We start from the raw sequence: 144,179 nt of genomic DNA, 5'->3' as shown, positions 1-144,179 counted from the left end.
CTGCTGTCTAGTATTCTTTCATTTTTTCCTACAGGATTCCCTTTAGTGTTTTTCGTATGGCAGGCGTGCTTCTGACAAATTCGGTTTCATTTATCTGGAAAGGTCTTCATTTTATTTTTCATTTTTGAAGGATTGTTTTACTGGATGATGTGATTATTGGTTGATAGTCTTTCTTTCAGCCCTTTGGATATGTCTGCCCACTGCCTTCTGACTTCCATGTTTTTGATGAGAAATTGGCTGTAAATTTTATTAAGGATTCCTGATGAGATGTTTCTTTTTTGCTGCCCTCAGATTTACTCTTTGTTATTGACTTTCACCAATTAGATTATAATGTTTCTAATTGTGGCTCTCTTTGAGTTTATCCTACTTGAATTTTGCAAAGTTTATTATATGTACTGATTAATATTTGCATCAAAGGGATTTGGAAGTTTCCAGTCATTATTTCTTCAACTATTCTTTCTAAAGCTTTATCCTCTCTCCTTCAAAGACTGTCATTTTGCTTACGTTCTTATGTTTAGTAGTGTCTCATAGGTCTCTGAAGCTTCATTTATTTTTCTTCATTTTATTTTTTGTCCATTGGATTTGATCGTCTCGATTTATCATGGTTCATGATGCTTTCTTCTACCTGCGTAAGTCTTTACTTGACCCCCCAAGTGAAATTTTCATTTCTGTTATTGTACTTTTCAAGTTTGTTCCTTTTCTATAATGTCTTTCTTTTTAAAAAAAAAATTCTCTTTGGTGAGATATTGTTCTCATACTTTTCTTAAGTTATTTATTTATTTATTTGGCAAGGTCTTGCTCTGTTGCTCAGGCTGGAGTGTGGTAGCTCAATCATAGCTCACTACAGCCTCGAGGCTCTGTGCAAAAATGATCTTCCTGCTTCAACCTCCTGAGTAGCTAGGACTATACCCATGTGCCACTATGCCTGCCTAATTTTTTAAATTTTGTGGAGAAAGGCTTTCACTATATTAACCAAGCTGGTCTCAAACTCCTGGCCTCAACTCATTTTTTCATCTCAGTCTCCCAAAGTGCTGGAATTATAGGCTCAAGCCACAGTACCTGGCCTCTTAAGTTCTTTAACCATGACTTCCTTTACTTACTTTAACATATTTAAAATAGCTAATTTGAATTCTTTGTCAGGCTGAGCACGGTGGCTCATGCCTATAATTCTGGCATTTTGGGAGGTCAAGGTAGGCAGATCACCTGAGGTCAGGAGTTCAAGACCAGCCTGACCAATGTGATGAAACCAATCTGTACTAAAAAAATATAAAAATTAGCCTGATGTGGTGGCTCGCACCTGTAATCCCAGCTTCTCAAGAGGCTGAGGTATGAGAATCTCTTGAACCTGGGAGGCAGAGGTTGTAGTGAGCCAAGAGTGCACCACTGCACTTCAGCATGGGGGACAGAGTGTGACTCTGTCATAAATAAATAAATAAATAAATAATTTGTCTAGTAAGGTCAACATTTGGTCTTTCTCAAGAATAGTTTATTTTTACTATGTTTCTCCCCCGTGTATGAGCCATACTTTATTTCTTTACACATATTATAATTATTTTTTTGTCAAAACTTGGAGATTTAAAATAATGTAATACAAAAACTCTGGAAATCAAATTCTTCCTTCTCCTCAGGATCTGTTGTTGGTTTCTGCTAATTGGAGTAGTTGTTTATTTAGCAACTTTCCCAAATTAATATGCTCAAGTCTGTATTCTTTGTTATGTGTTGCCAGTGAAAGCTCTGCTTAGCTAGGTTAGTAATCAATAATGATTAGATAATGATTTTCTTAAATGCCTGCAACCAATAAGACTCCAAATCTTTTCTGAGAGATTTGATATATTTGTTGTAGCATGCTTTTAACATTCATCCAGGCAGTTAACAAAAAGTTAAACTTTACTTTCTCCTTGCATAGAGCCTCCAGTTTAGCCAGAAATAAGAGGGGTTCAGCCTTCTTAGGATTTTCCTGAGTATTCACACAGTCCTATATATATGCTCTGCCTTCTATATTGCAAAAATATATTGCAGTTTTTCAGACTCTTCTGTGGACATCTAATCCCTAGACTTTCCTTTTAGCCTTTTTGGCTAGCCTGTTGTTGCCCTAACAATTGTTTACAATTTTAGGTAATTGCCCTTAAATGTATTTGACAAATAGGCCTTATACGGTATGAAAGTGTGTCTTCTTCCAATCTCATGTTGAAATATAATTTCTGATCTTGGAGGTATGGCCTAGTGGCATGTGTTTGGGTCGTGGGAATAGATCCCTCCTGAATGATTTGGCGACCTTCCCATGGTAATGATGAGTTCTCACTCTGGAAGTTCATGTAAGAACTGGTTGTTTAAAGGATTCCAGCACCTCCTCCTCCCTCGCTTGTTCCCTCACTTGCCATGAGACATACTGCCTTCCCCTTTGCCTTCTGCCATGATTGTAAACTCCTTGAGGCCTCACCAAGAGCTGAACACATGCTGGTACCATGCTTATACAGCTTGCAGAACCGTGACCTTTCCCTGATAATGAGTGAATTCTCACTCTGGTAGTTCACATTAGAGCTGGTTGTTTGAAGGAGTCTGGCACCTCGTCCTCCCTCTCTTGTTACCTCACTTGCCATGTGACATACCAGCTCTCCCTTTGCCTTCTGCCATGACTGTAAGGTCCCTGAGGCCTCACCACAAGCTGAGGACATGCTGGTGCCATATTTGTACAGCCTGCAAAACCTCTTTTCTTTATAAATTTCTTTATAAATTATAAAGTATCAGGTATTTATTTATAGTAATGCAAGACAGACTAATACAGTCCCTAAGGATATGGCTGTTTACACTGAATGAGCTCTGAGTCAGGCTAAATAAAGACAAATTTGTGGATGGGGTTTTCCAGGGAACCACCAACAGATAAAACAACAATCTTCTGGGAATGGGGCTTTGAAGGAAGCTTAGTCCCATTCTTCCCTCTCCAGTGCCTGACAGACTGCTGGTTTTCACCATGATTGTGAACTGCTCATTTTCAAGGTGAGAAGGGAGAATGGGAATAGGGTAAATTACAACACAAAGCTCACTGTTCTTATCAAGTTTCAGTTGTTTTTATTGAAAAATATTTCCTATATTTTTGCATTCGGTTAGTTTCTAGAATTCTGAAAAATTGAGAAATTTCTGTCAAGTATTGCACTGTTGCTCATTGCTTTCATGTAGAGAAATAATTTTTAGAGGTCTTTACTCTGCCATTTTTATTGATGTCACCTAGCTTCATCCTTATTTTTGAAAGATATTTTCACTGAATTTAAAATTCTCATTTGGCAGTCTTTATCCCCCTGCATATTGAAAATATTCCACTGAATTTTTGACTCATATTTTCTCTGCTGAGAAGTCAGCTATCAGCAAGTAACTCCTTTGAAAGTTATCTGCTAATTTTTTTCCGGCAGATTTTAACTATTTTCCCTTTGTCTTTGGTAATATATAATATCCGTACGATATTTTTAATTATGGTTTTATTTTGATTAGTCCTGCTTGGAAATCACTGGGCTTTTTAAACTAAAGAACTTGTGCGTTTAATCAATTATACAAAACTCTCAGCCTATATGTTTTAAAATATTGTCTCTGCACCCTCCTCTTTTTCCTTCCCTTCACATTAAAAGAATGTTAGGGCTTGTCATCTTTTTTTCCATGTCTCTTAGCATTCCTTCCATATATTTCATATTTTTGTTTCTTTTTGCTGCATTTTGGATCATTTTATATGTCCTGTCTTTTATTTTACTAAATTACTCCTTAGCAATGTTTAATGTACTTAGAGTTTTACATTTTATTATTTTTTAATTATACAAGTTCTTTTTTGTTTTTCTACAAATACACTAGGTTTTGTTTTAGAACTCCCTATTCCTTGAAAATACTTTCAGGGTTATCTTTTTATTTGTTTAAGTAGACTAAGCATGATTATTTTATAAGCTATATATAATAACTCCAACATCTGAATTATTTGCTTATCTATTTCCCTAAATTATTGTTTTGGTTATTTCTTGCTCATATTGCTGCTTTGTGTGCTTATTATCCATGAATAAATATTTTGGGAGATTGCTGAAAGCCTAAATTCCTGAAAATGCCTTTTTAATGAAAGGATTTACTTTTGTTTTTTCCAGGTACCTGGTGCACCACAGTCTGAAACCACCTTTAACCAAGTTCACATTTTGGATGCCCTGGATGTCTTAGTCCATTTGGGCTGCTAAGACAGAATACTACAAACTGGGTAATTTTAAATGAAAATAAATTTACTGGCTTATGGTTCTGAAGGCTGCGAAGTCTGAGATCAAGGGGCCAGCATCTGACCATGGACTTCTTGCTGTGTTATGGTAGAAGGGCAAAGAGGAGGTGAGAGAGATCGAGAGATTGAACTTGCAACCTCAAGCCCTTTTATAATTGACATTAATCCATTCATGAGGATGGAAGCCTCATGACCTAAACCCCCTCCCTTAGGCCCCACCTTTCAATACTGTTGCATTGGGGATTAAATTTCCAAAACATACTTTTCGAAAAACACATTCAAACCATAACACTGGATATACATTTTTTTAAAAAATTTGTGTTAGGATCAGGCCATGGCCATAAGTTCTCTGGGGTATTTTTCCTTTGTCAGTTTAGCCTCCCATGCTAGAAGTAGGGATGGGAAATGTAATTTTGTGTTATATGTAAAGAAAATATTAACAGTTTACATGTTTTTAAGGGGTCCTATATTTTATAGACAGAATTTTTTGTTTTGTTTTGTTTTGGTCCTTATTGTCTTATATGTTTGCCAAGTTTGTGAAGTCATATTGTCATTGGGTACAATGGTTCATTTGAAGTACACATGAAAAGAAATTCTGTCACAAAGCTGCAAATCACTAGTTGATGGATTTTTAGCTTAAAAAACAGTGAGGCATTTAAGAAAGCTTACCATACACCACATTAAGACAGCAGAGATTTCTATCCAGATTTCTATACAATGACCTTACTGAGGTGCTTTTTGTTTCGTGTTATTCACTAATTCCTAATTAAACACTAGCCAGTTTTTTTGTGTGCATTATAACAGTGTATTTTATTTGCAGAAAAGATATTTCATTCTCAGCAACATATGAGATTCTGAAAAAATCTTGAGCAATAAATTAATAGAGATATTTCTTTGCTGTATAATTTAATAAAATAAGCAATGATTTAGCAACTGTAGAGTTTCTAGCTTAAGTAATCACTTATTAGTTATTGGTGGGGTAATATAAAAAGGAATGTTGATTTATTTATATTCTGAAAATACAGTGAAATACTTGAATAATTATATAGTAAATTACTATATTAATAGAAAACTGCAATATAGAATTCTTAAATTCTTATTTCCTTATTCCATTTTAGACTGAGTGACAAAGTTACCATTAATACATGCAATGTTGCTCAGATTTTTAAATCACATTTTGTCTTGTTAATTTATTCAACTTTTCTTATTTTATAGGAAGCTAATGCATATAAAATTTCCTGAATGATAGACTTACAAAGACATACTTAATATTTATTTTAAAATTTTATAACAGGCTATATTTTTACCATGCTAAATAGAATTCTGCAATTGTGGTTTCTCCATGCTACAAAGAATGTATATAGTGAAGCTTAGCTTGTCACATGGTGAACTGGTGAAAACGGCATCTTGGAAATGGTGTCAACATTGTTCTCTAATGAAAGAGAAAATAGCAGATGGGAAACTTCATGGGAGTATAGAATACTTTTAGGGAAAATATTCTGAAAAAACATTCAGTTTCTACAGTTTAGTTATAATGAATAGAAATCATGAATATTGAGTATAATATGCCTCAAAAAATTTTTTGCTTCCTTTTTTTACTGCTGATTAGAAAAAAAGTATATTGAAGTACACATATAAACTAGTCTGTTATGTGGCTTATTTTTTAATGTAAGGTGGGAAGATAGCTTATAGCACTTTTTAATGCACAAAAAATAATCTTAATGAATGCTACAAAATTGTACAGTCTCATGATAATTATTTGCTTTAAAACCTTCCTGTATTTCATAAACTCTGGTTAAAATGACTCCATGTGTTACTAGAGCAAATGTAATCTTCTGCTAATGAATATGTTTTTTGGTTTCATAATTTCTCTCTCTCTCTCTCTCTTTTTTTTGACAGGGTCTTGCTCTGTTGCCCAAGCTGGAGTGCAGTGGCTCAATCTCAGCTCACAGCAACCTCCACATCCCCGGTTCAAGCGATTCTCCTGCCTCAGCCTCCCGAGTAGCTGGGACTTACAGGCGCAGACCACCATGCCCGGTAATTTTTGTATTTTTAGTAGAGACAAGATTTCACCATATTGGCCAGGCTGGTCTCGAACTCCTGACTTCATATTCATCTGCCTTGGCCTCCCAAAGTACTGGGATTACTGGCATGAGCCACCATACATGGCCCTTTTTTTTTTTTTTTGAGATGGAGTTTTACTCTTGTTGCCCAGGCTGGAGTGCAATGGCATGATTTCGGCTCACTGCAGCCTCCGCCTTCTGGGTTCAAGTCATTCTCCTGCCTCAGACTCCTGAGTAGCTGGGATTACAGGCATGTGCCACAACACCCGGCTAATTTTGTATTTTTAGTAGAGACAGGGTTTCTCCATGTTGACCAGGCTGGTCTTGAACTCCCAATCTCAGGTGATCCCAACCCCAGGCTGGTCAGCAACCTCCCAAAGTGCTGATATTGCAGACGTGAACCACTGCGCCAAGCTGTCTCTCTCATTTTTAACAAGGTTGAATTTTGACCAAGAGTAGTTTTGACCACATTGTACTCAAGAGTCCCCCCAAAGTCCATATCCATTTATATCTGTGACAGAGTGAGTTAGGATTTTGGTTGTCATTAATGACTGGCACATTTGAGCCACCAGACCATATACCAATATTATAACCAAGTAATATAAGTTTTCCTATAATCTTTTTTTGTTATTCCAATCCTTAGGTAAGTCTATAAGGCAGTGACCACTCAATACCAATATAAATACCAATACCAAGAAAGGATTGTTCCTTCTTACTGGCTCTACTAGAGCTGACAGCTCTCTTCTCTTTCAACAAGAAAAATATTATTTCATGAACAGTTTTTAAATATTTTAAATATGAATTTGACACCCTTCTTTAAAACTTAAAGAAAAATTATTTTATTAAGGAGAATCAGTCTGACTAGAGATAAACCTGAATTGTAGAAGTAATTTTGATATGGTATTATGTCTTTCAAGTACTCTATATTTGGTAGCTGGAACTATTAAATAAGTATTTTTAGCTTGATGCAATAAAAAGTTGAGGTTCATTATGGTTAACACCATCTGTCTTCACATAAGTAATATATTTGATGAAGTATTTCAATTGAGCAATATTTGTCGGGTATCTGCTGTAGGCATGGCAGTCCCTGGTGGTGACCAAAACCTAGACCCTGATCCCAAAATCTTGTTATTAAAGCAGACTAACTTTATCCATCTGCAGTCCTATTTAGATGTAAATCTAATTTGCATATAAATAATTTCTTTTGAAATAGAGCAAATGGAATTGCTTATTCACTGATTGAAAGATTAAAAGCTCTAAATCAGTACTAATAAGGAGATGTAACTTGTTTAAACAAAATATATTTCAGACTTATTTCAGAAATCATATTTGGAAAAATACAAACTGCTCTCTGACACATTTTTGACTATGTAAACTAAGACTCTTTTATTTTATATTATAAACTAGAATAGGAACTCAGTGCCATGCAATTTAATTCCTTTGCTTTTATTATAAGAGTAATTAATTGGCTGGGCGCAGTGGCTCATGCCAGTAATCCCAGTACTTTGGGAGGCTGAGGTAGGTGGATCACTGAGATCAGGGGTTCGAGACCAGCCTGGCCTACATGGTAAAACTTTGTCTGTACTAAAAATACAAAAATTAGCCAGGCATAGTGGCGGGCACCTGTAATGCCAGCTACTTGGGAGACTGAGGCAGGAGAATCCCTTGAACCCAGGAGGAGGAGGTTGTGAAGAGCCAAGATCGCTCCGCTGTACTTCAGCCTGAGTGACAGAGTGACACTCCGTCAAAAAAAAAAAAAAAAAGAAATAAAAGAAAAATGTAGTTGAAAGTAGTTAATTGTATAAGCAGCCAAATGTAGATTTTAGGACTAAGATGCCTTTTCAAAAATCTAAATTTGTCCTCCTAAATTCAAGCACAGAGTTCTATAAGCAAGCTCTCAATTCATTCCTATAGTAGCCCCCCATATCTGTTATTCCACTTTCTGATGTTTCGGTTACCTGTGGTCAACTGTAGTCCAAAGATACTGCAATATTTTGAGAGAGAGAGAGAGAAAGAGAGAGAGACAACAGTCATATAACTTTTATTACAGTATATTGTTTTAATTGTTCTATTTTATTACTAGTTATATTAATCTCTTACTGTGCCTAATTTATAAATTAAACTTGATCATAGATGTGTATATATAGGAATAAACATGGACATATAGGGTTTGGTCCTATTCATAGTTTTGGGCATTCACTGGGGGTCTTGGAATGTATTCTCCCTGGCTAAAGGGAGACTACTGTACTGTCTTTATGACAAGAACTTAAGTCTTTAGAATAAGCAATTTTCTAGCCTACGATATTTCAAACTTTAAAAAACTAATAAGAGGAGAAGGTTTTAAAAACAATGTACATTATTCTAGAAGCTATTTGCTGGTAGATATAACATTGGAAACCCATGAATTACCTAGATAAGAAAAACTGGTTTTCTTGAATTCCTAGTTTCTTCCCTTTCTTACCAGCATTTAGACGGACTGTGCTGCAAGAAAAATAAGGGAACTAACAAGCTTCTTGTAGTACTTTGAGCCATCATTTGTGTGTGTGTGTGTGTGTGTGTGTGTGTGTGTGTGTGTGTGTGTGTACGGACATATTTTAAGATCGCTCATATAGGAGAAAAGTCTGTCTCATGCCATTGGCCTTCCCTCTTTCACACCTCAACATATAGAAAGGATGGGAAGGGAGATTAGAGTTGAAAGTATTTCTTTCTGTGTCCTAGTTTTAAATTTTTTGTTTGTTTGTTTCTAAACATTCCTTGCATAGCAGGCTATGCAAACACTAAGCTCTGAAGAACACACAAGGTGAAGGCACAGAAACATTTAATGAGCTGAAATCAATCAATGGTTGGATAATCAATTATGGTTAGATAATCGTATTAGGTTGCTGACTATTTTGAATTTTTAAATTCATGTATTTATTCAACAAATATTTGTTGAGCACTGCGTTCTAGCCACCAGACCAGGCACTGGGGACAGTTCTTATAAAATATAATCCTGTTAGTTTTTTCTCATCTAAGAGTTTTTTAATTATTCTATTAGCAATCATGCACCTTTTTCCATTGTTTCAGTTCATTTGTATGCATTTTCTCATGTTAGAATCCTACATAATTTTGTAAACACATAGTTGAGTCTTTTTAAAAAAAAAAAATCTACTCTGACAGTCTCTTATCTTTTTAATTGCTGTATTTAGACCACTGATGCTTAGAGCACTGATGTTTAACGTGATTATTGATATAGGTGGATTCTTATCTACCATATTTGTTACTGTTTTCTATTTATTACCCTTGTTCTTTTCTTTTCTTTCTTTTGTTTTTTTTTTTTTTTTTTTGGTCTTTCTCTCTTTTGCTGCTTTCTCTGATTTTAATGGAACATTTTAAATGATTCCTTTTTCTCTCCCCTCTTTAGTATTAGATTGCTAAGGCTATCATAACAAAACACCATAGACTGGGTGGTTTAAACAAATGAAATTTATTTTCTCACATTCCTGGAGGCTAGAAGTCCAAAATCAAGGTGTTGGCAGGGTTGGTTTCTTCTGAGGTCTTTCTCCTTGTTTGCAGATGGCTGCCATCTTGCTATGTCCCCACATGGTCTCTCCTCTGTATGCACACATCCCTTGTGTCTGTTCATGTGTCCAAATGTCTTCTTCTAAGGACACCAGTCATATGAAATTGGCACTTACCCTAATGCTCTCAATTTAACATAATTGCCTTTTTAAATGCTCTATCTGCTAATATAGTCAAATTCTGAGGTACTAAGGGTTAGGTAAAAAACTCAGCTTATGAATTTTTGGGGGATTCCATTCAGAATATAACACATATCAATTATACTTCTTTTAAAACTTTTTAATGGTTGTCCTAGAGTGTAAAATATCTATTTACAACTATTCAAAGTCTACTCTGCTGCTTGAGGAATGGTGCAAGTGGCTCACTGTAGCTCATGCCTGTAATCCGGCACTTTGGGAGACCAAGGAGGGTGGATCATTTGAGGTCAGGAGTTCGAGGTAAGCCTGACCAACATGGTGAAATCCCATCTCTACTAAAAATACAAAATTAGCTGGGCATGATGACACATGCCTGTAATCCCAGCTACTTGGGAGGCTGAGGCAGGAGAATCACTTGAACCTGGGAGGCAGAGATTGCAGAGAGGTGAGATTGTGCCATTGTACTCCAGCCTGGGTGACAAAAGCAAAACTCCATCTCAAAAAAAAAAAAAAAAAGGTGCAAGTACCTAATAACAGTATATTCCCAATTTTTCTCCTGTCACTTACAGCAATGCTGTTTTTTAAAATTACTCATAAGTGGTAATCACTGAATACAATGTTGCTATTGTTATTATTTTGAACAAAGTTAGCTTTTAGGTTAAGAATAAGAAAAATAAAATATTTTATTTATTTTTGTTTTAATCCTTCTCTAAGGCTTCTTCTTTGTGTAGGTCCAAGTTTCTGACCTACATTATTTTACTGCTCTCTGAAGAGCTTCTATTAACATGACAAATTCCTTCAAATTCTATTTGTCTGAGAGAGTCTCTATTTCTCCTTCAGTTTTGAAGGATAATTTCACTGGATAAAAAATCTAGGTTGATGGGGTTGTTTTTTTTTTTTTTTTTTCTTTTTTGGTAAACACTAAATATTTTACTCCATTCTATTCTTGCTTGCTTGCTTTCTGAAGAGAAATGTGATGTGATTCTTATTCTTGCTCCACTATAGGTAACATGTTTTTCTCCCTCTGGCTTCTTTCAAGATTTTATCTCTGTCTTTAGTTTTCTACAGTTTGAATAAGAAATACCTAAGTACAGATTTTTTGAAATTTATACTTCTTGATGTCCTCTGAGCTTCCTGGATCTATGGCTTTGTCCTAACATCAATTTTGAAAAATTCTCAGCCATTATCATATCAAACCTTTCTTCTGTTTCTTTCTCAGTGTATGTTATACCTTTTATAATTGTCCCACAGATAAACATACCATTCCATCTTGAAATGTCCAAGAAATATATTTTCTCAAGAATAAGGGAAAACTGAGAGTTGAATTTAGGAACCATTGTTCTAATTCATTTGCTCCTCCATTTATTCATTCAACTTGTTTTTTATTGAATGCCTACTTTGTGTTGGTTCTAATAAACTTTATTTAAAAACATAGCTTTGCATGCATTATGTCCCTTGAACATTTCTCAGCAGTGACAACTTCATCACTTTGATAATGAACCAGGAATTAATAATTTTATCTTTTATTGTTTATTTCTAGAATGTAACAGAAACAAGTTGGAAGAAAAACCATGTAAAAGCCTGTAATGACATTTTCACCTTTTCTATGGAAAGAGATAGATATAGAATTGGTAGCGCGTATTATTACTGCATTTTGCTTTTGAAGGTGAAGCAGCTGTATGATCATGAAAATCCATCAAAAAATAAAAAATGCAAATGCTTTGCAAACTTTGCAAGTTAAATACATTTTTTAATGAAGAAGACATCTAACAAAGGGGAAATATGTTTATGTATCTTAATGACTTACCATTAAAATATCAGTTTAATAGAATAAAATGAACACAGCCACAAATGGCTTAATTTTACCCCCTTGAACATGGTTCTTTTTGCCATATGGAGTCATGCATGAACAGCAGCTCATTCCTCAGTCTGCAATAGTCCTACCAAAAGGGAAGCCTTAACAGAACAATGTGTATTAATAACAAACACAAACACAGAATTGCTAAATATTTTGAGTTATGTTTTTGGCTTCAAAATTGCTACCTTGGGAGTGCTTTTAATATCAAAGTATATCCCTTCATTCTAAGGAGATAAGAAATATTATGGCTAAGGATGACACTCTCTCTGTAGCCATGCATAATTTTCTAGTGTTGCCCTTTGCAAAAGAGCAACTGTACATATTCAGGGGTATCTTGCTTTATGTAATACAATATCTCTGAAAAGCCAGTTTACATGTAACTCAGCCATTACATTCAAACGATATCTTAAGTGTACCGTGGGAAAGCTAAAAAACAGCCTGTAAAGTCCTTTCAGTCTGTAGAATCACTGATAGTTTCTCTCTCTTTTTGGCTTTGATTGTTAAAATTTTTGATACTATGTGAAAAACATCATGTTTTATTCAAAGACAAGCTGCTTCATGTAACTACAGTTATTTTGTATGATTGGGGTCTACATTTCTAAGTTCTAATACATTTAAAAATGTCAAGGCATCTATATTTACTGTTCTGAAAAATGCAGGTTCTAGAGGTGGACTCCTTGGTTTCAAAATCTAGGACCTACAACCTACTAACTCTGTGATCCATAAAATGTCTCGGTTTTCTATAAAATAAGTATAATACTGCAAAGATTTATTGTGCATATTAATCAAGACAATACATGGAAGTACTTAGCAAAATACCTGGCTTACTAGATCTTAATTGGTCTCATTTGTCACATGGTTTGAAGTGAAAAATACAGATTGTAGAAAGCAATTATTTCATTGGTATTTAATAATATGCACAAAATATATTTTTTCCATTTTTTTAGATTTATAAAAGCAAGAAATTGCAATGGTATATATAAAATCAAGTAAACTGGTACAGAAAAATTTAGTCTTATGCTACTACATGTATGAATATTGAAAACATTTTGCTAAGTGAAAGAGGCCAGTTACAAAAGACCATATATTATGTTATTCCATTTCTATGAAACATCCTGAATATATAACGCTGTTTGGACAGAAAGTAGATTAGAAGTTGCCTAGCATTGAGTGGGAGATGTGAGCGTTGGAGGGTGTTAGTTATATTGGGTGGAGTTTCTTTCTGGGCTGAAGCAAGGCTTAAAACTTGATTGTGGTGATGGATGCACAACTTTGTGACTATACTAAAAGTCATTCATTTATACACTTTAAAAGGGTAAATTGTCTGGCATGTGAATTATATCTCAAGCTATATTTTTTAAAGTAAACTCTGCCCCTCTATATTCCCACTCCTAGGCCCACTGCCCATAGTGTCCACTTTTAGTTCTTCTGGGTGTTCTCAATTTACCAACTTTAGGTTGTATGTGTTGACATTCAATCTTATAAAAATTCTTCCTCATATGTCTACCACCATCTGTGGATTCACTGTGTCCTGATTTTTGAAATGTTTTTATTTATTTTCATATCTGAGTTTCTCTTCCCTCTCTCACCTCTTCTCTCTACAAACACACACACACACACACACACACACACACACACACACACACACACATGCATATTACATTCAAGAAAAAAATCTGCAGGTAGTTGCACTCCAAAATGTAGTTTCTCTCTGAGAGGTAGGATGTGGCTAATTTTTCCCCTTTTATCTCTCTATATTTTCTAATTTTCAGTAACTATTAAGTGTTAATTATATTATTGAACATAACTAAATAAGATGTTGAGGATATTGATGAAAATATTTTAAAAATTATTTTAAATATTTGCCTTCCTAATTAGGTGTAATTCTTAGACTAGTTTCCTTTTCCTTGATTATGTTGATTATGCAGGTCATGCCTCCAGGCCAAACTTCCTCCAAACTTCTGCACAACTTCCAGAGTGATTTTTCTAATACACAAAAATGGTTCTGTTAATCCTATGCTGAAAAACCTTAACTTGCTCATTATCACCTCCTGAAGACATATCTGGATTCTTGTCTTGACACAAAAGGCCTTCATAGCCCAACCTAACCTACTTTTTTTTTTAGAGTTAATTCTTGGTGTTAGACGCTGTGCTAGGGTTGCAAAGAAAAATGGGAAATTGATATTATACCCTTGGGGAGTTCACAGATTGTGAACTGGTGCTGCTTCTCAGTAGCTGAAACGGTCTGGTTAGCACATAGAGCAGGAATCACCATGGCATTTCAGAATCCTGGGCCATTTTGTCCAATAAACAAAGTCTCTTCACCTATCACCTGTTTTGGTCAAAATAAAGGAGTCCAGAATTTCCTTGGAAAGAGGAAATGCCTATGAGGAAAATAAACCTTGAAAAATAGTGGGAAGACAGTGAGGCTCTGCTGATAGTAATGCCACTTTTACATATGCATGTGGAGTGATGAGTAATTACAACCCATATTGTATGACTTTTTGAATCTACAGAGGCTTTAATGCAAAAATAACCATCTCTTACCCATCTATTTTATTTAGCCCTCCAAACAACTTCATGAGATGTTATTGGTGTCTCAATTCATAGATAAGGAATGAAATTCAAAAAGATCCAATTGCTGACTTGAGATTACACAGCAAATAAAATCAGACTTTCTTCTGTCTTCAAATTTTGTTATTATCATGGAGAAAACATCAAGATTTAATCTTTGATTTAAGAGCAAAGGAGTGGAAAGAAGTGGGATATTAGTTTCTGGGACTGAAAGCCACCATGAAGAAATGTCTTAGAACTATCTGTGCCCCTTATAGTGACAAGAACCACAGTAAGACATCATTATTCTGCTTACCTTGTGCCCGGCACTTTACTAAATGCTTTACGTAGATTATTGAATATATTTTTGAATTTAATTCTGAGAAACTCTGTAAGGTAGCTGCTTTCTTTTTCTCCATTGTCTAGATGAGGAAAGCAAGGCTTAGATAAGTGGCTCAGCTCAAAGTCACACAATAAGTGGCAGAGCTGGAACTTGCACCATAATAGAGTCTATGTTCTTCCCTTGAGCTCCACAACCTGCTGTATGCCTTCCTTTAAGAGAGTGGTTAGTAGTAATCTTTTTTCTTGTTAAAATCCAGGAAAGCTGTTTCTGGAATTTTGGGTGTCACACATTAGTTTTTTACAGTTCGTCTTCTCTCTTTGGCTCAAAGCCACCCTGATTAAACAGATGGATGGATATGATGACAACTTGTTCCTGCTATGATTTTCCTGTCTCCTCAACCTTATCTTCTTAATGCTCTATCTAATATTACCAAGCCATTGTAATTGTTTATAACCAGCTTATCATTTGGCCTTATTACAAAAATCCAAGAAAATTAGAATTTTATGGCAAAAGGAGTAGAAGGAATACCAGAATTATAATTTGAAAACATAATTTCCAATCCTAGTTCTGCCCCTTTTTAACTTTTTTGAGGTATCTATTTTCTTCATTTTAAATTGTCAATTTCCACTGTGCCTCCCCTCACAGAACACATAGAAGATCCTAAACTGATTAGTAATTTATTAAAAACAAAACAACCCCAAACACCGGTATCCTGAATTCTCTCACTTTTAAATTAACTTCTAAGAATATGAAAATCTTTTTAAAATTTCATTGATTTATCTCTGGAAATTGAGCCCAACTCACTTCTCTCTCTTTGTTTTTTAATTTGCTGGCTTTTATTTTCAAATAGAAGATAATTTTTCTTTAAATAGTGGCAAATATAGCAATCTCTTTATGAAAAAAGTAGATATGTAAGACATACTCAGATGGAAATGACTCTTGAACACATTTTCCCTCTTGTTCAGTTCATGAATTATGACAGGTAAGTAGGTGTATATTCTTTAATTGTGATGGAAATCCTGATTGCCGGTTTCCCATCCAATGCATATTTTGAGAAGAAACCATGAATATTTTCTTTCCTCAGTCCTTCCTGCAGTTTTTTATTTTGTGGTTCCAGATAGCTTTCATGATTCTTGCAGCAGGAGTTTAAAGCTGGAATCACATTGACCTTGGCCAGACCAAACAGAAGATTAATGAAATGAAGCTGAATGACAGTGCCAGCCCAACATTCACAACATTCATCTTTTCCCTTCAGTTCTTTTGCCCCTGTGTCTCATTTCATTTCCCCTGACTCTCTCTTCTATTTCTCATGCCTGGGAGAATTACTTTACATGTTGGACTGGAAATTTGGATTTGGTCGCCATCAGTGTGAATGTAGTAGCTGTAAGTGATGACGATGTCATCCAGGGAAAGTAAGTAAATGTGAAAGAGAAGAATGCCATCAGTAGGACAAAGGACTGTCTGAAAGCCCTCATTTCTCATGTCAGCTTTAATGTATTGCCCCAATAATTTTTTTTGTTTGAATTTAAAAGTTTTCATTAGCTAAACATATAAATACACACATAAATATAGCTGACATTTACCATAAAACAAAAAGGCATAAGATCCTTTAAAAGAATGAGTGAATATACATACCTGATCTCTGGATGAGATACCTTTCTAAACGTGTCACCCAAGGCAAAAATTCTTAAGAAAAAAGATTAATAGAAGGTATATCATTTATGTTTCTATACCTATTAATAGAAGATACATATCTTCCATTAATCTATGTATCTTCTGTTAATAGAGACATAGAGAGAATATTTGGAAGATATACATTTTCTAATTAATAAAAAAACTTAGATTAATAAAAGTGTTGATTAATAGAAGATGTATACGTAGAAAAAATAATTATGTCTATTCATAGATGGATGGATCGATATCTCTAATCAAGTCTGAAAGAAGCAAAATATGAAAAAGATCTGGTAACCCACATAACATGTAATAAAAAAATTTAATATATAAATAGCCCACCTACCAATAAGCAAATGGTAAAGAATACACTAAATAATAGTCAAGTATTATTGTTCAAAAAGGAAATATTTTTGGAAGAGGGAAATATATTATTATTTAGTTATAATAAAAGTATAGTTAGTAACTGAAATCAAAATATTGGAGGAAAACATAAAGATAAGAAGAGATTGCAGTGTTTAGTGGAGTTCACATTAATGAAGCTGATGGTACAATTAGATTAAACTATATCCATTCTCAGTGACATTAATTATTTATCAAGTTAATGATTTTAGAATAGAACATTCCTACGCAAACAAGAGTAATTGGAGCCAGAGCCATGTGTCATATAACTTTTTCCACATTAAGGGAAGGCATAGGGAGGAGATCGTAAGAGGTCTGAGACATAGATTATAATTTGAAATCACAAGGCACTGCTCTTGGCTTGTTATAAAACTTGAGAAATTTCTTCAGAGCTGCATTCCTCTTGATTTTCCTGCTAATAAAGATGTGGTTAATGCAAATAATAAATGTTTTGTGAATTCATATTGCTACACATGTTCTAGTGGTCAGTGTGCTCAGAGAAAAGTTGTGGGCTTGGAAACATAGAGGGAATTTGCTCAAAATAGTGGGTCTTATAAACTAGCTAGAGTTTTCAGTAATGATGTCAGCCTGCTATTTGGAGTCTTTTTCTATTATTTTTCTTTGCTTTTTTGCTGCCCCAAGAAGAGTTGAGCTCCGCCAAAAGGAATTAAAAGAAAAAATAGAAAGTGGCCAGGTCTAGTGGCTCACGCCTGTAATCCCAGCACTTTGGAGGCCAAGGTGGGTGAATTGCTAATGATCAGGAGTTTGAGACCAGCCTGGCCAACACGGTGAAAACCCCATCTCTATTAAAATACAAAAATTAGCCAGGCATAGTTGTGCACCTCTGTAATCCCAGCTACTCAGGAGGCTGAAGCAGGAGAATCGATTGAACCCAGGAGGTGGAGTTTGCAGTGAGCCAAGATCATGCTGCTGCACTCCAGTCTGGGCAACAGAGCAAGACTCTATCTCAAAACAAAACAAAAAAGGATAAAAAGCAGAACATAATGAGAAATGTTAATGCAAACTATTAGTCAAAGAAGTGCAAAAAAAAAGGCTGCACACAGTGGCTCATGCCTGTAATCCCAGCACTTCAGGAGGTCAAGGTGAGCAGATCACAAGGCCAGGAATTCAAGACCAGCCTGGCCAATACAGTGAAACCCCGTCTCTACCAAAAATAGAAAAATTACCCAGGCATGGTGACCATGCCTGTAATTTCAGCTGCTTGGGAGACTGAGGCAGGAGAATGGCTTGAACCCAAGAAATGGAAGTTGCAGTGAGCCAAGATTGTGCCACTGCACTCCAGCCTGGCCAACAGAGCTGGTTTTTAAAAAGATTAACAAAATAGACAGACTGCTAGCCAGACTAATAGAGAAGAAAAGAGAGAAGAATAAAATCACACAATAAAAAATGATAAAGGGGATATCACCACTGATCCCACAAAACTACAAACTACCATCAGAGAATACTATAAACACTTCTATGCAAATAAACTAGAAAATCTAGAAGAAATGGATAAATTCCTGGACACATACAGCCTCCCAAGACTAAACCAATATGAAGTTGATCCCTGAATAGACCAATAACAAGTTCTGAAATTGAGGCAGCAATTAACGGCCTACTAACCAAAAAAGTCCAGAACCAGATGGATTCACAGCTGAATTCTACCAAAGGCACAAAGAGGTGCTGGTACCATTCCTTCTGAAACTATTCCAAACAGTACAAAAAGATACTAACTCATTTGATGATGCCAGCATCATCCTGTTACCAAAACCTGGCAGAGACACAACAAAAAAAGAAAATTTCAGGCCAATATCCCTGATGAATATCTATGCAAAAATCCTCGATAAAATACTAGCAAACAGAATCCAGAAGCACATCAAAAAGCTTATCCACCATGATCAAGTCGGCTTCGTCCCTGGGATGCAAGGCTGGTTCAACGTATGCAAATTAATAGATGTAATCCATCACATAAACAGAACCAATGACAAAACCGACATGATTATCTCAATAGATGCAGAAAAGGCCTTCAACAAAATTCAACAGCACATCATGCTAAAAACTCTCAATAAACTAGATATTGATGGAACATATCTCAAAATAAGAGCTATTTATGATAAACCCACAGCCAGTATCACAATGAATGGACAAAAACTGAAAGCATTCCCTTTGAAAACCAGTACAAGACAAGGATGCCCTCTCTCACCACTCCTATTCAACATAGTATTGGAAGTTCTGGCCAAGGCAATCAGGCAAGAAAAAGAAATAAAGTGTGTTCATTTAGGAAAGGAGGAAGTCAGGTTGTCTCTATTTGGAGATTACATGATTGTATATTTAGAAAACCCCATCATCTCAGCTCAAAATCTCCTTAAGCTGATAAGCAACTTCAGCAAAGTCTCAGGATACAAAATCAATGTGCAAAAGTCACAAGCATTCCTATACACCAATAACAGACAGAGAGCCAAATCATGAGTGAACTCCCATTCACAACTGCTACAAAGAGAATTAAATACCTAGGAATACAACTTACAAGGGATGTGAAGGACCTCTTCAAGGAGAACTACAAACCACTGCTCAAGGAAATAAGAGAGGACACAAACAAATGGAAAAACATTCCATGCTCATGGATAGGAAGAATCAACATTGTGAAAATAGCCATACTGCTCAAAGTAATTTATAGATTCAATGCAATCCCCATCAAGCTCCCATTGATTTTCTTCACAGAATTGGAAAAAACTACTTTAAATTTCATAAGGAAGCAAAAAAGAGCCTGCATAGCCAAGATAATCTTAAGCAAAAAGAACAAAGCCAGAGGCATCATGCTACCTGACTTCAAGGCTACAGTAACAAAAACAGCATGGTACTGGTACCAAAACAGATATATAGACCAAAGGAACAGAACAGAGTCCTCAGAAATAACACCACACATCTACAACCATCTGATCTTTGACAAACCTGACAAAAACACACAATGGGGAAAGGATTCCCTATTCAATAAATGGTGTTGAGAAAACCAGCTAGCCATATGCAGAAAGCCGAAGCTGGATCCCATCCTCACACCTTATACAAAAATTAACTCAAGATGGATTAAAGACTTAAACAAAGACCTAAGACCACAAAAACCCTAGAAGAAATACCATGGTAGGTAATACCATTCAGGACATAGACATGGGCAAAGACTTCATGACTAAAACACCAAAGCAATGGCAACAAAAGCCAAAATAGACCAATGGGATCTAATTAATCTAAAGAGCTTCTGCACAGCAAAGGAAACTATTATCAGAGTAAACAGGCAACCTACAGAATGGGAGAAAAATTTTGCAATCTATCCATCTGACAAAGGATTAATATCCAGAATCTGCAAAAAACTTAAACAAATTTACAAGAAAAAACAACCCCATCAAAAAGTGGGCAAAGGTTATCAACAGACACTTCTCAAAAGGAGATATTTATGCAGCCAACAAATATATATATTTTTACATATCTACACACACACACACATATATATATATATGTAAAGAAAAGCTCACTCCCGAGCCTTTCAGTTAGAACACCAAAAGCTATCCCTTGTTTTTCAGCCACATAGACAGTGAAAGGTTTTTTTCTAAGTTTGGGAGTCCCAAAGCAGGGGCTATTCTTAGGTTTTTTTTTTTCTTTAAGTTCAGAAATGTCTGTTGGCAGGTTCCATCCCAATTTCAAAATTCATGATCATTTCCTTTAGAGCTTCATAGAGCGGTTTTAACGATTAGCTCAAAACCAGGAATTCAAACCTGGCAGAATCCAGCCATTCCCAAAAAGGTTTTTTTAACTATTTCTTAGTCTGAGGGGGCTGGAGTGCCACGGTATCTTTTTATTCCTGAGCTAGGGCCTTGTCCTAGGAGTAAACCCATACCTTATTTGACCCTTTGGAAAGAAATTTGGGCCTTGTTTGAGGGGTACCTGATACTCTTATTTTCCCAAGAAATTAAGGACATGAAATGTATTTTAATCAGAGTTATCTCTAGTAGGGCTGGAAATTAATAGGTCATCCACATAATGTAGGATGGATCCATTAATTTACTGTAGTTCCATTAATTCTTTTGCCAATGCATTGCCCGGGAGATGGGGACTGTCTCTAAAATCTTAGAGAAAGACAGTCCAGTTAAACTGAGATGTAGCATGAGCATCTGGGTCAGTCTATTCAAAAGCAGAAATATATTGGGAGTCTGAGCGTAAAGGCATACAAAAGAAAGCATCCTTTAAGTCTAATACTGTGAATCAATTAGCACCTTCAGGGATTTGGGTCAATATTGTGTAAGTATAAGGAACTAGTGCATGGAGTGGGACTATGGCCTCATTAACTGCCCTCAGTTCCTAAACAAATCTGTATTCCTCATTTGGTTTATTTACAGATAAAATGGGGTGTTACATGGGAAATAACAGCATCGTAATTGTCCATACTTCAGAAACTTTGCTATCAAGGACAGTATACCCTGTTCTTCAGGTCTCAAAGGATATATATATATATGTATGTATGTGTGTGTGTGTGTATATATATATATATATATATATATGTATATACATACACATACGTACATATATATGTATGTATACATATATATATATATATATTTTTATTTATTTATTTTTTGTGGATAAGCAACATTTGGTTTTAAAGTAACCTTGATTAAGGGCATATTAATAGCTCTACCAGGAATTTCTGTCCCAAACTGAGGGGTCCACTTGAGAAGTAGTATGTGAAGGAAGGGAGGGCTTTTATCTGTATTAAGGCAAGCACTCAGAGCTAGGACTAGTGCCCATTTCTGACCTATTACATTTTTATGAGGCTTTCCAAACTGAACATGGCCTGTAATTGGGAAAGTGAATCTCTTCGCAGTAAAGAAATAGAGCACTCAGGCATAAGCAAGAACTGAGGGGGCTAGAGTGCCAGGATGTCTTTCTATTCCTGAACTAGGGTCCTGTTTCCTGTGGGGAAATGCATGGTCCCCAGGGTGCAACCAAAGAGGTATGTGAATCTCTTAACTTTTGACTGGCCATCAATTTTCACTATGGTACATGAGTGGAAAGACAGTGTCACTGAGAAGTGGGTTACAGCAGAGAAGGCTGCTTCTGTATCCAATAAGAACTCAGTATTCTTACCTGCCACATCAAGGGTTACCCAGGGTTCCTCTGTGGAGATGTTAAGGTATCCTGTGGGAGCTGAGGGGAACCTCAGGCCCTGTCAGCCTCTGTTCTCTTGGCTACTATGGGTTTGGGTGGCCCAGGCTCCGTTTGGAGCCTAGGGTATTCTCTTTGCCAGTGGTCCTCTTGATTACAGAAGGCTTGCTGATTCTGGCCCAAGGACTGGCAAGTTAAGGGCTGTCATCTGGGCATCCCAGATACTGATCTCATTACACTTACTCAGGATGGGTAACCTTCAGGTGGAAATGGGCTTGAGGCAGCCATGAACAATTTTGCTTTTTTGGCTATTTCTTTTGGATGTCTCTGCCTCTTCTGCCCTGTCTCTATTGTAAGCTCCAAATGCCATCTTTAAGAGTGGGCTTATAGGAGTTTGATGTCCCATTTTTTGGCTTTTGCAGCTTCCTCCTAATGTCAAGAAGCAGATTGAGTAATAAAATGCATACCCAGGAGATTGCAGTCTTCTGGGGAGCCTGGGTCTGCATTTGTGTATTTCCAGAGGGCCTCAACCAAACAGTCCTATAACAGAGTGGGATTTTTATTCTTCCCCTGAGTTACTTCTCTAACCTTGTCACAATCGATTGGCTTAACCACATACTTTTTCATACCTTCTGTTAAACGAGTTACTCTGTGATTTAGCATTTGAGGGCTTGGGAACCCCTCTGATAATACCACTGAGGGTTCAGATCTGGAACTTCATCACATGATAAATGGTATGGCCTTAGTTATGAGCAGCCACTCCATCTGCATGTTCACAGGCAGTACCCAGAACCCTTTGTTTCTCCTCTACAGTACAGCAGGTGGACAATAATATTTGCAAGTCATGTCAAGTCAAAGGACATAGCCAACTTAATAAACTCTTCTACAAACTTCCCTGGATCCCCAGAAAACCCGCCAAATTTCTCTTTGCAAAAGCCAAATCAGTCACAGAAAAGGGCACATACACCGGTTGTCCCCAGTCTCCATCAGCTACTTCTCAAAATGGACTCAGTCTCAGTTTTAGTGATTGATATGGGGATCTAATCTTGGTGGTATTGGTTAGACCTACTTCCTCAGGCAGCAGTGGGTATAGGCTGGGGCAGGTTGGATAAGGGAGAGGGATGTCTGGTAACCTTGGATGGGAGCCACCTCAGAATTGGGGAACAGGGGTTTGGCATTGGGGATGAGGCAAGGACCTTCTAAGAGGAGTCACTGGGAGGGAATCATCTGGGATATATGGTGTAACTTCTTTGTGCCTGGAAGTGAGATGAACCAGACACATCCTACAGTTGTCCCTTAAGTCAGGATCCTAGTGAGGGTCCATAAAAGCCTGTGCATAAGGAACCTCTCCCCACTTTCCTTTTTTTTTTTTTAACAAAATAAGTCCAATTATAAAATAGTATCATTTTAAGACAAATTTCTTGGTCTCCCAATGTGTATTGGACAAAGATGGTGTTGCAATAGAAAATGAGTTTCTTTCACTTTGTGCTGTCTAATTGGAATTTGCTCCAATTGCCTAAAAGGCATCCTAGCAGTGAGTCCCTTGGGATCTTGCTGTCGTCCCCATATCTAGCAAGGGTCTCTACTAGATGCAGAAGTTTTTCTAAGTCAAACGAGAGCCCACTTATTTTCACTTTCAGATTTCCACCTCCCTTTTCCTCAAGAAAGGTCAGTAGGGGAATTGCCAGCAATTCTTGCAAAGGGGTTATAAGTACAGTTAGCAGGGCATGACAAAAGTGAAATATGAGATATGAGTGGGCAGTGGAGTGATGACTGCTTCTACCAGCAAATGGAATATGATAAAAGAGGAGTTTTAACAAGGAAAATATAGGAGAGGGTAATGGGTTTATCATAGTCTGAATTCCACAAAAAGCAAAGAAAGTATTAACTGAAATGGGCAGTATGACAAAGGCAAACAATGCTTAAAGGTTGCCTAATGCCAAAAAAACTGGAGCATCCAGGCATTGGCCAACGAAGTTCCCTTCCTCAAATGACAAAAACCCAGGGACATGCAAGCGTTGGCCAAAAATAAACCACGAAAGCCCAAGACCTAACATAATTGTGGCCACATAGTAATGTGACTCTGGTGTCCCAGAATCAGTACAATGGGAGAACCTCTCAAAATAAACAATTGACCCCATAGCCAAATCAAAGACCACAAATGTGACAATGAAATCAGTGTAAAAGTAAAATGGCTGGTCGTTAGAGATTCAAAATAAAAAGGTCTGAGAGAAAGAGCAACAAGAACATGCCAGTCATGCTCCCATCTGGGGCACCCAAATGACAGAGAACAACAAATTATCAAGCCAGAGGTCCTGTTTCCACTTCCTCGTTCACCCAAAAAGGTTAATATCAAGAGGAGACATCAGAGGGACTCAGCTATCTGTGAAAGCCAATTAGTGCCTATCGGTTTTAATTTGGGTTATGGGTGAAGATTTCACTCAGGTTCCCTCAGCCTGTTAGTCACCAGGAAAGATAATGGCTCTGAAAAGAGGCTTTGACTACTGCCACACAGCTATATAGTATTAAAGCCCTATAGACTGACAGCTCCCACCTCTTCCAAGTCCCTTTGTCTTGTTTGTCTTGTTTGTGCTGTTTGTTCCTTCATCCTTTCATCATCACTAGGCTGATGCAGGTGTACCCCCAAAATTGAGGCTTAACGTGGGGAGGTTCTTGGCTTTGCTCAGGAAAGAATTCAAGAGTGAGCCAACAGGGAAAGAAAGCAAGTTTATTACAGAAACAGTGTACACCCAAACGGCTGCACCATAGACAGAGCAGAGCTACCCTATAGGTAAAGTGGACCAGACTAGCACTTGCAGACTGCTGGCTAACTGTAATTATACTCACTCTTAATTGTATATTAAATAAAGGGTGGATTATTTACAAACTTCCTGGAAAAGGGGTGACAAGTTCTAACAACCATATAAGGTAACTTCTGGGTCATTACTATGGTGTCATTTGTAAACTGTCAAGGCACTGGTAGGAGTGCCTTGACACATTATGCAAATGTGTTATAGTTCCTAGTCCTGGCTGGTTTGGGTTAGTTTCTTTGCTTCATCTTGTTTAATCAGCAGGGTCATGACTGGTGCTTAGAGAATAAGTCCTGCTGATCTCCTACCTCAAAGTCCTGGCCATTTGGGGTTGATTGTTCTAGGAGCCGTTGTTCGGCTTTCATGACTGTCAATGGAAATAGTATTATGATTTTCTACAAGTCTACCTTACAGCAGGCTGGCTTCCTGGGCTGGTTGAGTTCCTGGGAAGGTTGTTACATGTTGTGGGTCAGAGTTCTGTTTTTATGTGTGGTCTGGTTGTTTTTCATTTGTATATTCAATCTCTCAGTACAACACACAAAACGGTTACAAGAGGCAGTCCAATATAGTACAGTAAACCTAGCCATGAACAGTCCCCATTTATCACCTTTGGTCTCTCCAGACTACTGCATTCTGGTCCAAGTATACATACTCTTAAACTTAACACTGCAGAGCCAGAATAATGTCAGTTTCCCAGTAGCCTCCTAGACTCATAGTAAGAAGCCCATGGGTCAGCTATACAGCTTATCCTGCAGTTCACAAAGAAACATGGGCAGGAAATGAAAGGCAAACAGAAGTGACAACAATTTTTCTCCCAAACTACCTTCATGGCTATCATGTTTTATCTAGAAACCGTAATGAAATCACTGTGCGAGTCTTTGAAACTGTTTTTTATTTCTCAGATTTAGGTGATTTAAGACTGTATCATCCAAATAAAACTAACTGTGGAGCTGTAGTGATAAGCTGCACAACTTGCTGAAAGGTTTGATGATAATATAGTCAAATTGCCCTTGGACAGGATGCCACATGCAGGTACTTAAAGACTCTTTCTGGAAATTGTGGAGGTACTGCTACATTCCATGTGTGGGAGTTTAGATTAGAAAAAAGCAAAAGGCATTTGAAGGTAAATGAACTAATAGTTCTGCTTTGGGTTTTGTTTGAACAGGAAGACAGATTGATCGTCAACTACCAAATTTATTTTTACATACATTAAAAAATGTAGTACTTTGAAGGCTCTCAACAAAGAGTAGAAAGTAAAAATGATGGAACTTTGACAGTGCTTTCTTACTATTCATTTAGAAACATTTCTGTTTGCATTACCAGAGACCATATTGCTTATATTTTTTTCTCTCTGAGCTATCTAAGATGTATAAATCCCATGTCTCAAATAATTTCAAATGAGATTGAGAAAAACTAATTTCAACTCAGTGCAATAGAATTAGCATTTGTTGATGTCATGCCTTGTTCTCAGCACTGCCATCTTAATGTCAAAATGTAACATTTCATTTCTGATCTTAATATAAATAAGGAAGTACAGATTAAAGAAAATGTTTGAAAAGCTTCATAGGAACTACTAGAAAAATAAAAATAGAATGTGTTATTTTAAGAGTAATGGAAAATATAATAGCAATTAAAGCCTTGTGTATAAAGTACAGAGAAATAAAAGGAAAGTAAGAAAACATTGAAAAACAAGAAAAAAAGGTGTCAATACACAAAAAATAAGTTATTGCAACCAAAAGAAATGGTTTGAACTTTTTTTTTAAAGGAGAGATTAATTATATTATCTCTATAAATGAAACTGATGCTAATCATTCCAGATGGCTTAGTATAAAAAGATAAGCCAAGATGTACCAGGAAAAATCACTGATAATCAAAACATAGGTGTTGCAATATAACTATCAAATGAGGATAATTCAAGGTCAGAATTAAAATAATACAAAGGATATAATTTTATGATGAAAATAATAAAAATATTATCTTTTCGCAAAGAGTACAAGACATAGGCTCATTCTTGCTGTTGAGATATATACACTAGTCAATTCTTGTCAGCCCTCCTCTTCTGCTATGTCGATCATAAGGGGGCCATCTGATAACATTTTCCTGTCTTCCTACTCCACTTTCTGCTCATTAGGGGTAGTTTCTGTACCTCAAGATGTTACTCATCATCTTCAAAAACAATTTTTAAACTGTACTTTCTGAAGTATCACTTTGGTTTTCTGTTGCTGAATTAAACATTACAACAAATGAAATGCCTTAAAAAAACACCCATTTATTAGCTCACGATTCTATCGGACAGAAGTCTGGAAAGGCTTGATTGGTTTCTCTGCTTAGAGTCTCACAAGGCCGAAATCCAGCTTTTAATTGGACTGGGCTTTTATCTGGAGGCTCTGGGGAGGAATCCAATTCCAAGCTCTTTCCAGTTGCTGACAGAATGTAGTTTCTTACAGCTGTGGGCCTGAGGTCTCAATTGTCCTGCTAGCCTTTAACTGAATTCACTTTTAGGTCCTAGAGGCCACTCACCTGTCTTTCACATGACCCGTCCATCTTCAAAGCTAGAAATGGCACCTTGAATCCTTTTGTGTTTCAAGTCTCTCTGACTTTCTGCCACCAGCCAGAGAAAACTCTGCTTTCAAAGAGCTCATATGAGCGACTAGGATAATTTCTCTTTTAGTTAACTCAAAATTATCTGGTTAGTACTCTTAACTACATTTGCAAAATCCTCTTTGTTATGTATTGTGACATAATCACAGGGGAGATGTAGCATCATAGGCCTATCCCTTGGATTATGGCAGAAAATCTCAGAGAGAATGGTGTGGATTTTACATCATTCTTAGGCTTCTCTCTGTTTACTGCTACATGACTCCCAAAGGAACACAACTACTTAGTAGCCTTTACAAATGTTTCGGAGTCTCTTTTAATTTTACCAAAATCTGAAGTTTTGTTTTCTAAATTTTTTGTGGCTTCAAGAGGATTTCCGTGATGAGAGAAAGCAACTATTGAAATACTGAAAATGTCTCTGATCATTTTCAATAGTGTCTTATTGCTTGATAAAATTGTTTTATTATTCCAGGATTTGTTTCTTTAGAATTTCCATTCAGATTTATCTCACATTCTGCATCTAATAATTCATACATCTGAACTGGGGGAAGAGGTGGAAAGTACCTCTGCTGTTACTGTTTTGTTCATCCTAGCTTATTTCCTTCTAGGTTTAGCAATATTTTCTTGTGAGCTCACATTTGTTGAATTTAATCTGGGGAAATCCTGAGGGTCAGATTGGGGGTATATGGCTTCAGAGAGGATTTATATTTTCATAGGCCCCTTCTAAATGAAACAGGAAAATTTTCCTTGTCTCCCTCACAGGGCTTATGATGGGGGTGTGGCTTCACCTCTTTGGTTCCCTACTGCTCAAACCTCTAGGGGGAGCATGCAGATGGGCAGGCTGTGGGGCTCCGACCCCTCGGCAGTGTCTAGGGGTGAATGTTTACAGTTTCTGAAGCCCCAGTGGGCGTGTATTACAGGGTGCTCTTTCAGTTTAGCTGTCCACAGGCAGCTTATGTTTATCAGCTTAATTAGATCTTCTGCCTTATTGCAAGGACAGAGGACTTTCTGTACTCAGGGTTCTTGCCTTGGTGTATGGGAAGAATCAGATGGCATGTGAGCTTGGAGAATGAGTGCAAGGTTTTATTGAGTGGACGTTTTCAGGAGATGGATGGGGAGCCAGGAGGATGAAGTCGGAAGGTGGTTTTCCCCTGGAGTTGGGCTGCTCTGCAATCAATGACCAGCCATCTGACAGTGCCTGTAATGTGCTCCTCTGCTCCTCTTGACATCTAGCCACTTCTGTGTTCTTCTGCCAGTGTGTTTCTCTCAATGTCCAGCCACTTGTGTCTCTTCCCACTAGGGTCTTGAAGTTTTTGTAGGTACAGGATGGGGCGTGGAGGGTCAGGGCAGTCTTGGAAAATGCAACTTTTGGGCATGAAAATAGAAATGCCTGTCCTCACGTAGGTCCATGGGCATAGGCCCTGGGGTGGAGCCCTCACCAAGGACCCTGTCCTTCCCCTCCCACCACTTCCTTGCCCCGTCCCATATCAAAATGCCTCTGGATTCATATTGGAGGACTTCATATAAGCTTTCCAAGCTTGCCTTGGATTTCGGCCTTGTGAGACCCTAAGTGGAGAAGCCACTCAAGCCTTTCTAGACTTAGTCTCTGGGTGGTAAGTGTGATCCTAGTATTAGCCTTGGAGAATACATTCATTTTAAATAAGTCTTATTTATTTTAAATTTGTTTATTTTTCTCTGCTCTGATTTCTGTTTGTCTTCCCTTTATCCTACCTTCCTTTGCTCCATTCCTCTCTTTATTCCTTTCCTCCATCCTTTCTTACTTCCTCCTTGCTTAGCCAATGCTAGTAAAAAAACAGAATCAATTGTATGGAAGGCAGTAGCCCCATGGTACTTGGTGCTAGTCAGAGTAAAACATTCTGCTCTTTTCTGATAAACACTTTTGAAGGGGATCTTAGCCAAAGTAATGCACATTCAGAAGTGTCAGTCATCGTAAAAATGAAGAGCATGTAGGTTTGTTTACTTTATCTGGAAAAAGAGAAAGCATGTGAACTCTTCTTCAGATATCTGAAAGGACTTCATGAGAGAAATAAGACTTATCTTTAGTCTTCCAAAAGTAGAATAAACAGGTGGATCTAGCCAGGAGTTTCATTTTAGCTCAATAGAAGATGGAAATTTTATAAATTGGCATAGGCTACCTTTGTGAGTGTCATTGTCCTCTCTATGCTCATGTGGATGCAGAATGCATATCCTCAGCCATTCTACTTTGGTTAAGATGCTGTATCAAATAACCTTTACTCTCCCAGTGCTCAGATTCTAGGCTAATTTATTCCATGACTCTCTCTATATTTAGATTAAAAAAAAAAAAAGACATCGTAGCCATCTAGGAAAAGTATTTACCCCGCATTCTGACTAAAATGAAAGAAAACTTTGTGTCAGTATTGAAGAAACGTTTCAAATTGGTGAATCACAGTAATCGTTGATATATTTTACTTCCAAAATAGTCATCCTTGTAATATGTCAAGAGAAAAGACAATTAATTTTATACAAAATACTATCCTTATGCATATCCACACTGGGAGAGAATATAATGCATTTTTAAAAAATAATAAGGAGGGGGAAGATCCAAGATGGCCAAGTAGGAACAGCTCAGGATTGCAGCTCCCAGTGAAAGCGCAGAGGGTGAGTGGACACCACATTTCCAGATGGATTTTTATTGCCCACAGACCAGGAGATTCCCAGGCGGAGGAGACCCATGGGTCGCCAGCGCGGCTGTTTTGGCAGGTGAGCTGTTTTGGCCGGCGCGGCTGCTTTGCCAGTGCCCCAGTGCGGCGGTTCTCAGTACAAAATACACTGGTCTGGGTGCCCTTTTAGCTGGTAATTGGAGCCCTGGGAAGGCAGAGTCACTCATTCATCTGATTTAAAAGAGGACTGAAACAGGGAGCCAGGCCAGGAGATTCCCGGGCAAAAAAAGTGCCACAAATCTCAGTGCCGCTGTTTCAGCCGGTGCGGTGAGTCACCGCAGGGGAAATCACACAGATCCCGGTGTCTTTTCAACAGGTAACTGGAACACCTGGGAGAGAGTCCACTGTTCAACTGAAAAAAAAAAGGCTCTGAGGCAGGGAGCCAGGTGATCAGGCTTGGCTGGTCCCACCCCCACCAAAAAAAAGCAGCATTTGGAAATGATCTGGGTTGAGAGTTTCACAGCAAACACAGCTAAACCTGGGATGATCCAGCTCTGTAGGGGAGGGGTGTCTGCCATTACCAAGGCACTCCACCACTATGGACGTAGTCCGCCATTGCTGAGGCAGCCTGCCTTTGCCAAGGCAACTTGCCATCACAGAGAGAGTCCGCCATTACAGAGGTGGGCCACCATTGCCGAGGCAGTTCTAACTACACCCATATAAACAGGACTGAAAGGAAGTTCACACGTCAGCTGGGCGGAGCCCACAGCAGCTCAGCAAATCCTATGCAGGCAGACAGTGACTAGGCTGCCTCCTTGCTGGGCAAGGAAGCCCTGAAAAAAAAGGCAACAGCACAACAGAAACTCATAATAAAGCCCTAACTCCCTGGGCAGAGCACCTGGGAAAAAAAAGGGGTTTATGAGTTCTGCTGCAGCAGAACTAAACGTACCTGCCCAGCAGCTCCGAATGAACAACGGAGCTCACAGCTCAGCACTTGAGCTCCTATAAAGGACAGACTGTCTTCTCAAGCAGCTCCCTGACCCCCATATATCCAAAGAGTCACCTCATAAAGGAGAGATCAGACTGACATTTGTCAGGTATTCTTTTGGGACAAAGATAGCAGACAAAGAAACTGGTAGCAACCCTTACTGTTCTGCAGCTGCTGCAAGTAATCCCCAGGCAAGCAGGGCCTGGAGTGGACCTCAGAAGTCCTACAGCAGAGGGGCCAGACTGTTAGAGGGAAAACTAAGCAAAAGAAATAACTTCATCATCAACAAACTGGACGTCCACTCAGAGACCCAATCTGAAAGTCAACAACTACAAAGAGGACAGGTGGATAAATCCACAAAGATTGGAAGAAACCAGTGCAAAAAGGATGAAAACGTTGGAAACCAGAACACCTCTCCTCCTACAAGGGATCACAACTCCTCACCAGCAAGGGAACAAGGCTGGATAGAGAATCAGTGTGATGAAATGACAGAATCAGGCATCAGAAGGTGGGTAATAAGAAATTCTGTGAGCTAAAAGAACATGCTCTAACCCAATGCAAAGAAACTAAGAACCTTGAAAAAAGATTTGACAAAATGCTAATGAGAATGGACAACTTAGAGAGGAATATAAGTGAATTGGTGGAGCTGAAAAACACAACACAAGAACTTTGCAAAGCATGCACAAGTTTCAACAGCTGAATTGACCAAGCAGAAGAAACGATATCAGAGGCCGAAGATCAACTCAATGAAATAAAATGAGAAGGCAACATTAGAGAAAAAAGGGTAAAAATGAATGAACAAAGTCTCCAAGAAATGTGGGACTATGTGAAAAGACCTAATCAACGTTTGATAGGTGTACCTGAATGTGATGAAGAGAATGAATCCAAGCTGGAAAATACTCTTCAGGATATTGTCCAGGAAAACTTACCCAACCTAGCAAGGCAGGAAAACATTCAAGTCCAGTAAATACAGAGAACACCACAAAGATATTCCTCAAGAAGAGCAACCCCAAGGCACATAATCGTCACATTCGCCAGGGTTGAAATGAAGGAGAAAATGCTAAGAGCAGCCAGAGAGAAAGGTTGGGTTACCCACAAAGGGAAGCCCATCAGACTCACAGCAGATCTCTCAGCAGAAACCCTACAAGCCAGAAGAGAGTGGGGGCCAATATTCAACATCCTTAAAGAAAAGAACTTTCAACCCAGAATTTCCTATCCAGCCAAACTAAGCTTCATAAGTGAAGGAAAAATAAAATCCTTTGCGAACAAGCAAGTACTCAGAGACTTCATCACCACCAGGCCTGCTTTACAAGAGCTCCTGAAAGAGGCTCTACACATAGAAAGGAACAACCACTACCAGCCACTCCAAAAACATACCAATTGGTAAAGAGCATCAACACAATGAAGAATTTGCATCAACTAATGGGCAAAACAGCCAGCTAGCATCAAAATGGCAGTATCAAATTCACACATAACAATATTAACCCTAAATGTAAATGGACTTAATGCCCCAATCAAAAGACAGAGACTGGCAAGTTGGATAAAAAGCCAAAACCCATCTGTGTGCTGTATCCAGGAAACCCATCTCACATGCAAGGATACACAAAGGCTTAAAATAAAGGCATGGAGGAAGATTTACCAAGCAAATGGAGAGAAAAAAAAAAAAAAAAAAGGCAGGAATTGCAATTCTCATCTCTGATAAAATAGACTTTAAAGCAACAAAGATCAAAAGAGACAAAGAAGGACATTACATAATGGTAAAATGATCAATGCAACAAGAAGAGCTAATGATCCTAAATATATACGCATCCAATACAGGAGCACCCAGATACATAAGGCAAGTTCTTAATGACTTACAAAGAGACTTAGACTCCCACACAATAATAGTGGGAGACTTTAACACCCCAGTGTCAATATTAGACAGAACAACCAGACAGAAAATTAACAAGGATATCCAGGACTTGAACTCAGACCTGGAAGAAGCAAACCTATTAGACACTTACAGAACTCTCCACCCCAAATCCACAGAATATATATTCTTCTCAGCACCACCTCACACCTACTCTAAAATTGACCACATAATTGGAAGAAAATCACTCCTCAGCAAATGCAAAAGAATGGAAATCATAACCAACAGTCTCTCAGACCACAGTGCAATCAAGTTGGAACTCAGAATTCAGAAACTAACTCAGAACCACACAACTTCATGGAAACTGAACAACTTGCTCTTGAATGTTGACTGGATAAACAATGAAATGAAGGCAGAAATAAAGATGTTCTTTGAAACCAACAAGAATGAAGACACAACATACCAGAATCTCTGGGACATATTTAAAGCAGTCTCTAGAGGAAAATATATAGCAGTAAGTGCCCACACGAGAAGAAAGGAGAGATCTAAAATTGACACCCTATTGTCAAAATTGAAAGAGCTAGAGGAGCAAGATCAAAAAAACTCAAAACGTAGCAGAAGACAAGAAATAACTAAGTTCAGAGCAGAACTGAAGGAGATAGAGACACAAAAAACCCTTCAAAAAATCAATAAATCCAGGAGTTCGTTTTTCGAAAAGATCAAGAAAATAGACCACTACCCAGATTAATAAAAAAGAAAAGAGAGAATAACCAAATTGATGCAATAAAAAACAATAAAGGGGATATCACCACAGATTCCACAGAAATTCAAACCATCATCAGAGATTATTACAAACAACTCTACGCACATAAACTAGTAAACCTGGAATAAATGGATAAATTCCTGGACACTTGCTTCCTCCCAAGCCTAAACCAGGAAGAAGTTGAAACCCTGAACAGACCCATAACAAGGTCTGAAGTCGAGGCAGCAATTAAGAGCCTACCACCCAAAAAAAGCCCAGGTCCAGATGGGTTAACAGCCGAATTCTACCAGACATACAAAGGGGAGCTGGTACCATTCCTTCTGAAACGATTTTAAATAATCCAAAAAGAGGAAATCCTTCCCACATCATTTTATGAGACCAACATCATCCTTATACCAAAACCCGGCAGAGACTCAACAAGAAAAGAAAACTTCAGGCCAATATCCATGATGAACATAGATGCAAATATCTTCAATAAAATACTGGCAAGCCAATTGCAACAGCACATCAAAAAGCTTTCCACCACAATCAAGTAGGATTCATCCCAGGGGATGCAAGGCTGGTTCAACATACACAAGTCTATAAACGTAATTCACCAAATAAACAGAACCAAAGACAAAAACCACATGATTATCTCAGTTGATGCAGAGAAGGACTTTGACAAAATTCAACAGCCCTTTATGCTAAAAACCCTCAATAAACTAGGTATTGACAGAACGTATCTCAAAATTATAAAAGCTATTCATGACAAACCAACAGCCAATATCATACTGAATGGGCAAAAACTGGAAGCATTCCCTTTGAAATCTGGCAGTAGACAAGGATGCTCTCTCTCACCACTCCTATTCAATATGGTACTGGAAGTTCTAGCCAGAGCAATCAGGAAAGAAAAAGAAATAAAGGGTATTCAAATAGGAAAGGAGGAAGTCAAATTGTCGCTGTTTGCAGACGACATGATTGTATATTTAGAAAACCCCATCGTCTCAGCCCCAAATCTCCTGAAACTGATAAGCAACTTCAGCAAAGTCTCAGGATACAAAATCAATGTGCAAAAATCACAAGCATTCCTACACCAATAACAGACTTAAAGAGAGCCACATCAAGAACGAACTGCCATTCACAATTGCTACAAAGAGAATAAAATACCTAGGAATACAACTAACAAGGAACGGTAAGAACCTTTTCAAGGAGAACTACAAACCACTGCTCAACAAAATAAGAGAGGACACAAACAGGTGGAGAAACATTCCATGTTCATGGTTAGGAAGAATAAATATTGTGAAAATGGCCATACTTCCCAAAGTAATTTGCAGATTCAACGCTATCCCCATCGAGCTGCCAATGACCTTCTTCACAGAACTGGAAAAAAACACCTTAAACTTCATATGGAACCAAAAGAGAGCCTGCATAGCCAAGTCAATTCTAAGCAAAAAGAACAAAGCTGGAGGCATCACACTACTGGACTTCAAACTATACTACAAGGCTACAGTAATCAAAACAGCATGATACTGATACCAAAACAGAGATATAGACCAATGGAACAGAACAGAGGCCTCGGAGGCAACACAACATATCTACAACCATCTGATCTTTGACAAACCTGACAAAAACAAGCAATGGGGAAAGGATTCCCTGTTTAATAAATGGTGTTGGGAAAACTGGCTAGCCATGTGCAGAAAGCAGAAACTGGACCCCTTCCTGACGCCTTACACTAACATTAACTCCAGATGGATTAAAGACTTAAACATAAGACCTAACACCATAAAAACTCTAGAAGAAAATCTAGGCAAAACCATTCAGGACATAGGCATAGGCAAGGACTTCATGACCCAAACACCAAAAGCATTGACAACAAAAGCCAAAATAGAAAAACGGGACCTAATCAAACTTCACAGCTTCTGCACGGCAAAAGAAACAATCATTAGAGTGAATCGGCAACCAACAGAATGGGAAAAAATTTTGCAGTTTACCCACCTGACAAAGGGCTGTATCCAGAATTTACAAAGAACTAAAGCAGATCTACAAGAATAAAACAAACAAGCCCATTCAAAAGAGGGCGAAGGATATGAACAGACACTTTACAAAAGAAGACATACATGAGGCCAACAAATGTATGAAAAAATGCTCATCATCACTGGTCATTAGAGAAATGCAAATCAAAACTTCATTGAGATACCATCTCACGCCATTAGAATGGCAATCATTAAAAAATCTGGAGATAAGAGATGCTGGAGAGGATGTGGAGAAATAGGAACACTTTTGTACTGTTGGTGGGAGTGTAAATTAGTTCAACCATTGTGGAAGACAGTGTGGCGATTCCTCAAGGACCTAGAAATAGAAATTCCATTTGACCCAGCAATCCCATTACTGGGTATATATCCAAAGGATTATAAATCATTCTACTCTAAGGACACATGCACACGAATGTTCATTGCAGCACTGTTTACAATAGCAAAGACCTGGAACCAACCCAAATGCCCATCGATGATAGACTGGACAGGGAAAATGTGGCACATATACACCATGGAATATTATGCAGCTATCAAAAACGATGAGTTTGTGTCCTTTGTAGGGACATGGATGAATCTGGAAACCATCATTCTCAGCAAACTGACACAAGAGCAGAAAATCAAACACCGCATGTCCTCTCTCATAGGTGTGTGTTGAACAATGAGAACACATGGACACAGGGAGGGGAGCACTACACACTGGGGTCTGTTGGGGGAAATAGGGGAGGGACAGCGGGGGGTGGGAAGTTGGGGAGAGATAGCATGGGGAGAAATGCCAGATATAGGTGAAGGGGAGGAAGGCAGCAAATCAAACTGCCACGTGTGTACCTATGCAACAATCTTGCATGTTCTTCACATGTACCCCAAAACCTAAAATGCAATAAAAAAAAACTATTCTGAAAATACTTACCTGAAAAAAAAATAATAAGTTTCAGTCAGAAGTAAGAATTTAGTTCATTTTAAGCTAAATAGAACAGACACTGGTAAATGAGGTGAGATGGCATGGCATTAGCTATATAATAGAGCTTAAAAATATATTTCAGGGTTGTTTTCCTTTAATATTAAAACAAATTCATGATAGAATTGGATACAGGCACTCGGATATTTTTGCTGAGGACATCGAGATCTTGGTAATTGTTTTCCTTATAATTTTGTACTAAAATAAAATCATACTTGTTTTAAAATCGTAGCTTTGGAGAAAACAAAGCATATAATCTTCAACTGTGGCATAAAAATGTTGGGTCGAAATGTTTTAGAAATTCAGCTACTCTTTACCATCTTTGAATTCTGAATGACAATAGAACTCTACGGAAGAAAATATTGATTTCTTTATCCTGCCAGGGGCAATGGAGACACCACAGGGGGATGAAATTACCCAGAGAAGAAAAATCAGTCCAGACACAGACAGGATTAGAGCAAAGAATGGCAGATTGTAGGCCAGATCTTCTTCAGGACAAAAAGGAAATCTGATACCAAGTAACAAAGCCAAAGGACAAGACTCAAGCTATTTGACCATATTTTTTGAAAGCCTTGGGGAAGTGAATTCTATCTTTCTAGAGGCAATTAACAAGGGAGGAACTTTAGAAACATACTGCTAATTGACCGACTACCAATGCCTTAGGTGGTAAGTCATCACATAACCACAGCAGACAAATGTTATGGAGGTAATGGCTATGAGAAAATAATACTAGGTGCAGACTTCTACACACAGATTATATATATATTACATCTGTGTGTGTGTGTGTGTGTGTGTGTGTGTGTGTGTGTGTGTGTATTTAAGCGTGGTTTCTGTAGAATGAGAAAATTCTTGAAGTCCAAAGATAAGAATGCAGGACTGGCTTATTAGATGTGATTCAGTTTACTCACCTTACAAATGGAAATGACAATATACAGTGAACCCTTGAACAATGTGGGGTTAGGGGTGCCATTATGAGGAGATGACATTCAATGAAATGAAATGATGTTACTTAACAATCTGCTGCGTATGTGAAAGTATTCCATCAGGTGCTATGTGGATGGGATGTCTTATTGTTACTATCTATAAGTGGGTATCTTTTTGCCTATCAGGCATACTTTCCCCTTATTTTGAAATAGCAACCTATTTTTCCCTTTAGTCCAATTCTATACCTTCAGCCCAGATTGTTTAGAAGGGGTGGGCATTATCCTTTGAGGGAAACCCCATGACACAGACCCAGCTGGGGAGAGTACCATATTACATCTGGGCCTACCCTAATGACATTTTCAGAGTAGATCATGTGAGTCAAGTCAGGTCAATGAGTGACCAAGACTTTTGCTGAAGCTTGAAGGAAGAGGAATGCTTTATGTTGTGGGGAGGTAGGAAATAATGTAAGTCAATGGCCATCTTGGGGAGGCCTTGGTTGAGAATAAGCTAACCCAAAAAGTAAAGCAAGAAATAGAGATGTTTGGTGAGGGCCACGGACCTAGGTGAGGACAGGCATTTCTGTTTTCTGTTTCTAATAATGTCAGCATCTTAAAGACATTATTAAACCCTGGAATTCAGATATGCTTAAGGCAGATGTATCCCTGGAATTCTCAGTTATGTAAGTCCAAAAATTTCTCCTTTTGACCTAATTAGTTTAACTCTGCTTTCCATCATTTGTCATCGAGAATATACTAGCTCAATGTTGGGCTTAGTAGTTTGAGCCTGTAGTCCCGGCTACTGGAAAGGCTGAGGCAGGGGGATCACTTGAGCCCAGGAGTTCAAGTGCAGCCTGGGCAACATAGTAAGACTTCATCTCTTAAATAAACAAAGCCGGGTCACTACTATTATAGAAACTTTAACTAGAAATTATCATTTTACTTGGAAACTTCCTGGACCTCATTTTTGTTAAAGCAATTAGATGACTACTTCAGATTCAGCCCTAAAAGCAGGGAAAACTTCATTTCCTTTTGTACTTTTTTTCTTTTTCAGACAAGATCAAGAAGCTTTTCAGCTTCTTCCCTGAACTTTCCATTGCTACCCCCAGATTGGTGACTAGGTGTCTTCATTCTAGAATAGCCTCTGTTCTATGCAACAACCGGGAACTGCCTGCTGACACCTGACCTTCTGGGGGAAGCCTCTCAGTCAGTTCCTTACCAGCCTGCTCACCACATGACTGGTGGCTGGGCTTACTAGGGATTTGGGCAAATATCCATCACCCTCAGAGTAGAAAGGACCCCCCTCCTATGCCCCCTGATTTTCTCTGAGCATCTTCCCTGAGAGATGAGGTTTCTTCATCCAGATTAAAGACCATGAAGAACAAAGAAAGCCACAACAATACTGAATTTAATTTCAAGTACCACTCCTTCATTAAGAACTCTTAACTTGTAGCTAAATTGTCTCATTCTTTTTGCTGCTAATAAACAATGAAAGTTCCAAAAAGCAAAGCAACACTGGGGAGAAAAGAAGAGAATATTTTATGAAAATGGATATTCAGTCTTTGAATAATTAAGGATATCCAACTTATAGGATATTTAAAAAGTCCCTAAGCTACCTTTATGCTAGAGTACGTGATTACTAATCTTGGGCATTAAAATTTATCATAATAATTATGAATAACTCTGTCAAGGTATTTCACTTGTTGGCAGGATTCAATATTAAAATAAAGGAAATGCTGAATTATAATAAATTATAGTATACATTGAATATTTAATAAATTAATCCCCCATGCTGACAGTAAGAGTTCCAGAAATAATTACTGTTGCATGTTAGCACTTAATCAATGCTAGCTAGTGATAATGGCTTAAGGACAAGTAGATGCCTAACTGACTCACAGTCCAAATTACATGCACAGAGGAATCATACTCAAGGTTAAAATCATTCTAAAAAAGGATGTTGGTAGTTACAGTTACAGGAAAGGAAAGAAGTTTGAAGTTTTGCTGAAGTTGACTCCTTTGAGAGTTCCTGGGTTGTTAGACATAAACTTACTCATATAAATTTTGGCCTTGGTTTCTAGGTCTGATTATTTTGCTTTCATTTGGTTTATACCTGGGTTCTCAGCAATAGATTCTGACTAAAATCCATACTACTTCTCAAAGTTGGAAGAAGAGAGGAAGGAAACAGAGAGACAGAGGAGGAGAGAGAGAAATAGGGGAAGAAAGAAGAAAAGGAGTAGGACATGGAAAAGGAAGGGATAAGGGGGAAATTTGGAAAAAGCCAAAGAAGAAGGGAGAAGGAAAGGGTAAAGGAAAGAGGGACAAGAGGAGCTGAGGATGGGAGGTCTGTTTTCTCCCCACCCCCAGCTCCCACAACCCCCTTTATCTGAGTAAGAACCTCTTATTCATTTTGACATAGCAGGTGGACTCCAACTTTTTGTAAAGAATACTCAAAAGGGAAACCATAGATGTATATGTGGTGGGTAACAGGAAGTCCCTATTTCTGTAGAAGAAAAAAAATAACTATACAATCCTTGATTAGGACACCACTGCTTAGTTTTTCATTTCTGAGTGCTATACAATTTAAATAGGAGTTTTTAATATATTTAAACTAGATTTGACATAGAGATAGCATAAATTAGTTTTCTTAAGCAATGTTAAATTCTTGTCTCTCAGAATAATTTAAAGACATCTGATAGAGAGAAGTAATTTTAATAGTGGGGGAAAACATGTTACTGGTGACTTTAGGGGCTTTTCCAGAAATTGAGCACAGATCAAGACAGGAAGGGAAAGAAGATGGCAAAGAATTTTGCCCCGATAGACATTTCCATCTGGTTGGTTTACATCTGTTTTAGGTCTGCTGTCCTGTTCAGTTCTTGGCAATCTCGTCAGGAATCTGATAAAGCTAATAAGGAAATTTATTAGCGTAAACTCACTTCCTGAGTTGGCCTGTCTGCACTTATCTTCAGAAAAGCCCCAATTCCTCCCCCACCTGAGCTCTAATTTTCTTGCCAAAAGGATATTATGGTGCGAAGGGATTAATATAAATAGAAGACATTGCATTAAGTGCTATACTTCAGCAGTGGTTTGATAAAGTTTGAGGAAAACAGGGATAACTCAGTATGTTGAGGATCAGTGATTTTACATTTATAAAACATAAAGCTTATTACTAGTCTTGAAGAGAAAGAATTCTATAGGAATGCAAAATTATCATTATCACTGGTACCATATCCAAATATCTTGCCTACATTTTTCTGATCCAGGCTATTAAATTTCATATTAAAATAGAAATAAAAAAGACATTCATTAAAAAGAGCTTGTAAACAGACAAAGCTTGAAAGACAGTGAGTATATTTAAACTACACACACACACACATACACACACACCACATTTTAGGATATTTTTACAAATGATAAAGACAAAATCAGGATGTAATAATACTAGCAGCAGAAGTTTAAATTTAAGTGAGGACTGAGCATCTATTAGGCACTCTTCTATTTGCTTTAGATGTATTTATTATCTTATGTAATTCTAATAAGAACCCTCTGCAATAAGTGCTGTTCTATTCATATTTTATGATAAAGAATCAAGAAACCAAAAATTCTACGGTATGTATTGATGTATACAAGGAGAATGGAATGCATATAAGCTTGAGGATATCACAGAATTAATATCATAAATTCTAGCACAAGGATGTTGAAGTAGTAGTGGACACAGAAGACAGTGAAGTTTATAAATTTGATACAAATAAGAAAGTGAGTATAACAAAAAGCATATTCACAAAATCAGCTTGACTTAAGGAACTCTAAAATAACAAGCTATGTTTGTTTTGCATGTTTTCTTAACTTATTGCTCCTTGGTGTGCTGAAAAGCTTTTAAATCTCTGCAGCACTCATGCACTGTGGAAAGAGCTTGGCTTTGGGTGACTTCCACCTTTGAGTCAAATTGTCTGCAGAGATCTGGCATATTGGTTGCACATATATTATGTTGCTGCCACTCTAAACGTAAGTAAAATGAACACAAGAACAGATGATAGCAATGATAATAATATTTTTGGAGCAACAGCAATATGCTGTGCTTTGGACAAAATTGAACTTGACATGGATCATATTTTCCCTTTTAAAGTTAACTTATATTTTTCTTTTCATTCCTCCTAGAAGAAAAGGGCTAAAATAGCAGTCAGCACTATCCTAGCACTTGGCTGGTGATGGTGGACTGCTTATTTGTTTTTAACTGTGGCTGTCAGTAAAATAGAGACCTTAGCATACCACAGGCAGCCACACTATGCACCACAGACTGTGGAAAAGCACTTAGTAGTTATAGGTGATCAAATTTGTGCCATCTGATACAGAAGAGTGCCTGACTATTTATGGAAGCACTATAACTTATCTTCTAAAACCAAAGAATCTATTTGTAATGTGAATAGTCTCTTACTCTGTTTTTAAGTTTGAATTTTTATGTACATGTTGTCTTTTTCGAGTAAGATATTTTGGCAAGTAAATCTAAGGTAATCAAACATAATGAACATTCGTTCATTCAACACTAAAGATATCTGTATTAAGAACTATGCTGGGTAAGTGATTGCAAGGACAATGTCCATTAATGCCCTTCAAGTACATGACGAAGGCCAGGGAGGGGAGGATGATTCTGATGTGTTGCATATTCTTTTCTTGGAAAGTCAAAAATGAAATAAGCATCTTTTCTTCTATAACACAGCTATCCAGTAACTCCTTGAAGGCAATGCTGTAATCTTTTTGAAATCTCCTTCCCACATATAACAGACGGCACAATAATGTGATGAATTTGTCTTGTCACAAAATATAAAAAATTCCAATAAGGAGAACTTGACAAGTCCTGGGGATCTGAATGCCCAGAGTCCTAAACTGTACCTAGAGTCTTGCAACGTCATAGCCTGAAGGGACTGGCGATTCTTGTGCCTACTCCACTTCGCGGTCCCACTCTTCTGTTTTTCAGAGGAAGAAACTAGTATTCAGAAAAATTGACGGAGGATCTGTAACTGGAGCTAGGCTTTTTGATCCTCAAACTTTTTAGCTGATTTGCTAGATGGGTCTGCTCCTCCTCTTTCTCAGGTAGGAAAGCTATATAGAATGACATATTTTGGGTTTCAGGGGCTTTTCCCTTGTTCCCTTTTAGTCAAACTTACTATGAATAACTTGTAAGCAGAAGGCGTGGTGGATGATGAGCGGTAAAAAGGACTTCTGCAAAAGCTGGGCGCTGTGGCATTGCCTGTCATCCTAGCACTTTGGGGCCCTTTCTACTAAAAATACAAAACTTAGCCAGGAGTGGTGGTGGGTGCCTCAGCTACTTGGGAGGCTGAGGCAGGAGAATCGTTTAAAACTGGGAGGCGGAGGTCGCAGTGAGCCGAGATCATGCTACTGCACTGCAGCCTGGAGACGGAGCAAGACTCCGTCTCAAAAACAAAACAAAAATAAAAACAAAACAAAACAAAACAAAAAAAACTTCTGTAAAGACATCCCAGAGCCCCTCGGGACTCAGGGAATTTGCTATTCTCTTGGTCCTTAACTGACCCACTGCTCCCCCATAACTGCGCCGAGCTACTCAGGATTTGGCTGGTGGACAGGCGAAACTGCAGATCCCAGGATGCAGTTCCCCCTTTCATCGTCTGTGTAGCCCGGTCACTACCCTCTTTGCATTCTGGGAAACGTAGTTTCTTATCAGTAACGACTACATTTAGGAAACGCTGGGCCGTCACGTTGAAGGGATCCGCCCCTCCATTGGCCCCGCCCCAGGTTGCTTAGGAGATAAGAGACGCCGAATTTTGGTACTTGCAGTTGTGTCGGGCAGGACAGGTACACAGAGAACTCCTCAGAGGTCTGTACCTCGAGGGCTGCCATGGAGAGCCTTGACAGATCCTTCCAGGACTGGTGCGACAGCAGGCAACACGGGTTAGAGATCGGACCCCTGGACTTGGTGGAGCGCAAAGGCTCCCTGACCCTCCGCTCTCATCACAAGAAATACTCGAGACCGGTGTTGGTGTATTCCTGGTGAGCGAGGTCCCCCCAAGTTCCCAGGTACTGGGGGGAGGAAAAACAGGGGAGAGTATGGAAGAAGAAAGGAAAGAAGAGTCATAGAGAGGGGACAGGAGTGGAGACGAGAGAGGAAACTGAAAAAAGAATGAAAAAAATTGTGAAGAAAGGTAGAGAAAGAAGGAAAAGAGAAGAAAGGTGAGAAATAAAAAGATAAGACGAGAGAGGAGTTGGAAGGAGGAAAAGAGAGAAAGGAAAAAAAAGGAAAATAAATATTTTTGAAGGAGAGATGGAGAGAGTGGGAGGGAGGGTTGGAGCAGGCAGGAGGAAATAGAAGAGCCTTCCAGGGGCAGCTCCCTAGCATACACTGGGCCGTGCACCAGCCAAATCACCTGCCGCTTGAGGTTTTAGCTAATTCACACAGAGCAGGTGTGTATAAATAGGGATTGCAAAGGGGATGCTCTCAGAGGCCAGGAAATCACATTTCGGAGACAGCCACTTACTCATAAAAGGGATTGGAGGCCAGGAGCACAGCAGGAGGGAGATGCCTGTTTAGAGGACCAGCCTCCAGGGCTGCCATTTCCTGGAGGTAGCGGGTACATGGAATCATTTGAACGAGGCTCCTCATATTTCCTAGGCTACATTCAAGGGCCCTTCTAGTCAGAGACTGCAAACTGCATCTCCCACTGGTTAAGGCCAACAGACATTGTTTGGCATGAGCTCTGTTTGATTTTTTTTTTCCCATTTTAATTAGCTGACCACATTTAAAACTAGGAGATTCACATATAAATCCAGGGTTACATCTTCAAAAATTTGAAAGTCCTGGCCAGAGAGGATTTTATTTCTTCTGGGAACTGTGAATGCATCAGAGCTGAGCACTAGCTATACTGTAAGATGGGTGTTGTTCTGTCTTTAGGAACTTCCCTCATGTAAGTTCTTGCTTGGCCACCGGAAGCATTTGGTTTACTTCTTGTGCTTTAGACCTTGGCCTGGGAATTCACTTTCTCTTTAAGAAAAGAGATTTTTTGGAATTAAATATCACACTGACCAATAGCAACACTGTGATGTATAATTGGAAGAAAAGTGGGAACTTTTAGAACTTTTCAAATTCTTTCCTTTGAATTAACTTTCCTGGCTCTACTATTGACAATAATTACATTTGGAGTAGTTGGAATATTTGGGAGAATTGGGAAGAAAAAAGCAAAATTAAAAGAAGTCACAAATCTCGTCTACATTATATTTTTGCTTTTGAAAGAAAATGAATGATTTTTACTCAAGCTCTAAGGCTAAGCCCTACTTCATCCCATTCATTCATGTAGTATTTGGAACACCTGCAGTTTCTGCCTTGCAAACTTTCTAAAGCCTATTTCCTGCTTTCCAACAAGTTTACTTTTCTGCTTTTACTTCTCAACTCTGAAACTGTCTCTCTTCCTCCTTTGAACTCAGTATGAAAGGTAATACAGATTTGGAATCCAAAGCTTTGGAATCCAAAGTTCATTTTCTGTTTCTGGAAAACAGAAAATCCTCTTTTAGCTTTATGTAGGGCTTACCTCAGCTCTCAAGCAAAACACTTAGCTCTTCTATGATTCTGTTACCCCACAGGGATTTGGGCCATAATATAAATCACCACTAGAAGTTATTGTTAAAGAGAAAGACCTTTTGCAAAGGGACAGTGCTTCTGCTCTCTGTTGCACCACTATTGCTTTGAAAAGTGCATTGTGAGAGTTACAGACCTCAATGGTGAAACTACAGAAGAATATAAATGAGAAGGAGGGGAGGAAACTGGTGAAGAGAGAAGGGTAATGGAACACTGTAAGACATTCCAGCCACTGCTGAAAATATAGATGAATCTCATACATTGGTTTTAGAAGGATGACTGGGGAATAGGAAGACTTAAATTCAACCCAACATACATTTGTGTGTCGTGCACTTTGCTACATGTTGGGAACATAGAAATAGAAAAACAGATCCAATGAGATAATTTGTGCAAAGCATTTAGCATCATTCCTGGAAAATTGTAAGCTGTTAATAATATAGGGTAGCCGTATGAGTCTGTTTTCACACTGCTATAAAGAAATACCTGAGACTGGGTAATTTATAAAGGAAAGAGGTTTAATTGACTTACAATTCAGTAGGGCTGGGGAGGCCTCAGGAAACTTACAACCATGGTGGAAGGCAAAGGGAAAGCAAGCACCTTATTCACAGGGCAGCAGGAGAGAGAAGGGTGAAGGAAGAACTTCCAAACACTGATAAAACTGTCCAAACTCATGAGAACTCACTATCATGAGAACAGCATGGGTAAATCTGCTCAATGATTCAATCACCTTCCTCCCTTGACACATGGGGACTACAAGTCCCTCCCCATGTGGGGAATACAAATCAAGATGAGATTTGGGTGGGGACACATAGCCAAACCGTATCAGTGGCTAACACTATTGATTTAGCATAGCATAATGGTTAAAACTTGGGCTCTAGGTTTGAATGCTAACTCTGTTGCTCCGTGTTGTGGCAAGTGACTTGACTGCTCTGGGCTTGTTTCTGCAACTATAAAAGGGGGATGATAGGATTATTGTAAAATTAAATGAGGTATGACATGTGAAACACCCTTTAACACATGGCCTGTCACATATTAAGCACAGTAGAAGTTATACGTATTAGGACATGGCCATTGACCTCAAGGAACTCCATAGGGCAGTAAAGGAGAATAATATCAGTAAATTCAGTATGATCTGATTTATGCAAAAAAGAAATGATTATAAAAAGTAAAGGTAATGGTGTAGTGGGGAGGGCAGTTCCTGAGCAGGGTTTTGAACAAAGGATAGATACTCCACAGGTGGACAAAAAAGAATAGGCAAATGCAGTGGAATAGTAAAGAACAGCCTCACAGGAAATAGAACTCTTTTTCAATAGTTGACAAATACAGTTAATCCTTATTATTTCTGGATTCTGTTTATAAATTCACCTACTTGATACAATTTATTTTTAAGTCAACATTAATACTTAATGCACTTTTGTGGTCATCTGTAGACATTCTCAGAGCAGCAAAAAAGGCAAAGAAAAAAAAAAGAGTTGCCCAATGTGCACGTTCCCAACTGAGGTCAAACAAAGTGATGCTCTGCCTTTTTGTTTCAGCTCTCATATTGTAAACAAGTATCCTTTTCATGGTGTACTTAATGCTACCTTTTTTTTTTTTTTTGCATTTTGTGCTTTTTGTTAGTGATATGGTAAAATGGTCCCTAAGCATCATGCTAAGCACAAGAAGACTGTGACATGCCTTACAAAGGAAATGTATGTGTTAGAAAGCTTCATTCAAATTTAAATTATAGTGTGGTTGGCAGTGAGTTCAATGTTAATGAATCAACAATATACATTATATAAAGTGTTTTTAAACTGAAGCACACATAATACAAGGTTATGTTTTGATTGATTGACAAAAATATTGTGACCAGAGGCTCACAGGAACCTAACCTTGTATGTCTGTATTTGCTAATTGAGCATTCAAGGTATAGAACATAAAGATAGCAAGAATTGACTGTCAAATGTGAGAAGCACTAGCATTTTCTATGCTGACTGTATCGTTGCCATACTTGGTCTTCCGTATCCAAGCAGTCACCAAGATCTGTCCTACAAAGCTGAATAAAATTCAGGTTGTGTAAAATTCTAAATGAACAGTGTCATTGACTTATTTTTATACATTTTGGTTATAATTGTTAGCTTTCTATTGATTTATGACAGATTAAATGTTTATTAAATTTTAATATCTTTTATTAGTGATTTCTTATTTAATTGATGAAGACCTAATATCTATAAATACCATTTGTATGACTTCTCAACTGAGTTTTCAGTCAGTTAAGTGACTGTACATATAGGTTCGAAATAAAATCTGTAACTGGGAGGAATTTTGACTTTCCTCTGATTAAACAGTTCAAACATTTAGATTTTTTCCCTGTGTTTCTCTTTATCTGGCATGTGATACAGACAGATCTGTTTGACCTCATTACTCATATTAAAAACAGTTGTGTATAATAGAGATTATAAGGTACTATATCCAAAATCCTTGTTAGGGGATATCTTTGGTCCATTGCTGGGATAAAACATTGCCAAAGAGCCACCTCTTCCTTGCAACTGAAGTGGTTGATAGATAGAGCCATATCACCCTCATCACACCTTGATGCTTCTGAGTGAGAGATGTCTTTTCTAGGATTTATCTTACCCAACTCATTCCTGTAGCATTTATGGAGCCATATCATCAGGTGATTTCATTAGAATTAAACTAAGGGGAAATATTTTCTGTTAGGGTATCTTCCCACTCATTGGAATGATGAAATACTGAGAACAACAATAATTCAGACTTACCCTTAACAAATTCTCTCATGTGAGGCTAATTCTTATATTCATTCATTCACATTCATCTTTTCCTTGACCAAATTGACATCTGGTAACAAGTGATAATAATTTAAAGCAAAACAAATTCATTGAAATCTCCATGGAGACAGTTCCTGCTCTGGTCTCCATGGTGACATTTAGTTTTAAGGACTCAGGTTAATTTTATGTATTTGTGACTTTAATTACTTTTCTTTCCTGACTCAGCCCCAAATTAAAGAGCCTGGGAGTTTCTCTTCCTGTCCCCTATAGGAAGAAACCAGAAGGAGAAACAGAAAAAAGGGAAGAAATATGGTGATAATTGTGAGGTAGGGAATTTTGTAGTTTTAAAGACTTCACACAAAATCATTTGGGCTGGGGCAATAAATTAGAATTCGAATTAAAGGGGGGAATCTTTCCATTAAGCTCTTCACACTTCACCCTACTGCACTGTATGAACAGGAAGTTTATATGTATTTAAGGCACTTCACATTCACAGCAGCACCCAGTTCCAAGGCACCAGGGTATCATGAGTGCACTTAAATAGAAAAGAGACTATCTGGATTTTCTAATTTGCTGTGTCATTCTTCCTCTATTTAATCAGTGATTTTCTCCAGTACTAACTTGGATGCATTTAGAGTCCCTCCTGTCACTGGAGACCAAGCTTGAGTTACACAGATCTTTGCTAGCCAGCAATCCCATCTTTCTACATCTCTAACACACATTCGAGAACTAGGATAAAAAGCAAAGAAAAAAGTAATGAGGCCCTTTGGTAACTACATGCTTCAGCCTGTCCTTTTGCTGAAATCCACAAGGGCTTCTTTTCTATCAAGACTTCATCTTTCTGCCTTTAACATAGATTCAGGTCTTTAGTTGTTAGCTTATTAACTCTTAACCTGTACACATTTTTAAAAGTTTGATTCTGTGGTTTCCATGCAAATAGCATAAAATTTGACAAAGGAGAGAAGAGGCTTCAAAGGGGCTTTTTGGATATATAGTCAGAAGGGGAAAAGAAGGGTGAGCCTCAGGACAAGGGATAAGAATGCAGTTGGTGCTCAATTAATTTTTCTCAAATAAATGAGCAAATGAGCAGGCAGAAAGAATAAAGACAAACCGAAAAGGCACTGCAGGCTGGGGCCTGATATTTTAATGAGGCCTTGAGGTAAAAGACTGTAGTACAAAATCCCCACTAAAACCAGGGCTGATTTTCACAGCCAAGCTCTTGATGTAATAGCATAACATGGAAGTATGTTTGGACGCCTCTGTAGAAATGACCTTAGAAGGGCATAACATATACTTCTGTTAAAATAGTAAGGAATTTTTAAATGGAAGCTAAGTTTGTGCTGTTCCTATTTGCAGTGTGTGTCATACCATCAAGAACTGACAGGTACTAATGAGGTTTTGACTTAATGTAGAGACAAATGATATTTACACTTTAAAGAGATATTTTTATTTCTCAACTCATACTTAAAAAAATCCAAATTATAATATCATGCAGGCATTTAAGATGATGTAATAGTCAGAACATGGGAATATATTCACTCTCTAGTGGGTAGCAGAATTAGAAATATGCACATAACTGAGATGCATATATAAAATTTACTTTCCAAAACCAATCCTCAAACTTTTCAACTGTTGGTTACTAGAGAAAAATTCAAATATGCCTATTAAAGCTTATCTCTGTCTTATTGAGTTAAACAGCTTGTTTTAGGTTAAAATAGTCTCATTCAGAACAGTGCCCATTCTTTGAGTCCTTCCTCCTCCACCTTCTCCTTCCCCCACTACCATCTGTGTGTGTAAGAAGGGCTGAGGTTATGTGACGTTTTGGTGGGGGTGGAGGAGTGAGGCCTCCAAATCTACTGTAGGTCCTTGTCCTTGCTTGCCTCATTCTGGTCTGACTGCTGTCCCTGCTGCTGCTATATTTGTGGCTGATCCTGTTGGTTTGTTGAGGACTTGGTATCTCTGCCTCCAGCTTTGGTCCCACTTGGACTCTTGCAGGGGACTGCAGATACCTGTCAGGTTTGTCCTCCCATAACCTCCAACTTAGGCTGCTCACCCTGCAGCCACAGTGGTGGGGCACCTCAACCTGCAACGTGGTGACTTGCAGCTAGCCCAGTGATACTCAACTCATCTTCCCTCTCAGTGCTCTGGAGAGAGGACAAATGGATGCTGTGGTTTGCCCAAGATGGTTTACTCCCATTAGCCTGAGACTTATCAAAAGCCCTTCTTTTAGTTTCTAAAGTGTACTTGAGAAGATTACTTACAAAGTCATCCTCCTTGTGGTATATTTGGGAGCTTCTAGGTCTTGTTGTTAATAAAAGCTTAAAGAATTTAAAAGGCCTTTTGTTTCTCAACAATGCCTGACTTTCAAGAAAATATCTTACTCAGAACTGAAACATTTCATTTTGTCAGTCAGAAGTTAATCAACAATACTCCATTTTTCTTCACATTTCTGGTGAAACAGTCCTAATTTGTCCCAAAGCAACTGTGGGTATCTCTGATTTATTAGAGTAAAAATTATTTTAAAGGGGGGCTCAGTAAAGAGAAGTACAAAGATTAATATTTGAAAATTTAATCTCATTAAGCATAAAAAAGCAGCATGTACTGGAATTCTCTTTGGTTAAATATGTGTCTAGGCCAGTCACAGTGGCTCATGCCTGTAATCCCAACACTTTGGGAAGCTAAGGTAAGAGGATTGCTTGAGCCCAGGTGCTCAAAACCAGCCTGGACAACATGGTGAAACTCAATCTGTACTGAAAAAAAAAAAAAAAAATTAGCCGGGTGTAGTGTCACACCCCTGTGGTCTAAGCTACTTGGGAGGCTGAGGTGGGAGGATCACTGGAGTCTGGGAGGCAGAGGTTGCAGTGCGCTGAGATTGAGCCACTACACTTTGCCTGGGTGACAGAGCTGGGTGACAAGCCCTGTTTCAATAAAATAAAATAAATGATTCTATATGCACTGAAAAGATATTTACCATATAACAAGATATTTATTACTGGATGGTGGATTTATGGATTATTTGTCATCTTCTTTTTTGTCTTTGCTACTTCTACATTTTCCATAACAAAAATATATTTTCACAATAAGAATTCTTTTTCACAATAAGAATAAGTAAAATTACTTAAAATTTTTGATATCACTTTCTACAGCTTTTCCCTGGAAGTAAACATTCTCTAAAGGATCAGAATTTAGACACAATACTTCATTTCTTTCAGTGTCTGAGTCACTCTCCATGGTTTATTACGAGTCTTTTAAAAATATCTTTTTAATTGCTAGTTTGCGTTGGGTAGAAAGGATGATGTTATTCACATTCATTTGGTTTAACCACACTTTCATTCTCGTCTGTGTTCTACAATGGTGGATCCTACACCACGGTTATTTTTAATCTAGTCCTACATTCTCATTCCTCAACATATGCACATTACCTACAAATGCTTTTGGATATAGTAGTTTTTTGGAGAAAGTACTATGTTTTCTATTTTTCAAGACAAAATCCAGGAGACTGCCTTCTTTTGCCCTGACTGTATTTTTCTTTCAATGCTATTTTCTTTTATGAAATTCTAATCAAATTCTTTTTCTGAAAACTAATAGTTATAGAATGATTGTGCCATGACCTTTGTGTGAAAGTTTGCTCAATTTAACTGGCATTTACAAAAATAAGATAATTCTACATGCAAGATGAGCCCTGGTAAGGCAAAGTATATAGAAGAGGCATTTCACCATGTGGGCAAGCTTGGATTAGAAAAGATCCTTGCTGTACAGAAGTACCTCTGCCTCAAGCCAACCCCCTACCCTTATGACCATCTCCTAACTGGACTGTGGGAGCCATTAGAGTCCCCTCTTTGTTGTAATGCTATTGTAGTCTTTCCCCTCATGGATAAGGTATTTTTTCACCAACCTTGCTTTCTTTTACCTCACTGATGATCTCTTTCTAGGTAAGAGTGTTGTGGTTGGGGGAGGAAGTTAGAAGAATGTGGGGCTTAGTGACATTTTGATAAGGAGAGATTCACATTGAGAAGCCCAGATTTGGGCATCAAGGGGTTTTGTGGCACTCGAACTAGTATTGTTAGATAAACTTCTCTGAGTTTCCCTGGGAACCTATCCCCATTGGCACCATTTTCTGTATGTACTGGTCAGAACTCTTTTGGTTGCAAGTGCCTGATGGTCAGCTTTCCCTAGCCTAAAAAAAGCAGAATGAATTAACTCAGAATAATCCTGGATGGTTGATTACCAGGTGAGAAGGGCAGGGGTAAGCTGGGCCTTAAGAACAGCTGGAACGAGGGATGAAAATGCTACCAGGTCTCACTGTGTTTCCCTTCTCTCCTCTTTGTGGGTTTGCTTCATCTTATTGTGGAAAAGTGTGGGAAACATGGCTGCTGCACTTCTGGAATATATAACTTACATCTTCATCCCACAAAGAAAGGTTGGCTTTAAGGTATTTTCAGTTCTGGCTCCACAAATTACAGGCCATATTTCTTTCCCTGGGCCAAGTACCTGTTTGGAGTCATCTGACTGGGCGACGGCAAATGGAAACGTGGGAGCTCTTCAAGAGCCACAAAAACGGAGAATGCACCCAGAAGGAAGGAGTGTTGGGCTGGTGGTCTTAGAGAGAGCTACTGTGGTGGAGAAGGAATACCAAATTCCAAACATCCAGTTTCACAGCAAAAGTCTAGAACATAACCCACTAATATATTGGGGACTTCCTACAATTGATGCTATTTTGACTTTAAACTCCCTTCTCAGCCCACTTGTACCTACCCAATGCAATTTTCAAAAATTGATCTTAGATGTAATGGGCAGAAAATAGAAATATTGTGTAGAGATTAGATGAAACATATCTTTGCAGTTCTTTGCAAAAGTTATGAATAAATTTGAATACTCTTATTTGATTTTATTTTGTTAGAGGCAGGGTCTCGCTTTGTCACCCAGGCTGGAGTGCAGTGGCTCAATCATAGCTCTTGGTAACTTCAAATATCTGGACTCAAGTGATTCTCCTGCCTCTGTCTCTCAAGCAGCTGGGAATATAGGTATGCACCACCATGCCTGACTAATTTTTAAAAAGTTTTTTTTTCCTTTGGTAGAGATGAGGATCTTACTATAATTAACCCAGGCTGGTCTTGAACTCCTGGCCTCAAGTAATCCTCCCACCTTGGCTTCCCAAAGTGCTGGGATTGCAGATGTGTGCCATTGCACCCAACCTTCTTACTGCAACACTAACCTTTATTGCTGTTTCCTTGATTTCATTTGAAATACAATTATGTTTTAATTGTCATTAGTCACACCATATATTTTCTTTATTTTTATTTAAGTTGTGACACATTAACAAAGAGAATTAATTGGCAGAAATATTATATGTTTCTTTGTTACTATTTCACCAATCAGATTGTTCCAGTTTCAATTAAATGGAAGAATTAATATAATACCATTTATTTATTGCAAAGTGAATTTCATTGCAAATAATTTAGAAAGTAATAGAAAAAACTATTTTGAAATTAAAATATGGGAATAAATAACTTGTCACAATTTTTTAAACATGTGGAAAAACTCTGAATTGCTCAGCAAGGATCCAGAAGCATTAAATAAGCTTTTTAAAAAAAGCACTAGGCTTTTATTCACTATCTTCTTCCTAGAAGAGCACTTTTTTTTAAAAATGACATTTATTAAAAGTGTATTTATGAATCCATTGCTCTATTGCAGGCACTTTGCTGGGTCGGAAATTTGACAATGACTAAGACATTCTCCCTGTGTTTAGAATGTTAGAGGTTACTGTGGGTCTGGAGGTGGGGAGGGTTACATCAGCAATTACAATGTACTGTGATATGTGCTATGATTAGCGGTAAGCAGGGTGCTCAGGCAGCATCTAAGAGGAGCATTTAACTTAGGCCTGTTGGACCAGGGAAGCTTTCCAGAGGAGGTTCACCTAGTCCCTAGGATCCCCAAGGAAAGCTGAAGCATGGTGCATTAGTTTCCAAACGAAGGCAATACTACCCTTTCCCAAAGAGTCTTTGGAAGTACATGTGGGCATATTTTGTTACATAATGACTGATATCTCGTGATGCAGAATGTGTGATTGTAAGAATTGTGACTCTTAATCATGGAGGTGGCCATAGTATCTTAACAGCATTTATCCATCTATCTATATGAAGCCTAATTTACATATCCATAAACTATAATAACAGCTAGATGGGTGAGAACAGCAGAGCTGGCATGTGTCTAGCATCAACACATTAAGGTTAGCTAGTTTGCATATGGCCATTTTAGCAAGAGTGTGAACAGCCACACTCCTAATAGATCCAGTAATAGATCCAGTGACAGAAAGGGAATTCCCCACTCAGTATTGTATAAGAACTCTGAGCCTTCAAAAATCAGTAGCACCTGCTTTCCTTGTAGGGATGCATACCCATAAGGCTACTGGGCCACGGCAGGCCGTCTCTCAGAGGTTAAGATATTGTGATCTCCCACCCAGACCTCTAACAAGTAATTAGTTGTTATGTCATAGAAAAATTTAGTCTGGAATGATTGCATGGTTTTTAAATTTGAATTTTTCTTTGTGTGTAAAACAATCCTATAATAAACATAAGTAATTTGAAAGTACTATTGGTTGGTTTCCACATATGTCAAAGTCAGTGTGGCTAATGTAATGTGCTAAGCCTTGCTCCTTGTCTCAGCTCTTGCCCACGTAGTTCTGACAAACGAGCAGGTCAAGGCACACCAAATATCCTGCTGGATTTTCAGGCACAAATAAGAATTTTTCCCCCACTAGTAATGTTTTGGGGCATAACTCATAGCTCTGTGATAATTTACTCCATTTTCTCTTTAGAAATAGTCTATTTAGACTTTTTGTTTCTGCTGGGGGCAGTGTCAGAAAATAGTTTTTCTTAGAAAGTCATGTAAGTCATCTAAATTTCTGTATATATTTGCATAGGTTATAGAAAGTAGTCTTTAATGATTACGGTGCTTTTGTTCTATTTTGACGGTTATATTCTATTTTTAACAACTTTTAAGATATAATTCACATGCCGTATAAGTTACCCTTTAAAAGTGTATTTAATTCAATGGCTTTTAGTATTTATCAAGTTGTACATCCAATCACCACAGTCAATTTTAGAACATTTGTATTACCCCCGCAAAATAAATCCTACTCCCTTTATCCCTTACCCCAGACCTCTCCCAGCCCTCAGCCCTTGAGCCACAGACAGCCGCTAATTGATTTTCTGTCTGTATGGATTTGCCTATTTTGGGGATTTCACATAAATAGAATTATACAACATATGGTCCTTGGTGACTTACATAATGTTTTCAACGTTCACCTGTGTTGTAGCTTTTATCAATACTTCATTTCTTTTTATTTCTTAATAATATTTCATTGTATGGATATTATATCCCTCAATTTTGTTTTCTTGGTTTGTTAGGAGTTTATCTATTTTGTTTCCTTCCTCATTTGTTTCTTGGCTCTCTTTTCTGTTTTCTAATTCACTTAATTGTGCTTTTATCTTGAACTATTCTGCTTTTCTTATTTCTTTTGGTTTGCTTGTTCTTTTATTATGCTTTTGCATTAGATGTTTCATTTATTTGCTTTTCTTCTTTCATGTTTAGTGATATAAATACTTAAAGCTTTGGATTTTTCCCTGGGTACTGCTTTAGCTATATCCTATGGATTCTTATAAGTAGTGTTTTAATTTGTCTGTACTTTTAAGAAATTCGGCAATTTAATTTGCATTGATCTTTTGACTCAGGTGTTGTTTGATTAAGTATTTAAATATATCCAGATCAAAGAAGGATCTTTAAAAAATGTTGTTAATTTCTAGTTTTATTGCATGGTGGTCAGAAACTATCATTTATATTTTTCAAATATATTGAAATATTTTATCTTAATTCTTATAAAAGTCCCATGTACACCAGAAGTTGTATTCTTTAGGCAGGTCATAAATATTGTTTTTACTCTTCTTTCCACCTGCAGTCTATGTTCACCCATCTACCCAAATGTTCACCCAACCAAATGTTCACCAAAATAACCCAAATTTCATCCAGTCATAGGTGAAAATCCAGAATCTGCTCATGTTATGCCATAGTTTTTCTACTAAGACTAGCTCTGGTACTTCTTGGTTCAAAAACCTGTGGAAAAAATCTGGATTATTTATCCTCCCTATTTGATATACCCAATATACAGTTCAGTCTTGAACAGCATGGGAGTTGGATTGCTGGCCCAATGTGCAGTTGAAAATCTGCATATAACTTTTGACTCCCACAAAACTTTACTGCTAATAGCCCACTGTCAACTAGAAGCCTTGTCAACAGCATCAACAGTCAATTAACACACATTTTTTGTGTTATGTGTATTATATACTGTATTCTCACAGTAAAGTAGGCTAGAGAAAATAAAACATTGCTAAAAAATCATAAGGAAGAGAAAATATATTCATGCCTTAAGTGGAAATGGATCATTATAAAGGTCTTCACATTGAGTAGGTTGTGTAGCTGAAGAGGAGGAGAAAGAGGAGAAGCTGGTCTCTTGTCTCAGGTGGCAGATAAGGCAGCAAGAAAGAGATGGAAGAAGTGGAGGGGGAGGCAGGAGAAGCAGTCATACCTAGTGTAACTTTCATTGAAAAAAATCCCGGTGTAAGTGGACCTGCGCAGTTCAAACCATGTTCAAGAGTCAACTACACAGTGCTGGGACAGGAACAGGATAAGTATAATAGGCACACCTACTCAGAAAGAAGAAGAATGGCAGTGACAGAGCTGTCATTTGTCTGCAGTAAGCAGACATTTTCAGGAAACTCTACACTGGTGTCAAGAATGCTCTTTGATGAAACCCTGATTCTGCTCTCAGGTAGCGGTTCTCTTTGCTGTTGTTCTCTGTGGTCTTGGCTCTGCCCTGGTGTGATCTTTGCTTTTCCATTATTCTATGCCTGCAGTGGGTATTGGACTACATGCATCTCCAGTGTTCGGCTCAATTGGTTCATTTTCTGTTCTCAGATGTTTGGGAGCCAAAGGATATTTTAAATATTAAACAGTCAAAGGATTTACAAATGTAGACTCCTGGCTTATTTGGAAGTACAATTCTTAAAAATAGTACTTTTTTATTTATTTGAGTTCAGTTCATTCCCAATGCTGGTGATCTCACCCTCAATTCTTTCTAGATAAACCAGATAAACTTCTTAGACTTACCGTATTTCTTACTTGTCCTCTTTAGAACATCTTGAATTTCACTTTGAAACTGTTGTTGTCACAGAAATCAGAAACCTTCGGATTTTCTGTTTGGCCATTTCCTTAATTCGATATTTGCTCTGTTAAACCAAGTTTATGGGAGGCCATTGTTTTGAACCAGCTTTCTGTGTTTGGCCCCAGCAGACCAGACCAAGCCAGAATGGAATCACTTGTGCTAAGTGCCACGTAATCAAAGTGAATTTTGAAACAGGCCAGTTTTCAAAAAAACCAGGAGATTACAGTCTGTCTTAGTCATCCTAATAAGGAAGTCCCCTTTGTTTTAAACCTATAAGGAAAGAAACTTTTGAAATAGCCAATCCACTTTTTGTTCTCTTTTTCTGCCCATAGAGCCAACCTCCTCTGCTTAGCTCATTCTGTTTTCCAGAGTAAGTTGTTGCCAGATACTAGAATCATGAATAAAAGCCAAGTCAATCTTTAAATTTGTTGAAATTTTATCGTTTGACAGCTCTAACGTATCTTAATTTGCTAGGAGGGTGTAGCAATAGGATGAACTTGGCTGCAAAGCAGAGCTTTAAGGGACCTTTGTCTCAAAAGAGTCTTTGTCAGTTTTCTCTCTTACTGTTTGGGATCTAAAAGTTGTTGGCTCTTTAAACATTTCAAGGCCCCACATTTTGGAATCACTCATTTCTGTTGAATTTCTTCTTGAAATTCAGTCAATTATTTCCTGAATTCATCTCATTCTCTTTTTTAAATACCTTGGAAAACACAGCCAATAGCAATTCACACACAAAACTAACAGTTTTCCAATTTCTTTTTCAATCTCAGCAGGTACATGATTTGACTTCTCACTTACTCTAGCTATAAAGTGTTTGGCCTTTCCAGTTTCCTATTTTCTTCTGTCTGGCTTTTAGCCAATGCCATATATATATATATATATATATATATATATATATATACACACACACACATATATATATGCATATATATATACACACACATGTATATATATATAAATTTTTGTGATATCAGCACCACCCATAGCCTACTTTTAATACTAATTTCTATGTAATAATCTGTGATAAAAAACAGACCCCCCCCCCCCCCGCAAAAATTCTAGTGAGTATTACATGAAGGTTGATTCTCTATTCCTACAATGTCTGTTGTAGGTTTTTGGTGGAAGGTGGGTACTCTTCCACACAGACATTTAGAGAATCAGCTTGACTGAGGAAAAGAAAGAGTTGAACATTGTATAAAAGCTTTCACTGCCTTAGCCCAGAAATGACACATATCATTTCTGTGTATATTCGTTTTATTGGCCAGAACTAGTCAAATGGCCTTACTAACTGCAAGTGCTGGGAATTTTCACCTCCTGTATTCCCAGGAAAGAAGGATAAAGTATATTGCTGAACACAATGTCTGTTACAGCTAGAAGACTTTTTTGTGAAACCCCCTTCCTAGGATGGGCTCTGGAGCTCCCTGTAGCCCTAAAGTTATTGAGCCTCTGGACCTAAAGCCATTACCAATGTATAACATTGGTAAACATCCTAAGGGAGTAGGTTTGGTGTTCTGAAGTTCTAATTACTTTGCTGGTTCTAGCTTTCACCCCAAAAATTCTCCATTAATGTCCAATACATTAGAAGTATGTAATATTCTTATTTACATGCCATTCTCTCTCTCTCTCCACGCACACGCACACACACACACACACACACACACACATATTTTTTTGAGATGGAGTCTCACTTCATCTCCCAGGTTAGAGTTCAGTGGCATGATCTCGGTTCACTGCAACCTCTGCTTCCGAGTTCAAGCCTCCCTAGTAGCTGGGATTTACAGGCCTGCAACTTTTTGTATTTTAGTAGAGATGGGGTTTCGCCATGTTGTCCAGGCTGGTCTCGAACTCTTGACCTCAAGCAATCCACCTGCCTTGGTCTCCCAAAGTGCCGGGATTACAGGCGTAAGCTACCATGCCTGGCCTATATATATATGTAAAATATTTAACGTTTTTGGTTGTTTCTGGTGAAAGAGTTTGTCTGTGCAGCTGCAGGAAATGTAACTTGGTTTGCACTCTGAGAGGTCCCACATTGGGGCAATCTTGTTGATCTCTTCTCAGCACTCCTACTTGGCCTCAGCTGGATTTTGGCTGCTTCTAGTAGCCCTTGTACATGTTACAATCTGGGAATGATAACCTGTGATTTTGCCAAAACTTTATTTGCTTTTAATTGTTTCAGTTCCTTCACTGTTTTTGAATGATTTCTGGAAGGAAAGGGGACAATGTGCATTTGTGTAGTTATGTTCATTATGCAAGTCCGTTTTAATTTCAGATTCTATTCCTGAAGAAAAACTTATTTATTTTCTAATGTAAATGAAACAAATTGATCTGAAACCAAAAGACCTTGTATTATTTACTCAATATGCAAAGCTCTAAGTGTGATTTAAAATATTTCTTAAGGTGACATAATGCAATCTTTTGATGTTATTCTGGAATAATTAATTCAAGTGATTAAAGCCAGTAATATTAAGACTATTGGAATAGTAGCTTACACAAGTATTCGAGTGTTTCTTTGCTTTTTGTTTTGGAGGAGGTGGGCTGATCTCCATGTCACTCCATGCCAGATATACCGCCAAGGTGTTTTGGGACTACAGTACTTATAATGTACAGTGCCCCTTAAAAACTCCCTATTTAGTCCTGCTTTTCCACCACCCAGTGTCTTCAGCCAGCTATTGCAACTTGTTTTGAAGGAGAGGATCAAGAAAACTCAGAAGTGTCCTAGTGTTTGAACATAATAGAGATCCAGTTGTCTAAACATCGGGTGACAGAATGTTCTCATCCTGGTTTGATCATGACAGTCCCATTTTTTACCACTCTTGGTGTACTTAGCATTTTATTTCCCTCTAAAAGTATCCCAGGTGGGATTATCAATTGTAATGTTGCCCTGTTTTATACATGTCCCTTCAGCTGTTTTCAAAGTCATGTGTTTGGCAGTTAATCAGACTGACAACATTTATTTAACATTTACACTGTTACGATAGACAAAGCTTCCAACTGTTGTGTTCCTTTTGTTTCCTTTCAATATTCTCCATAGGGCTTCCTGTTTTTGAAGATTTTCTATGAAGAAAATTCATAATAATGATAGATCTCATTTACATGCCACTCAATATAAGCTGAGTGAAAGATGACTTCATTTATCTGTCTCTGTCAAATGGTTTCCTTTTGAGTGCAGTTAAGTTTCAAATTTTGTGGTTTCATGGCTATGGATGCACAAATCACATACAGCATGAGACACATTGAAAAACAAAGTCTATCTTCATAAGTCTGAAATGTCACAATTTTTCCCAAGAACATAAAATTTTCTTCATGATTCTGCAAAGACACCTAAAAGTCTTCATTTGTCATTTGGAGGGCTATGCCACCGAATAACACTACCTTGGCATGTAAATCATTTGCCCATGAAATCTTCAAAGAGGATTGTCAAATGTCTCTTTGCAGTCTTTGATTCTATCAGTTTTATGCTTCTAATGTGTTAGGGAATATAGCTGACTCTCAAGGATAATTTTCCGTTAAAGTTCTAGACAGCAGATGATTATAAAAACCTAACAGAAAAAGTATCTTTCGCTTCTCGTTTGGATTAGATTTACAACAGAAAATACAATAGCATGATTGTGAACTACATTAATAATTATAAAATTTAAAATTAATATATTCTACCATCTGGAGTCTTAACTAAACATTTTAAACATCTTTGAAATCCGCAAAGAAATGTGTGTTTCTTGTCAAGTAACCAGAAGCTAGAATTCAGCTCAGATTTTCATTGTTCTCATGTGAGACATTGCTCAGATTCAAACCCCTTTGCAATTAGTGTTATGCATATGTATGTTGAGAGTTTTCTCATTCAGCAAGTAGATTTATAATTCCTCTGGAGACAAGTTAGCGTTGCAAAGCACTAGCATCTCTATATGCATAATTACTCCCTCTTTACGTGTGCTTTTGCAGACTGAACTGGGGCACTCTTCATATTTATGGACACGTTTCAAAGCCTTTGCTTTCAGCATTTGTATTAAGGTGACAGTAACAAAATGTAAGAACATTCATTTAATCAATCAATCAGTCAATCACTTAAGATTTAATGAGCATTTACAATATGTCATACCGAGATCACAAAGATGAATAAAAAATAATTCCTGTGTCTAAGAAGCTTTCAGTCAAATGAGAAAGCTGATACGTGAATGAATAATTATTAAACTATGTGAAAGGTGGGGCAGTGACAAAGATGCTGGTTCCTTTGCAATCTCCCACTTCCCCTGTCCCACATAAACACACAACCACAGAAACCCTAGAGTCTAACCTGGTTCCTTTCCTGTGAGAAGAATCCTATGACCTAAGAATCCTATGATCCTAGGACCAGCCTCTCCTCCACTGACATGAAGCTGGGCTGTCTGGCCTGGGGCAGCGTGAGGGAGCTGCAGGGATCTTCCTGACCTGCACCTCTGGACTCCAGTTTGTTCAGTCCTGCAACTCACTGTAGCTCGTTTTTCAGATAGCTAAGTCTATTCCGTTTGAAGGACTGTGAGGTGGTTTTTACTGATTGTTGATGTTAGAGGCCTTCTGATGAAAGGTGATAGATTATTATTTTATTTTGAATGTTCTTGTCGAAACAAAAGATTGGCAGCTTTGTGTTGGCCCCATCCATTCTGGGGGAAAGTTTGGCTGCGCCATGAAGTACTTAGGTTTGGGAACCACTGAGAGTCTGAGATGCAGCTGTTCTCTAGTGCTTTCTCAACCTTGTTGCTGTTGACATTTTAGTCAGGATACTTCTCTCTGGTTGGGGACTGTCTTGTGTGTTTTAGGATGTTTAGCAGTATCGCTGTCCTCTACCCGCTAGACACTGATAGCACTCTCCTCCTTAGAAATAATACCGAAAAATGTCTCCAGGGATTGCCAAAAGTCTGCATTGTCTCTGGAGTGGGAGCGGGGGGGCCACAAATTGATCCCCTTCTCTAACCAGATTGAAAACCACTGGTCTAGAGCAATATATTTTACAACCCATTAATGTATTGTTAACTCAATTTAGTAGATTGATAATAGCATAAAAAAATAAGAGAATAAAAAGTATCCAAATTCCTATGAGGGTAGAGACTGTTTTGTCAAATTTTGGCTTCAGTTATTATTTTTCTTTGAGACAGAGTCTCACTTTGTCACCCAGGCTACAGTGCAGTAGCATGATCTCAGCTTACTGCAACCTCTGCTCCCCTGGTTCAAATGATTCTCCTGCCTCAGCTACCTGAGTAGCTGGGATTACAGGCACCCACCACCACAACCAGCTGACTTTTGTATTTTTAGTAGACACGGGGTTTCACCATGTTTGCCAGGCTGGTCTGAACTCCTGACCTCAAGTGATCCACCTACCTCAGCCTCCTGAAGTCCTGGGATTACAGGCATAAGCCACCGTGTCTGGCCAAATTTTGGTTTCAATTTTATGCATGGAAATACGTGTACATGTGGATTAAGATGTATCATATTTTGGCTGGGTGCAGTGGCTCATGCCTGTAATCCCAGCACTTTGGGAGGCCTAGGTGGGTGGATCACCTGAGGTCAGGAGTTTGAGACCAGCCTGGCCAACATGGTGAAACCCCCAACTGTACTAAAAATACAGAAAATTAGCCAGGAGCAGTAGCGCATGCCTGTAATCCCAGCTACTCAGAGGGCTGAGGCAGGAGACTCGCTTGATCCCAGAAAGGCGGTAGTTGCAGTGAGCTGACATTGCTCCATTGCACTCCAGCATGGGCAACAAGAGCAAAACTCCATCTTAAAAAAAAAAAAAAGGTGTATCATTTTTCTTATTGGGGACTATAGTCAAAGAGTTTGAAAGTTACTGCTATAGAGGCATTCTAAATTCTATTTTAGTACATTTATTTATTTTTCTCATGAAGAATTTTTCATTGCAACAAATGAAAAATCATGGCAAGTCATTTGATGACTAAACAAGGTAGCAAGGAGAATAAGGCTATGTGAAATATGTATGATTATACCTTGATTATTTATATATATTTTAATCACAGAAAAGCTATAAGAGTTTTGACAAAGCGTTTAAAAATACCCAACTAAATCCTATTGTGGATATTACCGTTATACTTAATAATATTTTGCATTTATATGTCACCTTTCATTTGAGACTCTCAATCTATTGATTTATTTCCTCAGTTTATGATTCTCAGTTCATCTCAGGAAATCTAAGGCACAGGCCACTGTTCCCCTAACATAATAAAGTCAGAGAATTAATTCAGTCTCCTATTTCCTTTAGAAAGCCTTAATTATTTTATATATGGTAAATGTATATAATGGAGAGAGGATATAGTAAAGATATATTTTATATGTTATTTGGGTCTATGTATTTTACTATATTTCATACAGTATATTTTATACATTTTGTAATTTTTAAACATGTATATTTCTCTCTGCTAGGCTGGCAATCTCTTAGGAGTAGGGGCAGATTCTAGGCTGTGAATCTCTCAGAGCCCTGCAGGCTGTGGGCACAGCATCATGGGCAGCCAGCAGACATGAGCAAATGCCAGTTACAGTAGCTCAGTCCCCCAAAGAAATTCCTTAATTATGGATTTGTGGTTTTACTGCTAGGCTTTTGGCTGCTATCTAAGGTTGCTATATGAACAAAGAACATATCTGCATCTTTTGTAAGAATCTAGTTATCATGAAACTTAAAGTATATGGTGAAACGATTAAGGCCACATACTGACTTTCATGGCATAAATAGCTTTGCTTTCTTGGGCTCCTTTTTCCATTAAAAAAAAAAAAGTTAAAAATAGTAGTTTTATTGATGCTATAAAGACAGGTGTAATCCAAGCTGGATTATATTATATTATATATATATATAGTCTAATTTAATAGTAATTATTTTTGTAGGCCTCTAGAAGCATTATGAGCTCTGTGCCTTCTTCAGTGTCTAATAAAGAGGTGGGCCCTGGGGCAAATACGCTGAAATATTACCGGTATGTTTCCTCTTCATTTGTGTGCTGCTGTAGGGACATACTCTGGTTTTATTGCCTCAGGAAAGAATGACCCAGCAAGTAACAAAAGAGCAAATTATTGGATTTGGAGTTCAGAAACTTGAGTCTTAGCATAAGCCCGATAGATCTGGGAGCTTGAAGAGCCAGGCCACCTTGTTCCTCAGCAAATGAAGAATTCATGCACAAAAAAAGGAGAAGGCCAGAGAAGAAGCTGAGAATGTTTAAGTTTGTCTGGGATTCTGAATTTGAGTTAAGATTTTGGAAATCCTGGAGCTAGATGGGACCTGTATTAGTCTGTTCTCACACTGCTAATAAAGACATGCCTCAGTATGGGTAATTTATAAAATTTACAATCATGGTAGAAGGCAAATGATGAGCAAAATCATGTCTTACATGGCCCCAGGCAAGAAAGAGCTTGTGTAGGGGAACTCCACTTTATAAAACCATCAGATCTCATGAGACTTACTATCACGAGAACAGCATGGGAAAGACCCACCCCCATGATTCAATTACTTCCCAAAGGATCCCTCCCATGACACATGGGAATTATGGGTGCTACAATTCAAGATGAGATTTGTGTGGGGGTATAGACAAACCATATCAGGACCTATCATCACTTCTCCCCATCACACCCTATTCCCAGGGTAATGTTTTCAGAACTGTTGAAGGTTGGGGCTCCCAGTGTCCTCCAACCCCAGAGTGCTGGAGAGATGAAAAACTATCTGTTTTTTGGGTCTGACATAACCCAGGGATGTGCCTGAGTTTCCAGGAACCCAGGTGGAGAGAGACACTAGAAGGTATCTGGTGGGCTAGAGAGTGGCAACCTTGTGGCAGAGCACCAGTCTACCTAGGAGTCTCTGTGGCAAGGCCAGGAGGATAGAGACCTGCATGGATCCCTAAGGGAGGACCACAGGGGAAGGAGAGTGTTTCTGCAGATGTAAGTAAGGAGAAGTGATGGCAACAAAGATGGATTCTTGGCATTGTGGCACCACACAAACCCCTCAGAACCGGAAGAAATCCAGGATTGACCAATATTCAAGATTTTTCACTTGGCAAAATGAGAGTTTGGAAGAAAAATTAAGTTCAATTATGGCAAATAAAATTCCAATGTATCCCAGATTTTGGAGCCCAATTAGAATTCATTATACATAGATGTTTATGATGCTTTATAGCATATGAAGGACTTTCTGATTTTTTAAAATTTTAATTCATATTAAGATCTTAAAAGGTATTGTTATTATTTCTGTCCTCATTTTATGCATGTGAAAATGGAAGTACAGAAAGGTTAAGTAACTTGCCCAAGGTCACACAGCTAAGACCTCGTTGAGCAATGACTCAGGCCATGGCCCTGTTCACTCTACCACTCCTGGTGCTTGTGTTGTCCAATATGCCCACTGAGGACCTAAATGAAAACTTCCTAATTAGGCTCTCCTAAAATGCTGGTAGGTTACCAAAAAGCATTTAGTGTTCTGCACTTTGATGCTCAGATGTGAGGAGAGAAGAGGGCTCAGGTGCGGTATTCTGCCTGCTGTCCAACCCTGGGCTCCCTGGCTGCTTACTCACCCTTTTAATCAAGATGTTTGGTTCTACTATAGAGCTCTGTTGTCATACTCAGAGGCAGGGAGGGGAGGATGTTAATGGGAATGTAGTGGAGGGGCTAAGCCCCAGTCCAGTGGGGGTGGGGAAGAGGATCAGGTCCTAAAGGGCCTCATGACTTGGATGCCCTTTGGATTGGGTGCCCAATCTCGGTTAAGGGGAGCAATTCTGCTTCTCCAGCTTTGTACCTACACTTACCATGTTGTAGATTTTTCTTCTTTTTGTGTCTCTCTATCTAGACCGCAAGCAACTTAAAGGCAGGGACTCCATCAAACTCGCTTCCCACTGCATCCTCTACACCTGCCAAAGTGCCTGGCATGTAGTATTAATTTTAAAACATTTGTGGAATAAACAAATGGCTGGATGATTGAATTCTTGGGTACTTGAGTGTCCCCTAAAGAATTCTAGCCCTGTATCCTTAAAGCAAGGTAACTTCTGAGAGGTGCTTAGTCTTAGCTTTCTGTATTTCACTCAAGAAATCTCTATTAAAAATAGCTACTTCAGTCCCCAGCCACTTATCCTGCTTTTTCCTTTTCTATCCCCAAATCCGCTATTTCCTTCTTCCCTCTTCCCTCCTTCTTCCTCCGTCCTCCCTCTCCCTCTCTCTCTCCTTCTTCTTTTTCTTCTTCTTTCTTTTTCTTCTTCTTCTTTTTTTTTTTTTTTTTTTTTAGACAAGATCTTATTCTATTGCCCAGGCTGGAGTGCAGTGGCACAATCATGGCTTACTGCAGCAGTGACCTCCCTGAGGTGATCCTCCTAGCCCACCCTCCCAGGTAGCTGGGACTATAGGCACATGACAGCATGCCCGGCTGATTTTTGTATTTTTTGTAGAGATGGCGTCTTGCTGTGTTGCCCAGGCTGGCCTTGAACTTCTAGGCTCAGGGAATCTACCTGCCTCCCAAAGTGCTGGGATTACAGGCGTGTGCTACTGTGCCCTGCCTCTTGTTATTCTTAATCAGCCTTTTAATCAAGATGTTTGGTATATTTTTTCCTTCTTCCATCTACATTTTTAAGAAATGTTTTCTTCTACCTCATGTTTATCAGCTTCCTTTATTGCCTCTTTAGAAGCAGGAAACACAGGTTATAAATCAATATGGGCAAATAGTTTGCTGTCTTGTTTTGAAAAAAATTGTAATTAAAACTCATGGTAGAAAGAATTTCTAAAGTGGCAAGTTGTTTTTCCAAGATATTACCATGTCTTACTTTAGAATTTACTGTTGGTAAACAATCTACATTATTAAATAAGATTCAGCTCATTGGAATCACTGAGTAATTACTATTACTGTGTTCGGTAAGTATTGTTTTGGTGATATTAGTTTTATCACTTATGCTAGGTTGCTTTTAGGAAGTAGTCTCAGCATTATTTGAAAAGAGATGGAAAATACTTTATATATCACAAATCTAGTAAATTTATACTTAAAATAATGCTGCAAATATGAACATTTTCATTGGATAATTTAAAAAATCTGAATGCAATACAGAATAAATAAACTTCGTCTCTTAATGGACTCCTAATTTTTTCTTAAGGCACCGTGACAGAGAAGCTTTTCCCAAAGATTATGATATAGAGGGTCCTGAGAAAGTTAAAAAACTGTGTAATTCAACATATCGGCAACTTGGAACCGATGAATCCCCAGTAAGTAGTAGCTATGACTTTAAGTCTGAAATCTTTGTTGTAGTGAAACATGAAAAAGTAAAGGGAGGAGTGTTTTGTGCAGGACTGTTCCTCATTAACTGTATTAGTTACTTAGATGACTTAGTGTGTGCTGAAGCAACATTACTTGTAAAATGTGCCTAACTCATACGATGATTGGGTCAATTAAATGAGATGAAGCAAGTTGAGTACATGGCATGGTGCCTGGCACATACAAGTGCCTAGGAAATTGTTCCTGTTGCTATGATGCTGTTGCAACTGAAGCAGCTATATTCTGCTAGATGTCTCCTTTCACCTCCACAATAACCCTGTGATATAGGTGTTATTACTATCTCTAATTCACAGAGAAGGGAAAAGATACTCCTAGAGGCTAAGCGACTTACTCAAAGTCACACAGCTAGGGAGTGGAAGACAGAGAGTTTGTACCCAGGTCTTTGGTTTCAAGTCTTTTGTACTTATCTTAAGCTGGTGGAGTTGTGAGTAACTAAAACATGCTATTAACAGCCTCATAACATTTGTACAATCCAGTTGCAAGCAAAATATTTGTGGCATAAGTGATTCCTGTTTGAATTGCTGTGAGTGGGCTACTGCTTGGCTACCTAGGTGTCTGTCCAGTCAGCATAAGGCAGGAGCTCAACTCCTAGAAGACCCCCAAATTGAGCCCTATAACATTAGGAGCTTTGGGGCTAGCTAAAGACAATTTAGCCTTAGAGGATGGCCTCAGGGCATGAAGAGCTGGTGATTTGATGAGGATGGTTGTACAGGTGATGAAAATATTGGGTTTGTGTCACATTCTGCCCCCAAAGGCTGGGCTAGTTTTAGATCAGGTGTAAAAAGAGGCATAATTCCATATTGGAAATTGTTCTAAAAGATTCTCCATTCTGCAAGGTGATGAGGACAAATTAGCTTATCATGGCAGTACTATTTCCTTCCTTCCTCTTATAGTTGTGGTGGACAGAGAGTAATAAGAATCTCCTGGAGAATGGGGATTTATTGTAAGGTGACAGCTGCCTGGATATGGAATGAGCAAACTTGCAGGAACTAACATAGCTCTAAAGTAAAACATTTCCATAGCCACCCCAATGTCTCTGTGTTACACGCACACAGAGTGTCTCTGACACTCTATTTCTCTCTGCTCAGGTTTACCTCTTGCTCCACAGCCCAGATCTCGGGGGAATCTGATATTTCCTCAGTTTCCACCCAACCCTCCTCCTTTTGTACCAGGCTGCCTCATGGGTCATCAGCCAGCGTGTGGATGGGGCTCTGCAGTGTGATGCCCAACTCAGTCAACATCCACCTTGCTCCATTCCCTCACAAACCCAGCTTCACCTTGCTGTCTTCAGCATGGGGCTGTGGTCAGGATAAGAGTAAGTTGGGCAAGATAGGCGTTGTTTGGCGTGAACTTAGAGACTTTGGTCCTTAAAAAACATTTAGTTTTGATTCCTGTATAAAAATGATCTTTGTCTCTGGGTTGTGAGAGGAAGTGAGATGAAGTGAACTATGAGGTATAGGAACCACAAACATTCCTTCCCGTATATTATATGCATTACAGTGGTCAAACCTCAGGTTTAATGAGAATGTGTAAATAAATAGTACTATTTGCTGTTTCTATGTCTTTTTGTTGATTGCCATTGAAACCCTGTCCTCCACCGGCCAGATTTGGAATGTGTATGAGATAGAAAAGAAAATAGACTGAGGAATCACTATTTCTGATGAAACTGCTATTCTCTATCTTAAGAGTTATTTACATTTTTCTCTATAGACTTTCTGTGTATAAAGCACTGGCCCATCCATCTTGTTTTTCATTCTTCACAACAAAGCTGTAAAGCTGTCAAGAAATATATTGTTATTCTAGTTCTAAACCTAGACTTACAGATCTTAAATGACTCGCCCAAGGTCCCAAGTGTAAAGAGAAGGAAGGGATACTAGCCCAGCACCCACACCTTCACGTGCCAGGTGCGAGGCTGGATGTAGCAAGAGGATGGACAAATTCTTCTTGTTGTTGTCACAGAGTTTTGATGAGGGCCTAAAGACACTCTTGATAATTGGCAGGAACCACATGCCTTAAAGCAAGAATCCAGGCCACCAAGGCAGGACCTGCTAAGAGACTAAATTAGGATAAACCAGCGTGAGTTGGTGTGTCCTTGAAGACAAAAGTCTGAAGAGTTAAAAGAGGATTCATATAGTTGTGGGTTCTGTGCCCCTCTTTCTCCAGTTGAGAGGGGTTTCAAGGGAGCCACTCAGAGAGATTAATATGTATGTCCTGGAATGTAGAGGACACGGGGTCCAGGCACATGCCTAAAAACCTGAAGGTGAGAGGCCATGCCTGATATGGCAGAGCAGAAGGAGGGAGTGTACTGCCCTTGGGGCAGGGACAGCAGTGGCCAAGAAGAGACTTGCTTAAGACTGTTATTAAACAAAAGGAAATAACTTGCTGTAAGAGGGAAGGTGCAGTTTGATTAAAACGAAGTTGCTTTGTGATTGCATCCTATTGATGGAATCAAATCAATTCAAGACGTTTCCATTAAAAGTGCTTTATTTCATCCTCTGGACAGCTCTTCAGGCAGGTATCATATATGATCGATGTTAGATAGATGAGGAAACTGAGAACAAGTGAAGCTTAATTACTGGTGAAAAGTCAAACAGCTAGAAAGTATATTAAAAATTAAAATTCATTGTTCTCCTCTGGCTCTAAATGCTAAGATCTTAAAGACTTTTCCAAATTGCCTCATCGAGTACCAATACCAAACTGTTCTCTAGTTTGCTGGCCTTTTTACCCCCCTACACTTCATCTTGCTTGTAGAAAATAGACCTGATTATTTTTTGCTCTGGCTTGGATATTGTATATCTCACTGCATATGTGTTGAGGCTTTGATTTCTTACATCTTAGCCATAACTTCTGTCCTATTTCCTGAATTATGTCCACACACATGCTGGCTAGCCCTATTCCCATCTGTTTCCCCTCCCGAATGCCTTCTTAACATTTTTGGGTTTGGGTGGTTTTTTTTGCAAGATTGCTGCTGAGTGGTTGCTTTGTGCGTCTACCAGCATTTTCATTTAGCTGATTGAAGGTGTCCTTGTCCTTAAATGCTGCTGCAAGAGCTAATGTGAGCATCATTTATTTGTAGCAGAGTTTAAAATGGGACTACTTTTGTCTACGTTTTGGCTAAGGCTCTGAAAATCTAAGAACAGAACAATAGCTTCGTGTGCCAAAGTAAAAATTAGGTCACTTATGCAAGATCCTCTAGGAAGATGGTGCGAATAGGCTCCCAGTCACATGAGGGATATACGAGAATTAAAATGCAAGAAGCCTAAAAAGGACTTTGATAGCACAGAGAGGGTTTTGGAAAGAGTGTGCTCCAAGTCTCATCTGCCAGAACCCTTGTGTGCCTTGCAAAATTAGTCATAGGCTCCAGTGACTGGTCAGAGGAAGCGGAGCAGAAAGAGGGAGCCAGCTCCCCTAAAGGTGGAGCAAGGATGTATGAATCCTCGAGCCCAGATGTGCCTTTTGTGGATCCAGTGTGGACAACGGGGAAGAAGAAAATGACATGGAGTCATTTCAGAGCCTTTCGAAGAGTACCTCATAGTGAGTACTCAATAAATATTTACAGAAGGAAAAATGGAGAGATGGGAGGGTGTCTAGCTGGGTTTCCAGGAGCTCGGGCAAGACATTTAAGTCTAGCCAGAAGCATCTTGTATCATGGGACATGCCATCCAATGTTCCCAGAGGTGATCCCAGAGTCTACCAGGACATCCCAAGAAAGTCACCTTTGAATATCCACCAGTGCTAGAGAGGGTCAAAGATAAACATGCCTGGGGGAAACCAAAGCAAGATTACATTCTGCCATTCCTGCATTTACCTCTCTCTCTTCCTTGTATCCACATATCCTCAGCATCAGTCCCCAAGGAGATAGAGGGAGGTGAGGAGTAGGGAAGAAGCCCAAGTGGGATAATTGAGAAGAAACCAACTGTGCTTCCTGTTCTCAACATAGTGGGCCAGGCCAAAGTGGCCCCAAGGAGGAGGAATGAGAATCTTTCCATGAAATTTGAAGTTTTGACTGTTATATGGGACTGGCATTTTACTTACCTCAGTGAAAATACTCTTGGAAAAAAGTAGCCAGAGAATTTTTATGTTATCTGAGAGTCACCAGAAATGCCCTGGGACCTGTCTTATAGTTTCATCAAGGAGCGTAAGAAAGGACTAGTCCCTCCAAATGACTGTGGATGGGCAGTGATGGAGGGAAAGTAGATTGGTTTTCTTTCTGATTGTAGCTACTTACAAGTCCCACTTGTTCAATGAGCCAGTTACCCATTTTTATGTAAAAGAGCAGTCCATTCTTATCATATCTCTCTATCCCCTTTCCCTACTTTAGTCTTCTTCATGACACCTTGTTGGACATATTTTAGACTTACTTAGTTGTTAATCATTTGTCACCTTCTACTAGAATACAAACTCTGTGGAAGTGGGGACCTTGGTCTGTTTTGTTCTCTGTTTTATCCCCAGTTCCTAGAACAATGCCTGGAACATAGTGAGTGTTCAATAAATATTTGTGGAAGAAAGGGAAGAAGGAAGAAAGGAAGTAAGGGATGGAGGAATGAAGGAAGGAAACAAAAAAAGGCAGGGAGGGAGGAAAAGGAGGAGGTAGAGAGGGAAGAGGATAAAGTGAAGAAGTTCCACATTCAACATTTTTTGAGGCCCCATGACTTTGCCAGGCATAATGCTAAGTACTAGGGTAAGAAACATAATTCAAAACAAGGTCCTTGTCTATCAGGAACTCATGGGTTCCTAGGAAAAATGGGAGCACATAACCACGGTGGCAAAGGGCAAGATGGATGCTATGATAGGAAGAGCATCAGGATGCTGTGAGGTACACCTGAACTGAAATGGGTTGGAGTGAGGTTTGGGTATGATTTCCTTTGAGGTTCTGGAGCTGAATCCTAAAGGAACCATCTCTTGGCAGAATCAGGTTTCAATGGTGGGATAATTGATTTCCTACTTCAGTGGCCCCTCAGGTTTCAGGAGGCCAAGTGAGGCCATTGGGGATACAGATTCACAGGAGAACAGTAATCAAAGCTACTGTTTTGCCATGATGGTCTTATTCTAAGCTTAATGGGTAATAGCATCCTAAACTATGGTCTTTTACCTGGGATTTATTCAGGTGCTACATATCTATAGCAGGGTGAATTCCATTCAAACTAAAATCATCAAGAGTATGTCTATCATCGTTGCTTCAACTTGTAAAGTCTCTCGCTCAAGGATCCTTGCAATACTGCCAAAGGCCCTATCACAATAACTTATGTTTCTTTCTAGCATGTGAGGCTGATACTTAAGTGAGAGCCACTGGGAGGCCAAAGAAAGACCACTCCTGAGAAAGGGAAATATGTTGAATACCATATATTTAGAAGAATTAATTACAGAATACATATGATGCTATGTCATAGGAGCTGAGAACTTGTCAGACATAAATAAGCAAGAAATACATGAGCAATTTATTAAGCAGATTTTTTTATACAGCTAGTGGCTCAATGCCAAGGCATTTTTGGAACTAACAGGACAACATTGTTGAACAAATTAGGCTAATATTAACAGCATCACAGATATTTTGGATTTAAAATGGCAAATAAATGAATAGGACAAAAGTATGTTAACATTCATTTTAGGAATAAAGAATCACCAAATAAGCTTAAATATGAACTGTTTTAGTGAATAAAAATATTACATTTGAAAACTAGTGTTCCTAAAAGGGATACAAAGGATATAATTATACCAGATATGGGAAATTTAATTATTTACTTAATTGGTTAAAGTATTTTTTTTTTCTTTGACATTGTAGGATAGTATTTTGACCAGTATAATCTTATGGATGTTTCTTCCATTTATATCTAAGCACCTGAAAGGGGTTTATGGATAAAATGTTTGTAAATAGAATAATTTTAAATGCCATTGCAGGGGAAAGGAAAATGTTTGGCGTTAGTAAGCTGTTGGGCTAGGGCTGCCTCTTGCTTCCTGTCTCCATAGCCTCAGAGGTTGGGGTTGATGTCCCAGGTTTCAGCATTCTCTCCTGGAACGACTTTGGATCAGCTTTTCCAATATCACCACAATCACATCTGGCGTTCCTGTTTTAGGAATTCTGTATCAATTTTGGCCCCCTGAGTGTACATCCCTTGTTTTCTGCTGTATCTCTGAGTCTATTCTAGCAAATATCCTCTGTCATTTCGAGAGATTTGGGATGGGAATGAAAGCAGGCCACCCAGCATTTTGATCCCATCACTCTCATTTGCTGCTCCATTTCTATATGCCCTAATTTAAGTCTTACAGAAACTAGACTTTACTTTTTTATGTATATTAGTTTGCTTAAGCAGGTGTAACTGTTATGTTGAAAAAAATGAGACTTATATTAGGCAATCATGTGCGTATACACATACACACAGACATCTGCACACACAAACATGCAGAGATACAGACATCCATATTTTTTGCATCCAGTGCCTGTTTACCCCGCTTTATGGAGTAGGTTCTTAATTTATGCTTGGACAAAATCCTGTGCAGCTTCCTTAGTTTTTATGGTCAATCTCAGATAATAAAAGGCCTATTGGTCACATTTCAGTAATTAAAATATCTCATCAAAATGATAAATTTCATTTAGAGTTAAAGCTTTTCTCTTCCTCTAGCCACATCCTGCTCTAGGCTGGGAAGTCTGCAAAGGGAAGTGGGGGTGAGGGGTAGGCCAGGTTGGATAATTTTTTATTTCTCCACCTGCTCTGCTTTTCCTTTCCCCCAGACAATTAGAAAAGATCTGGCCAAAAGAATTTAGAAGTTGGAGGGGTTGTCTGGAGAGAGCATGCATTCTGTGAATCCCACCCCTCTAACCCGCAAAGGGGCAAGGGTAGGAAATGTGTCCCCTTCATTTCCACCCTGAGAGTGGGGCCTCAACGATACCACCCAGGGAACTTGATGTGTTGGGGTCTCACTCATGTTTGACAAAAGGCTCCAAACTGGAGGTTTCTGGAAGTAGCTTGTAGCATCAGAGAGAAAAGGTTGATATAAGAAGTACCTGAGCTTCTGATATGGTTTGTCGCTGTGTCCTCACCCAGATTTCATCTTGTAGATTCTATAATTCCCACGTGTTATGGGAGGGACCTGGTGAAAGATAATTGAATCATTGGGATGGGTCTTTTCCATGCTATTCTGGTAATAGTGAATAAGTCTCATGAGACCTGATGGTTTTAATAACTGAAGTTTCCCTGCACAAGCTCTCTCTCTCTGTCCTTTGCCTGCTGCCATCCATGTAAGACATGACTTGCTCCTCATCGCCTTCCACCATGATTGTGAGGCCTCTCCAGCCACATGGAACTGTAAATTCATTAAACCTCTTTCTTTTGTAAATTCCCTGGTCTTGAGTATGTCTTTATCAGCAGCATGAAAATGGACTAATATAGCTTCCTTTACTGTGGGTAAGGGGAGTGTACTTTCTGGGTGCCTGTAAAGAATCCAGGAAAGAATTGTCAATTGGGGATCATCTAAAATGAATCTTGCCATGAGAGATTCTGCCAAGGGTAAGTCATCCTCAGCAGAATAGTCTGGCCAATGTGAAATATATAACCTGAGGAGAAGTCATAAGTGGTCTTTTCATTTCTTGTACTAGTCACCCAGGTTATGTGTCTACTGGATTGTCTTCCCATAAGTGCAGCACATATGGGAAGAGTTCATTCTAGAAGAATGGAAATTGGGATTTAAAAATAATTCATACTCAGGAAAACAGGGAATATGAATGATATTATGAAATGAGCTTCCTATATCCATTAGATATTTTCTATATTATCATTTGTCTCAAACTAGATTTTATTATGTAAATTAAATGGAAATTTTAGTGATTATCCTGCGAGTTTGTGCTGTGTTAATTTAGCTAGCTCACATACCAAATTGCCAATCTCCAGTCTGTGATATACAGATATACAAAGCCCAAAAGACTTTTAAACATATGGAAGTGCTTTTATGAAGTAACATCCTTATGTCAGGTTATGAACATTTCTACACCAAAGTGATTTTTCACATTAAGATGGTGTAGGATTAGGTTTGCCTACATGCAACAGACACTGGAAATCAACAGAGACTGTTCATATATGGTTGTGTTATTTCAGCTAAAGGGTCTGGAGGATAGCAGGACTGGTATGAAAGTTCTATTTATTGTCAGAGACCAATTCCTTCCAGTTTTCTGCCCTGCCATCATTGGGTAGGACCCAAGATGGCTGCTGGAAACCAGTCATTATGTCCACATTCCAGGCAGCAAGAAGGAAAAGAAAAGAATGACTTTTCCTGGAAGTTCTTTCCAGCAAACAACTATTTTCACTTATGCTCAATTGTCCAGAACTAGTCACTGATCACATCTAAGTGTAAAATAACCTGAAAAATGTGATCTGCAATGCCATACACCCAGCTAAAGTTTGGGGATTCTATTGAAGATGAAGAAGGAATGTCTAATATTGGAAGATAACATTTGCCACTGATACAGAAAACAGCATTTAAGAATTGTCTTTGGAGTCAGATGGCTTCTCTTTGATTCTTAGCTCTACCACTTACAAGGTTGTAACTTAAGAGTCTAAAACTTTTCATATCTTTATTTCTTTATTTGTAAAGTGAGAATTGTAGAGTTGTCACAGGCATTTAATGTGAAGAATTTAGAATGGTTTCTGGCCATGTGCTATTGTTATTACCATTATCCTCATGATTTACTACAACCCACTATGCCATAGCTAGTAGAGACTCTGGAGTTTGTTTACAAGTGTAGTCCTGGAACTTAGTAGATGTAGATAGATGGATGAATGAATGAGGCAGACTGCATGAGTCTTAAATTGTGGAGCTTCTACTTTCTGGCTGAGTTGCCTGGGCATTACTTAATCCCTTCCAGCCTTAGTTTTCCCTTTTTTAAAACAGAATAAATTATATCAAGTATTCTTCATTTGCATTTCCAGATCCACTCTCCACCCTTCTCACCCTGCTTTGTGCCAAAGAGGCTGACCTATATGGTTAGTTGCAATGAGCTCCTTGCCCTCTGGCTTCTCATTGGGGTGGGCTCATGGGAGGCACTGGTAGGTGACCAGAGGTGGGAGGAGAGGGAGCTTGGACACTTATTCTTGTGATTTCCTCCCTGCAGGACCATGCTTTGTCAGTGGCCGAGTTTCTGTTCTGAAAGATACAACTATCAGGTGGCCCTCAGTTTATAGCTGTAGGTTGTTTGAGTTACAATAACTGTTCTACCCCAAAGCTCCTCACAATTGCTAACCTCAGGGTGCTTCAATAGTGTTGATTTTTTCTTAATGCTTCCCACACATTTATAAAGAGATACTTTATTAAGCTCTTCTCAATTCCCATTTGATTGTTTATCCCTTCTGAGACCATGATTGATATTAATACATAACACTCAGAAGGTTGCTTTGAGAATGTATTGAAATAATGCATTTAAAGTGCTTAGTACATTGTCTGGCACGGAATAAGCACTCATTTTACTCTACTAATTCTATGATTATCTGTTTCTTTTTACTCCTCTGTTTTATGTTTGGCAACATCTTTGTTTCATATGATTTTCAAAGGGTTGGTTGATTTGCTGAAATATTTTACTGTTACAAATCATCAAAGCATGTCTACGCTTAATTTTTACACTTGATCTTAGCCAAAAGGCTGAAAAACAATCTAAGCTTAATTTTTTTGGTCAACCTTATACCTTCAAATGGTAGCTACTAATTTTTTCCCAAAAGATATTTTTTTTCTGTTAAATAAGACCCAATGTAGTGTCCCCTACCATTGAACCTGAACATCTAAGAACAGTGGTTGAGCTAAGGATATATTATCAGAGTTGAAAAATTTGGCGGGGAGGATAGTAATTCAAGAGTTTGAGGTCTTAGAGAGCAGTGCTCTGAGAAGTCAAGGATCTGGAAAGCCATGGAACCAGCACCAGAGACTTAATCAAAATGGTTTTAATTAAGACTCCCAGTTACAGCAGAGCCTTATTACTAAAGCAAAGTGGACCCAAAACGTCTGACTATAGCCATGATACTCTTGCAGTTGAAGGCTCTGGTTTCCTTAAGAGTGGTCTCTCTTTTTAAAAACAGAAAATCTAGTATTAATGTGTTCTGAGGCTTCATAAATGTCTTGGGGAATCTAGTCTTTCAGAGAAAGTAATGGATTTTCTTGGTGGTGAGTTCTGGTTCTTGGCTCAGAACCTCCAGCTTCATGATCTTCTAGAGTTTTGTATGGAGAAAATATTAAATCCCTTACATCCATTTTTGTTCCTACGATCCCTGTGATGCTAACCTTGATGCTTCTGCAATTGGTTTGAATACATTGTACAGTTTACAGGTTTTTTTGCGAAGAAATAATTGCTTAATAATTAATTGAATTATGCTCTATGATAGAGAATGAATAATAATGATGACAGTGATGATGATGGTATCTGAAGTTTTGTGATTTATGAAGTAATTGCTGCAAACATTTTCTTACTTAGGGTATTTAAAATTTACCAACCCTGAGAAGGACAAAGAAAGAAGTAGAAAGTAGGTAGAGTTAGTATATTTAATTGAATGCAGTTCTTTCTATTTCATAGAAATAGCCAATTTGGTTTTTATTTCCCAACAGCATACAGTAATTGCTATTTTTACATATTTATGATGAAATACTTGACAGCTGTGAGATATTATTTATTTTTAATGTCAACTAGAGTCAACAATTAAAATCAGAATGTGCTTCAATAAAAACATATTTTAGTAACTGACCATTTTTAGTGATAATTTACTTTTCTTATATGTGACTTCTATGTTTCCAGGTTTGGATATCAGAGACACATGAAAAGTTGTCACAAGTATGTTTAAACACAGAATTGGCTGAAATGAAGAGTAAGGCCCTATTGAATGAGGAAACAGTGAGCTCTGGGATTATTGAAAGGTATTCTTAATACTTTCCTTTACTTATAGAACATGGACATGCAGGAAAGAACTTGTATAAGTAGCAAAAGGTATAGTGACCCCAGGTCCACACTAAAGGAACACAGCAAGCTCATTTGTCGTAGGCTTCTATGCTTTCTGCTCATGCTGTTCTCTCTGTTTGGGAATTTCTTTTCCTCAGCTGTTTACCAGTCAACTCTCTACTTATTCTGGGCCCAGCTGAAATGTCATTTTATCTTTATATGTTTTTTTTTCTGGCCCAGGGTTCTGACTATACAGCTTTGAACCCCAGCTCTACAATTTACTGTAAAAGTTATTTGTTTATAACCCAGTTTGTTCACTTGTAAAATGGGAATTACAAAAGCGTCTACTTCGTAGGGTTGTTCTGAAATGTAGATGAAATGAAGTACGAAGTGTGCATTAGAACTATTGCCTGACATGCAGGAGTTAGGTAAGCTGCCATTAATCAGAATTAATTGCTTTTCTATTTTTGTCCTCTGAGTATTTTATGTCCTACATGACAGTTGGGCTGCATTCTAGTTATTTATATGAAGGCATTTCCTCAGGAATAGAGAGTTCTTTGAGGATAGAAACTCTTTCTTAGTCATAGCTGTCATCCTGCAACCTGGCACAGTGCCTCCCCATGGAAGTGAATGGGACATAGCCTTTGTCTTATACTGTAGTTATTGAAAAATGCAGTCAAAATGATGACAAAAATGCTAAAATTTCCATTAACTTGCCAGGATGTTTTGTTTTACAAATTTCATAAAAGTTGCAAACATGAAAACTCTTTAAAAAGTAATTATCATAAAAATCCAACCCTAAATTAGTTTTACATGGCTTTGAAAGTTTATACATTACAGTCTAACAAGTTTTCTAAAAAGTGTTATCTTGTTTTAGGGTCACCGGATTGCCTCCCATAGGTTTTGGAGCTGTCTTACCTAGACATCCACCAGATCGGAGCAAAATGTTAGTAGTCCCTAAACTGCCACAACTGTATAAAAAATGTTCATTGATTCAGAAGGTTTGTTTGCAGGGGCAAGGTATGAGAGGGTGTGCCAAGGTCAACAAAATGCCCTTTACATGACATCTAAGAGTTTCCTTTAACCAAATATTTTCTCCATTAATATGCATAATATTAATAACAATAATAATGAAACAGTTAATCCTCATTATTTACAGATCTTGTATTTGTAAATTTTTCCCCTCTGTAAAATTTACCTATTTGTATCTCACAAGTCAATACTCATGGCTCTATCATGGTCATTTGTGGACATATGCAGAGTGGTAAAAATGTTAAGGCACCAGATGTGCACCATACCCTGAGGTTGAACAGGGTAATGCCCTGCCTTCTTGTTTCAGCTCTCATTCTATAAACGTGTTCTTTTTACAGTCTATTCAGTGACACGTTTTTCAAACTCTTTTGCTTTTTGTTGGTCATCTTGTTTAAAACATCCCTCAAGCACGGTGCTGAAGTGCTGCCATGTTCCTTAGAGCAAGAAGGCTGTGATGTACTTTCAAAGAAAACACATGTGTTAGACAAGCTTGATTCAGTTATGAGTTGTAGTGTTGTTGGTCATAAGTTCAAAGGTAATCAAAAACATATACTAAATAAGATGTTTTTAAGCAGAAACAGACATAAAACAAAGTTTATTATTGCTCAATTGGTGAAAATGTGACCAGAGTCTTGCAGGAACCTAACCCTGTATTTCCCCTAAGATCAATGGTTCAATATTTGCTAATTCAGTGTTTGCAACAACTTCATAGAACATTACTATGAACAGAGAATTGACTGTACAGCAAGAGACTATTTTAACTGATATAAGAAATAAGTTTATTTTGGTGGGAAAACATGAATTTTTACTACAAAACAACAAATTCTTATCTACTCATCTTTCTAAAGACAAACTTTCACTATGTATAGATAAATGATGTGGAAATACCCTCACAAGCATGACAAAACTCTAAGGATTGCATTGTGCATTATAGGGTTGTTGTGAAGATTAAGCAAGTTAATATCCATCAAACAAGTAGAGCAGTAACTGATGCATACGTACTAAATTCCATGCTGGACACAGTGAACCTTTCAGTTTATAAACTCATATCAGTTCAGGGAAATTGTCTTGAATTGTTTTATTCTTCACTTATTGTGTTGTCTCTGTTCTCTCTTTTGGAAATCCTTTATTTGAATGTTGGGTTTCTTGTCCTGATCCTAAAACTTGCTTGTCTTTTCTCCACTTTTCTTTTTGTTCTTTACTATCTACTTTCTTCTCTGTTTCTTCAGCCCTACCATTGAGTTATCTTTTTGTTTTCTGAATCTCTCTGTTTTAATAGGATTTTTTTGTTTGTTTCATGACTGCAGTATCTTCTCTTTTCTATCTGAAGATGTTAATGAAAGTTTTAATAATAGCTTTAAAAATTCTTTTCTTCCCCATGCATACTCTGTATTTTCTCCAAAATGTTTCGTTTCTGTTTTTTTATTTGTCTGTATGGTATCCATCTTCCATACTAGAGACATTTTCCTCAGGTACCTGCTAATGAATCCTCTGCTCATGATTAAAAGATGGGGCTCTGAGCCTGTGACTGAGGCTTGTTGCCTTGGAGCTTCCCTGGAGGGATCTAGGTGGGTCATTATTTCAAAGAAGCCATAGTACCAGTACAGTCATGCATTGCGTAATGTCAGAGATGTGTCCCGAGAAATGTGTTGTTAGGTGATTTCATCATTGTGTGAACATCATAACGTGTACTTACAGAAAACTAGATGGTCTAGCCTACTACACACTGAGGTTACATGGTAAAATCTATTGCTCCTAGGCTATAAACCTGTACAGCATGTTACTGTACTGAACAGTATAGGCAATTATAATACAGTGGTAAGTATTTATTTATCCAAACATAAAAAGGTACAGTAGAAATACAGAATGAAAGATAAAAAATAGTACACCTGTATAGGGAACATGTCATGCACGTACCCTGCAAGACTGGAAGTTGTTCTTGGTGAATCTGCAAGTGAGTGGTGAGTCTATAGATGTGAAGGTCTAGAACATTACTAAACACTACTGTAGACTTTTTAAACACCATATGCTTAGGCTACACTAAATTTATAAAACGATTGTGTTAGTCCATTTTGCACTGCTACAAAGGAATACCTGAGACTGGGTAATTTATAAAGAAAAGAGGTTTATTTGGCTCACAGTTCTGCAGGCTGTAAAAACATGGCACCAGCATCTGCTTGGCTTCTGGTGAGCCCTTAGGAAGTTTTTCTCATGGCAGAAGGTGAAGGGAGCAGGAATGTCATATGGTGACAGAGGGAGCAAGAGAGGAGATGCCAGGGTCTTTTTAACTACCAGATCTCATGTGAACTCATTACTGCAAGAAGGGCACCAAGCCACTCATGAGGTTCCACCCCCATGACCCAAACAGCTCTCATCAGCCCCCACCTCCAACAATGCGGATCACATTTCAGTATGAGATCTGGAGAGGTCAAACATCCAAAATACATCAACAATATTTTTCTTTCTTCAAAAAGAAATTTACCTTAGTTTATTGCATCTTTTTTACTTTATAAGTTATTTTATTTTATTTTAACTTTTGGACTATTAGCAACACTTAGCTTAAAATACAAACACATTATATAACTGTATAAAATTTGTCTTTCTTTATATCCCCATCTGCTTTTTATTATTCATTATTAATTTATTATTAAACAATTTTTTTAACTTTCAAATTTTTTTAACTTTGTTTTTTTCTTAAAAATGAAGACACAGTCACACACCTTAGCGTAGACCTACACGGGGTCAGGGTCATCAATATCACTGCCTTCCACCTCCACATCTTGTGCTACTGATAGGCCTTCAGGGACAATAACAGGCATGGAGCTGTCATCTCCTGTGAAACAATGCCTTCTTCTGGAATATCTCCTGAAAGACCTGCCTGAGACTGTTTTAAAGTTAATATTTTTTTTAAAAAAAGTAGAAGAAATATACTCTAAAATAGAAATAAAAAGTATAGTTTAGTGAGTACATAAACCAGTAACAGTAGTTTATTATTGTTATTAAGTATTATTATATACTGTACATAATTGTATGTGCTCCACTTTTATATAGCTGGCAGCACAGTAGGCTTGTTTATACTATCATCACCACAAATATGTGAGTAATGCATTGTGCTATGATATTACATAGGAAACAACGTCAATAGAAATTTTTCAGTTTCATTATAACCTTATGTAATCTTCACAGTACATACTGTCCAGCCTATTGTTGACTGAAATCTCATTATTTGGCATGACTCTATGTTAGCCTTTCCTCTAGGACTGGTCATATTCCCAGATAAGCCTCTTCAATCTCCCTTCTGAAGAGTAAAGAGTGGGCTGGTGCCTGTGTTCTTAGAGTGAGCAAGGCGATTGGACTGGGACATCAATATGAATACTGCATTATGCATGGTCACTGAATTGAATTGTGTTTTTGATTAAGGACTTTCTTACCCCACAGATGAATAAATTTCTAGCTTTCTGCTAAGGGAGGAGAGGGGCAGTTACCCCGCAGTAGGGAAAGGAGCTTTAGATCATCACCTACTTTTCAGATAGCTCTCCCCACAGGCCTTTGCTGATTTAGGATTCATTCAGCTTTCTGCTGAGTCAGGAACCACTTATACATCTTCTCTTGAGTTTCCCAAATTTGTCTCTCTTGTCCCTTCTCCTGCTCTCCATATTCTTATGGGTTAAAAAAGCCTTTTCTTAAGCCTCTTTACTATGGTTTTAGTGGCGCTTTTGGGGGAAGCAAAATTCTATGTTCATCTTAACTCTGATGTTATCAAGTCTCATCTGATCTGCCACCTCCCCCAGATGACCTTCCCATACCTACTGCCACCCCACTCCCCATAACTTGGTTAGGTCTCTCATTGTGGGTGCCCATAGCACTGTGTGCTTCTTTTATGCAAACACTATTAATATTTCTTGCAATTATTTGCATTCTTCTTGTTGTTGCTAAATTCAATGCTCTGAAGGGAAAGACTATCACAACCAGTCCCCAGTGCCTACCAGAGAGCCTAACCTGTAGCAAATACACCACAGTTATCTCCTGAGTTAATAGATTCATTATTTCTGATGTTGAACAGCAAATGATAATAGAAGGGGATTTGGCTAATTCCTGTCTTATTTGATTTAGGGGTTCAAGGCCTTTAGAACCAAAAGTTGTTCTCAATTCTTTTTGGTCAATGCATTTGAAGACATAGTATTTTAGAAAATCAGCCCTAATTAGTTTGAATTGCTAGAATTACTCATTTGTTTATTTGATTCATGAATATTAGCAATGAAATAAATACATAAACACCTTCAACCAGCCTCCACTAATTCCATATGTAATTCTTTCAGTTAATATATACTAATTATAGAATGTTTCATACAGTAGAATGCTGTGGTGTTTTAGAATCTGCTCTCTTGAATATTAAATAATCTTTTACTTCTTGCCAGCTCTACAGCTGTGAAAGTTAAATGTCAACTTTAAAAGGCAATGAATAAGAATGAGTTTGCTCAATGGACCAAAATGTGCTTCAACTTTTAAAAGAAAGGCTATAATCATAAGGTAAATTTAAGCTTTAGGTTACCTTCTAAGGGAGAAAAAAATCAGAATAAGGTATAGTTTTGTTATTAAGGAGACATTAGGTTGATGCACTTATCTTACTTTTTAGATAATGTCCATTATGCTGTAATGGCATTTGACTGACTCTTTTTCTCATAACTCAACCTATGTCCCACCTACTTTATTTTGGACCAATGTAAAGGAGACATAACACTTTTCCTCCATAAGTTGATAGCAAACAACTCAGTGAAACTCACTGAAAATCAGAACAGCTAGAATGTTTGGCCCCACCAGGACTTGTCTCCTGACCTTAACTAAAGAAAAGGACTCTGTGAATAATTCCTTCCATGTGCATCACAGATGGAAGAGATAGATGAAAAACAAATTGCAATATAGGGAACAGTTAGGATGACACTAAAGTGATATCAAAGACTTAAACTTTAAATACCAAATTTATAGACTTTGAGTCTGGATTGAGCTTGTCTAGAGTTAAAGCAATTATTTTCCTTGAGAGCTGATCTCCCATCAATGAGTCTCCAAGGAATTGACATTGGCCAGTGATGGGCAGAGTGACAGTCCAGGAGGCTCAAAGACCTCTCAGACAACTTTAATGCCCATGTTGTGTCAAACTATTAATAATACAGATGCATGTGTAGGGAGTCTTTAATATGGATAACTTATGCTGCGTGGATAGAGACAGTAGAGGAATAGAAAAGTAATGAGAGGCACATTTCCTTTATGGCATATAGGAAAAGTGAATATAGTTAGTAAGTCAATTTAAGAGTTTTTATTTGCCTTCCTACCTGATTCTTGAGCATTCTTAAGTGACCTTTACTTAATTTGGAAGTACTCTTTATGAGGCATGGACAATAAATTCACTAATTATCAAAAGGCCTTGTATATCTGATTATTTAATACAAAATCATTTGATGATTTATCTATAGAACCAGATGATTGTAGCTAATTCATTCTAGAAAGTAAGTTTTTCCAAGTACAAATATCTGGGCTGTGTCTATGACCATTAAACAAGCAATCAGAAACCGAAACAACAAAGCAAACTACAACCAGAGCTGTATCAAGCAGATCCAATTTTGAAAGGGAGATGTAGTAATATATATAATTTTATGTTAAGATCTTATTTCTCAGAAGTGCTCATTTAAACTCTACACATAGAGTTCTTTCTCTATTTTCACTGTTTCACTTGATTTCCCTTTTTCTTTCTCTTTAAAAAAAAAAGAAAGGAAAAAAATATACATATATAAACATATGTGGTCGGGATAATGGTCCGCAGAAGTCAGTTTTTTTTTTTTTTTATAGGGAAAAACAACTTCAGGCACAGGGTATTTGCTGTGTGAGAAGCAGGTCTGTGGGGCCCTGGGTAAGTTTGAGGACAGCCCAGGAGTACTGAGTTCCTACTGGAGGATGGAGAAGCACCCAAGGTAGACCTCACACGAGGTCAGCCCTAACTACTGCACCTTGTAGTTTTTATCAAATTTCATTGCCTCCTGGTGGTAGTGATTAGTGTATATTGTTGAAATTTCATAATAAATGACTCGTTTCCACGTTTCAATCCCAAATCCCATTATGTGATCCACATAATGGGAGAAGAAAGAAATTAATAGTGTTTGGGATCACTTTTTGGAAATTGTGTGTGTGTGTGCATGTGTGTGTGCATGCGTGTATGTGTGTTTCCTTTTTCAGAAAGAACATGGTATAGAAAAATAGGATAGGAAACCTGGGTTCTATTTCTGGGCCTCCAATAAATCTGCTACGTGACCTTGTGCTGCCTAATAGCTCTCTCTGGACTCCAGTTATTTCCATTTGGAAAATGAACGGATTGAACCAAATGATCTGTAAAGTCCTTTCCTGCTCTAAAATTTTATGGCTCTAGGAGAAATGCATCTATAGTTGCATAAATGGGCAAGTTAAATGAGGCCCAGAAGTAGCTCAGGCAGTTAAATGTTCATTGTTGGGATAGAGCACTTATCCATAAGTGTGTGGAGTGGTCACTTCACAGTAGCAGTAGCAAGCCTGGGCTGCAGTTTAAATTCTTCTCTTTTATTCCTCCCCCTGAGACATTAGCATCTATAAAACCTTTGGCACTCTTCAGAGGAAAGGAACTAGATGTAAATAGTAAGACGGATTTTTCTTTTCTCAAAGTACAGTACAAGACATTTACTTTCTTTTCTACTTATGCATTTGTATGATGGCTTGTCTCCTGCTCAAATACTACCCAGTTGTTGAACATTTTTTGAGAAGAAAAAAAGTTTAAAAAGTTGTCTTATGGTGTTGATGATATGGTTAGGCTTTATACCCCTACCCAAATCTCTTTTGAATTATAATCCCCATAACCCCTGCATGTCAAGGCAGAGACTGGGTAGAGATAATTGGATCATAAGGGTGGTTTTTTTCCATGCAGTTCTCTTGATAGTGAGTGAGTTCTCATGAGATCTGATGGTTTTATAAGGTCCTTTTCCCACTTTGCTTACTCTTCTCTCTCCTGCTACCCTGTGAAGAGGTGCTTTCTGCCATCATTGTAAGTTTCCTGAGGCCTCCCCAGCCATGATGAACTGTGAGTCAATTAAACCTCTTTTCTTTATAAATTAGCCAGTCTTGGATAGTTCTTTATAGCAGTGTGAGAAAGAACTAATACAGACGAGGGGGAGAATAACAACAAAAAAATTCAAAGAGGAGAGTGGGGTGGTAAAAGGCCACGAGAGTGAGACAGACTGTAATTCAGTTCTTGATTCTCCATCTTATTCATTGTAGGACCTTTCATTTTTGTCTGTCCAGCTTCTTTCTTTTGGACAACATCTTCTTACCTATTCAGTGTAATCTGACTAGGCCATATTATGGATGTCTGACCCTGTTCCCCATTTCTACCTCCCCAAAAGCCCAGGTGTTGGGCACAAGATCCAGGCCAGGCCATTCAGAGGATCGTAATTGGAGTTCTGGGGAAGATCCCCTCTCCTGCTCCAGTTTGCAGATTACAGAGGACACCCTGCTTCTGTGGGAACATCTATCTATAAATAAAGTTAAGCAGTGGTATGGAAAAAGATAGTTCTGATGATATTCTTCTTATGTGAGCTGATGTTTTCCTTTAATTTTTATTTATCAAGTCTGAGTTGGGTTTCTGTAGCTTATACTAATACTAATAAAAGCAAACACTTACATGGTTAAGTACAGTTAACTATAACACTTATGTACCAGGCACTATTCTAAGTGTTTTATATATGCCAACTCATTACTCCCTACAAAAACTCTATGAATTGGTTTCATCATTATCTACATTCTGTGATGGGAAAGACAGAAGCACAGAGAAGTAAATAACATGTCCAAACTCTCATAGGTGGCCAGGGATAACAGTCAGGATTTGAGCTGAGATAGCTTAATGCCAAAGCTCATAGCCAGTCTTCTATGCTGCTTCTCTGAATAACAGGCAAACTAGGAGACCTCTAGCATATACTTAAGTTTTCTGAGCATCACTTACCTCTGTAAACATGGAGAGAATAATTGCTTTATTTAGGCAGCCTAGGCATTGAGCATTGTATTAGTCAGCATTCTTCAGAGAAACAAAACCAATATAATATATATGAAGGGATTTATTATGGGCTCACATGGTTATGGAAGCTGAGAAGTCCTACCATCTGCCTTTTGTGAGCTGCAGGGCTGAGAAAGCCAGTGGTGCAATTCTCTTAGAGTCTGAAAGCTTGAGCGCCAGGGGAGATGATGGTGTAACTCTTGGTTCAATTCTGAAAGCCCAAGAACTAGTGGGGCTGCTGGTGTAAATCCCAGGGTCCAAATGCCAGATAACTAGGAGCTCAGATGTCCAAGTGAAAGAGAAAATGGATGTCCTAGCTCAAGAAGAGAGAAAATGTACCCTTCCTCTTTTGGTTCTGTTCAGGCCATTCACAAATTTGATGATGCCTATCTATATTGGTGAGGGCGAATCTTCTTTACTCAGTCCACTGATTCAAATGCTATTCTACTTTGGATTAGCAAAATAGACAGACAGATACAGACAGAAATAATGTTTTACCTGCTGCCTGGGCATCCTTTGTCCTAGTCATGTTGACATATAAAATTAGCCATGACAAGCACTCAGCTTATAAAGGAAATACTGGTGAAAAGTTATTCATCCATTTTGAAATTTCTTGAATCAAATGTTCCATTTTTTAAACTACCTGGGCTCCTGTTTCCTTAGACATGGCTAGGTCCTGGCTTGATATTTTTGCCCTGTGAGGGAGGAATCCTACCTGAATGCTTATCACCAACTTGGGTTTCCTGGAATCGATGGCTTGGCTGGTACTGAGTGATGATGGCCTTCTAGTTGGCAAGTTTACTGAAATAATTTCAGAGTCAACCTAAATGCAATTTTTCTTTGCGTTATCCTTGCGTATAGGATATCCCTCCTTAGCTGAGGTATGTTACAGCCAAATGGCCGAGTAGGTGGGATATTTGGTGTTCATATTTGAGGTTGTGACTCAGGTCCTGATGAGTTTGGTTTGGAGTTTGGATTGTGTGCCTTGGCAAATGATATTTTAATGGAAGGTAACAATAACCTAGTCTACCATTATACTTGCATGGTAATTCAAATAATTTGATAAGAAAATATATGTGAAAGCACATGATATAGTGCCAGTTAGAGCTGAAGTTTTGGCATCCTGATGGCCTGATGGCTGACTCAGACCATGCTTTGTTTCCTGTAAGTCTTTATTATGGTAGCCATTCAAGTTACACCCACCAAGTGGAAAGTCAGGTTTCTTTGTGGTTTTGGGTGTGCTCCTAGAATAAAACATAGAGAAAAATCTTGACATTTGTCTTAAAAATAATTTTTTTGGACAGACATCAAGGGTGCAGGCCACAAAAGCAAAAAACAAACAAACAACAAACAACAAAACAAAACAACAAATAAGACTACATCAAACAACAAAAAAAAGCTTCTTCACTGCAAAGGAAACAAAAATGAGGCCAGGCATGGTGGCCCCAGCACTTCGGGAGGCCAAGGGTGATGGATCACTTGAGGCCCTAAAACTAACATTATGAAGATAGGCTTATATGATTTATCTTGTGGTTACTAGTTTGCAGAGATGGCCCCAGCACTTCGTCCCCTCCCTGAACATGCATGCTGCTGCTCCCAGAAAGAGGTTGAGGTTATTTGCTTACCCTCTGCACCTGGGCTGCCCTTGTGACTGGTTTTGATTAATAAAATGTGGCAGAAATGATATCCTGGAACTTCTGAATACAGACGTTAAGAAAAATAGTAGTTTCTACTTTCTGATTCTCGGACCCTAGCCGTGAGAAGCCCAAGATCCATGGTGAAGCCACATGGAGGAGAATCAAGGCATTGTGTTTGACAGCTCCAGTGAAGCCCCCAGACAATAGACAAAACAAGCTTCCAGCCTTGTGAATGAGCTGTGTTGGATTGTCCAGCCCAGTCAAACCTCTGAACAACTGTAGCTCTAACTAACATCATGTAGAACAGAAAAACCACCCAGCTGAGCTAATCATTCCACAGAATAATCAGAAATAATAAAATGGTTGTTATTTTTAAGTTACTTTTAGGCCATAACAATAGATAATTTAAACAACATTCATATCTCTTAATATCATGCTTATTTGGTTATTTCTTCTAATATTAAGCCTATGGGTATAGTTTTTGCCACTTCTAATCTATCAGAGATGCAAGCAGTTTAAATTGTGAGGACTGATGAGCTAATAAAACAATGTGCACAACAGTCAATTCAAAATGGATTAAAGATTTAAACGTAAGACCTGAAACCATAAAACTCCTATAATAAAACATTGAGAAAAATCTTGACATTGGTCTTAAAAATGATTTTTTTGGACAGACATCAAAGGTGCAGGCCACAAAAGCAAAAAGCAAACAAACAACAAACAACAAAACAAAACAATAAATGAGACTACATCAAACAACAAAAAAAAAGCTTCTTCACTGCAAAGGAAACAACAATGAGGCCAGGCATGGTGGCCCCAGCACTTCGGGAGGCCAAGGGTGATGGATCACTTGAGGCTAAGAGTCTGAGACCAGCCCCTCCAACATAGTGAAACCCCGTCACTACTAAAAATTAAAAAATTAGCTGAGCATGGTGGCACATGCCTGTAATCCCAGCTATTCAGGAGACTGAGGCAGGAGAATCGCTTGAACCTGGGAGGTGGAGGTTGCAGTGAGCTGAGATCATGCCACTGCACTCCAGCCTGGGTTACAGAGTGAGTGAAACTCCAAAAACACCACAAAGATGATGAGGACAACAACAACAAAATAAAAATGAAAAGGAGAGCTGTGGATGAGGAGAAAATATTTGTAAGCATATATCTGATAAGAGCTTAATATCCAAAATATACAGAGAACTAATACAACTTAATAGTAAAAATAAAATAGCCTGATAAAATGAGCAAAGGACTTAAATAGGCATTTTCCCAATCAAGACATACAAATGGCCAATAGGTATTTAAAAAGGTGCTCAACATCACTAATTACCAGGCTAATATAAATCTTAACCACAGTGAGGTATCACCTCATGCCTATTGGGATGACTATTATCAAAAAGACGAAAGATAAGTGATGGCAAGCATATGGAGCAATTGCAACCCATGAACACTGTTGGTGGATATGTAAAATGGTACAGCCATTATGGAAAAAAGTGTAGAAATTTTTTAAAAACAAAAAATAGAACAGCAATATGATTTATCAATCATACTTCCAGGTACATATCCAAAGGAAATCAAACCAGTATCTTGTAGAGATATCTGTACCCCCATCTTCATTGCAGCATTATTCACAATAGCCAAGATATATGCTCAACCTAAGTATCTGTTGATGGGTATTATTTTACCTTAAAAAAAGGAAGAAACCCTGCAATTTGTGACAACATGGATGAACCTAGAGGACATGATGCTAAGTAAAATACAGACACAGAAAGGAAAATACTGCATGATTCATTTATCTAAAAAGTTGAATTTATAGAAACTGAGAGTAGACTGGTGGTTGCCAGGACCTGAGGGGTGGGAGAAATGGAGAGATGTTGGTCAAAAGGTACAAAGTTTCAGTCATGTAGGGTGAATACATTCTAGAGATCTAATGTATAGCATGAGGATTATAGTTGACAATAATGTATTACATACTTGAAATTTGCTAAGAAAATGTATCTGAAGTGTTCTCATCACGAAAAAAGGCAACTGTGTGAGGAGATGGATATGTTAATTAGCTTGACTGTAGTAAAATCAATTTAATATGTAAATATAGATCAAAACATCATGTCATGCACTTTAAACATGTGCTGTTTTTATTTAAAATAACAAAAAAACCCAAAGTGAGTGACAAAGATTTTTTAAATATCAGGGCTGTGGAATTTATATTTAAGCCTGACATTTTCTTTTATCTCATGTATATTAATAATGAGCCAATATAACTAGTATTGCTTTTCATAATATTTAAAGTTTATGTAGTTGTCACAGAAAATAATTAGTTATAATAACTCAAAGTCTTCAGTTGATCCAGTGAATAGTGCTCTACTATGCATCTTTGAGCCACAGAGGTGGTTTGACAGGAATGTGGCCTTTCCAGTCTTTCAGAAATCTTTGCAGCTATCTGCATTTTATTTGATTCCGTATTTGACAGTTACATAGTTAAATTATTGCACCAAAATATAAATCTTATATTGTTCTTTCACATGGCTTTTAAAAATTATTAAGCCTGAGGAAATTACATTTGTTCCACATATCTGAGTTAATTATTTCAACATAACCATTTAATGAGTGCATGCTATTTACTAAGAAGAGTTAGGCATTGGGAATGTAGAAACAAAAGACATCAGCTCATTTGTCTAATGTATGAAACAGAAAAACCACCAATTTATACTTGTGTATCAGCCAAAGAATATGCTTGGCTGAAGGTAATAGGAAACCTAACTAATAGCACCTTGAATAATTAAGACATTTGCTTGGTCACCTGACATAAAAAATAAAGGCAGGGAGTCCAAAACTGGTATGGCACCTAAACAATGTCATCGAGAATTTGGATCTTTTTGTCTTTCTTCTTTACAAGTCTTATTAAGTAGCTTTCATCCTTGCTATCTCAAGATGGCTACTATGGCTCCAATCCCCAATCTGTTCCAGAAAGAAAGAAGTGAGAAAGTAAAGAGGTAAAAGGAAACTCTCCCCAGGATCTTCATCCTATATCTGTTTTATGGACTGTGGCATGGTCACCCATGGCTACATGATTGTTTTCAGCTTCTAAGCAGAGAAAGACAAGAGAGAACAGAATTTGGAATAACTGGTGATTGGGCCAAACTACATCCTACAACATACTAGGGGTGAGCACGATGCGAGGGAGCACTGCACTCAGATTTGGAAGGTCAGGAAAGACTTCCAGGTAGAAGTGACACCTGAGCTGAGTCACGAAGTCTAAGTTGGAGTCAGCCAGATCAACAGGAGAGAAGGGCACCCTAGGTAGAGGAGGAAGGAGGTACAAAAAAGGCAGGGAGGCCAGGCGTGGTGGCTCACACCTGTAATCCCAGCATTTTGGGAGGCTGAGGTGGGAGGATCACCTGAGGCCAGGAGTTTGACACCACCATCTCTACTAAAAATACAAAAATTAGGCAGCATGGTAGCATACACCTGTAATACCAGCTACTTGGGAGGCTGAGGCATTAGAATTGCTTGAACCTGGGAGGTGGAGGCTGCAGTGAGCCAAGATCGCCCCCTGCACTTCAGCAAGACTCTGTCTAAAAAAAAAGAAAGAAAGAAAGAAAAAAAGGGCAGGGGCAGGGAGGAGTGGGACCTATGGGACGCATGTATGGTTCATAGAGCAAGAATTTGCAGTGATGACAGCTGAAGTTAAAGAGAAATGTTGGGGCTAAGAAAGCAGGGCCTGAAAGCCATGCTGAGTTTGGACTTATTCATGTAGGTGGTATTAAAGATTTTTCAGCATAGGGTAGGAATAATCAGATTTGTGTTTAGAAAGCAGATAACAGATTGGTAGGCAACTGAGATTGCAGTCTTGAACATATCAAGGCAAGACGTAATAAGGGCCTGACATTAAGCGATGGTGGTGTGGAGTGGGGGAAGGGTGCAGATTTTAGACCTAGTAAAGAAAAAAAAAGAGGCATTGACATCTACTTAAAGTTTGATTAATTATGGGGGTAAAGAAGACTTGAGATTGATTCCTAGGCTTCTGGCTTAGGCAACTAGAGGGTGGTGGGGCCATTCACTGAGCCAATGGAGTTAGAAGAAAGAGCAAATATCAGATAGTATGTGGATATTTGAGACTGGAGCACAAGAGAAATTACTGATCCAGTCCCAACTGCTAATATAGGTATCCTAGCTGGTTCCTCTGACTCATCTTTCCCTTTCAATCCATTCTCCAACCTACAGCTTGAATAATCCGTTTAAAATGCAAATAACCAAGCCCTCCCACTGTTTAATTAATATCATTACAGTATCATTTTCTCTTCTACGTTTAATGAGCATTTACTATGTGTCTGGCACTGAGCTAAGGGCTTTACACGCCATATTTTATTTAATGCTCATTCTTTAAGATAGATACTGCAACAACCCCATTATTAAGGGCCCAAAGGGGTAAAGTAACTTTCCAAAAGTTTTTTTATCTAGTAAGCATCAGAGCTGTGTTTTAAACTCCTATCTGGTCTGTCTGATTGCAGAGCCTGTGTCATTAACTTTTAATGGCAAAAACTGGAATTACTTTTGTACCAACCTAAATACTACATTGCATCATCATTGATGCTTAAATGTATATAGTGCTCCCTATCTTCCAGAGTACTTTCACATGCATTATCCATTATTCCATTCTGCCTAACAATCATGCAAGGTCATTTGGGTGAGTATTTTAAATTGTATAAAGGAGAAAATCAAAGCACAAAAATAACCAAAGAATTCAATTCCTCATTAAGTAATTAAGCCATGTATTCTATAAATATTTATGAAGCCGTTACTAATGGGAGGAGTTTAAATGCAGAGTGGTTAAGAGACCTTCTCAAGGCTCCATGACTGCTTAGTAGCAAAGCAGAAACTGGAAGATTTGGGTCACAGTTCCGTGTTCTTGATGGGAGGCGAGAACATCTTGCAAAGCTGCTAGGGATCTTAGCAAGCACTGGGCTTGGATCAGGATTAAAATCAGATTCAAATTTTCCTCCATTGCATCTTTCTTCTCCACTTTTTACCCACTAGCTTCTTAGAGGTTGATCTCTAAAAAATAGGCCTGGAGGCTGGGCACAGTGGCTCATACCTGTGGTCCCAGAATGTTGAGAGATTGAGCCTAGAAGTTCAAGTCTGAAGTGAGCTTGAATCACTTGTTCTGTGAATGGACTGTATATACAAAGCAACCCCCAAATGCTGAAGGAATAAGAAACTAAATAAAGAGGAGGCAGACAAATCCAGGTCATAGGTTTCGGGTAGTTTATTAGGGGAACTTACAAGCAGGAGTACTTACAGAATAGTCTTGGGAAGCCACAGTACAGGTAGATCACCACATTGCAAATCCCCAGACCCCGGGCTTATATCTTGGGGAAAGTATCCCTGCTCTAGAAGGAATGTGTAGGTGGCTATGGGTGTCAAAGCCTATAATTTCCAGAACAAGGGTTGTTACAGAGGAAACTTACAATGAGTAGATCTTCCTACATAAGGAGTAATACATCAATCAGACATTTGGGAGGCATTCTTGAACTTGGGGTTACTTAGAAGTTACATGGCAGATTAGCATTTAAAATAAAGGCACTCTTCTCTCCATATTGCCACTGTACTCCAACCTGGGTGACGGAATGAGACCCTGTTTCAAAAAAAATAAAAAGGCCTGGCATTCAGCAGCTTTGGATTTGTTCTGTGGCTAATTCAGTAAGTGGAAATAGGAGGAAATGTCAGGGATGTGTGTATCAGCTCAACATAAGATTTTTTTTTTTTTTGTAATGATGGTTGCTGTTAAGAATGAGTGGTCATAAATTGCGCCCTCACCTGCACAACGCACCCCCATCCTCACCTCAACACACAGGTAGACTCCATGGCCCACTGTGGCTAAGCTTTTCTTAAATAATGAATACTGCTTCTACTGCTGCCAGTGACAAGATTAACTCCAAATTAATTCCTTGCTTCTTTAAGTCACGTGCTCACGTTCAGACTCCTAGATGGGACCTGACTGATTTAGTGAATACATATCACATGCCCTTGTTTTGGCTGCCAGAAACGGTGTGATGAAATATTTGCCCCCATCTAGACAAAACAGAAAAGAAACAGTTGATCTTTAAGGTTCTTTGAAGCCTAAGAAACTGTGATTCTGTGGGCTTGTGTACATCATCTTGTCATCATGTTACCACTGGTGTTAGAGCAGGTGTGTAGACGTTTTAACTCATACCAGGACTTTTATGATAACTCCAATATCAGACACCTTTTCCTTTCTTATCCTACAAAACATCTTTTGTTGTACTCTACCTTATAAAGTGTATAATAACTACAACCTTTAAAGATGCAAGAGGGCACATGTGGCAAATTGTGGGTGGTGCAGGGTGAAAGCCAGCCGCCTAACTTCCCAGCATCCTTACAGTGTGGCATGTCCTGGTGAATTTACTGGCTTCTGGTCTTCAGTTTTACATTTCCAGAAAGCCTGTTTTATCAGTACTTCAGAATTTATCTGACACATGGAGATGGACTCATGCTCATTAATTTCACGAGAAACACCAGAATTCTAATTAGTTAATTTATAATGAGAAATAAAAATTTCAAGCACACCAGATGGTCATATTAGCCTAATAAATGGCATTCTCTCTCTATGAAAAACCATATGAGAAGCCAAACAATAATCAGAATGTTGTTCACTGTTTGGAATCAGAGCAAGGGGAGTTGGTTACATGATTACAATGATTAATGGCCTTAGATTCTGATGGCCTGATTGTAATAGGATTCTTTCAGTTGTAAAGAACAAAAACACAATTAAAACTGTCTTGGGTAAAAAGGGCAATTTATTAAAAGAGTACTGGAGTGCTTCATGGAACTTTGGGAAAGTCCGGGGAAGAGCCTGTCTTCAGAGGTGACTGGAATCAAGACTAGAAAATACTTCTCTTCCTGTTGGCTTCATTCCCTCCTTCTGAGAACCAACTTCTTCCACCCACTGGAGGATGTTACATCCCTCAGTTACTTCCATGGGAGAGTGAGTGGCCCTTTTCCACTGGTTTCTATTAAGAAAAGGAAATCCCATCCCAAAGCGGGCCCTGACCAGACTGGTATTTGGGCCTAGCAGCCAGGGGTAGGACTGGGAGCGGTGGAGCAGAGCCACTTGGCACAGGCTTGCTCCTGCTGATTCCAATACATGACTTTAAGTCACTGTTGGCTGTCAGTAAGTCCGGGTTGGTGCATTGACATTGACGTAGTCTAGCTCTGCTCCCAGAACCAGGGGGATCTGTTTGTGAACCAGGATACTGCTTCCCCAGGACAATGCCTAGAAATAATGACTCCCTTGTCTTTCTGATCTCTTGCTTTCTAAGGTTTCTCTGAAGGTCATTTCTCCTCTAATGGACTTGTTCTTTCTGCTACAGCTGATATCTAGAGGAAGATCCATGTTGATTTCCCATATTTTTATTCTCAAAAGACCATCTTATTTCAAATTTGGGGAGTACATAATGTACTTTCTATGACTTAAAGATTAATTGTTGCTCTCTTTGGATTTTTTTTAAAGGGAGTGAGGGAGGGAGGGGGCAATCACAAAGATTTGATGAGTAATTGGCTGAAAGTCATCATTCAATATAAGTTTCCATTTTGTTCCACAATGCCTTTTTAGAAAGATAACTGAATGTTTTAATTGTTCACCTGTATTTACTTTCACACTCGGTGTAGTTAATCTGTATCTCTTTAGATTCTAATTTTATTTTTATTGATTTAATTATTCAATGTATGTTTTTCGATGCCTCCTTTGTATAAGACTGTGCTGGGAGGTGATAATAAGGAGAGGGAGAAGGGCTCACATATAGGAGGGATACGTTTCTACCTGCTTAACATGAGTACAGAGATACCCAAATACTGATCTGCATGGTAATTCTGCCCAAAGCAACGCTCCAGTGTTCTACCAGGGTTCCTGATAAGCATATCATTTGAGTCCTAACCTTGAGTGAGAAGAGGGTAGGCAAACAAGTTCACTGTTATCTATTAACATAAACATATTTTAAGATTATGGAATATTTTAATTATCTAAAATACTCTCAAACACCCATCTACTCATTACCCAGTTATAATGTAAGTTAATATTTTTACTATACATGCACCAATGTTTTTAAAGAAATGGTCTATCATGATTTATATGGCCACCCAATATATCCACTTTATTGCAGGACATCAGCTTCCAAAATTTCACTATTACAAATAAGGCCGCAGTAACTATCATTATACACATCTCCTTGAATATATATATAAGAGTTTCTTTATATCCCATAAATATTACAATGATAAATCATCAATTCACAATAAATTTTTTAAAAAGCAATTTTCTTTTTACTCAGAATTGCTGGGTAATAAGACATATGTACCTTCAATTTTACAAGATATTGCCACTAGTTTTCTTTGAACATATTTACTGTTTCATATCCTCATAAATAAGGATTTTTAATTTTGTCAATCTAATAGATATTAAATGGCATTTCATTGTTGTTTTACTTTGCATTTCACTAATTACTAAATTTGATTTGCAAGAGCTTTCATGGCTGGGCACGGTGGCTCACACCTGTAAACCCAGCCCTTTGGGAGACCAAGGCAGGCGAATCTCTTGAGGCCGATAGTTTGAGACCAGCCTGGACAACATGACAAAACCCATCTCTACTAAAAATACAAACATTAGCCAGGCCTGGTGGTGAGTGCCTGTAGTTCCAGCTGCTTAGGAGGCTGAGGCAGGAGAGGCGGAGGTTGCAGTGAGCCATGATTGTGCCGCTGTACTCCAGCCTGGAGATTGACAGAGTGACATTTTGAATAAAAATGAAAAAAATATATAAAAAGTTAATTCTGTTATTAATCCTCACTTGGTTAGATTTATTTTATTTTTAATTTATTTTATTGCATTTTAGGTTTTAGGGTACATGTGAAGAACGTGCAAGATTGTTGCATAGGTACACACGTGACAGTGTGATTTGCTGCCTTCCTCCCCATCACCTATATCTGGCATTTCTCCCCATGCTATCTCTCCCCAACTCTCCACCCCCCACTGACCCTCCCCTATTTCCCTCCAACAGACCCAAGTGTGTAGTGCTCCCCTCCCTGTGTCCATGTGTTCTCATTGTTCAACACCCGCCTATGAGTGAGAACATGCGGTGTTTGATTTTCTGCTCTTGTGTCAGTTTGCTGAGAATGATGCTCCCAGGTTCATCCATGTCCCTACAAAGGACACAAACTCATCGTTTTTGATGGCTGCATAATATTCCATGGTGTATATGTGCCACATTTTCCCTGTCCAGTCTATCATCGATGGGCCTTTGGGTTGGTTCCAGGTCTTTGCTATTGTAAACAGTGCTGCAATGAACATTCGTGTGCATGTGTCCTTATAGTAGAACGATTTATAATCCTTTGTATATATACCCAGTAATGGGATTGCTGGGTTAAATGGAATTTCTGTGTCTAGGTCCTTAAGGAATCGCCACACTGTCTTCCACAATGGTTGAACTAATTTACACTCCCACCAACAGTGTAAAAGTGATCCTATTTCTCCACATCCTCTCCAGCATCTGTTGTCTCTAGATTTTTTAATGATCACCATTCTAACTGGCATCACACTACCGGACTTCAAACTATACTACAAGGCTACAGTAATCAAAACAGCATGGTACTGGTACCAAAACAGAGATATAGACCAATGGAACAGAACAGAGGCCTCGGAGGCAACACAACATATCTACAACCATCCGATCTTTGACAAATCTGACAAAAACAAGCAATGGGGAAAGGATTCCCTGTTTAATAAATGGTGTTGGGAAAATTGGCAAGCCATTTGCAGAAAGCAGAAACTGGACCCCTTCCTGACACCTTACACTAAAATTAACTCCAGATGGATTAAAGACTTAAACATAAGACCTAACACCATAAAAACTCTAGAAGACAATCTAGGCAAAACCATTCAGGACATAGGCGTAGGCAAGGACTTCATGACCAAAACTCCAAAAGCATTGGCAACAAAAGCCAAAATAGACAAATGGGACCTAATCAAACTTCACAGCTTCTGGACGGCAAAAGAAACAGTCATTAGAGTGAATCGGCAACCAACAGAATGGGAAAAAATTTTTGCAGTCTACCCATCTGACAAAGGGCTGATATCCAGAATTTACAAAGAACTAAAACAGATTTACAAGAAAAAAACAAACAAGCCCATTCAAAAGTGGGCAAAGGATATGAACAGATGCTTTACAAAGGAAGACATACATGAGGCCAACAAACATATGAAAAAATGCTCATCATCACTGGTCATCAGAGAAATGCAAATGAAAACTACATTGAGATACCATCTCACGCCAGTTAGATTTATTTTATTAATCCTCTTTTGGTTAGATTTAGTTTATTATTTTCTTTAGATGGAGTCTTGCTCTGTCTACCAGGCTGGAGTGTAATGGCATGGTCTTAGGTCACTGCAACCTCTGCCTCCTGGGTTCAAGTGATTCTCCTCCTTCAGCCTCCCAAGTAGCTGGGACTACAGGCACTCACCACCAAGCCTGGCTAATTTTTGTATTTTTAGTAGAGATGGGGTTTTACCATGTTGGCCAGGCTGGTCTCGAACTCCTGACCTCAAGTGATCCATCTGCCTCAGCCTCCCAAAGTGCTGGAATTACAGGTGTGAGCCACCATGCCTGGCCTTTTGTTTAGATTTATAATAAATATCCTCTGCCAGTCTGTGACTTTTCTGAAAACTTTGTTTATAGTATTTTTTGATCAACAAAAGCTTTAAATTACAATTTAGTCAAGACCTATATATGAAATGTCAAACTCTAAACATTTTAGAAATTATATATGTGTATATACATATATATATACATGAGAATATGTATATGTAACATACATATAATATATATGCATATATGTAATATTTTTTATAAGACTAGAGGTTTAGCCCAGCATCATTTGATTTACCCTTTTCTCATTGATTTGTAAAGCCATTTCCATCATATACCAAATTCCTATATTTTAGCAGGTCTATTTCCAGGGTTTACATTTTCTCAGCTGGTCTATTTTTATATTGACTCTCTTTGGCATTTCATGGAGTCATATGACTATTCTGATTTGTTTGTCAAGTTCCACAAAACACCTTATTGGTTAGATTGGAAGTACTTTACATTTTTTGGATGTAATAATTGCTATAATTATATCCACCATTCCACACATACATAAGTTATTTTACATTTTTCAACAACATTTTGTATTTTCTCTACAGATGTCTTACATCTTTTGTTATATGTATTCTCATAGGAAACTTAGATATTTTGTTGCAATTATAAATAAGATTTTTCCACTTAGATTATGCTTTCTAATTTCTTGTTACAAGTACATGGTTATGCTGTTTTTGTATATTGATCTTTTATCCAATAACCTTGCTGAAACTTGCCTATTCTAATTTATAGATTCTCTTGTATTTTTTAAAATGTAAACAATTTTATCATCCATGGAAGATGACAAATTTGTTTCCTTTATTCCAGTATTATTCTGTTTGCTAATGTTGATTTTGCTAATTTTTCTTGTTTTACTGCATTTTCTAGGCTCTCTAGTGCATTATTGAATAGAAATGCTAATGGAAGACTTCTGTGACTAGGAACATTTCAGGGGAGAATTTTCATGGGGTTAGTTTTGATTCTTATTTATTGTGTTCTTCTCACAGTAATGTTGCCTTTTTCTGTTCATGTAAAGTATGTTGGATTTTTCTGGACTAGGAGCAATCATAGGTAATTCTACCCAAGAGGAATGAAAACTTTGGGCAGTTTGCTCAATATCTTAGTTCAAGAGTGCCCTCTTCAGTTCTAACAGTGAAGTGAGGCTTATTTAATTAATGACACGTTTCCAGGGTGGTAAAAGGTAGGAGGGAGTGATGTTTACTAATACCATGATACTATCTTTTCACCCTAGGATACTTATTTTCTTGTGTTTTATTTCTTATTTTTCTTTACCTTCTATTTGTCCCATTCCTCCCCAGAACCAGTGTCTTTCCAAGACTACCACTGTGGTCCCGAATACTTCCATGAAAAACAATGCTTCAGATATTCCGGTCTCACACATGTTCTCACACTTTCCTCATCAGGGAAGGACATTCTCTTTCTGTGGGTGCTGTCTTCTGCATTCCACCTCTGCTAAGGACTTGCCACCTCTCCTGTCTTCCCTGTAACCCCTGCCTAATTCTGTTTCAGCATGGACTCTGATTTGGCTCTACTGATTCTGGACTGTTCTACCTGCATGTAAATTGAAGTTTGTTGTATTCTCTATCCTCCACTATGCTCTACCTGTGGGCAATTATATAGTTTTACTTTCTTTACTGTTGACCTGTATGGTTTTGGAGGATGTATGTAGAGATTTGGATTTAAGGAACCAAAGGGTTGAGAAATGTGTGTTACAACCTTCCTGCATACCTGTAGGTTTGTCATTTTATTTCTGTGATTCTGGCCTTTTTTTGCCTTACATATTTGTATTATGCTGTTCTTGAATTGCTGTAAAGAAATGCCTGAGACTGGGTAATTTATAAAGAAAAGAGATTTAATTGCCTCATAGTTCTACAAGCTTTACAGGAAACATGGTGCTGGCATCTGCTCAGCTTCTAGGGAGGCCTCAGGGAGCTTTTCCTCATGGCAGAAGGTGAATGGAGAGTAGGCACATCACATGGTGGAAGCAGGAGCAAGCAAGAGAGTTGGGCAGCAAGAGCTACACACATTTATATGAGCAGATAGTGTGAGAACTTACTCACTATTATGAAGATAACACCAGACCATGAAGGATCCACCTCCATGACCCAAATACGTCCCACCAGGCCCCACCTCCAGCATTGAGAATTATAGTTCAACATGAGATTTTGGCAAGGACAAACATCCAGTGTCAATATTCTATATGTTGCTAGGTTTATTGACATGATATTGTTATATACTTTCTTGGTGACTTGCTCTTTTAATCAGTAGGTAATGATCTTTATAACTAGTAATTTTTTTATTTAAAGTCTCTTAGATAGGATGTTAAAATAAGAATTCAATTTCCTTTGGTTAATATTTGCTGTTGTTAACCCAAAGACCACCATGATGGCTAAATAGTAGAAAGGAGACCTTTATTGGAGATATTGGTTTGGAAGTTAGGAAAGAAAGTCTCCAGCATGGACGAGAAGAAGCACGGGTTGGATTTTATGCCTCACAGGGCTGGAATCATGCATATTCAGGAGGTTTGGGGGAAAAGCTAGATGTGTTTATGAGGGAGCTGTAGGCATATGTAGTGGATAAACATATATATGGCATACATTCTATGTTCACTTTAGGGCTACGTTTTAGCATTAAAATGAGGTAGAATTTAGCTCTTTCTATCAAAAGGTGAACTTTAGGAGACAAAGACGGTTTACGCACAGCCTCTATCAGGTCTGCAATTGCTTATCAGAGAAGAATGTTTGTAAGGCCAGTCCTCTGTCCAGTCAGAGTTGTAGTGGTTTGGATTGTAAGTCCGAATTAGGACAATTGGCCTAACAGCTCCTATTGTTAGGATATTTGGTGAGAATTTAGAAATTTGCCATTCAAACCCATCCCTGAACCCTCAGCCCATAGGCAACTTTTTGCTTTTTTTTTAACCTTAGGTTCTGTTTTAGTTGATAAAGGGGCATCTATTTTGGTCTCTCAGATTGCACTGTATATAATTTTATATACTTTCGTTCGTTGTGGTTTATTTTTTATTATTTTTTATTTTTGTGGATACGTAGTAGTTGTATGTATTTATAGAATACATGAGATATTTTGGTACAGGCATGCAATGCATAATAATCACATCATGGAAAACTGGGCATCCATCCCTTCAAGCATTTATCCTTTGTGTTACAAACAATCCAGTTATACTCTTTTAGTTATTTTAAAATGTACAATTAAATTATTATTGACTATAGTTCCCACATTGTGCTGTCAAATGCTAGGTCTTACTCATTCTTTCTATTACTTTTTGTACCCGTTAACCATCCCCACCTCCCCACTGCACCACCCCCTCCCTGCCCTGACTAGCCTTCCTATCCTCTGGTAGCCGTCTTTCTATTCCCTATGTCCATGAGTTCAGTTATTTTGGTTTTTAGATCCATAAAAACCAAACATGAGAACATGTGATATTTGTCTTTTTGTGCCTGACATATTTCACTTAACATAGTGATCTCCAGTTTTATCCATGTTATTGCCAAAGACAGCATCTCATTCTTTTTAATGGCTGAATAGCACTTCATTGACTATAAGTACCACATTTTCTTTATCCATTCATCTGTTGATGAATTCTTAGGTTGCTTCCAAACCTTGGCTATTGTGAACAGTGCTGCAACAAACATGGGAGTGCAGATATTTCTTTGATATACTGATTTCCTTTCCTTTGCATATATGCCCAGCAGTGGAATTGCTGGATCATATGGTAGTCAACTGTTAGCTTTTTGAGGAACCTCCAAACTGTTGTCCATAGTGGTTGTACTAATTTACATTCTTACCAAGAGTGTATAAGGATTCTCTTTTCTCCACATCCTCACCCTCATTTGTTATTGCCTGTCTTGTGGATATAAGCCATTTTAACTGGCATGAGATAATATCTCATTGTAGTTCTTATTTGCATTTCTCTAATGATCAGTGATGTTGAACACCTTTTCATATTCCTGTTTGCCATTTGTATGTCTTCTTCTGAGAAATTCTATTCAAATCATTTGCCCATTTTTTGACAGAATTATCAGATTTTTTCCTGTAGAGTTGTTTGAACTCTTTATATATTCTGGTTACTAATCCTTTGTCAAATGGGTCTTTTGTAAATGTTTTCTCCAGTTCTGTGGGTTGTCTCTTTGCTTTGTCGATTGAATCCTTTTCCATGCAAAAGCTTTTTCACTTGATGTGATCCCATTTGTCTATTTTTGCCTTGGTTGCCTGTGCTTGTGGGGTATTGCTCAAGAAATCTTTGCCCAAACCAGTGTCCTGGAGATTTTTCCCAATGTTTCCTTGTCGTAGATTCATAGTTTGAGGTAATAGATTTAAGTCTTTAATCCATTTGGATTTTATTTCTGTATATGGTGAGAGATAGGGGTCTAGTTTTATTCTTCTGGATATAGAAATCCAGTTTTCCTAGCACCATTTGTTGAAGAGACTGTCTTTTCCCCAGCGTCCATTCTTGGCAGCTTTCTCAAAAATAATTCACTGTAGGATTTGTTAGTGGGTTCTCTATTCTGTTACATTGATCTATGTGTCTGTTTTTATGCCTGACCCATGCTGTTTTCTTTACTATAGCTCTTTAGCATAATTTGAAGTCAAATAACATGATTCTTCCAGTTTTTTTTTTTTTGCTCAGGATATCTTTGGCTATTCTGTGTCTTTTGTTATTCCACGTAAATTTTAGAATTGTTTCTTCTATTTCCATAAAAGATATCATTGGTAGTTTGATAGGGATTGCATCGAATTTGTAGATTGCTCAGAGTAGTATGGACATTTTAACAATATTGATTTTTCCAAACAATGAACATGGAATACTTTTCCATTTTATGGTGTCTTCTTCAGTTTCTCTCATCCATGTTTTATAGTTTTCATTGTGGAGATCTTTCACTTCTTTAGTTAATTCCTAGGTATTTAATTTTATTTGTGGCTATGTAAATGTGTGGTTCAAACTTCACATCAGTTTATGGTTCCCCATTGTAATGAGTATCCTCTTCAGTTCTAGCACCTCAGGATTTCACTTTTGGGCTTGGCAATATTTGTAGACTTTGGGGGATGGGCGTGGATGTATTTCATCCAGCATTTCTGTGTGTTTAATGGGGTGGAGATTGGGGATGCTATGTAATCTCAGTCTATCTGGCTGTCCTCCATTATTCTTCAGCTGTCACCTAGCAGAGAATGTGGGTCAAAAGCCCGTAGAGACGGGAAGTTGGTGATAAGGAGAATCCTTGGAATGCAGAGCTCCTGAGCTCAGGGACTTGAGCCTGGGTAGCCACAAATATCGTTAGTACAGGAGAGTAGCAGGTAGGGCTAAATTGGAAATATAGTAGTCTCCCCTTATTCACAGTTTTGTTTTCCATAGTTTCAGTTACATGAGGTCAACTGCAGTCTGGAAATATTAAATGGACAATTTCAGAAATGAACAATGTGTAAATTTTAAATTGCACGTGGCTCTGAGTAGCACCACAAAATCTTGTTCCATCTGGCTTCATCCAGTTCAGGACCTGAATCCTCCCTTTGTTCAGTGGCTCCACGCTGTCTGGTGTTCCTGCCTGTTAGTCACTTAGTAGCCTTCTTTGTTATTAGATTGTCATGGTATTGCAGTGTTTATACTTGATAATGGCTCTAGAGTGCAAGAGTAGTGGTGCAGGCATTCAGATATGCTAAAGAGAAGCTGTAAAGTGCTTCCATTAAGCACTTTAGATGCTTAAAGATGAAAGTTCTCGACTTAAAAAGAGAAAAAATTGTATGCTGAGGTTGCTAAGACCTATGGTAAGAACAAATCCTCTATCCTTGCAATTATGAAGAAGGAAAGAGAAATTCATACAAGTTTTGCCATAGTGCTTGATAAGTAAGTGCTTAGCTGAGATGAAAAAGGAACTACATTTGCTGATAGAAAACATGAACGGAAATATGTTCTAACTGATAGCGATTGGATTCAGTGCTATCAGAGGCTTCAGAAATTCACTGGGGGTCTTGTAACGTATTCTCTAAGGATAAGGGAGACTGCTGAAATTGAAGTAGGGATGCCCTGCTGGTGGTGGGTAATACTTAAACAGAGGCTGGGACTGTTGTGGCGTTTTAAATTTTGATTAGGGCCATTCCTTTCTGAAATGTTTTTATTTCATGTAAAGTGTATACCAATAAAAATTTAAAATATTTTTCTTTTTGAAGTTGTTCGTTTCTCAAACATTCACTTATCCCTCTTAGATGTGCACCAACAACATACTCAGAAGATTATGTTCCACCATATGATTATCAGCCGCACGTGAGTACAAGAGCCATAGTCTTATACCTATTTGTGTACTTAAAGTGATTCTTTGCACCTGGTATAGTCAAACTTGGGAAGAAAGAAGAAATTACTGAAGTTTATGATATTTTATATTTTTTGAGATATTAGCTGTTTATTGGAGTCATTACAATGTTTTATGCTTATGATTTATTTTTGGATGTTGATAGATTTCAGGGAAAAAATATTGCAATATCTAAAATATATTAGACACTTTCTTCCTCATCTGGTTTACTTGTCCCCTCCCTGAATCCAATTTATCTGGAGTAAGAACCCACTTTCTATTTATTTGTATGGCATCAACACATAAAAGTAAGTGGCTTAATATTGCCCTGGGAAATATGTATCTTAATTTAAAGATGCCCAGTTTATAACTTGAATATATTTGTACTTTACAAGTTATGCAACAGAAACAAAACAAGGCTGCTTCCTATTAGCGTTGCTCTGGAAATCTTAATCAGGGCAGTAGACATGAGATAGAAATAAGAGATTTAACTGTTGATAAAGAAGAGAAAAACACAACTTACTTTCCAATAGTATAATTATCTATTTAGGAGAACCAAGATATTAAACTGAGAAGTAATTAGAATAAATAAGATGTTAGCTTTCCTTCATATCAGCACTAACCAGTTAATAAATTACAAAAGAAAAAAGCATACAAATTATTATTAGCGACACAAATTCAAATTCTTTAATGAGGAAAATTTCACCAAGATCAAGAAAAGAAAATGTGGCAGTTTATCTCCAAAGATGGCAGAACTTCCTGTTGGCACAAGGAACTCCCCATTGAGGGTGAGGATTCCTCCATCTCAAGTTGAGGTGATCAGTAGAACATGGCAAAAGTACCATGTGCCAGTTCTAAGCCTAGCTTTAAGACTGCCTCCATCTTTTAAGCTCTGAGCCACCAGATTAGAAATCCAGGCTACTCTGTTGGAGGGAGAGGCCATGGGAGGAATACTGACAAGCCTGACTTACCAGTAAGGAGGCCATTATAGATAATCAGCTTAGCAGAGCCTGAATTCCAGCTTCAGCTGCCATCTGACTGCAACCCATGAGGATCCACAAGAAGAAATTGGAGCCATTGTCTGTTTGTTTTAAAATACAGACTAAAACATAACTGAGACAGATATCTTAAATGAAAAAGGAATAGCTACCATTTTAGGGAACTGGAAAATTAAACTAATTAGAAACCAAATTTATAAGTTTAATATAATTACAATCAAAATCCCAATGGATTTTGTTTTTTATTAGAATTTTAAGATTCTAGGAATTATTTGAAAGGACAAACAGGTGAGAACAATCAGAAATGTTTTGAAAAGGTAGCATAACCAATTTAGGGAAGTAAGAGATTTAGGACACCACCTTCATTATATGCTACATTATGATTGATTTTTTCTTATTAAAAAAAATTAAATTTAAGGCATAGAAATGGCAAATGTGCAGGGGGAAGGAGGCAGCGAACCACATTGCCATGTATGTACTTATGCAACAATCCTGCATGTTCTGCACATGTACTCCAGAACCTAAAGTGCAATAAAATATATACATATATTTTAAAAAAAAAGAAAGAAAGAAAAAGGAAATGGCAAATGTGGTAGCTATGGTTTAATAGACTTAACATATATATAGAATTCAGGCATATTGGCAGGAAAAATGTTAATGGCCCTGGAGAAATGAGCAAAGGACATATATGGGCAGTTTACAAAGTAGGAAATATAATTAATTAGTAAACACAGGAAACATATCCCATTTGCAAATAATAAATAATATGAATTAAGAGATATTGAATGAATTAAAAGATTTTTCTTTTGAGAATAAAATTGGTAATATATTTTAAAAATACTATTTGAAGCCAGGTATGGTAACTCAGGCTTGTAATCCCAGCACTTTGGGAGGCAGAGGCAGGTGGATCACTTGAAGTCAGGCTTTTGCAACCAGCCTGGCCAATATGGCAAAACCTTGTCTCTACTTTAAAAATGCCAAAATTAGCCACGTGTGGTGGCACGTGCCTGTAATTCCAGCTACTTGGGAGGCTGAGGCAGGAGAATCTCTCGAACCTGGGAGGCAGAGGTTGCAGTGAGCTGAGATTGCACCACTGCATTCCAGGCTGGGTGATGGAGTGAGAATTGGTCTCAAAAATTAAAAAACAAAACAAAACTATTTGACTTAATTATTTTTCTAGGAAACCTCCCCAAAGAAAAGTAATTCAAACTAGCAATAAAATTCATATGCAAATGTACGCATCATTGAATTATTTATGATGGCAAAACTTGGAAAGTACCTAAATATTTAGTATTACTGAAACTGTCTTTGCAAAAATTATAGTAGGAAGAGAAATGTGACATAACTGAGTCCATCTTGCTTGTACCAGGCTGAACTGCTTTTGCCCCTTCTTGTGTGGAGGGCATAATAGTCTTTTTCCTGAACTGTTACACTGGTTCAAAAATGGAAACCGTATTTGTAAATACTAACTAAAGGTCACAAGGTTAGACTTACATGGTAAGGGCTTGAACTTTGCTGAAGAATAGGCATGGTTAAACAATGACCTGGCATTGCCTAACTGGCTTTGCTATACTTTGCTTACTGCCCCAGAGCCATGTAACAGGGGTCACAAGATTTATAACTTCCCCAACTACTCCCAGATAACTTCAGTATTGTGGAACCTAAAGAACTGGTCCATCAGATATTTTTCAGATTAAGCATTTCAGCAGATGGAGAGACGTTGCCTGGTCCTGAGACCCTCTCCTGGGAACTGACTCAGCTATGCAAAGACAGTTTAGATACTCCTGTGATTTCATTCTCAGCCAATCTTTTTGGTTCCCCAGGCCCCAGCTCACCAAATTATTCTTAAAACCCTAGCCTCTGAATTCTTGGGAAGGTAGATTTGAGAAATTTCACCTGTCCTTTGGCTTGGCTGGCCTTGTGATAATCAAACTCTTTCTTTGCTGTAACACCTGCTGTTCCCAAGGTATTGTGTTTTGGGGGCCAGCAGGCAAGAAGAATGCATTGCGCTGTTAACATTAGGGGTAGTATTAATCAAATATGTTATAATCATATGATGAGTTATCGTGCAGTCTTTATAATGTCCATAGTTAGTTCTTAGTGTCTTGAAACATCTTCATTTAAGGGTAAAAAAATCAAGATGCAAAGGTGCATTATGTTTTATATAAACTGTATAAAAATATAGAGAAAATTTTTTAAACTGGGGAAACTGCCAAAATGCTAGCACAGTTGGCCATTAAATGTTGAGATTCTAGGTGACTTTTTTCATCTTTACACTTTTTAGAATTTTCCAATGTAACAAGTGTGATCATTTATCATCAGAAAAACCACAAGGAAAGAAACATGTTATTGTAAAATGCATTTCAGGTTTATTTTCTTATTTACATGGGGTTTGGCTGTATCTTTAAATAAAAGACATTTAATTAAAAACTCATATACTTCAAATAACTAAATATTATAAATATAAATAATGTGGATGTATTCGCAGGGCTCATAAATCATTAACCATTGCATTATATATTTATGCTTTTAATTTTTTCAACATTATTTCTAATATTTCTCATGTCATTTGTTTCCACATTAACAGCACAGCATACCATGGCAGTTTTTTTGCCTTTATTTGCAATTTTGTTCATTTACTTCTAACTTCTTTTCCAAAGTAATTGATTTTGAGGCATGATTTTTAGCATTGCTTCTGATACCCACATTTAATGAATGCTTGCGTTACATTGATATTGGATACAAATAATTTTAAATTATAATTATAGTGGATGCTTAAATAATAGAAAAATAGTGATTGAACTCTAACAGATGTTGTCATGCACATAAACAAGTGTATAATTCACATACTGAAAAAGGAGAGAGTATTTTCTTGCTAGAGGCTTCACTATGCGGCCTTGCCAGAAACACAGCTCACCATTCATTCAGTCTACTACCTCTGCAATTATGCAATTTTTGAAGAAATCTGAAAATGTTGTGTATAAATTGAGAATTGATTACTTTTTATATTATGGCCTCTTACATTTGCTTAATTCACATTTGTATAAAGTGGGACAGCATTATAGAAAGTAAAGGGAATGCTGCAGGTTATCATTCCATAGCTGTAAGCATTGGTAAGGAAATACAGAGGACTAGGAAACCATGAGGTCATTTCCAAGGAGGGAAATGGAAGAAAATTGCAAGCTGTTTCTTCTGAACTTCCCTTAAACTGGATGTTTCTTACAGCTCATCTCAATTTCAATTAAAGATACCTTCTCTTGAAAGCACGTCCATCACCTTCCAAAGAACCAGAACAGAGGAAATGTGGGAAAGAAGGTACATTAGAGAACTGGTCCAAAGCTGGCTGTTAGAAACTGAGAAAGTTTTTAACAGTGAATTGTTTCATAACACATAGACAAAGTATCCATGTACTGTTTCATAGTAAAAAGGAAACTATATCTGTTTAACAACAGTTATTCCCCAAAATGGCAGGATTGCCTGCCCTACCACTGAGACTCTATGTACTGGTATGGATGTGGCATTGCTAAAATATTGAGATTTCTGTGCTGGTTGGAAATGAGCTGTGGTCTCAAGTCCCCCAGGTCCCTGATGTCTCAGCTTCTGGACTTCCTGGTTGCATTATGACTTTCCTGGGCCCTAAGTACTTTTGCCTTCATGGGCCCCTTCTCCATTAAAACAAACAGTATATTTTGCAACTGAGCTCATATAAAGACAAAAGTAACACAAGTTAGACTATATTCTCTCTCTCTCTCTTTTTTTTTTTTTAAAGCTTATTAAAGATATATCTAAACTACCTATTGGGTACTATGCTTATTACCTGGGTGACAAAATAATCTGTACACCAAACCCTCATGACATGAAATTTACCTAAAGAAACAAACCTGCGCATATACCTCTGAACCTAAAATAAAAGTTTTTTAAAAAGAAATATCTTTTAAGGCTATAGTTCTCATTTTCATCTTTTCTCCCTTCTTTTACACAGTTTAAATTCTTGCCTATTTTTGCCTGCATTAATGCATTTTACAGCCATGTGATATGACCATATTATTCTTAATCCTCCTGAATTTATTACTAACATATCAATGAGTGTTGTTATCACACAGTGTTCTTTTTTTTCTTCCCCACTGGGAAGTACTCTTAGACTTTTATGCCCTATTATACATTTTCTGTATAATAGCTGTCATCAGTTTCTTTGCCCTGAGGTGTTTATGGATATTATATTATCAGCATCATTTCTGGCTGGGCTTAGCTATGAGTTTCTACAGAATTTGTTTTTCAAAATGAAATCTGCGTTTTTTTTATTGTGGTAAAATATACATAACATAAAATATATATGACATAATATTTACTGTTTTAATCTTTGTTAGCATATAATTCAATGGCATTAAGTACATTCATGTTGTTACATTCATGTTTAAAGATTCTGATTTTAAAAGAAATTAAAATATGTTCATGCGGCCCTAAAAATATTGTGAGCCCTAAGCACTGTGCTTTCTGTGTCCAAAGGCTACGTTGTTTCAGCCCGGACTTCCTAGAAGCCAGATCAGTACCTGGCTGGCTGGGGACTTCTAGGACTTACTCAATTGGCTTGGCTGAGAAATACTTACCGTCCCAGGTGCAGATGCATCTTGGTTAATAATCAGAGTTGGGCATGGAGGAATCACCATTAAGAGCCCTTTACTATTTAATTAGGCTCTTTCACCTCAAAGATACTCCCCAAAGACTGAAATTGCCTTTAGTTTTCTATTTCCTAATGATACAGAGAGGAGGTAGGGAAATACAGGGTAGAAGAGGGTGGTCCCCAGTGAGAGTCACATCCTCAAGCCTGGACCTATGGCCCAAAGTGAAAACACGCATTCCTGTCTTCCTGCCTGAACACTGTCTTTTCCAAAGCCACGCTGGTCCACCCTGCCCCCAGCATCCTGTACCCATAAAAATCCTAGTCCTTACCAGCACAGTGGCAGAGAAGGAGAGAAAAAGAAGCAGTCAGACATTGAAGAGAAGCAGCTTGACTTCAGAGGGACGGTTTGTTGGGAGGACCTTGATGTAGAGAGTTCAGCCAGGGACAGCCAAACTCCAGGGGAAGATTATCTTCACACTCCATCCTCTTTTCAGCTCCTCATCCCACTGAGAACCACTTCCACTGCTCAGTAAAATCCTCTACATTCACCATCTTCAATTTGTTTGTGTGATCTGATCTTCCCGGATGCTGAACAAGAGCTCAGGATACAGAGGGGTGTCAAACAGAGCTGTTAAACACTTAGCCATCCATGGATGGCAAAGCTGAGACAGTGAACTTTAATGCATGCTCTCTGGGGCTCTAGGGGTCGTGGACAACCCCTAGATGCTTCCATTAGCCCACACAGTTCTGATCCTGCTCTTTGCCCAGAATCACTCATCCCAGCCTCTGTACTCACTTTACCTGTGTGCTCCCTGTCCAGCAAGGAGTTGAGAGTTGCGGGCTGAGTAAGTGAGCCATCCCTTCACAAGTCCCATGAAGGGGTCAAGGGAACTATCCCATTTCACTAAGAAGGGATGTCTGTTAGGTGCCTTAAAAAGAAGACGAGAGAAAGAATGGCTTGCTGAGAACAGAAAGCTGGGACAGAAAGAGAATCCAGAAGAAGGCGAGGATTCTATAGGAAGCCTCACTTGTCTGAACTACATTAGCTTTCAGTTCCATTACCTTAAGGCCCTCTCCTTGTATCTTTGCTCCATTTCATGTCCGTATTGTCTTCCCCATTTTCATTTCAGCAAAGACAGTCTCTTTTTTTTCTTTCTCCTCCTCTTTTTCTTCTGTTGTTTTAAAAAATAATAGCATGAAAAGTTGTTCAAGTTAATCTGGCCATAGAGAATAATCAAGTATAAAAGCCTTGTATTCTAAAGTGTGGTTTTTCCAAACTTGTACCTGGAAAATTAAGGCTGAAATTTAATTAAGTTCCAGGCTTATAATGTGTCTTTATTACTTTCATTTTAGTGCTATTTTATTTGTACTTCATCTGACTATATCCACGTTTAATTTTCTTTGTCCTGTTAATTTTCTGACTCAATATTCACTAACAAATGAATAATTGCCATTTGCTTGTTTGTCTTATCATGTACTATTGACTGAAATGAAATAAGTGAGAATTTTAGAATCCTCTGCAAATGAGGTAGTGGTTAGGGGGTAGAATTAGAGAAGATGGAAGGGTCTTATAATCCATGCCAGAGTGTTCCATAATGCTGCTGCTAGTTAACCATCAAAACAGGCCGCTTTGACTTGGGTTCAGAAGGATACAGTGCCCTTTCTAACCTAAATATCTTGCCTGAACGATCTCAACACATGTCATACATATGTGTGCTGATCTTGTATTTGTACTTGAAGGCATGGTTTTATATAGTTCGATAAACAAACAGTTCTGGTTCTGAGTCTCATGTCATTCTGCCAGCATTAAGAACTGCATTTCCTAGGCCCCAGCTTCAGCCTTGGGATCTGCTGGTTGTTGCTCATATAACTCCATAGAACTTCCATAGATTCCCTGGTTAATTGGGATGCAATAGAATTTGCCTTATTGAATGAAATATACAGTTGCTGATAGATGAGTAGAAGGAAGGAAGGAATGAAGCAAGGAAGCAGGGAGACAAGGAAAGGAGGGAAGATAGAAGAAATAAAGGGAGGAAGAGAGGAATGAAGTAACACTTATTGTCTACCATGTTCCAGGCACTGTCTTAGTTATCTTACATGTATTAGCTTACTTAATGCTCACAATTGTCCTGGAATATCAACCTATTAGAATTATATACTGAGGAACTGTGTCATAGAGAGGTTAAGTATTAGTCATAACACACCATATAAATGTTCAGAAAGAACCCAGGTCTGATTCCAAGTGCCATTTTTGTAGCTACTTTGCAAAACATGACTCAAAACTTATATACTCCTCGCTATAAGACTAGGGTTAGATGGCCAGGCACGGTGGATTCCCAGTACTTTGGGAGGTTGAGGTGGATGGATCATTTGAGCTCAGGAGTTCGAGACCAGTGTGGCCAACATGGTGAAACCCCATTTCTACTAAACATACAAAAGATTAGCCGGGCATGGTGGCATTGAGCCTAGATTGTTCCATGGCATTCCAGCCTGGGTAACAGAGTGAGGCTCTGTCTCAAAAAAAAAAAAAAAAAAAAAAAAAAAGACTATGGTTAGACAGTATGATGGTTAATTTTCTGTGTTGACTAGATTATCATGCCCTGTTGTTTAGTCAAATACTTGTCTAGCTGTTGTTGTGAAGGTCTTTTGTAAATGTGACTAACATTTGCAATTAGTTGACTTTTAGTAAAGATTATTCCAAATAATGTGAGTGGGCCTCATTGAATCAGTTTACAGCCTTAAGTGCAAAAAACTAAGGTTTTCTGGAGAAAAAGGAATTCGGTCTCAAGATTATAACATAGAAATCCTCCCTGAGTTACTTGCTGTCTTCCACAATCATGTGAGCCAATTCCTTAAAATCTCTCTCTCTCTCTCTCTCTCTCTCTCTCTCTGTGTGTGTGTGTGTTTGTGTGTGTATGTATTCTACTGGTTCCAGTTCTCTGGAGATCCTTGACTGGTACAGACAGAATGATCTTTCCAAGCTCTCTGGCTGTCAAATTCTATTTGATTGGATTTGATTCTATCTCATTGTTCCTGTCCCATTGAAATAGTCTTTTATTTGTGATCAAGTATCCTTTTGGATTAAAGACTTGGTAGATATTTAATTCAAGTTTACTTAAAAACTAAGTGTTAATTATACTTAATTATAAATTAATTAAGTATTTTTTTATTACATTTTAGATTTTGAGGTACATGTAAAGAACATGCAAGATTGTTGCATAGGTACACACATGGCAGTGTGATTTGCTGCCTTCCTCTCCTTCACCTATATCTGGCATTTCTCCCCGTGCTATCTCTCCCCACCTCCCCACCCCCCGTCCCTCCCCCATTACCCCCCAACAGACCCCAGTGTGTAGTGCTCCCCTCCCTGTGTCCATGTGTTCTCATTGTTCAACACCCGCCTATGAGTGGGAACATGTGGTGTTTGATTTTCTGCTCTTGTGTCAGTTTGCTGAGAATGATGGTTTCCAGGTTCATCCATGTCCCTACAAAGGATACGAACTCATCATTTTTGATGGCTGCATAATATTCCATGGCGTATATGTGCCACATTTTCCCTGTCCAGTCTATCATCGATGGGCATTTGGGTTGGTTCCAGGTCTTTGCTATTGTAAACAGTGCTGCAATGAACATTCATGTGCATGTGTCCTTATAGTAGAACGATTTATAATCCTTTGGATATATACCCAGTAATGGGATTGCTGGGTCAAATGGAATTTCTATTTCTAGGTCCTTAAGGAATCGCCACACTGTCTTCCACAATGGTTGAACTAATTTACGCTCCCACCAACAGTGTAAAAGTGTTCCTATTTCTCCACATCCTCTCTAGCATCTGTTGTCTCCAAAATTTTTAATGACTGCCATTCTAACTGGCGTGAGATGGTATCTCCATGTAGTTTTGACTTGCATTTCTCTAATGACCAGTGATGATGAGCATTTTTTCATACGTTTGTTGGCCTCGTGTATATCTTCTTTTCTAAAGTGTCTGTTCATATCCTTCACCCTCTTTTGAATGGGCTTGTTTGTTTTATTCTTGTAGATCTGTTTTAGTTCTTTGTAAATTCTGGATATCAGCCCTTTGTCAGATGGATAGACTGCAAAAATTTTTTCCCATTCTGTTGGTTGCCGATTCACTCTAATGACTGTTTCTTTTGCCGTGCAGAAGCTCTGGAGTTTGATTAGGTCCCATTTGTCTATTTTGGCTTTTGTTGTCAATGCTTTTGGTGTTTTGGTCATGAAGTCCTTGCCTACGCCTATGTCCTGAATGGCTTTGCCTAGATTTTCTTCTAGGGTTATTATGGTGTTAGGTCTTCTGTTTAAGTCTTTAATCCATCTGGAGTTAATTTTAGTGTAAGGCATCAGGAAGGGGTCCAGTTTCTGCTTTCTGCATATGGCTAGCCAGTTTTCCCAACACCATTTATTAAACGGGAATCCTTTCCCCATTGCTTATTTTTTTCAGATTTGTCAAAGATCGGATGGTTGTAGATACGTTGTGTTGCCTCAGAGGCCTCTGTTCTGTTCCGTTGGTCTATATCTCTGTTTTGGTATCAGTACCATGCTGTTTTGATTACTGTGGCCTTGTACTATAGTTTGAAGTCCGGTAGTGTGATGCCTCCAGCTTTGTTCTTTTTGCTTAGAATTGACTTGGCTATGCAGGCTCTCTTTTGGCTCCATATGAAGTTTAAGGTGTTTTTTTCCAGTTCTGTGAAGAAGGTCATTAGTAGCTTGATGGCAATAGCATTGAATCTGCAAATTACTTTGGGAAGTATGGTCATTTTCACGATATTGATTCTTTCTAGCCAGGAACATGTAATGTTTCTCTATCTGTGTGTGTCCTCTCTTATTTCGTTGAGCAGTGGCTTGTAGTTCTCCTTGAAGAGGTCCTTTACGTTCCTTGTTAGTTGTATTCCTAGGTATTTTATTCTCTTTGTAGCAATTGTGAATGGCAGTTCATTCTTGATGTGGCTCTCTTTAAGTCTGTTATTGGTGTATACGAATCCTTGTGATTTTTGCACATTGATTTTGTATCCTGAGACTTTGCTGAAGTTGCTTATCAGTTTCAGGAGATTTTGGGCTGAGATGATTGCGTTTTCTAGATATACAATCATGTCGTCTGCAAATAGAGACAATTTGACTTCCTCCTTTCCTATTTGAATGCCCTTTATTTCTTTTTCTTGCCTGATTGCTCTGGCTAGAACTTCCAGTACTATATTGAATAGGAGTGGTGAGAGTGGGCATCCTTGTCTAGTGCCAGATTTCAAAGGGAATGCTTCCAGTTTTTGCCCATTCAGTATGATATTGGCTGTTGGTTTGTCATGAATAGCTTTTATTATTTTGAGATACGTTCTGTCAATACCTAGTTTATTAAGTGTTTTTAGCATAAAGGGCTGTTGAATTTAACTCCAGATGGATTAAAGACTTAAACATAAGACCTAACACCATAAAAACCCTAGAAGAAAATCTAGGCAAAACCATTCAGGACATAGGCGTAGGCAAGGACTTCATGACCAAAACTCCAAAAGCATTGGCAACAAAAGCCAAAATAGACAAATGGGACCTAATCAAACTCCAGAGCTTCTGCACGGCAAAAGAAACAGTCATTAGAGTGAATCGGCAACCAACAAAATGGGAAAAAATTTTTGCAGTCTACCTATCTGACAAAGGGCTGATATCCAGAATTTACAAAGAACTAAAACAGATCTACAAGAAAAAAACAAGCAAGCCCATTCAAAAGTGGGTGAAGGATACGAACAGACACTTTACAAAAGAAGACATACATGAGGCCAACAAACATATGAAAAAATGCTCATCATCACTGGTCATTAGAGAAATGCAAATCAAAACTACATTGAGATACCATCTCATGCCTGTTAGAATGGCGATCATTAAAAAATCTGGAGACAACAGATGCTGGAGAGGATGTGGAGAAATAGGAACACTTTTACACTGTTGGTGGGAGCGTAAATTAGTTCAACCATTGTGGAAGACAGTGTGGCGATTCCTTAAGGACCTAGAAATAGAAATTCCATTTGACCCAGCAATCCCATTACTGGGTATATATACAAAGGATTATAAATCGTTCTACTATAAGGACACATGCACACGAATGTTCATTGCAGCACTGTTCACAATAGCAAAGACCTGGAACCAACCCAAATGCCCATCGATGATAGACTGGACAGGGAAAATGTGGTACATATACACCATGGAATATTATGCAGCCATCAAAAATGATGAGTTTGTGTCCTTTGTAGGGACATGGATGAACCTGGAAACCATCATTCTCAGCAAACTGACACAAGAGCAGAAAATCAAGCACTGCATGTTCTCACACATAGGCAGGTGTTGAACAATGGAACACATGGACACAGGGAGGGGAGCACAACACACTGGTGTCTATTGGGGGGAAATAGGGGAGGGACAGCAGGGGGTGGGGAGGTGGGGAGAGATAGCATGGGGAGAAATGCCAGATATAGGTGAAGGAGAGGAAGGCAGCAAATCACACTGCCATGTGTGTACCTATGCAACAATCTTGCATGTTCTTCACATGTACCCCAAAACCTAAAATGCAAATAAAAAAAGAGAATCCATCTGGAAATGCGGTGTCCACTCACTCTCTGCACTTTCACTGGGAGGTGCAATCCTGAGCTGTTCCTAGTCGGCCATCTTCCCCGGATCTGACCCTTTGTGTAATTAATTAAGTATTTTAACTTCCTGCTCATCTTATGTATCACCAATAGTAGAGAAATTGTGGGATCTTAATTCTCAGGAAACAGATTAAGTGTTTTTTAGAGATATGTTCTTTTAGTAGAGAGATACTCTGTTTCTCCTGAAACTTAACTCTTGGCTTACATTGCCTTCTGAAGCTATTTATTTATTTATTTATTAACTTTTTTGAGACAAAGTCTTGCTTTGTCACCCAGGCTGGAGTGCAGTGGCACAATCTCAGCTCACTGCAACCTCTACCTCCCAGGCTAAGTGATCCTCTTGCCTCAGCCTCTGAAATTGCTGGGATTGCAGATGTGAGCTGCCATGCCTGGCCTGCTCTAACATTTGTTTCTGAGTTAGGCCATAAAGCTAAGTTCTGCTTCAGAGAACTTGGAATTATGAGATATTTTATTTTCTTCTGTTTGATTATCTTCAGTTTCTATAGTGAATGTTTGTGACTTTTACAAGGAGAAAAAAATCTTGAAAATTGAGAAGCCTAGGCCTCACACTGATATACAGCCCATTAAGTCATTCCATTATAAAACAGTGGCAGAGGTAAATGTCTTCACATAATATAGACTGAAGAATAAGAAAAATAATATTTGTATTTAATATGATTAAAGTGATACAACCAACAAATTTTGTGCATTAGAAAGAAACAAATATATCTAGAACAAATGTTTAATTGTATATTGCTTAGTTTTTGATGCTGGCCATAACTAAAATTTGTGTGATATTAATCTTTAAAAGTCAATTTATTTGTGTAGTGTTAGTTTACATAGATCTTTATATTTTTCTTTGTAGTGAAACCTTACTGTGTTGACTGGATTCATTAGTGGTGGAGATATTTATATTTCTATTCCACAACCTAACTTATTTGTACTTTCCATGGCTATTTCCCTGTAGCTAAGAGTCTCATGCTATATTAATACCTGTATTTGTTACAAATGCTTTTCCCTCCTAAAACATTGTCAAGTAAATAAGCGTAGTAAACAGTTCTTAAATATATAAGAATATATTCTTCTAGTTATGTATTTATTTAGCTATATTTGACAATTATTTTTATGTTTGTGATACAATCATTGGAGGAAAAAATATCCAATAGAAATAAAATCTGGCCAGGTGCAGTGGCTCACACCTGTCATCCCAATGCTTTTGGAGGCTTGAGATGGGAAAATGGCTTGAGGCCAAGAGTTCAAACCCACAGTGAGCTATGATGATGCCACTGCACTCCAGGCTGGGTGACACAGAGAGACTCTGTCTCTGAAAAGAAAACTTGAAAAAATAAAAGAAATAAAATACTTGCAATTTAGTGAAGAAAATGAATGAGGGGATCTGCCTGAGATACCCAGCCCCCATTGGTCCCCAGGGCAGATAAGGCAGGTTTGATTGTAGCATAATTCTTCTTTTCCTCCCACCGTTCTGCATGTGTGCTTAGAAGACAACCTTATTAGAGGAAGGCAGGTCTTCAGTCAAGTGCATGTAAGTGGTAAAGACTTTTATACATGATGTATGCTGAAAATAATGAAACAAACTATCACAGCAATTTACTTTTATATCTATTGTCATTCCATCCGATGTGACATTCCAATAAATAAGCTTACTAACTCAAATATCTTTTTAAGAGTAAATGGAATACTCAAAATGAGCATTCTTATAGGCATACTAGGGAAGAATGTCTTTGCTGTACTAATGCCAGGTGGCTAATAGCTATCTTGAATGGTGGATGCAAGGTTAGTTTGCACTGACTAATTTGGCCAGGAAACATAACCCATTATGCATTTTTATGGATGATCTGGATGAAGGAATTGAGAGTATGCTTCCATTGTAATATTAAATTAGACAGAGTTACTGTGTTCCAGAAGGCAGTCCTAAAACTGAAAATGACCTTGAAAAATAAAACTATCAGAAATGAAAGGTCCTAAAGAAAAAGGATGAAATCCCATATGAATAAATGGAACCAAGGAACAGCCTACCAGAAGATTGGAAAAAATCGTCTGAGGACTGGCTTTAAAGTTGACTAAGAAATAGCAGTGTTGGCCAGGTATGGTGGGTCATGCCTGTAATTCCAGCACTTTGGGAGGCCGAGGTGGGCAGATCACGAGGACAAGAGATCAAGACTATCCTGGCCAACATGGTGAAACCCTGTCTCTACTAAAAATACAAAGATTTGCTGGGGGTGGTGGAGTGTGCCTGTTGTCCCAGCTACTTGGGAGGCTGAGGCGGGAGAATCACTTGAACTCAGGAGACAGAGGTTGCAGTGAGCCAAGATCACACCATACACTCCAGCCTAGCAACAGAGCAAGACTCCATCTCAAAAAAAAAAAAAAAAAAGAAAGAAAGAAAAGAAAAGAAAAACGAATAGCAGTGTCGTTTTTATTCTGGAAGAAGCTACAGGATCTAATGGTGCTTAGAGTAAAGATAGAACACGCAAGTGGCAATGGGGGTGGAGGTGGAGTCGATATCGGAGAGCCCATCTTTAAAGATACATTAATGCATTTTACTAATGTAAGCGGTAAAATCATGAGGGAAGGTGGATTGGGGGAACCACTCACTAAGAGGACTCTCCTTTAACATCCTAACCTGCCTTGCCATGATCTGTTAAAGAAAAAGGAAGAGAATGAGAAGAAAAGAAAGAAGAATGTTTTCTCTTTTTTTTTTTAATTGCACTTTAGGTTCTGGGGTACATGTGCAGATTATGCAGGATTGTTGCATAGGTACACACATGGCAATGTGGTTTGCTGCTTCCATACCCTGTCACCCACATCTGGCATTTCTCCCCCTGTTATCCCTCCCCGACCTCCCCATCCCCCCCGACTTTCCCTGCCTTAACCCCCTCAACAGACCCCAGTGTTTGATGCCCCCCTCCCTGTATCCATGTGTTCTCATTGTTCAACACCCGCCTATGAGTGAGAACATACGATGTTTGATTTTCTGTTCTTGTATCAGTTTGCTGAGAATGATGGTTTCTAGATTCATCCATGTCCCTACAAAGGACACAAACTCATCGTTTCTTATGGCTGCATAGTATTCCATGGTGTATATGTGCCACATTTTCCTTGTCCACCCTATCGTTGATGGGCATTTAGGTTGGTTCCAGGTCTTTGCTATTGTAAACAGTACCGCTATGAACATATGTGTGCATGTGTCTTTATAATAGAACAATTTCTAATTCTTTGGGTATACACCCAGTAATGGGATTGCTGGGTCAAATGGAATTTCTATTGCTAGGTTCTTGAGGAATTGCCACACTGTCTTCCACAATAGTTGAACTAGTTTACACTCCCACCAACAGTGTAAAAGTGTTCCTATTTCTCCACATCCTCTCCAATTGAGAAATGCAAATCAAAACCGCATTGAGATACCACCTCACGCCAGTTAGAATGGCGATCATTAAAAAATCCGGAGACAATGGAACTGGCACAAGAACAGAAAATCAAACACCGCATGTTCTCACTCATAGGTGGATGTTGAACAATGAGAACACAAGGACACAGGGAGGAGAGCATCACACACCGGGGTCTGTTGGGGGGAAATAGGGGAGGGACAGCGGGGGGTGGGGAGTTGGGGAGAGATAGCATGGGGAGAAATGCCAGATATAGGTGAAGGGGAGGAAGACAGCAAATCACACTGCCGTGTGTGTACCTATGCAACAATCTTGGATGTTCTTCACATGTACCCCAAAACTTAAAATGCAATTAAAAATAAATAAGTAAATAAATAAAAAATCTGGAGACAAGAATGCTTTCTTAACCACTTTTCTGAAGGCTAGTTTTCCTCTATGGTGACTCTTTTGCTGCAACTCTAGTGCTTCCTGTTTTGGCAGGGCCTGTTTTGCCTTCAGCACTCCTTTTTCTGAGGCAGTTTCTTTTCCTCCTTCTACCAGCATGTTTTATGGGACTCCCCCAGCCCTTCACTGAAAAGGCACCTTTAAGGGTGGCTAGAGGTTGACTGATATTTTTGTGTTTTGTCAGGTGCTACTCTGGTTAGGCTTCTTTGGAAGTTAGCAATTGTTGGTTACCACTGCAAATCTTCAGCCTCCCTCCCTCTTCAGAGCCTGTGACACTGCAACACTCTCTCCTTACCTCTCCTTCTCTGTCCTTCACGGCTTCTTTATAAACCCAATCATGGCCATCCCCAACATTTGGGCCCCAGATGCCTGCATCTCTCATTTTACACAATCTCAGAGAATTTATCCAATTGCCATGGCTCTGCACCAATCATCATTTGGGGGGTGGGGTAACTTTTAATTGTTACATAATTTCAAACTTACAGGAAAGTTTCAAAATTGCACAAGGAGCTTCCATATATTATTTTCAGAGTTGATAGTTGTTTACAGTATGAAAGTAAGCTGGAAACATCATGCCCTTTTGCTCCTAAATAGTTCAATGTCTGTCTCCTAAAAACAAGGATGAGTAGCTATGGTATAGTTTTCAACCTCAGGAAAATTGATACAAGGTAGTTATATAATCCACAGTCCATGTTAAATATCATCCATGGTCCCAATAATGTTCTTTATAGCTATTTTTTTCCCTACCAGTGATCAATGCTGTGCATAGGGCACTGACTTCTCTCTAGGCCATCTGTCCCACAGCGCTACCTTCCAGATAAACATTTTTTACTGATGTCATCTTAAATTAAAAATGTCTAAAATGTGACTCATTGTTTCCCCCCTAAAACAAATCATCCCCACCCCCATATCTTTCTAATTCTTTTTAGTGTTATTATAACTCTCCCAGCCTTCCAGGCTTGAAGCTATGAATCATCTTTGGTTCTTTATTCCCTGTTAGCTGTGTAAGTCCTTTACATTCTTCTGCGAAATGACTCTTTCATTTTCATTCTGCGTAAGCCTTTGTGCACTAATGCCCACCAATTCCACACATCAGAAAAATTATTCTCGTTACCCTTATCTACCTGAAGGTCTCAGAAAAAGTTTGCAATGCTTGTCCTTCCTTAAGTAAACTCTGTCACAACTCTGTGTGTGTAGCACCAAACAGTGACCCAGCCAATAGCAATGTATAGCCATTCACAAATCTGTTTCAATACACACTTTTTTCCCATTCCCACTGAATAAATGTTGAAGAGAGATTTACCCATCATGTTAGGGTGTGGAAAACATACTGTCTGCAATTTCACATATGCAGAGGAAACATATTGAACTGATAATTGACCTTCTTCTGGAGCCCACCACCAGTGGGAAAACATTAGCTCTTCCATCCATTTAAAGCTTAGTCTGATTCCATAAGTTAAATAGTTCTGCTTTCTATAGAAAGTGTTTAATCCCTCTTGAAGAAAATGCTTACCTTCTCAGAGATCCTCTCCCATCTTGTGTGCAGAGAGGAGCTAACACAGCAAAACTGAGACTACTATCCTTTGAAAGCCTGCTTGTAATGTTGGCCCTTAATTGGCATCTAGAAACTGGTCTTTCAGGGTAAGAATTCCCTAATTAGAATGACCCATTGTGGCTGTTTGTGCAAACAATATGGTTTATGCTGAATATCTGTTTCCTTCTGGGAGCCTGAAATTGTGGAACGTATTAGGCAGAGGCTGCCTACAGGACCCAGCTCCCAGTAAAAACTCTGGGCACTGAGTTTGCAATAAGCTTTCCCAGTAGATAGCATAGTGCAACTCACTATTGGGGGAATTACACTCATCCTGTGTGACTCCACTGGGAGAGGACTCTTGGGAGTTTGTACCTGGTTTCCTCTGGATGTCAGCCCATAGGCTTTGATGATTTTGCTTTGTATGCTTTGTATGTAATAAATCATAACCATGAGTACAACTATGCAGACGGTCCCTGACTTATGATGGTTCAACTTACAATGTTTTGACTTTATGATGGGTTTATTGGGGCATTAAATGCATTTCACCTTATGATTTTTTTTTAACCTAGATGGGTTTATTCAGATGTAACTGCCTTGCAAGTTGAGGAACATCTGTATACAGGGGTGTGTGTGTATACACACACAACTGTGAGTCCTCCTAGAAGATCATCAAACCTGAAGTGGTCTTGGGGACCCCAATACACCATACTCTTCTCCCTGAAAAGAGGACAAAAGTTGTATTTTCCAAAAATGGTCACAACTTGAGCTCCTATCCCACATGCTCTTACAATATGATTTTGACACTCCCCCAACTGAGAAGCAGAGTCTACGTTACCTCCCTAGAGAGAATTGTGGTAAACTGATGGCATTGATGATATGTGATTTTCAAGGCTAGTGATAAAAAGCAATACACCTTCCTCTTATTTCACATTGCGGGATGCTTATTCTCAGAAGGCAGTCACTGTGCTGTGAGGAAGCAGAGCAAGCACATGGAGAGGACCCAGGCAGCTGTTCTAGCCAAGAGGCCCAGCCAAGGTTCTAGCAGCCAGCCAGCATCAGTGACCAAATGGAATGAGATGTGTCCAACCCCTAACCCTCAACTCACTTGCAACTCTCGTGTCTTCTATGAATCTATCTTCTTTCTATGAATCAGCTGAGACCCTGAACATTGTAAAGCAGAGAGCTGCCTTTGCCATATCCTGTCCAAATACCTGACCCAAAGAAGCTGGAGGCACAAGGAAATGGCTATTATTTTACACTAGTATGAGCAGAGTGGGTTGTTTGCAGCAATAAGAATGTCAGCTTTTCCTATGATGGCATCCAGATACATGGAGAGAAGGATGTGACTCAGCATCCTGATGCCAGAGGGAGGAGTAGGGTTTTACATGTGTTTTCTGCCTGTTCTGCTCTCTGGAGTGATATCCCTAGTCTACCTGGTTGCTCTTTTCTTTGCTGATATTAGTGACTAAACTTTGTGGACATTGTAACTGGCAGGCGTTTTCTTTTTATCTCTGGGCTTGGGTGGAGCCCAGAAGGCCTGTCTGGGATGACTCAGCCTTGTTTCCATTCCCATAGACACCATACACCCCACAGGCACCTTCCGTGACTCTTATGCAGCCACAGCTCCAGTGGTCAGCTCTGCAGCCCCTGTTAGTATCCTCCTCTGCAGACTTGCAGCTACCTTAGGATTTCATCCATGCCACAGGAAAACAAAAGTGGCTCAGGACTGATGAATCTTAGTGGTTCCCTCTACCTGACTATGGACTGGAAAGAAAGGGCTGTCTGAGAGTTAATACCTATTTCAGGAGTTTCCAACAGAAATGGGAGTCAGGAAGCTCCTATGTCTTTTTGCCATGATTCTCATTCATCTAATGTACCATTCACTATTCAGGTCAAAGGGACTTTGCCTGATTAAAGCCCAGGGTTGGGAAAATTGGGTCATAACATTGGCTCTTTCTGCTTTCCTTTCCCCCTTATTTTTTAATTCTCACAATTTCCTAGACAGATTCTTCCCCATCTTCCTTCTCTTCATTTCAACTCTTCTCTAAGCCTTCATAGCAAATGATATTTTCTCTACCCATTTGGAGAACTCTATAGTCTCCCAGGTTTGATCATTGACATTCTAAAGTCCTCAGAACTGTAAGTTGGATTACAAGGCTATTCTCTTGCCAAAAATTCCTATTTTGCATGTTAGAAGGTGGTATGACTTTGCTCTTTGGTTGACATTTTTCTGAAAACCAACAGAAGAGCAAACTCCTTTGCTCTTGTGTAGGAGAGCTGCAAACAGCACCCTGGGTTAGATGCTTCTTCCTTTATGTTCAATTGTAGAAAAAATAACTTCTTTCACATAAACCATTGAACAGAAGTCCTGGGCTTTAATCTGTTTGGACAAATTTAAGTCACATGCCTAACACTGAACCTATTACTGTCATTGAGAATGATATGCCTCTATTCTGATTGTCTTCAGCCAGTTAGATTCTGCTCCTAGACTTGGGACTGGGATCAATCCTACTCAAACTGCATCCCTGCCACACCCTGAGAAATGGGAGAAGTGGACTCAGGGGTGAGCTGGAACCAGCTTTTAACAGTTGGCCTGAGCTAACTATGCTCACCTCTTCTTCAGTTTCGCTGGCTTCACTCTGGTAACTTGAAGTTAGCCATAGTGGGAGTATTTATGCTGCAGAAATTGGCAAATATGGCTGGTTGCAGTGGCTGATGCCTGTCATCCCAACTCTTTGGGAGGTTGAGGTGGGCAGATTGCCTGAGGTCAGGAGTTCAAGACCAGTCTGGCCAACATGGTGAAACCCCGTCTCTACTAAAAATAAAAAAAAATTAGCCGAGTGTGGTGGCATGGCCCTGTAATCCCAGCTACTCTGGAGGCTGAGGCAGGGGAATTGCTTAAACCAGGGAGGTAGTAGAGGTTGCAGTGAGCCGAGATTGCGCCACTGCACTCCAGCCTGGGTGACCGAGCAACAGTCCATTAAAAAAAAAAGAAAAAGAAAAGAAAAGAAATTGGCTGGTTTACCAATATAGCACTGAGAATGAGAGGAACCCAATGTAACTGACGTGGGTTAACAGGCAACAGTCTCTTAACTTGTTTTTCTAACATCAGAATTGCTTCTTCCAGTGAATCCTTCTTTTGTTTCTGTTTTTGACATAGGGTCTTGCCCTATTGCCCAGGCTGGAGAGCAGTGGCATGATCACAGCTCACTGAAGTCTCAGCCTCCTAGGCTTAAGTGATCCTCACACCTCAACATCCTGAGTAGCTGGGACTACCAGAACATGTCAGCGTGCCCAGCTAATTTTATATTTTATAGAGACGTGGTCTCACTGTGTTGCTCGGGCTGGTCTTGAATCTCTGGCCTCAAGCGATCCTCACACCTTGTCCTTCCAAAGAGTTTGGATTACAGGAGTGAGCCACTGTGCCTGACCCATTCTTTTTTTTAATAACAGCTTCACTGAGATATAATTTCAAATACTGTAACACTCACCCTTTTAAAGTGTATAATTAGTGATTTTTTTTTTTTTGGTATATTTATGGGATTGTACAATCATCACCACAAGAAATTTCAGAACATTTTTGTCACCCCAAGAAACACAATACCCATAAACAGTCACTCGCCGTTCCTTCCCATGGTCCCATTCCTTGGCAATCAACAGTCTACTTTTCTGCCTCTGTGGATTTGCCTGTTCTGCACACTTAATACAAGAAATTGTACAATATGTGGTTTAGCTTCTTCCAGTTAGCATAATGTTTTCAGGCTCTTCCAATTCTGTAGCATATATCAGTATTTTATTCCTTTTGTTGACAAATGATATTTCATTATATGTATAGACCATGTTTGTTTATTCATGTAACTGATGACATGTGAATGATTCAATTCTAATCTAATTCTAATCACAGTTCCAGACTCCAGTTTTTTCCTCCTCTAGTCTTTAGTGCTTCTGCTACCAGAATCACTTTTCTAGAACACTGCATTTCATCATGTTACTTACCTCATAAAAATAAATCCTTCTCTTTGCCTATGAAATGCTACAGGAGCACATAGACACTGAATTTGAAGTTCTCTTCAGTTTGAATGCAGCAGGGATGTGAATGAGAAGATCTTGCCTCCCTCTGAGGGGACAGTTTGGGCCAGTGATGCTCAAATCTCATTTAAAGGGCCTCTATTTGACCCACCCACAAAACAACCAACCATAACACCTGAAGAAATAGACCTGATGACAAAAGCAAAAGCCAGAACTACATAAACAGTGACACAAATATTATATAGCTCTATAATTTTATAGTTTACATTTCTTTTCATCTCTTAATTGTTAAAGGTTCTGTGAGGTTTCTGAAGGGATAATGAGTTTTACAGTCAGACAGATCTAATTTGTAGTCCTGGCTTAGTCACTTATTACTGACTTTCTTTAAATTGTCTCCTGAGATTTTAAGAAAATCATCATTTCTATGCGTAGAGTGGGAGTAATAATTTATATCTTAGAGCCCAGTTATGGTTTAAAAAATGTAAACACTCAAATACTGTGCCCAACCCATAATGGGCATTCAATAAATACATGGGCACTATTAAGATTGAACATATGGTTAAAGTTTTCAATTATTTTTGACAAAACCAATCTAAGATTATAACTGTTTTGGTGTTCTTTCATTGTTTTATAGCTTTGGTGATTTAATTTCAATATTGTCCTAGTGCTTTAAAATTAGAGCCAATTTAAAGCAGAAATTAGATAATCAGTTAAAAGGCTTTATGTTCCATGTCTGCCATTACCCTTGGTGTAATCTGAAAGAATCAATGTTTCCTTTGGGAAATAATCAATGATAATATCTTGTTTTATTACAATGAAGCTTTTCTGAAGTGGCCTATGTGTTCTTTCTTAAACACTATACTGGGTTATGTTGAGGTTAATTCTTATAGGAATGTATCAGAGCTTGGCATTTACCATTGTCATGGGAAGTATAACTTGGTAACAGTTATTAAAGATATAGCCCAAGATATTATTCTTTGCAATGGTTACAACATATTTTTTAAAGGTGTTGAATTGTAGTTAAATTATGATTGTTTTGGTTTCATATATCGGATCATAAAATTTAAATTGTTCTTTATGCTATGTATTTGTGGTTTAAAAAAATTTTACATGTGTAGGAGCTTTTTAGTTTCATCAACAACCATAAACTATATTATTTTTTTGGGATTTAAAGTAATTATGAATGCAATAGCCATTTTTTAAATTGAAGCATTTGCTATTTAAGAGAACAAATTAATCAATTGTTAAAAATTAACCTTTGATCATCATAATAGTATATAAAAGATCAACTTTTGAAGATTACTTCTTTTTACATATTTCAGTTATTTAATGTTATTTCTCTTCCCCCCCCCCCACAGAGTTATACCTGTCAAGATGATTACTCCATAGTCCACAGAAAATGCCGTTCTCAGTTCACGGATCTAAATGGTTCTAAAAGATTTGGCATCAACACTTGGCATGATGAGAGTGGGATTTATGCTAATTCAGATGTAAAACGGAAACTCTATTCCTTGACTGGCGGTCCTATCTTGCCCATTTAAAAAATAATGTATGGAATCAGCATCTCTGACTAATGAAAGAAAGGGTGTAGCAGCTGATGATTTTCTATCTTAATAAATGTAATGGAAGTGTTACTATAGTAGATTCCTTTAAGCACAGAGTTTTATATTGTGGACCAGTGTTTATATCCTCATTTTGATGAGCTACTCTGGTATTTTCCAAAGTTTAATGTGTGTCCTGCTGAGAGTATACTACACAAATCTAGATGGTATTTAGTGAGATTTTATTTCATGGATTATATATTTCTTTTAATAATTATTTTAAAAAACACGAAACTAGCACAATTAAGCTTATGATTGCTTAGGATGTCGCTAATTATAAAAATGTAAGCCAACTTAAATTCCACTTAAGACAGATTTTAAGTGAATAAATACATAAGTGGTACTCAGGTTGAAATAAAACTTAAATGGCTAAAGTTTAGGGAACACTGGCCTTATAATAATGTTAAGTATGTAGGTGATTTTTTTTTTGAGGGGGGAATCGGTATCTATAAATTTTTATTTATCTGTGGTAACTAGTTTCATTGTGGATATTTTATTTTGCATGATATTTTCCCTTATTCAAGTTAAGACCTTCTGAATATATGGATAGCAGAGGTGCAGATCAAAACGCTAGGGGTCTGATGGAAAATCTAGTCATCTAGTGTTTGATTTGGAAGAAATCTTAGCAGTTGTTTTGACTTACCCTCACATTTTACAAATGAGTAAACAGAGGTCCATGGAGGTTTAGTAGGTGGCTGTGTTAGTCAACTGGGGTTACCGTAACAAAATATCATAGACTGAGTGGCTTAAACAACAAAGATAGTAGTCTGCAAGCCAGGAAAAGAGCCCTCACTACAAATGAAACCCTGCCAGAACCTTGATCTTGGACTTTTCAGCCTCCAAAATCATGCAAAAATAAATTTCTGTAAAATAGGAACGTGAGTCAAAACAATTGCTAAGATTGTTACCTTCTTGCCCTGTTCTTGCCTGGCGGGAGGGTGATGGGGGCGGGAGATCTCTTTCTCTTCCTCTTCTTATGAGGCTACAGTTTTATTTAATTAGATCTCCACTCTTATGTTCTCACTTAACCTTAATCACCTCCTAAAGATCCTGTCTTCAGATAGCTACATTGGGGATAACGGCTTTGACATGTAAATCTGGGAAGGAAGAACAGAATTCAGTCCACAGCTGTTGCCCAGGGTTATAGGAGTAGCCGATTTGGATGGATCTTTGAGGTGCATTTGAAAACTTTTACTTTTTCTGAGGATGGGTTTAATTATTTGGTCAACTTGGGCTTCATTTACTTATTTTTCTTTAAAAACTAAATTTATGAACTAGCATTTCTTGATAAATGCTAATTGAACACTGCCTCTAATGCTTGATTCTCAAGATAGGAGAAAGACTATATTTTGATGGGAGAAATGATAATTAATGTAAAAAATGTGATATACCAGGTAAGCATGTGCCAGAAGAATTTTACTATAATTTCCTGCTGCTTTAAAATATGTGTCCATATGCACACAAATATGTATATTATATATGCCCAAATATGTGTATTAGATATACATTAACTGTGATATAATTATATGAATGTTATTTCATTATATAGTACTTAGGTAGGTATCTACCTAAGATTATCTTTCCTTCCACAAACTATGCATTCAGGTTTAATCATTCCTAACACTAACATATCTGGGATAAAGAGCTATTTGAAGTATGCAAATCTGAATGTCAAGCCACTCATCATTTAATAATTTCTTTTTGTGGAGAAAAAGTTTTAATGGCCACATCATTACCTTTGAACGCTGCCTGGTGCCTAGAAAATAATATAAGATTCACTTTCTTTAGCAGAAATTTTCTACTGTCATGATGACTAACATGACATTTTGTATAAATGACAGGGTCTGCTATCAGCAATCACCTTAGAAATCAGTTTGGGTTTGGGTTGGAAGGAGAATGAAGTAAGAGAGATTATATTTAAACTAGTCAAGGTAAATGATGCACTGAAATAAAGGTTACAGCAGGGATTTTCCCCATGACAAGCATTAAGTTGCCTTCAGCAAAGCAATGAGTGAATGTTGATGAATAATGAACTCTGTTATTCTAACAACTTGAATTTTAGGTAAAAGTATTTTATATTGAGGTAAGCACTTCAATGGTTCATCTCACGGAGTCAAAGACCATTTCAAACAAGACAAGCTGGAATTCAGATTTCATCACTGGATAATGTTCTCTGTGGGAAATGACCACGCTGTCTCCTGACTGGTCCACATGTATGTGTCATAGAACCTCATCTGAGACCCTAAAATCACACTGTATCTTTTGTGTTTATAAAGTTAATAAGATTTGTATCTACATAAATATCTCATTCAAATGAAACCTCAAAATTACACCTGAGACCCCCAAATCACACTGTATCTTTCATGTTTATAAAGTTAGTGAGATCCATATCTACATCAGTATCTCATTCAAACATACACAGCATCCCTTTTTGACCTTTATGCATTGCTATGTCAGAACCATTGGTGTGAGCCCACTGCGGCAGGGTGCAGACTGCTGGGAGAGTGAGAGAATGTTGGGCAGATCCTAAGCAGATATATCAAAGTGGGGCTCTCTGAGTTAAGTTTGACCTACATATAAGTTTTATATGGTCTGCACAGTGTGTTTAAAAATTGTTTTAAAAAATAGAGCCAAACTTTATTAATTAGGACATTTTACTTAAAAAATCAGGATTTCTATTCCCTCAAAAACCTGGCACATCTGGCACCACTTGGCCACATGTTCATACAGTAACAATCAGCAGGGGTATGAGGGAGGGCAGGCTCTCTTTAGATGCACACTAAGTTCACCATTCTGCTGCAGTTTCCACCTGGTACACTTCACTCATCTGTGGAGGCAATGTGACCCCCTCCCTAGGGAGAGATGGGACTATATGAAATAGTAGGTTGTATGGTAGGAGGAAGGAGTGGTAGAAAAGCGGCAAACTGGCAGCTCTGGTGACTGGGGGTAGGATGAGGAGGGCAGAGGCTGAATCCTGCTAGTGGGGATATAGCACATCTGGTTCAATTCAAGTCAGAATCAAGATCCCAGCCTAGATAGAACATAGAGATGGGAAGTGGGTCGAGGACTTACTTTATAAATATAGAATAGAGAAACCTCAGCCCAATGGATTTATATTAGGAATGCATTTGAGATGAGGCAAGAAGTGAGAATACCAGTTCCAACCCCTAGGATGTGACACTGGCAGATAAAGTCAAGGGGCAGAGCCCAGCCAACCCAGTGGTTTGTTTATAAAAGAAAGTCACTCCGTGGATGCCAGTGCTCCAGAGGTGCAGAAAAATTCCGGATTTGTGAAAATGCTACGAAGAAATGGTAACATCCTTCTGGGGGACATAGAATGTAGGTGGTGGGCTGGAAGAGGCCATGGAGGTGCCTGGTACAGCCACTGCCAAGAATAGAGCAGCAGGAAAATTCTTTCTTAAAGATGTACAGATCAGAAGCTAACTTTATTTCAGAGAAAGCAGCAGGGAGGTTTGCAGATAGCTGGAAGCTCACTCCAAATAGCAGAAAACAAGCATGAGGCAACCACTTCAAATCAAAGTGGAAAATCCAAGCAAAATCTACAGTAAATTATTCTTCCAAACATTAAGATCATAACTTTAAAAAAAAGTTTAACAGCTTTATTGAGATATGATTCACATACTATAAAATTCACCCCATTAAAGCATATAATTCAATGGTTCTTAATATAGTCACAGAATTCTGCTGTTATTACCACAATTTTAGAACATTTTTATCACTCCTGAAAGAAACCTATATCCATTGGTGGTCATTCCCCATTCCCTCCCAATTCCTATAGTCCTAAGCAACCAAGAATCTACTTTCAGTCTCTGCAAATTTACTTATTTGGATTTTTTTCTGTAAGTAGAATCTTAAAATATGTGGTCTTTTGTGACTGGTTTCTTTCAGTTTCCATAGTGTTTTCAAGGTTTATGTTGTAGCATATGTCAACACTTCAGTACTTTTTGGATGAATAATATTCTATTGTATAGATATACCATGATTTAGCCATTCATTAGTTGGTGGACATTTGGGTTGTTTCCACCTATGAACATTCATGGATGAGTTTTTACATGCATCTCTCTTGGACATTGTTATGCTTAATATTGAGTGTCAACTTGATTGGATTGAAGGATGCAAAGTATTTTTCCTGGGTGTGTCTGTGAGGGTGTTGCCAACGGAGATTAACATATGAGTCAGTGGACTGGGAGAGGCAGATTCGCCCTCAATCTAAGTGGACACCATCTAGTCAGCTGCTAGCACAGCCAGAATAAAAGACAGAGGAACGTGGAAAGGCTTGACTGACTTAGTCTTCTGGCCTACATCTTTCTCCAGTGCTGGATGTTTCCTGCCCTTGGACATCAGACTCCAAGTCCTTCAGCTCTGGGATCCTCGGATCTTTGACCACAGACTGAGGCTGCACTGTTGGCTTCCCTACTTTTGAGGTTTTGGGATTCAAACTGGCTTCCTTGCTCCTCAGCTTGCGGACAGCCTATTGTGGGACTTCATCTTGTGATTGTGTGAGTCAATCCTACTTAATAAATTCCCCTTTATATTTACATCTATCATACGTCTATCCTATTAGTTCTGTCCCTATAGAGAGCCCCAATACAGACATATACCTAGGAGTAGAATTGCTGTGTCATATGGTAACTCAATGTTTAAACTTTTGAAGAACTACCAAACTATTTTCTAAAGTACCTGCACCATTTTACATTTCTACCAGCAATGCATGAAGGTTACAATTTTTCCATATCCTTGCCAATATTTGTTATTTTTCATTGTTTTGATCGAAACCAGCTTGTCAAATGACCATTTCACATGAGTTCTTGGAGAGTGGAGACTATACCTGCTCATCTGGGGGTTACCCAGTGTCTAATATACAATGAGCACTCAGAAATGCTGAAGGGTTGGAATAATTATGTTTGTCATAATCGTATATTGATACAAGTGAATGCTTGGGTAGTTGATAAAAATGTAATCTGTATGATTGGAATGACCTAGTTTAAAAATATTCTGATATTTAACATGTTTATTCTACTAAGGGCTTTAATGGTAATCTTGTGAAATTGGAGGAGTTGGCAAAATTGGCCTAAGAAAATTTTATGCCCTATATGGAAAACCTGAGTTTGTCAGAGGATCTGTAGAACTGACTAAAATCATTCTTAAAGTAATGATTGCTGGCCAACCAGAGCACCAATCAGAACAAACCCTGCATATTCAAATACTAAAGATCCTGAGAAATTTTGTAGAACAGAAAGCAGTTAAACTCTATTTAATCCAGCATTTTCCAGGCTTGTTTCATCATAGAATCATTTTTTTTCAGGAGATAAATATATCCTGAGATATTAGTATTTCATGGAAAACATGAGGGAAAACATTGATCTAAGCAATTTCTACGTAAGGATGAAGGACAAAATTAATATTTGTTGAGTGGCTACTAAGTACCACATGCGGAGGTGAGGTAGATTTTACAAAATCCCAGTTCTACTAATAAGGAAAAAAATTCTAAATACCTAATTTGGTAAACAGATTTAGACAGAAACCCAACTTCATGATGATGAAATAAAGTATAAATTTACCTTAACAGTTATCATGATTGGCATATTCTATACCCTCTTCCTTATCTTTCTAAACAAAGAAGAATGGCTAACTCCTTCTATTTTAAATTCTCAGAGCTACTTATGTTACATTTCCCTGAAAGGGTTTTCATTAAGTTCCAATAGAACTTATGGTCTATAGTTTCACCTATCATTTTAATGTAGGCAGAATTGAGTATTTGTAGGTTATAATTATTTTATTCTGTAGGGTAGGAGCGGGCCAAAGACTTAATAAGAGACCTTTTACCATAACAATTAATGTGTTGAATTCACATAGGTGCCTAAAAAGTGTCCCTTTTTGAGAATAAGATTCTATGCAATAGGTTCTTAACCTCAAGAACCATCAGGAAAAATTTGAGTTTTTAATGTAATGTAAATGTAATTAAAATTAATTTAAGTCTATGAGATAGGTAGACTCACTAAGTAGGAAAACAAATAGAATGGGATAACCTGAAGCAAAGTTAGAATGATTTGGAAGAGGAGAAATTTACATTGTAATTGGAAAATGAGGAGAGATAAAGAATGAATTAAAGTGAGAGTATTTTTCAATATTCTTTGGATGCATTTGATTAACATTTTTATTAAAAATTTATTCAAATAGATTTAACTCAGGCAGTATATTGACAAGATAGTTGATATGACACTGATCATTAACGAGGTGACTAGGCCGTTTGCATGAAACCCAAGAACTGATCACAGAAAAGCCCTTAGTCATTGCTTTAAAAAAGACTGCACAGCATATATAGTGGCTTTTTAAAAGTTAACGTACATCAAAAAAAGAAATATTTCTAAAAACGCAAGCAATATTGAAATCTGAAACATTGTTCTGTTGAAGTCAACTGAAGAAAATAACATCGGGAAACCAAAAAGTAAAAAGCATTTCTTTTCAAGATGCCTCTTCTATAAATCATTTGAAGTGCAGCAGAGTGTACCAAAAGCTCTTTTATAAAGCAGGAAGGTAGAAAAAAAAAGCTTGTTGGCAATTCTGGTTTTTATTGAATAACTGCAAGAAAGTGGCTATGAAGGAAGAGAAAAAACTCAAGGAAATGGGTAAGTGAAAAACACGACAAAACAATCAAAGAAAATGAAGTGAGTGTGGAGGCAGATTTAATGCCTCACACTTCAGAGAAATCAGGTGGGGAAAATTATCTTGTGAGATAGCCAAACAGATGGCATACTAAAGAATCATGGGTTTCTCTGAAGACCGGCTTACCTTAAGTGAAGTTCTGGGGTAGGGCTAGAAGTTTTTCTGAGTAGAGAATGAGCAGATTGTCTCCCCTTCTCAAATGCTGCTAAGAGAAAGTAGAGGTGGTGATTACTCATGGAAAAATATCAATGATGAAATTTGTTTACATTTCTAGAGTTTTAGAACTAAACAGTAGAAAATGTGCATTGGCACTCAGCTTGAGGTGACGCCTGACTCAATAAAAGTGTTTGTGGCACCAGAGCTGCTTGCAGAAATGATTGATTCTTTGGTGCAGCCAGGAATATACACGATGAGCCTGGAGCATCTTGTGCTCCCACAGAGTAAACACACATACACAAACACACACACACACACACACACACAGAATATGATGAAGATATGTCAAAGGGACACAAGAGTCGGTTGAAAGAGCTTCAAATGGCCTATACTGATGTAAATAAATAATTGAATAAATAGATAAATGGGGAGAATAGACACATCTTCTATGCATAAGAATTCTAAACAATTTACGTAAATACGCCACCCTTGGAAAAGTGGAGCTCCACTTAACTCTCAATTTATTAAGTGTGGGCTGTACGTAGCGACTTTCTTCCAGAGAATGTCATATAAAAATGGGAGAATAAGATTATTACCCTGGAGGTTCCTGACAAACACTACCTTAGCAGGTGATCAAGGTCAACATCAACACTAATCAGCCATATTGCTAGTTTGTACCCTTGACATGGTGTGATGAGAATGGCACTTTACCTCTGTGGTCTTCTCTAAAACCCATAGTTACCTATCTAGTCATGAGAAAAACTTGGGATTAATTCCAGGTGAAGGACATTCTACAAAACATGTAACTAATCTTCCTTAAAACTTTCAAGGTCATTAAAAACAAAGACAGTCTGAGAAACTGCCACAACCTAGAGGAGCCTGAGGACATGTGATGAACAAATGTAATGTGATATCTTGCATGGGGTGCTGGGACAGAATAAGGAAATTACATAAAAACTAAGGACATTTGAAAAAAGTATGGACTTTAGTTAATAGTAATGTGTCAATATTAGTTCTTTAATTGTGACAGATGTGCCAAACTAATGCTAATAATAGGGTGATATGTTTTGAGTCTGTCTCCCCACCAAATCTCGCATTGTCATCCCCAGTGTTGGAGGTGGAGCCTGGTGGGAGGTGATTGGATGGTGGGGCTGTTTCTCGTGAATGGTTTGGCGCCATCCCATTGGTGCTATTGCCGTGATACTGAGTGACTGAGTTCTCACGAGATCTTGTTTAAGAGCGTGTGGCGTCTCCCCACCCCGTCTGCCTCCTGCTCCACCATGTAAGGTGCCGGCTTCTCTTTCGACTTCTGCCATGAATTTACATTTCCTGAGGCCTCCCAGAAGCCAGACAGATGCCACTATGCTTCCTGTGCAGCCTGCAGAACTGTGAGCCAGTTAAATTTCTTTTCTTTGTAAATTACCCAGTTGCAGGCATTTCTTTAGAGCAATGCAGGAACCTACTAATACCTAGAGAAAACTGGGTGAGAGGTATATGGAAACGTACTATGTTCACAACTGTTCAGGAAATCTCAAACCATTCTAAAATTGAAAGATTATTTAGACATTAAAAAACGCTTGTGGTAAATGGTGGCACCTGAAGATTTTGGCTGAGAAATTGTTAGAGAGATGTGATATCTGATATTGATAGCCCAGCATTGTGACGTGAAACTTGTTTTTCCATAAGTTAATGCACTTGCATGAAATACCTTGTTTTTTTACATGGTGGATATACTTCTATATAAATTCAGCAATATTAGCAGTTCTTTTTTTTTTTTTTTTTTTTTTTTTTTTTGGGAGACGGAATCTTACTCTGTCTCCCAGGCTGGAGTGCAGTGGCATGATCTCGGCTCACTGCAACCTTCGCCTCCTTGCAATGTTTGCCTCCCGGGTTCAAGCGATTCTCCTGTCTCAGCCTCCTGAGTAGCTGGGACTACAGGCACATGCCACCACACTCAGCTAATTTTTGTATTTTTAGTACAGATGGGGTTTCACCATGTTGGCTAGGATGGTTTCAATCTCTTGACCTTAGGTGATCCATCCGCCTCAGCCTCCAGAAGTACTGGGATTACAGGTGTGAGCCACTGCACCTGGCCAACATTAGCAGTTATAAACAAAAAAATCTGGTAGGAAAAAGTCAAGTGGTAATTGGAGTTCACATGTGCAAAAAATACTATGTGATTTCATTTACTAAAAGTTCAAAGCATATAAAGGCAAAACTAATCTAGACTGGGAAGAAGAGTTCTGTTGGAATATGTTAACTCAGGAACATCCAGGTGGGGACGTCTAGCAGGTAGTTGTATATAACGGGAATGAAGCCCAGTAGGATAATCTGGAGCTGTGAGAGTTCTCTTGATAGATACGTAGGGAGGTCTGATTTTACTAACGAAGAGTAAGTGTAGTGAGAAGATCATTGTGGACAAGGCTGTGTTGAATCAAGTGCTGAAGAGTTGGAGCTGTAAGAGAGTGGCGCAAGTGCTTTACCATCCGTGGGTCCAACTCTGTACGAAGGAAAGCCTAGTCAACTCTGGGTATGTAGAGTGGCCAGAGGACTAGAGGTCCTAGTGAGTTGGGATAATGAGATTCAGAGAAGTGAGGAAGTGAGAAAACCAGGAGGATGTGAGCCAGCATGTAAATAAAGTTTAAGCTTTCAGGCTGGGCCAGTTCTGACTTACAAATAGAATGAGATATAAATTCCATGAAGACAGCATTCTGCTTTCGTATCCTCACAGGTAGGATAGAGTATGACATATGGTAGATAATAAATATTTGATAAGTGAATGAATAAATGAATGATGTATTGCTGAAGTACACCGAATAGAAAGTTAATAAAATGGATGAGGTCAAGGAAGTCTTTTGAAATTTTTAGAAAACGTCAGTAGGTGACTTTGATTTGTATTTAGGAATACATATCTCGTATCTTTCCTTGTGGAAAGCAAATTAATAGGTATATTCAGGAGATTTATATTGCCTGGCATATGATCATATTCAGAAAACATCTTTTGCTGTTTCCTCCCTTAGAGAAAATGCATTTACATAATATGTAAATATCTATATTCTAATTAACATTCTATTTTGAGAATTTTACCAGACTACCACTTGAAAATGTTTGACATGAGATTGTATAATATCACCTACGATGTAGTTTAGCTAAATGTTTAACTTGAATACATTGAGCTGTTCTTCCAGTTTATAGGAAACACAAAGGATATAAGAGTAAACTAAATGGCACCACAAGGAAACAACCAGATAGATTGAGAAGATGGGACATTTTGTAGGACAGTTGGCCAACTTATTTAACAACTCAGTGAGGTTTAGAAGGACAAAAAAGAATTCTGGTAGATTAGAAGAGGAAGCTGGGTTGCATTGTTGTTTGGACCAAGCAATTGTAAAAGAATTCTGTGACTATTGAAGTTATTAGACTATGGACTGGACATGAGAAAAATGAAAATTTATTGATGTGGAATGATGTCAATCATCGGTGAGTAAAACAGAATATAAAACATGTGCAATAGAATTTTGACAAAAATCATTTATGCTTATAAATGTATAAAAATGATCTGAAAGGGTATATAATAAGCTTTTAAAGGGCTACTGTCTGGTTTGTGGGAATATGATATTTTTATTTTCTTGTTGTTTATCTGTATTTTCTAGCTCTTACAATGCCTTTGTTTCTTTGAAATATTAAAAGTTTTTTTGTTTAAAAAAATTGGAAAGAAACTGGAAATGACATTTAGAAAGAATACATTTATTCTAAACACTACAACAGAATGAAATAACCCCCTGTTTTAGTTTGTTAGGGTTTAAATAACAGAAATTTGTCTCACAGTTCTGGAGGCCAGAAATTTGAGATCCAGCTGTTAGCAGCTTTTTCTGCTGAGGCTGTGGGGAAGACTCTGTTCCATGCCTCTCTCCAAGCTTTTGGTGGTGTGTGGCATCACCCCGATCTCTGCCTTCCTCTTCACATGGCGTTCTTACTATGCATGTATCTGTGCCCAAATTCCCCCTTGTTATAAAGACACCAGTCACATTGGATTAGGGATCCATCCCACTTCCATATGAACTCGTCTTAACTAGTTACATCTCCAAGACCTTATTTCCAAATAACGTCACATTTTGAGGCATTGGGGGTTATGACTTCAACATATGACTTTTAGGGGGGACACAGGAGACACAATTCAGCTCATAAACTATTCCCAAGAGATGAGTCCTCATTATTTAAAAGTGTATAAACTTCCCTATACAAAGGAATAAGGCCTACAGTCCATAAGCTGTCTTCTCTCTCTCACAATCAACCCCAAATGCTTTCTATTTTTGTTTTTTTGAGACAGGGGTCTTGCTCATTGCCTAGGCTGGATTACAGTGGTGTGGTATCAGCTCACTGCAACTGTAACCTCCACCTCCTGGGCTCAAACGATCCTCCCACCTAAACCTCCCTAGTAGCTGGGACCACAGGCATGTGTCACTATGCCCAGCTACTTTTTGTATTTTTAATAGAGACGAGGCTTCACACTTCTGGCCAGGCTGGTCTCGAACTCCTGGCCTGAGGTGATCTGCCTTGGCATCCCAAAGTCCTGGGGTTACAAGCATGAGCCACCATGCCCAGCCATAATTTTGTATTTTTTTGTAGAGATGGAATTCCACCATCTTGCCCAGGATGTTCTCAAACCAAAATGCTATTCTTAATGGATTTTTCTCTTGACTTGTAAGAAGTGCACAATGAAGAACTAATAAAAATATCCCTACCTTAAGAAATAACTAAGCTGTAGTAACACCTTCAGAGATCTGTATTTTTATTTGAGTTTGAACTCGGATACCTACCTACAGTCTAAAAAAATTGATAATACTTCTACCACTTCTGATGAAATAAATAGAGAAGGGTAAAAAAAATTTATTACTGAGAAAAATCCTTTGGAGAATTAGAGTTGGTCTCATAAACAGTTTTTACTAATGTAAGACTCAGAAATGAGGGTTCCTTATCAAAATACAAGTTTTATCTTTCTAGATCCAGCAAACAGTGCCATGGAATAAACTGGTCTGGTTAATGTTTAAATCTGGCTCCCTCTACTGGTAGATATGAGTTTTTCTCCTTTCTTTTTAACTGGAGGTCCAAAAAGCATACAATGTACAGGATAGGGGCTCACAGCTCAAGAGTTTCCATTTTTCACTACATGTATAGACATTGCCTCATTGATTGACTTGCAGTTTGTAATAAGGAAAAATGTGTAAATCTCACTGTTGATAAGTCAGCTACCACACCCCTGCTACCTTCTATTTCAGAGATAAGGTTGAACTCAGCCCTTAAGACAAAAAACATGACCTTGACATTCAGTCTTCCCCATGTTGGGACATACACTGCTGATCTGAACTTAGGCTTTCAGAGCTAGAAAAAATCCCTAGAGATCCTACAATCCAATTCTTCATTTTCCTGATGAGAAAATATAGGTGCAGAGAGAAGTGATTTCCCAAAATCTTGCAATTCTGAGATCGTCAATGTGAATATAATCAAAAATTGCATATGATATACTTCTCTAACATTTTATAGCATTTACAGCATCAACTCAAGTTAATAAATATTTCTACATTGCCTACTGTGTGTCAGACACTAAGAGACATACAAAGATGTGTGAGATGTGATCTTTGCTCCTCCAAGAGCTTATTGTTAAATTGATGAACGGTAAGTCCAAGTGCTGCCAGGTCTGCAAGTCCAAATGGCTATTTAAATGATGTTTCCCACATTAATTAGTACTGATTCTTGACAGACGATTGATCATTTCTTTGCACAGCCAGAATCTTCTTGATTAGGTCTTGGCACTGATACAGCTGCTTTGGGGTGGGATTGTTTTTCTGAATTGGAAATTGGTGACTTTGAATGGAATTGGGGAGTGATACGTGTGTTGGGGTAGAGTTTCAAATTTTTGTTTTTATTCCACATGTTATAAATGAGTTCGGATCATCCCTGGTGATTTAAAGTTGCTTTTGAATGGAAATGTCAGAATCTTCATATATTCAATTTGTTTCCAGAAAACACATCTGAGTATCTGGTTCTATTTGTTGGCCCAGCTGTCCCCAGCCTTAAGCCCATCTTGCAGTGCTAAGATGCCCAAGCAAATCTTTTGTAATCAATTCAGTGCATTATTTTTATCTCTCCACAGTAGTAACACAATCTTTATATACCTGTATGTGAATACAGACCCTCACCTAAGGATTAACTAGTAAGGGGATGGGGGAGAGAGAGAGAGACACACTAAAGCCATTGTGACTTTATTGTTTGACCCACTGTATGTTTATTCTGCTGCCCTAAGAAACAATATTATTCATATGGAGACAGTACATTGTAGTGATTTCCAGAGCCTCAAACTCCAGCTCTGATGTTTGCAGCAGTGTCACCTTGAGAAAGTTTTAACTTCTTTGTGCCTCACATACCTCATAGGTAGTTGTGATAATTAATGAAGCATTTAGAACAGATTCTAGTACATAATAAGCGTGTATATGACTTCATTGGCATTATTATTGATTTTTACATGCAAGGAAAACTAATATGGTGTTTATACATTTTAAGAAAGGTCTCAAAAGGCAATTTACAAAATGGGAGCCAACTAGATTAATACTGGCTCTGGATGCAGATGTATGCAGAGTTTTTCTCTGGGGAAAGTGAACCTCTTCAGCAACCACAGGCACCAGGGTGAGAAATCGTAGTTCTAACCCAATGAAGTAAATACTGGGATCCCCTACTGTTCCCATATACTCTGCTTAGAGGATATGAAAGTATTATGGAAATGATTTTAAGTACATCAAGAGAGAAAAAAGAATCCTAGCGTTGAAAGTCAAAGAATACATATTTGAGCACACTACATTTCTCTTCCTCCTGAAACACATTTAGAAATCATAGCCTTTTTTATTTAAAATTCATTGGTTATCCTTGGGTTTTAGCATCAAACTGAGGACTAAGCTCTGATTTTTTATCTTGCCCAAATTCCTGCCTAAGGGGTTTAGGCAGTCATGCCCTACAAACCATAAATTCTCATCAGATGGGTTTTATTTGCTCCTATATATTGTGACTTACTTTTCAGTCTGACTCTGGCATAACATTATGAGACAAGGAGGAAGTATTTAACCCCGCAACGTATTTCCTTGCCACACCTTGAAATTTCCCTGCAAAATCTCTTGTGGGAAAAATCCACATTCTCTAGAGAATCCCCTTCCCCCTTTGTTTTCCTCCCTTCTTTCCAGATCCAGAAAATAACTAAGAACCAGGCATCCTTTTAGGTCCAATAAGAAACATTTTACAGCTTGCTCTCTCTCTGAAGCCTGCTACTGAGAGATTCCTCTGCACAATTAAACTTGGTGCCCACAATCCTTTACCTTAACCTGAACATTCCTTTCCATTAATCCCAGATCTTCAGATAAACTCGCCAATTGTCAACCAGAAAATATTTAAATTTACCTATAGCCTAGAAGTCTCCCACCCCACCCCCCAACTTTGAGTTGTCCCGCCTTTCTGAGCCAAACATATGTAGTTCTTAAATGTATTTGATTAGGCCGGGCGCGGTGGCTCACGCCTATAATCCCAGCACTTTGGGAGGCTGAGGCGGGTGGATCACGAGGTCAAGAGATCGAGACCATCCTGGTCAACATGGTGAAACCCCGTCTCTACTAAAAATACAAAACATTAGCTGGGCATGGTGGCACGTGCCTGTAATCCCAGCTACTCAGGAGGCTGAGGCAGGAGAATTGCCTGAACCCAGGAGGCGGAGGTTGCGGTGAGCCAAGATCGTGCCATTGCACTCCAGCCTGGGTAACAAGAGCAAAACTCCGTCTCAAAAAAAAAAAAAAAAAAAAAAAAAAAATGTATTTGATTGATGTCTCATCACTTTCTAAAATACATAAAACCAAGCTGTATCCTAACCATCTTGGGCATACGTTCTCAGGACCTTTTGAGGGCTGTGTCACAGGCCATCGTCACTCATATTTGGCTCAGAATAAATCTCTTCAAATATTTTACAGAGTTTGACTCTTCTTGTTAAG

The 144,179-nt window shown here is 38.3% G+C and overlaps 1 protein-coding gene across 2 annotated transcripts; it reads left to right on the top strand.

Moving 5' to 3' along the window:
* Nucleotides 1-43,256: 43,256 nt before the first annotated feature.
* CUNH9orf135 (chromosome unknown C9orf135 homolog) lies at nt 43,257-129,350 on the top strand. Of its 2 annotated transcripts, XM_032290934.1 has the most exons (6): nt 43,257-43,543; nt 67,202-67,310; nt 78,149-78,267; nt 79,167-79,235; nt 105,946-106,003; nt 129,067-129,350. In XM_032290934.1, exons 1-6 carry the CDS (start codon nt 43,392-43,394, stop codon nt 129,247-129,249), a joined length of 690 nt encoding a protein of 229 aa, XP_032146825.1. In that variant the 5' UTR covers nt 43,257-43,391; the 3' UTR covers nt 129,250-129,350. The 2 variants fall into 2 exon arrangements, with proteins under 2 accessions (XP_032146825.1, XP_032146826.1); XM_032290935.1 differs by lacking the exon at nt 105,946-106,003 and having other exon boundaries at nt 43,259-43,543.
* The last annotated feature ends 14,829 nt before the right edge of the window (nt 129,351-144,179 follow it).

Source organism: Sapajus apella, unplaced genomic scaffold, assembly GCF_009761245.1.
Source record: "Sapajus apella isolate SASKATOON/1434 unplaced genomic scaffold, GSC_monkey_1.0 scaffold24, whole genome shotgun sequence".
In the NCBI taxonomy this organism is placed as follows: domain Eukaryota; kingdom Metazoa; phylum Chordata; class Mammalia; order Primates; family Cebidae; genus Sapajus; species Sapajus apella.
This window is presented reverse-complemented; position numbering and strand designations above follow the sequence as displayed.

Excerpts from the sequence above, each read along its gene's own strand:
- CUNH9orf135 (XM_032290934.1), top strand. The coding sequence starts at position 43,392 with ATGGAGAGCCTTGACAGATCCTTCCAGGACTGGTGCGACAGCAGGCAA. Across the intron at positions 43,544-67,201 it reads CCGGTGTTGGTGTATTCCTG|GCACCGTGACAGAGAAGCTT; the intron begins GTGAGCGAGGTC and ends TTTTTTCTTAAG. Across the intron at positions 67,311-78,148 it reads TTGGAACCGATGAATCCCCA|GTTTGGATATCAGAGACACA; the intron begins GTAAGTAGTAGC and ends CTATGTTTCCAG.